Source organism: Aethina tumida, chromosome 7 (assembly GCF_024364675.1).
Source record: "Aethina tumida isolate Nest 87 chromosome 7, icAetTumi1.1, whole genome shotgun sequence".
NCBI lineage: Eukaryota > Metazoa > Arthropoda > Insecta > Coleoptera > Nitidulidae > Aethina > Aethina tumida.
Window position 1 is genome coordinate 739904 of NC_065441.1, and position 144179 is coordinate 884082.

The 144179-nt window shown below is 30.4% G+C and overlaps 13 protein-coding genes across 21 annotated transcripts in view; 6 read left to right on the forward strand and 7 right to left on the reverse strand.

Annotated features, from left to right (window-relative positions):
- Window positions 1–3361, reverse strand: part of LOC109605186 (MAP kinase-activating death domain protein) — a 20082-nt gene extending 16721 nt beyond the window's left edge. For both annotated transcript variants that reach the window (XM_049969601.1, XM_049969600.1), the window contains exons 1-2: window positions 3144–3361; window positions 54–152 (exon numbers count right to left, since the gene is read on the reverse strand). The gene's annotated coding sequence lies outside the window, so the exon portion shown is untranslated. The remainder of the gene's footprint in view (window positions 1–53; window positions 153–3143) is intronic.
- Window positions 3362–6490: 3129 nt separating this feature from the next.
- Window positions 6491–8071, forward strand: LOC109605178 (dolichyl-phosphate beta-glucosyltransferase). Its single transcript, XM_049969675.1, has 6 exons — window positions 6491–6642; window positions 6693–6867; window positions 6934–7139; window positions 7284–7392; window positions 7453–7696; window positions 7747–8071. Exons 1-6 carry the CDS (start codon window positions 6583–6585, stop codon window positions 7940–7942), a joined length of 990 nt encoding a protein of 329 aa, XP_049825632.1. The 5' UTR covers window positions 6491–6582; the 3' UTR covers window positions 7943–8071.
- Window positions 8072–10476: 2405 nt separating this feature from the next.
- Window positions 10477–12557, reverse strand: LOC109605182 (uncharacterized). The gene is made up of 3 exons (XM_020021750.2): window positions 12378–12557; window positions 10808–10981; window positions 10477–10742 (listed from the first exon to the last, which is right to left on the reverse strand). Exons 1-3 carry the CDS (start codon window positions 12445–12447, stop codon window positions 10534–10536), a joined length of 453 nt encoding a protein of 150 aa, XP_019877309.2. The 5' UTR covers window positions 12448–12557; the 3' UTR covers window positions 10477–10533.
- Window positions 12558–15490: 2933 nt separating this feature from the next.
- On the reverse strand, window positions 15491–20318 carry LOC126266241 (uncharacterized). The gene is made up of 3 exons (XM_049969833.1): window positions 20166–20318; window positions 15796–16081; window positions 15491–15741 (listed from the first exon to the last, which is right to left on the reverse strand). Exons 1-3 carry the CDS (start codon window positions 20187–20189, stop codon window positions 15542–15544), a joined length of 510 nt encoding a protein of 169 aa, XP_049825790.1. The 5' UTR covers window positions 20190–20318; the 3' UTR covers window positions 15491–15541.
- A 7330-nt stretch (window positions 20319–27648) lies between these two features.
- On the forward strand, window positions 27649–29638 carry LOC126266161 (zinc finger protein 143-like). The gene is made up of 6 exons (XM_049969349.1): window positions 27649–27788; window positions 28052–28387; window positions 28441–28610; window positions 28781–28970; window positions 29119–29327; window positions 29379–29638. The coding sequence occupies exons 1-6, from the start codon at window positions 27749–27751 to the stop codon at window positions 29577–29579; spliced, it is 1146 nt and encodes a 381-aa protein (XP_049825306.1). The 5' UTR covers window positions 27649–27748; the 3' UTR covers window positions 29580–29638.
- A 177-nt stretch (window positions 29639–29815) lies between these two features.
- Window positions 29816–33767, reverse strand: LOC109606544 (glucosamine-6-phosphate isomerase-like). Of its 3 annotated transcripts, none has more exons than XM_049969351.1 (7): window positions 33600–33748; window positions 33199–33532; window positions 32092–32376; window positions 31855–32039; window positions 30345–30518; window positions 30105–30183; window positions 29816–29905 (listed from the first exon to the last, which is right to left on the reverse strand). In XM_049969351.1, the coding sequence occupies exons 2-6, from the start codon at window positions 33320–33322 to the stop codon at window positions 30112–30114; spliced, it is 840 nt and encodes a 279-aa protein (XP_049825308.1). In that variant the 5' UTR covers window positions 33323–33532; window positions 33600–33748; the 3' UTR covers window positions 29816–29905; window positions 30105–30111. The 3 variants fall into 3 exon arrangements, with proteins under 3 accessions (XP_049825308.1, XP_049825310.1, XP_049825309.1); XM_049969352.1 differs by adding an exon at window positions 30250–30290 and having other exon boundaries at window positions 29896–29905; window positions 33199–33766; XM_049969353.1 differs by lacking the exon at window positions 30105–30183 and having other exon boundaries at window positions 29840–29905; window positions 33199–33767.
- A 2856-nt stretch (window positions 33768–36623) lies between these two features.
- LOC109605184 (zinc finger protein 70-like) lies at window positions 36624–38458 on the forward strand. Its single transcript, XM_020021751.2, has 2 exons — window positions 36624–37364; window positions 37456–38458. The coding sequence occupies exon 2, from the start codon at window positions 37497–37499 to the stop codon at window positions 38439–38441; it is 945 nt and encodes a 314-aa protein (XP_019877310.2). The 5' UTR covers window positions 36624–37364; window positions 37456–37496; the 3' UTR covers window positions 38442–38458.
- A 5599-nt stretch (window positions 38459–44057) lies between these two features.
- LOC109606545 (T-complex protein 11-like protein 1) lies at window positions 44058–48273 on the forward strand. 2 transcript variants are annotated; one of them, XM_020023084.2, is made up of 10 exons: window positions 44058–44160; window positions 44306–44478; window positions 44686–44959; window positions 46222–46365; window positions 46416–46535; window positions 46592–46715; window positions 46823–46989; window positions 47085–47269; window positions 47357–47523; window positions 47578–48273. In XM_020023084.2, exons 2-10 carry the CDS (start codon window positions 44354–44356, stop codon window positions 47778–47780), a joined length of 1509 nt encoding a protein of 502 aa, XP_019878643.1. In that variant the 5' UTR covers window positions 44058–44160; window positions 44306–44353; the 3' UTR covers window positions 47781–48273. The 2 variants fall into 2 exon arrangements, with proteins under 2 accessions (XP_019878643.1, XP_049825303.1); XM_049969346.1 differs by lacking the exons at window positions 44058–44160; window positions 44306–44478 and adding an exon at window positions 44495–44607.
- A 1354-nt stretch (window positions 48274–49627) lies between these two features.
- Window positions 49628–78913, reverse strand: LOC109605467 (echinoderm microtubule-associated protein-like 2). 3 transcript variants are annotated; one of them, XM_049969338.1, is made up of 14 exons: window positions 78761–78913; window positions 70826–70929; window positions 59907–60188; window positions 59583–59847; window positions 58128–58199; window positions 54461–54766; window positions 53580–53652; window positions 53317–53523; window positions 52330–52725; window positions 51550–51807; window positions 51239–51493; window positions 50256–50343; window positions 49972–50198; window positions 49628–49906 (listed from the first exon to the last, which is right to left on the reverse strand). In XM_049969338.1, exons 2-14 carry the CDS (start codon window positions 70866–70868, stop codon window positions 49781–49783), a joined length of 2598 nt encoding a protein of 865 aa, XP_049825295.1. In that variant the 5' UTR covers window positions 70869–70929; window positions 78761–78913; the 3' UTR covers window positions 49628–49780. The 3 variants fall into 3 exon arrangements, with proteins under 3 accessions (XP_049825295.1, XP_049825294.1, XP_049825296.1); XM_049969337.1 differs by lacking the exons at window positions 70826–70929; window positions 78761–78913 and adding an exon at window positions 64157–64296; XM_049969339.1 differs by lacking the exons at window positions 58128–58199; window positions 70826–70929; window positions 78761–78913 and adding an exon at window positions 64157–64296.
- A 611-nt stretch (window positions 78914–79524) lies between these two features.
- LOC109604835 (protein lin-52 homolog) lies at window positions 79525–81043 on the reverse strand. Its single transcript, XM_020021377.2, has 4 exons — window positions 80978–81043; window positions 80704–80799; window positions 80544–80651; window positions 79525–79860 (listed from the first exon to the last, which is right to left on the reverse strand). Exons 1-4 carry the CDS (start codon window positions 81009–81011, stop codon window positions 79715–79717), a joined length of 384 nt encoding a protein of 127 aa, XP_019876936.1. The 5' UTR covers window positions 81012–81043; the 3' UTR covers window positions 79525–79714.
- Window positions 81044–82227: 1184 nt separating this feature from the next.
- On the forward strand, window positions 82228–86610 carry LOC109604832 (probable protein phosphatase 2C T23F11.1). 2 transcript variants are annotated; one of them, XM_020021373.2, is made up of 3 exons: window positions 82228–82359; window positions 82524–83146; window positions 85387–86610. In XM_020021373.2, exons 2-3 carry the CDS (start codon window positions 82528–82530, stop codon window positions 85788–85790), a joined length of 1023 nt encoding a protein of 340 aa, XP_019876932.2. In that variant the 5' UTR covers window positions 82228–82359; window positions 82524–82527; the 3' UTR covers window positions 85791–86610. The 2 variants fall into 2 exon arrangements, with proteins under 2 accessions (XP_019876932.2, XP_049825307.1); XM_049969350.1 differs by lacking the exon at window positions 82228–82359 and having other exon boundaries at window positions 82513–83146.
- Window positions 86611–91190: 4580 nt separating this feature from the next.
- On the reverse strand, window positions 91191–115582 carry LOC109604830 (paired box protein Pax-6). 2 transcript variants are annotated; one of them, XM_049969347.1, is made up of 9 exons: window positions 115184–115582; window positions 114318–114464; window positions 109452–109617; window positions 109212–109392; window positions 104247–104484; window positions 92695–92862; window positions 92360–92633; window positions 92035–92291; window positions 91191–91971 (listed from the first exon to the last, which is right to left on the reverse strand). In XM_049969347.1, the coding sequence occupies exons 2-9, from the start codon at window positions 114328–114330 to the stop codon at window positions 91886–91888; spliced, it is 1383 nt and encodes a 460-aa protein (XP_049825304.1). In that variant the 5' UTR covers window positions 114331–114464; window positions 115184–115582; the 3' UTR covers window positions 91191–91885. The 2 variants fall into 2 exon arrangements, with proteins under 2 accessions (XP_049825304.1, XP_019876929.2); XM_020021370.2 differs by having other exon boundaries at window positions 114312–114464.
- On the forward strand, window positions 98793–99584 carry LOC109604831 (protein PRRC2C). Its single transcript, XM_020021371.2, has 2 exons — window positions 98793–98977; window positions 99032–99584. Exons 1-2 carry the CDS (start codon window positions 98835–98837, stop codon window positions 99516–99518), a joined length of 630 nt encoding a protein of 209 aa, XP_019876930.2. The 5' UTR covers window positions 98793–98834; the 3' UTR covers window positions 99519–99584.
- Window positions 115583–144179: the final 28597 nt, after the last annotated feature.

Consider the following 144179-nt stretch of genomic DNA (forward strand, 5'->3'; position numbering starts at 1 on the left):
AAATGTTAGTATTAGATGTTTTACAATGTCTATGAAAATCATAATATACCTACCTACTATAATAAATTTAATAACAATTAAATAAAATACCTAGAGGCATGTCTTGCAATTAACGGAATGTCATGTGATCAAACATTTATCATCCGGTCCCCCTGAAAAATAATAATATCAAGTTCTACTCTTGTAACAAAATGTATTTAAATTCCTTTTAATTTATTCTAAGTCGACATTACATTTTCAGTTATTTTTACATACACCTAAGGTATTTATTTTATAGTATTATAGTATTATTTTATATGAATTTGGAAGAGATTGTACCTTTCTGGCGTTATGCATATGATTAACTAAAGTTTTTGGTGTTTTATTCTCACAGTAAAAACTGTGGTAATAAAACACCAAAAGAGTTCATACGTTTTTGACAATCTATATTGTATTCACACAAGGCAGGGAGTGAAGTGAACAATACTCATTCACACACAGTACACGTGATTGTCAACAGATAAAGATATCCAAATAAATAAATTTTAAATAGATAATAATAAATTAAATAAATATGTTACCGGAATGGCAGGAGACTCTTTATGTTTGAATTTGAGTATGATATAGGTATCAACATGACGCAACCTTTCCAAACTGACCAATGATTCACATGTGGTTAATGTCTTCCCATTTTCACTTTCACATTCTTATATGTTAGTATAAGTTTTTATTAAATTCCTACTATCAAAATTAAGAACAGTAAAACAATAAGTAAAGGTTAAATATTATGAGTAATATGTACTGCAGTTGGAGATTAGCTAGCTCTACCTCCTATTAAAAATAGTATTAACTAGGCAATACATACTCATCCAAACAGTGCGTACCCGTTACAAGATAATTACGAATGAAAAATTGATTGCACAATATATAAGAATGACTAAAGCGGTGCACACAGAACAGTCACACTGGTTTATCTGTTCTGTTAATTAATATATTAATTAAAATTGCAATTGTAGTTATTATAAAAATTAGAGATACCCACAGGTGGTTTTTGCCCTGATGGATGTGTGAGATCGTTTCCAATTGTATGTCTTATTTTGTGACTTTATGTAGTTTGTTTAATTTTATAGGATGATTTTATCTTTTTTCTGATGTTATGTCTACGGTCTTAATTTTGTGAGAGATTGTTGGTATTCTGGAAAGAAATAGTCTGAGTGGAAGTATGCGGGCCTACAAGTTTTTTAGGAATATGTCGGATATTTTTCTTAGGAACCGGATTTTAGTTAGTTTTTACTGTTATTAATTGGTTTTTTCGGATGGTTTTGGTACTGAATCTGGAAAGGAGTTTATTTCTTTTTTCTGTAGCCCTGGTTTAGATTTTAGCATGTGGGTTATAAGATATAGGATAGTCCTTTTTCTTTCCGTGATTTCGCAGAAATTTATGAAATCGGTTATTATTGTTGGCCAGTAGAAGTACTTCCTTATGTGTTTTTCGATTTCTGTTATTCCTCGGTAGTTTGTGAAACCTTCATAATAATCCTTTATTATGCTCTTCTGCCTTTCAGTATTGTTGACAACCTTAACAACAATATTATACTTTACTAGATCATATGAGCTGTCCTTAAATTTGTTATTAATACTTCGCATATTAGTGAGTATAAGTTTTCAAAATATATTCCGTATTTTCTTCTTTCAGGAGTCGATGTAATTTTTAAAGAAATTAACAATATTTTCTTCGAATTCTCAGCATAAATACGGTGTTTATTAGAGAATATCTGTTCTGTGATTGGATTTATGGTGGCATAATGTATGGGTTTTACTATGATTTAATGTTTAGTGGATACGGAATACTGGATTTTCCTTGTTTTATATTCTGCGGAGTTATCTTGAGGTATAAAGATATTTAGTAGTCCTCAAAAAAATTGTAAGTATTTGTCCATCTTTTCTGTTTCATTTATGTTGGATAATGCGTCTGTATTACTATTCAATTTGCTTTAAAGCGCCAGTCTCACAAGATTTTAAATTTTCATCCGAAAAGACATGGTCTAAAATATTTAGTTGCCCAAACGATAGCTAACATTAGTTTGTCACTTCTGACGGATCCTTGAGAAAGAACAGCTCCTATTGCGAAATCACTGGTGTCTATAGTTAGATTAAATGGTTTCGTAAAATCCAGATATTGTAGTAGGGGTTGATTCATCAGTAGCAATTTTCCAAACATGTTATAAAGTCCGGTGTGTGTTTTATTTTCACATTGATGAATTTCCGGTAATATCCTAAGAGTCCTAGAAATGCCTTGATCTCTTTAGTGCTTTTAGGTATTTGGTAATCCTTTATTGCTTTAATTTTATCCGGGTTGGGTTTGATTCATTCAGGTGTTATAAGGTGTCCAAGAAATGAGACTTCTTGGCGTAAAAATTCACACTTGTCTATTTGGATTTTTAGGTTACTTTCTCTGAGTAGTTTGAAAATTGTTGGAATGTGACAAACATTTTTCATGAATAAAAATCATTCATTCATCTTGACATAATAGACCATACCAGTATATCTTCACCATTTTCAAAAATGTAAATTAACTTATAACTATTTTTATGAAGTTTTACTATAGAAAAGCTCATATTAACCATATAAACTAGTACCGATGTGGCAACAGGTTTTTATCACGCAAACTGGTCCGGTGTTGCGACATTTATAACACATTTGACAAATATTCACTAATTAATTTCTCGAAAACCGGATATAGTTTATATCAGCGCAACTCAATTTGTTAGTTTACATTTACTTTGTTTCAGATTTACCTCTTTAAATATTTTTGTTTAAAATAATTATAATCCAAAGATAATACTTTATGAACAGCAGTATCTTGCTAGTGTCATTACTTAGCCAATCATATATAAATTGAATAACTTTGATTTTTGTTGAGGAAATGATTTGCTTGAAATAAATTGTGACAAATATGTATGTATGTATGTATCGTTATTTGTGATATTTTAATAAAATAACAAATAATTACTAGTATATCGTATATCATAATTTTAAGGATAAACACATAAATTGATTAATTTTACTATATTCAATGCTGCTATCATTAAATGTCTAAAAATTTTCTTTCTATCCAGAAGAAATAACAAATATTTTAAATGTAAATTAAATGTTCTACTTACGATAAGAAAATATATTATTTTATTCCATTGCTACAGTATATCAACACATATGATAATTCACTAATATTAAAATCAATATGTTATCTCTGTGCCACTTTCGATTCTTACTAATAATTACATAATTCACAAGGTTTTAGTTTTACTGAAAAATTATACTAAACAGAAGCAAACATTAACCCACACCTGCTCGACGCCACATAAACAGAACCAAAACAGCTAAAAACAATTTGCCTTTACACACACAAGCTTATCATAGCATGTGGGTTATTATCAGGCTTTTGTATAGTTTACAAATAAACATTTTTAGTCAATATAATTTTGCTAATATTTCCAGTTACATATACATCTATTATTCACAAAGTAAATTTTTCAGAATTAATTTTTGCGCTTTATTCGATGAAGTTTTTAAAATAATAACGAAAAAATAAAATTGTTTATATTTGTAATAAAATGTTACAACTTCATACATTTTTATAAAAATGTAAATTTTGTATAAAACATGTATACTTTCACAATATCCGATACACTATTCTGCAAGACTTTATTTTTAATTAAAAAATAAAAATTCTTATTCTTAATCGAAATTTTCGTTCATATGTTAAGTTTCCCTTCTCAAAATGTCCTACATTTATTCAAGGATAAGTTTAAATTTTAGACAAGAAAAATTTGCACATGCATATGTATATAATTAATATTATTATTCTTTATTTCAATTTTGAATGGAATAAAAAATATGTATATATAACAAATAAATAATAATTTAATAAAGTAAAACAATAAATATGAGGATGAAATTACATTATTTCATTTCAATTACATAAAACAATTAATAAAATATTTATTATCGATTGATATAGATGTTAAACTCCGAGATGAATTGTAGTGATGTAAGGAAGGGTAAACTAAATTCAAGCTATTTTCAGACGATCAATAACTTAATAAAAGCAAATAACCCGAACTATTTAACAAGAAATCAAATTATTTGTTATAATTTAGTAATTGCAGTTATTTAAAAGTGATTAAAAATGACACATATATTGTAAATATAAAATAAAAAATTCATATAATCTGAAATCATTGACTTGGAGAAACCATCAGCGCAACTCCAATTATTACACCCTCAAACTTGCGTATGAAAAAATGCCATTAAATGTACATTTAGTAAAATAATAAGAATTCACTCACCGTTAACCAGGAACACATTTCTTCTTTAAAATACTTTTCACATCGGGGGTAGAGTATTAGAAATACAACCGTCACCACACTCCGACATTATTCATTCCACTGAGGAGATCAAAGTGGCAGTTGTGCAACTTTTAGGGCTATGAGCATGCGTCACTACGTTCTGGATATCCACCCCTCTGCGTCGGGGGTGGCAGGATGGTTCATTTTTTTTTTTTCGGGGTCGTGAAAATATGTCAAATACACGACGAAAGGATGATGTGCGTCAATTGTGACCTGATTATTCTTTTAAAATGGTACTCTTAATAAACTTCAGTTTTTCAGATACAATACCAAATGATTTTATTTTAACGTAATACGAATAAAGAGAATTTGTTTTACTGTTACTGGTCTATGTAGAGAGAAAAGTCACGCCCGTAAGTTTAATGGAGATATTTATTTAAAATTTGAGTGGATTTGCGCATGCAACAAAAATGCTTTAAACCGTTTTCCCTGCTTAATTTTTTGGATACAGGTTGGAAACAGGAATCTCCAATCTAGATCACTTAAGTTCGAAGATAAAAAACAAGAAAACTCTAAAAACCATAATCATAATTATATATAATTTTTGTTACTAGTTTACATTTAGTTTGACAAGTCTTTCATCAATTTAATTTAAAATTAATAAAAATTTGTTGTTAATTATACTATACATATTATTGGACCTTAACATCTGTAAAGAACATCTAAAATAGAGAAAAAGTTAAAATGAAATTGTGGTAAAAAGCTTTCAGCATTACTATCAAAAACGATTATAATGTAAGGTCACATTTTAATTTAGTATCTCTGTTTCATCTGCATCTGTGCATCAATCTTATTAGATAATGAATAAATTCTTGAAGAATTTTATTCCATTCTTCAACTACAGCCTATAGAAGATCTGAAACGCTCATGGGAGGATTTAAACGGAGTTGAATTAATTCTGGGGCCGAGTGATGGCCACTCCATTCTTTTAATTTGACATTCTCTAAGAACGTCCACAATTGCTAGGGTTCGATGTGAGCCACCATTGTCTTGTATTGATTGTACAATAGACCGTATTATAAGATCTATGTAAATTTGTCCAGTAACTGTAACAGGTACATCTAAAAGTCAAACCATTTTCTCTTCCATCGATAGTCTCTTTTCGTCAGAGAAAAAAGCATTTAACTATTAACCAAAAGACCATTCCAACCTTGATGGTCTATATCTAAATAATAGCTGACACTCTTAATAGTCTTCTAAATTATAATTAATTAGCAACAATCTGACTTCTCATGGTTGCATTCGAAATTAGTTGTAGTTTGTAGTCTCATAATGTCTCTGAAGGCTGCTAACACCAATCCATAACTTCATAACCATTTGGACTATGTACCTATCGTTTCTAATAATTGTCACCCTTAGACTTCCACTTCGAGATTTAGTTTCTGTGGACCTAATTGCGATGCTTCCGAGAACTTCTATATATTTTAAGGAATTGAGGAAATTAATAACTCATTTTTGACGATCATAAAGGAAGAAACGACGGATGTTACTGCAAAATCTCCACTAATAGTTATTATTAGATATGTTCGTGACGGTAAGCGATTTGAACGTTTTTGGACCTTCTCAATTCCTGAAGAATCATAGTAAACCAATTTTAAATGTTGTATGTCCTTGAATTTAAATTTTATCCCTTTGCACATTATGCATATTGTTATGCACCAGTTAAATATAATAGACATTTCTATATTTTTAATAATTTACTTCAATGGCTACAAGTGCAGAAAAAGATTATTAACAGGGGAATCCTCCACGCCGGTACAACCCGTTAGAACAGATATCTAATTAAACAAATTTAAAATAAATTAAACCTAGAATTAAAAAATAATGAAATTATCTGTTAAAGCTAATGAACAAAAAGGAATTTCTCAACAGTACTTTAATTTTATGTATATTATATTTATCAATTTAAAAAATTAATTTAGGCAACCCAGTTAGCACTTATTTCCGGAGACTTGAAATTTTGAAATATTTCCATTATATTAAAACAATTACCTAATGTAAAAAGAATTCAGTGGTAATATTAATAATAGTAACATAAACACAAATATTAATTTAAGAAAAACAATCAATAGTGACGTGGCAACGCGGCATCAGCTGCGAATTGTCAATGTTATTATAACCTATCAGTGTTAATGCCAGCGGTGCAAAAAATAAACAGTACAATGATAAAAGGCTGAATTTTTAAATATACAATATGGACTTAAAATATATTTTATTTTTGAGCTCAGCATTTGCGTTTTCTCTATTGCTAACAGTAAGTTTCATATAAGTTAAATAGAAAACTTATTACAATAACGTTTTCAGTTTTGCATTTTTCTGATAGCCACAAGTAAAACATTCCCTGTCATATACAGAAGCAAAAAAGAAAAGCATTTTAAAGATCCAAAGAGTGGAAAATTGCACGAATTCCCGAATATCAACGAGAAGGGCACAGTACATTTAAGTGTAATTGTTCCAGCCTATAATGAGGAAGTCAGATGTAAGTTTAATTAGTTACTAGTTAACAGACATGAAATTTTGCCTAATGTTTATCCTTTTTATTCAGTACCCCCAATGTTAGATGAATGTATATCATTCCTTGAGGAAAGAAGTGAACATTCAAATTTTAAATATGAAATTATTCTTGTCAGTGATGGAAGCAAAGATTCTACAGTTAATGTTGCTGATAAATATTGTGAAAAATTAAGCACAGATAAATTTCGAGTTTTGGATTTGGAAACAAATAGAGGCAAAGGAGGTGCTGTTCGTTTGGTAGGTCGATGTTTAAAAAATAAATATCCTCCAATTTAGTGAAGTTGCTTTAATCAATATGAGCTATCTTAAAAAGAATATTTTTTCTACATTGATATTTTGGGTATGCTGTTCTTTTTATACATCAAATCATTCAATTTCTAGGGAATGTTAAGTGCAAGAGGTTCTTTATTGTTATTTGCTGATGCAGATGGTGCTACTACATTTGCAGACTTGAAAAAGCTAGAAGATAGCTTAAAATGCTTATTACAAGGTCTTTATTAATACTGCCCAGTACTAATTAAATATTTATTAAAGATACTTTTTATTGTAGATGATTATTTGTTGAATCCAACAAATATTGAAAACAAATTGGCCATTTCAATAGGTTCCCGAGCTCATTTAGAAGAGCAGTCAGTTGCGTCAAGAAGTTTTTTTAGAACTGTTCTAATGTATGGTTTTCATTTTCTAGTGTGGTTGTTTGCAGTGAGAGGTATCAAAGACACACAATGTGGTTTTAAACTTTTAACCAGAGAAGCAGCAAGAATTTGTTTTGAGAATATGCATGTAGAAAGATGGTATAAAATGTATATATATGAAAATAAATTTTATGTATGTAACCTTTTAGGGCGTTTGATGTGGAGCTCTTATACATAGCACAAAAACTAAATATACCAATAACTGAAACTGCGGTAAGATGGACTGAAATCGATGGTTCCAAAGTTACTCCTGTATGGAGTTGGATTCAAATGGGCACAGATCTTGGCCTTATATGGTTGAGGTACACAATAGGTGCTTGGAAGATCAAGCAAAACACTGATTAATTTTTATAATATATATGTAAAATATAATAGAAATTTCTATTATTTTGTTTGATTATGCTATATAATTATTCATTTTAAAATTACAAATTGTTTTCAATATAAACATGAAATTAGAATTTATATATTAATTTCCAGTGTTTTAATATTAATATCATAGAATGTATACCATATATCAACTTGACATATTTTACATATTCAGAGATAGTACAGTCATCTTAGTCCAAATTAGGTGAATATCTTGGAAATCGAGTTACCCAGCTATAAACTCGTATAAACTTATATTTTGACATCTCAAAATTCATACATGATAGGGTGGCTGCAACTTTAAAAGTCAGAGGACCAAAGTCACAAAAATCGATTTCTTACACATTTTTTGTAAATATCTCGTTTCCTATCGTTTTACGCTACTTGTATTAAATTCTCTACAATTTTTAAACATTTTTTCGTACGACGAACCGTTGTCGAGATAGAGGGTAGAGAGAGCGTGAGTACAGTATCATTTGAGGTCAACTAGTAGTCCCAATCGAAAATACGTAGTATAAAGTTTATAAATTATTGCTAAATATAAAATTATTATTTTTTATTATTTAAATGCATAACTAAACCAAGTGCAAAAGAGTTGGCACCTATATCCTATGTATCTCTTTAAGTTTATGAAAACCCAGACTTACCTGGATACAGTAAAGTTCAAATCAAAAATTTACATGATGATGAAGCATTAACGTAGTTGATTTTTTGTGTCTGTATGGAAAATGGAGAGACATTGCATCATTGTCAGGGTGAAATGGTTATCTCACTAAAAATAACAAACACTTCTCAACATCTCAAGTTATGTTTCTTCCTTTTATTGATAATCTTGCCAGTCACGTAGATACTATTTACACAACTTTACATTGTGCTCTCGATATTGCTAAGTCACACACAAAACGTGTGTGATTACTTTTCATCAACCCCTCTACTGTAAAGCTCGTGAAATAGTAGCTGCATCAGATGCTAACTCACCATCATGTACAATAGATGTAAAAATTAGGAGGATTTCATATGCTGATGACTTTTCTTGGAAACATAGGATACATAATGAAGTGGACTCAAGGAATCTCTTGGTGACATATATGTAAAGAATTCTGTTGACATATTGCTCAGTGGTCGGGCTTACTCGAGAAACTTCAGAGGCCATACATTATTACGACTTGCATTATCAATGATAAATTTTGAAGATTGAAGATGGTACTTTGGATCAGTTAATATAGTAAATAACTTCTCGAGATGTTCCCTACGAAAACATAGAAGGGTATAGGTAGCTCAACCCTTTTTCCTGCAACATTTCTGAACAAATTGCATGAATTAAACGCACAGTTATAGGTGCGATATTTAGAAATGGTTTCAATAGCACTTGATTTTATTCGGGCTGAAAGACTTGGAGTTTTTAAAGAATATCTGGATGCAGTGCGCAAAATGCTGTTGTATTTTCACACCAGTGGTCACTTCTTATACGCAAAATCAGCACACTTATAGCTTCAAGATATGCTGAAGTTTGAAGAAACTATGGATGAACAAACTTCTGAGAACTTTAAAAATGAATTTCTCACCGTGAAACGAACAGAAAAATTCAATTCTCTTATGAAATCAGTGAATCAGTGACCTCGTAGTCGAAGTACAAAAGAAAGTGTCTATGCTGTGCATACTACAAATATTATATGTGGGAAATGGAAATTAAAAATAGATAAGTAAGCAAAAAAATGATTGAATATAATGTAATAAAAAATGGTAATTATATATTTCGCAATAATTTATAAACTATATAGTGGTGGTCAAAATTAAATTTAAATTATTTTTGATTTAATTAGATTTCCTTGTATATTTTTCTTATTGAATAAACAGTTAACTATAAATACCATAATCAAATTGTGAATTATATTTTGCAAAAAAAAAATGTATTACCACATGCTGAAAAACACTCCCCAACTATATTTCCACTACCGTCTTTAACTATTAGTTTTTAGTACTTAAAATCGTGTCTCGTTCCAGCTATCCTCGGTTTTATCAATCCATAGTACTAAATTCCACATGCATGAGTCCAGTCCATATAATTTCCTTATTCGGATTTTAATATTTCGTTTTACCGTTCAATTAGAAAAATGTGTTAATGCATTTACCGATATTTGAATTTATTGTCCGAAGAACATTTATACGTGTTTTCACATTGCTCTACATGAAAAATTTTCTCAAACTATATGAAACAGTACTAAACTAATTATTATTAATTTTGCGAAACTTGACTACGTTGATTCAATCCACTATTCTACGATTCGTTTTTTAAAGTCTTCTCAATTATTTTTACTCATCTTTACACACTAAACTTATAAATTATTCCATTTTTCTGTCCAGCATCAAATATGTAAATGCGAATAACTGAAGAACCAAATATCATATTTAAAATTGAATTGATTGATTTTTGGGATTTCATCGAGTATAACTCAATGACATAGCACAAACACAAAAATGTGAATACAAATTTATGTAAAGATAATCTGTACAATTTTAAGTATCGTTTTATTAAAAAATGTACAAATATACTACATAATGTCTTTTTAACTTGTAATTATCAGTCTAAAACTAACAAGTATATTTAATAATATTAATATATAGTTAGAGGAGAATATTACTGAAGAATTGCACAGATCCCCTTTGCAAAAACACATTAAGACTTTCTTGTGATTCCATTTGGTTTGCGCACATCTATCCTCACTATCAGAAGGTCCTCTTTGTAAACATACTCTTTGTGTTGCTACACCGTACTCTGCAACAAATAATAATAAATAATTTTAGGATACATTAAGAATAAAATGCTGGATACTACGTTACCTTCTTTTAACGCATTTTCCGATTCTACAATTTTTCCACACCATCCCGATGCACAAGGGATAGTATCAATTCCGATTTTACTTTTTGGTTCAGCCAGAGTTACATTGTAAACAAAGGGATCTTTGCAACTACCTAACTCTCCTCTTGATCTACATACGAAACATCTCTGAAGACCTGAAATTTTTTTTAATTAATGACAAAAGAGAAAACCAGAAAATATTTTAATTTTTTTGTTGTATTATGAATTTAAAATAATAAAACAGAATATTACACTCTTTTAAATATGAAAAATAACAAAAGCGTACCAAGTTATGTTTATCGTCAATAATTAGTTATTAAGTTAATATTTAATATTAAATGTTAATCTCATAATTAATACTGAATTTCTCGAATATTCATTATTGTACTACGGATTGGTTGTTATTAAATTTAAAGTTAAAATAACAACAACACTATTTGAAATGGAAAACACAGACTGATATACTATGTGCCATATTATTTTATGTTCAACTCACCTCTATATAGTCACAAGATGATACTATGCATACTAATATGGAAAATATTGATTACGAAAAGAATCCTGAAAGAGACATCATGCACAATAGAGACAGTAGGTCTCCTACTATGGGATAGACTTCTACTGTCTGTGTCCTGCATGATGTCTCTCTCTAAATTCAAACTGGTCAAACGCTTTTCCTACTGTACATACACATGCATATTTTACATAATTTAAGAGTCTGCCATCATTATTTATACTAAGATATTAAAGAAAAACTTTCTGTTAAATTGTGCCGATTATTTTAATTTTCAAATTAAACTAATTAAATGTTTGTGTAACTCGCACCATTCGATAATTCGCACTAATGTCACCATAATTACTTATATTAAAACGCAAAATTACCCTCGTCCAATTATCAGCCACTAATCATTAATACTATTTGATAACAAACACTTATTGTAACTCAAACATGTATGATTAAACACACGACACAAAGTGTACACTTTAATACGTTAATTATCAATATATGTATTAAACAATATACACAGAAGAATGAAAAATATTAAAGATATAAGATAAAAATATAAAAACAAACAAATTAAATTATGTAGCTAACACAAACTATTTTATTTTGATTTTAATATATAACAGTTATATGTCGTTATGAAACCCTTTAAACCATATACTAAATTTATTGTAATGGCAAAAATATGAAAATTCTGATATTCAAAATTTCACAGCATTTGTTTTGTTATATTATGTTGTTAATTCGTGGCAAATCTAATACTTTCTAGACCTTGACGCGGTATTGGTTGACATTTTTTAACGACTAAACAATACTTGTTACAAGACTATATATATATATATATATATATATATATATATATATGTATATAGTAGTTCGAGTACTAAAATTCAAAATTAAAAAATTATTAAAATACTTCATATAATATATATATATATATATATATATATATATATATATATATATATATATATATATATATATATATATATAAAGAGAGAGACTTCAACACTAGATGCAAAACAAAACCTTCGGTTGTATCTTACCTTCAACACACGTCGATATGAAAACGAGAACAAAGGCCAAAGGGCACAACATTAACAATTTAATATGCATTTCGTTAATCTTTTAGTATTTTATATTTCACTTCGCAAACCATAACATCTTGTCGATGTGACACTTTCTCTTTGATATTATAGTTCGACTCTGCCGTGCACGATTGTTAATTCTACTGCAACGAACTAGACGACCTTGTAGAAATTACAGGTAGCATCAGGTAAAAGCAGGATGTAATTAAACACTTTGAGTTTTGTTGGATAGATGGCATATGTTGATTAAGAAGTTACTGCAGCAGGATTTAATATTTTTATACCACCCTAAGTAAATAAATTGTATTTGTACAATCTGAAATCCATATTTATTAATATATAGGTTTTATTAACTTTAATTATAATTTTAAACCTCCAAATTCCAAATTGCTCGTAACAAAAATTGATTTTAAATCTTTATTTTCAATTTTATTTATTCTTTACATACAATGTAAAAATATTTCAACATGATTAAATTATGTATAAATGTTTAGCAACTATGCAAACAAATATTTCACGGCCGATAGTAGTTTACTGTTATATCATGCAGACGTTTGTAATTTATTTATTAACTTAATATTATAAATTTATCTAAATTTTATAAATATACTTACATGAAAATAAATAAATTTTACAGTAGCAAGTAACATAAAATTGATTTTAATATTAACTGAAAATAAGTGTACAAAAATTCTAAAAGACCTTAATTTGGAATGAAATTATCAAATTTGTTACTGATTAATAGTCCAGTCAGGGAGTTCACTTCGGAAATCGAGATACCCAGATATAAACTCGTATAAACTTATATTTTGACATCCCAAAATTTGTATCAAAATTCACACATGATAGAATGGCCTGAACTTAAAAAGTCAAAGGTCAAAAATATCAAAAATCAATTTTTTGCACATTTATTGAAAATATTTTGTTTCCTATGGGCCATAGAGCGCGTGGCTGAGGTCAACTGGTAGTCCCGATCGAAAATACGTAGTATAAATTATTGCTAAATATATACTTTTATTTTTTATTATTATTATCGGAGTCTAGTGCGCTTGTACAATATGTTGGACACAACGCTGATGTAAATGTCCAAACTCTTGACGGTAACAATACTCTTCATGTTATGGGGATGATTAAGATAGTAACTCCAAAAGATACTATTCTCTACGATGAACGGATAAAAAAAACATAACCAAACCAAGTGTGAAAGAATTGGCAGTCATATCACATTTATCTCTTCAAGTTTATGAAAAATCAATCGTACTTCGATACAGCAAAGTTTAAGTCGAAAATTTACATGATGATTAAGCATTCACAGAATTAAACGGAGTTGATTTTTTGTGACTGTATGGAAAGTAAAGAGACATCGTTGCCATGGTGGAATGGTTATCTTGAACAATTCACACAACTTGAGATGTTGAAAAGTTCCTGTTATTTTTAGTGCAGTTCAAGATAACCATTCCGCCCTGCCAACGATGCAATATCTACTCCGTTAATGTGAATGCTTCATCATCGTGTAAATTTTCGATTTGAAATTTACTATATCCAAGTACACACTTTCTCACTTGGTTTGGTTCTGCATTTTTGTATCCCTTTATCGTAGAGAGCAGCTTTTGGACTTACTATCTTAATCATCAAAAGTGTAGACATTTACATCGGCATTGTCTCCAACATATTGTACAAGTGCACCATACTCTGATGATGACAATAATAAAAAATGATAATTATATATTTAGCAATATTTATACTACCTGTTTTCGATCAGAACTACCAGTTGACATCAAATGATACTCTAGCCGCACGCTTTATGTCCTCTATTTCGACAACGGTTTGATGTATGAAAAAATGTTTAAAACAAAAGTTGTAAAGAATTTATTTCTCCACAATATCGATGCGAAATATAAATTTATACGAGTTTATAGCTGAAGATCTCGATATCCAAGATATAGACTATAAATATATTTATTTATGTAGCTAGCAAATGTTGACGATGAACATTGAAATATTGTTCCAATATTAATAAATCTGTAATTCTTAATTAATTATATTGAAAAAAATTTGCAAGATTTACATTAAATATTCTAATTTGGGACTTTTTTGATGAACATTTAAGAGACTATATCACACAGTCGCTTTAGAGAAGTACTGCTGCTAATAATTTTTGTAGCAGCAACAAAATTATCAAAAAATAGATTTGATTAAAGCGCCGTAATTCTCTCATCTTGTTTGATATTACATTTATTATTTGTGTTGGTTTATGTTTTTAATAGGTTCTTTGCTAAACACAAATCAGCCTTAAAAATTAATGCCACTTAATTTTCCTTTAAACTTTCAACATTTTCTTCTCTACTAGAGTTACTTCTCTTTGCTGTTGGTATTCTGATAAGACGAATAAGGTGGGTATAATTCACTGATTGAAAATTACCTTGCCCACGAATGACATTTAGTAATTCTGTTTGTTTTGGATTCTTAAGTGACAAGGCCAATAGTTCTTGAACAGCACCTTTTTCTGCATAATGTCATTTTAAGTAACGGCAAAAATGTGTAATATCTTTGAAACAGTAAGGGCATGGTCATTTTTTCACAGGATCTACAATTTGTATATACAAATTATTTGAGAAATGTCGTTCTGCTGAATGGCCGATTTTATCTGTGTAGCAATTTTATGTTTCTGAGCACTGATTTTATTAAATTAAATAATATTTGTCGAGACAAGCGGTTGAGGGTTCTTTTTATCTTTGGGGGATCTGAGAGAGTATTGAATTTTTCTTCATGAAGGGCAGTTCCTAAATTTCTAAGATATGTCAAGTTGTTATAGATATTCTCAGAAGTTTTATTTTGAAAGGCATAAAAAATGATATAATAGATTTCGATCTCAATTTCATTATCTAAATAGTAAAATTTTTTACTATTTAGATAATCTTTACTAAGTAAAAAACTAGTCAATCTAAAATTATTTTACATGTTTACTTGCCTTTTTAAAAATTACACTACCCTGTAATTTGTTATTATATTTATGATATAAAAAGTAATGTATAGTTATATAATTTATTAATTGCAATAATACTAATCTAGAATTTTATAAAAAGTTTATTTAAGACACTGTAATTGTTAAATAGTAAATATCAGTAATTTCTGTAAAAAGGAGACCGCCATCTAAGCGAGCCTAATCTATGAGCTGAAAGTCCATTTTTAATCCTTAACTCTTCGTTATATTTCATTGCCCTCTCATGCGGAATCTCGTTGAAAAACAATTCCTTGCTGTATAAATATCTAGCTGCCCGTTTAGCTGCTGGTCCGGTCAAAAGAAAAGGATCATAAACTCCTAAAAGTCAAAACTAATTAATATATTGTTTAAAAATACTTATCTATACAATACCTTGATATGATTGTCCCGTTTGAGCATATCGAGGTGGTCCATGATCAATAACATATGCTGGACTATCAATGTGCTTTGAAGGTGCAGGCAGTGTATGAGAAAGTGGAAAAACCGGTTCGTTCCACAGTTCCAAAGTTATTTCAGGTAATTCGGGAATTTCTGGAAGTATCAAATGTCTAGGACTTTTTCTGGCAAGTTCTTTTTCGTTGAAAAACCGCACGTGCTGGTAACTTCCACACTCCACAGTGGAGAAGAAGATGATAAAACCGACAAAACGTAGATAAAACTAAAATAAAAGAAATGTTGATTATAATAGTTTGTAATAAGAAATTTGAAACATTAAACGATAAAATAAATATACATTAACTATATTTTTAACCAGTATAAAAAATCAAAATTTACGAAAAATAGTATTTATTGTTTTTTTTTTTTCGAATGTCTGATACTTGGTTTATGATTATTATATATTTATGTTATTTTTATACCTTAAATGCCAGTTTTCATCGAAAAAACGAAAAACAACTCGTATTTTTTATCTAATTTCTCATAGTTACCCATATACTATAGTCGTAAAATATTTAAAAATATTTGTTTATCTTTACCAAATAATTTTAAAATAGAGTAAATTCATAAAAATAAAGTCATAAAAATACAATTTTTACTGACCAATATCCAACTTTATATACTACAATTTACATCAACACTTTTCGAAATTTGCATACAGTGTTATTAAATAAAACATTGATATATATTTACTGGGAATAAACCTTCATCACTATTTAAGATTAACAATTATACATATGTACTACACATAATCAGAATTGGAGCAAGTAAATTAAAATTGACATTTTAAATTGTATTTATCACAAACCAATGAATGAAAAATTTCTAATAAACTAGATCAATTCGATTAATGAAGGTTGTGAAATGTCAAAGCCACACACATTTTTATTCTTTAATCTTTATAATAATTTCAATTTTATTTTTATTTCTAAACTGTTAATAGATGAAGTTGATTTTGTAATAATGTTACCTATATATGAATATGTTGAATATGTTAATTAGCGTTCATGAAAGGATAGAACCTTTTAAAACACTTTCAATTTTAATGCTATTGTTTTAAGTTTAAACTCCAATATTAACCATAAAATTATTCTGTTTGTATAAATATTTTTTTTATATAGTGTGAATCATATGAAAGCAAGACACCCTCATAAAATTTGTATTTTTTGTGCGATTTAAAAAAAAATGTTCTCAATTATAAAGAAAGAAAATATGTACAAATTATTTTGTTTATAAATACAAATTTTTATACTCTACGATTAAAAAATGTTTATCAAATTCGGACAAAAAAATTATGGGAGTGTCCAGCTTTCAAATGGGCCATACTGCATATAGTAAATTTATTAACAAAATCTAATCATATTTTAAACACCACTTTAATGTTACGTATATACGTTGACTCACTTCATATTGGTGAACGGAATGAATAAATATTTCTATTTTGGAGCAGTAAATATTCAGAAATTGATTCTTTCTACTGTTTTTAATATAACAATAATAATTGTTTTCTTTATCCAAAAAATTGATAAGAGATGATACAAAGTATTAAAAATTATATATCTTTTGCTCCTTTCTGCTCTTATCTAAATTTCATATATGTTTATCAAATACCGAGAGTTTGCTTTATTTTTGACTATTTCGCCATTTTATAATAGTTATACTTTTTGGAAACGAAGAAAAATGTATTATGAAATTTTTTAATAATTATATAATCTATTTATATCCGAAATTCCTACATGATTTTTAAAATTGAAATGTGCAATTTTGTTTTAATTTACTTTACCAGAAGGTAGATACAAATTTATATCAATTTATATAAAACATAAAACACAATTTTAAACTGATTTGAAACAAAAATTACTACATTTTAAAACATTATTAACAATAGTTGTAACTTTTGTAGAAAACAAAGCGTGAAAAATTACGAATTTAAATAAATTCATTTTTCAATGAAAAAGGTCAATTTATATTTTATTTTCTTTATTCATTGTATCTATATTAATTAATTAATTATTTAAATCAGATTTTCTGAAATATGAATAAACGAAAGGAATCTGATGCAATTAAACTGGGCCATCATACTAATTCTTACACAATATATCTTCCTTTAATTTTTCATAATGATCTGAGAAATTAATCTAGATAATTATAAATTAATACGAACAACCAGTTGTTTAGTGAATGACACAACCTCGGGATTAGGTTAAGTCATGTATCCATATCCTTACTTGCAAACAACCTTTTTTTGTTGTTTAAAATGCAAAATTATAATTTGTTTACTAATGTAACACTTATTGTTTATTGCATCTTCGTTGTGTAACTTATACTTTCTAATTATTTTATTATAGTGCATATTAGACAAATGTCATTTAAAAATCTAGCAAAATGGAGCTGCGAGCATAATATTTTATAATAAAACAAAACTATATTTTTTAAATATTTATATTTCATTGGCGGTGAGAATAAAAACCAAATAAAATAAGAGATAAAGAAAGTAATACAGATCTTTGAACATAATATATATATATATATATATATATATATATATATATATATATATATTAAATATTTCCCTAAATAACATTGACCTCCTTTCATTATTTATAGCTTTATGTTGCATTTATTAGTTTTAAATATCTACATCCATTATACTGTTTGTAAACAAAATGTCTTTAAATATCATAGAAATAACTGAATAAAGTCAGTATTATCAAATACTATTGTTACTAATGGAAACGAGATCCCTAAAAATTCACAGCAAAAATGAAAATAAAGCCAACAGTGTGTAACTTAAAGATTGCAAATGGTTCTGCGTATCCGCATTTCACCAAGAAATATGATACATCTTTTCGTATTGTATATAAGGATGTAAAAAGTCGAAATAACACAAAGAGATCAATGTAATGGTACTTCTTCGACCTTCTGGACCTATTAGTACTTAAGAAAGGTTCGTTTATTACAAATAGGATATTATTTAGCCTTGCCTTGAACCAGTTTAAGAGATGGACTAGAAAATTATTTTCTAAAATCAGATGTTTTGAATTTTAGACTCAACGTAGATCCTTAATTAGTCATAGGCGAGTGCGCACTGGGATTTTGCAACGGAATCGTTGCGATATGCAATCTTCTACATATTTATTACCTGGCCGATTTGTTATTAGAGATGAACATTTAACCTTAACGATGTTCTGTATAAAATGAAAATGTTATACTAAAAGAGTAGTTTATGTAACATAAAATATAAATACATATTTAACAATAAATCGGAATTTAATCACTAAAATATAAGATTTATTCACTTTTGAATCACTTTTCGTTAAAAAGTATGGGAAATAAAAGATATAATTAAATCCTTCACAAACATCTTGTAATAAAACCTTTCACTTATCAAAACTAACTAAAATATTATTGTAACTGGGTAATGTCACACAATTGCAATCAATATTGAATTGCGATTTCACTTACTTCCGGAACAGTTACATCAGAGAAGATTCAGATAATATAGAAAAGTTACGTAAATGATTTAAAGTACTCTGAAATATAAATGTAATTTAACGGTTTAATGTATCATTTAATTGCCATTAAGGGATATATTAGGTAATTTATATAACTCAATTTTAAACTTTAAAAGTAATAGTAGTAAATAATATTAAACATAATTAAATTTCTCTTTTTATTGACATATGTATGATTAATCTCATATAATAATTCAATTTAATATAATTTGCTAGTTTTATTCGTTTTGTTGTAAAATTATTTATTTCTAAATTTAAACATTCATTTAGATAATATTACAGATGTCCTCTTAAATTATATTATTTCGTTTATTATACAGGTTTATACTCATCTTTAACGACTCTTTGTCCTATCTTGTGTACTATACACATAAGCCACGATTTGTTCTTCGTAATCATTATTGTAATCAGCATATTTAGAAATAAGAAATAATATGGTATTGATTTGTAAAATCTTTATAAAAACATTTTCATGACAACTGATTACCAACACCAATTAAAAGTATATCTAATTTTCTTTTATACATTACTTTGCAATTATTATTCATAAATTGATAATTTTTAAATCAAATTTAAATATTACAATACAAAATTTGAAATTTGGGAAAAGTGTCTACAATACGTGTGCCAAGAAAATACATATATAAACTGGTCTAAAAATTTATCACCCACGTAATTGCATACCATACCAGAAGAACGATGAATTTTTATTAAAAGTATTTTAAGCACTCAGAAAGTTATTGTTTAGCAATAAAGTAATAAAAATATAATAATAAATATATTACCACTTACCATTTCTTTTACAATGTAATCCATAAAATCCACATATTGCACAGAATGCACGTCTTTTCCTCAAGCACTATAGTGCTACTATTGTACATAGACAGTTGCGTGAATACAATACTCGTCTCTTTGTATCCTCTGTTAGACCCAGTCACAAGGTGGTGGTTCTATTTGCAAGTGTGCGCCAAGAAGTCATCAACTACACTTCGTAGTTGCTTATTGCCGTGTTTTTGCGACGTTTTATTCAAGGCGACTGCAATAGGATGTCGATGAAAGTTTAAGATTAGTTTCAAAATTCATCCTAACGAATAATGTAATGATAAAAATGAAATCTACAATTATTAATATGTGAATAGAAAATCATTTTAAAATAATGTGGCATTCTTTACTTAATTAACAATATAACATATTAAGGAAAACATAAAAAGTTGCGCTTTATATCATTATTGATTCGCAAGTGTTATGTTTCATAAATTCACACAAGATTACAGACCAACTACCTTATGAGAACAGCATATTGTTTTCAGTGCATATGGCAATAATGATTTCGTTCAAGCTAATTAGTTATGAGAAGTGACTAGGTAATCACCCCAAAACAGTAAAAATTCTCACCTGCAAAAGCAAATCGTTTAATAACCTTACCACTACATATTAAAAAATAATTATTACTATTACTATTATTATTTTTTTATTATTATCATTTAAAGCGATTTCAACCGCCTTTAGTTTACAATCATAATTTTAATAAAATCTCATTATTTATGTTATAGTCATTAAATATTATTTTACTTTTACTTAAATTATCTTATTAATATATACTTCTTTCAATATTAAAAAAACATATCTCGAAAAAAAATATTTCTAAAATTTATTACATGATTTAACATTTCCGTTACCCCTGAAATTAAGAATAAATGAGATGTTAATTATATTAATTATGTGAGTAAGAAATTAGATGTTCTTACAATATTACACAAATATAAATTTGTATAATTTGATGTGGTATAACATCTGATACGGACATCGACTCCAGAAAATGCATGTTTATTAAAACAATAAATAATTAAACAATTTGAATAATATTTAGTTTATTTTAAATATTTATTACTTGTTGAGTTACATGTAACAATCTTCCGAAGGAAATTCGAAAGAATTTTCGTGTTTTACGCACTAAAATTCCACAATAATATGTAAGAGAAAGTTTCTCTATTTTTACATCAAACTACTAGAAAAATAAAATTAAATTAAGAAAAAATATAATATGACTATAAATATGAAATATTTTTAAAAAAGTCATATCTTCTTAGGGATTTTGAAATTATGTATTTAAAGTAATAATAATAATATAGCAATATTAAAAAGTAAAGTTTATGATTTATTTACCTATATATGAAAATGTTTATGTCCACCTGTTTATATAAAACAGGTACGAATATTTGTAAAACGTAGAAGAGTGTAAATAAAATTCTTTGATTATATACAAAATTTATCGACTTCCGTCAAAACAAACTGAAGTTATCGGCTGATATATTTTTCTTTATTTTATTGTAAGATATAGTGTAAAAAATATGCAATTTAGAAAAAAAAACAAATTTTCTGATAACCCGGTGGACATTTTAGAAATTTTCAAAGCTTTTTTCAAGAACACTTTTGGTAATACTTTTTTGTGTTCCTCTATTTGGTCAACCGATACACACATAAATTACAACATTAAAAAAATAAAGTGTATCAAATTGTGAATATATGTGTACATAGTACAGTAAGTACTTACTTACCTTGACTTTTATACTTATATATTAAATCATTTTCAAGTTCTTCTTATTTACGGACAATATTGATATGTTTGATAGATATCATTGCCAAAAATTTTTATTAAATTTCAACTTGCAAAAGCTTCTTTGACCTATTAGCTGGGGAAAATCTTTCAAAGACGCACTCCTGATGAGAGTCGAAGACTGTCGGATTTTCACCGACTAAAGACTCTTCTCCATAGGAAGTTCCGGGGACGGTAGTTCACTGATTGAAGTAGTATTGTTGTAGGGGACGTTCTGTCTCTCAAAGGAGAGTTTAAACTTATTGTTTACCAGTTGAAGCTACAAGTTAATGAGGGCAGGCCATTTTTACGAACATCCTGAATAGTTAGGCAGGTCAGAAAAAGGTTTGAGTAAATACAACACTCTGTCGAGGAGTGGGGAAAACAGAGATCGGGTGATCAGGAACGTGTCGTGTAATCGGCCCTTAAGCAACCATCCAATAATCCAGAGTCGCATGAAACACGGTAATCTCTCCGCTTACACATAGCCAATACTTCTACTCAGATACTATGTTTTTATTTAAATAGTACATTTAATAGGTTTCTTATTTTTGGTTATCATCTAAATATTGTCCTTTGTATTACCATTTCTGTTTCTTACTTCGTTCTTACATTATTTGTATATTCAAAATCTCTTGTTTTTACAATTAGATTATATTAAGATTAGAATTAAATATAATTCATACGTTTCATTTTAAATAACTTTGAACTTGTGTTAGTTCCAAATAATTTTTTACAAGGTTCGAAAACGGTGAACGTTTATGAATTTAACTTAATATTCAAGATCATCGGAAATCAAACATCGATATTTTATTATTGTTTAGTTTTTTTGTTTATTGATTAAATATTGAATTTTGATCATTTTCAAATACATTATGGTTTAAAATACTGCCTCAGGTCAAGATTTTAACATTATTTAGCGGTGTTAATGATTTGTAGTCTGATATTTGTAATTTCTCGACCGTAAACGTAAGGACGAAACATTCCAGATTATTGCTAAAAGTTCTTTTTCGGTTATACAGTAATTTGATTCGCCTTTGTCTATCATTAAATAAAAGATTCAAAAGTAAAAAGTTTTTTGAGAGTTTCAAATGCATTATTTTGTGAACTAGACATATTGAAAGTATATTTTTTAGATGTTGGATGAGTTTTTGGGTGATTTGGAAATGTTATGAACATTTGATAATATCAATGTTGCTAACCAAAGTTTTAATTGTCTAAGATTTGAGAACTGGTGACCTTTTTATTGCATTGACTTTATTTTAGACTGATTTAACATCATTTTCTGTAATTAGGTGGCCTAATTGCGTTATTTCTTTTCTTAAATTTTTAAATTGAATTTAGGTAGTTGTAATTAACAAAAGCGTTTCCTAAATTTTATTCAATTATAACTCAGTACACAAAGTAACAAAAAAGTATTAAAATATTTTTATTAACATGAAAAGAAAACAAAGGTCTTTAATAACATAACATATTTATACCATGCAACCAAGAAAAACACAGAGACATCGAAATTGATTGATTGAAAACATAGTGGCAGTTTAATTATGCTTTAGGGATTCTCCAATTCTTCTTCCATATATTAAAGAAATAATACTTTTAAAAAATGTATTTTTCTTGAAAACGATTCCAAACACGAATCCAAAATTATGACACATTGATTAAGACCAAGGCATCGATGTTTTGTCTTGCCCGTTCCAATCTCCAGACATCAACCGCAGAAAACATCGAGAATTTTTAATCAAATTAGACGTATAAATTTAAATCAGACTGATTTTTTAAGTTACGGCCATCATATCATGTGTGAATTTTGAAACAAGTTTTGGGATGTCAAAATAGAAGTTTTATACGAGAACTCCCTATAATGACTGGCCTATTGAGTCTATATCACGGAAAAAGTGTTATTGTTAAATTAAATAACACATACATATTTAATCATTAAAAATCCCTTAATCCTGCTTAATTCAAAAAAATATATGTAATATTTTATATAAATAAAAAATAATAAATTAATATTATTTTAACAGTTCACATTAAATAAAAGAGTCGTGGATAAAATATTTAAGACTTTAAAAAGTTGCTATAGTAATGACTACCAGTGGTTCAAGATTTAAAATCCAACTCGATGATTTCTCACAACAATCCTTTGACTTAAGATAAAACATCTCATTGTAAAACAAAAGAAGAAGACTGAAATTTATAGCTTCAAATGAAGATAGATAACGTGAATTACACTCGCAGTAAAAGTTTTTGGCATACTTACATTATTTTTGGATACTAAATTGGTGATTTAAAAGAGAAATAACCAAAAATCGGAATCATATTTCTACGCAGTAGGAGTATAAAATTAATTTTCATGTGGTGATTAAAAAAATTTTAATGAAAGGTCTTTGTACATCACACAATAGCACCATGAGGGAGAAGTACATTAAACTGCAAATCTTTATTAATCCCATAATTGTAAAAATCTATTAAATTATATCATAAAATTGATAATAAAACATGACATTAATTGAGTCTATAAATTTTTAATAACTTATAATAAATGCGGTGGCGAATAAGGGATAATTCTAGGACTGACTAACCCAATCATTAATATTTATTAATGTAGTTAGATCTACATCAAAAATCATTACGACGTCATTGTATACGCGGATAATCAAGTTGATTTGACGTATCATTTTCCAGTCGTGTATCAACATAATTTGTCCATACTATACAGAAACCGATGAGAAATGTTTCGAGATTTCCATTTTTTATCGACGGGACAAATGGGAATATTCGAATAAGAATCGACATATTCCCACACCAAGTACCACAATCGGTGGATACAGACGTAAGTATTTCGTGAGAATGCCGAATCCTATCTAAGAACTCAGTCCAACTACTTTAATGTGGGACTCTCTAACTCTCGGTTCATCACTTTTCACTCAAACAAAGCTATGATATTACCAGAACCAGCTGTAAAAAGGTCGATCAATCAATGTTATGAAAGTGTATTATAAGAATGTTGTAAATTATAGAAGATCTCCAGTCATAAAACTAGCAGTCGTAATTCACAATTTAAGTTTTGTAGAAAATAATCAACACCACAAAAACGTATTTAACTTCAAAACTAATTCTACTACAAGCCAGATCGACGATGCCTGAAATAATTTGATTAAACTTGTTACATATTTTATTTAGCATTGTTAAGAAGTTGAAGTTTTTAGAAGTTTCAATTAATTAATGTATTTAATGTTTTCTCTTAAAAAAATAGTATATATAATATGAAAAAATTTAGGCGTGTCTCTGTAATTTGCCTAAACATGCATAAAAAAAGCTACAATTCCAAGGCATCAAAATGCATAATAATAGAGTGTCCACAATTCTAGATAAATTAATTTTTCATAGTCTAATTCGAATTTCGAAGATGTCGATCTGGTGTCTTCCTGAAGACCTTCAGTGCTATCGAATCTATCTGATAAACGATTCATCAACTACACCTCCTATTAATGGAATTTACTCTTTGATTCGAAGATCAAATCTGACATCCTCTAAATTAATCAGTTAAGAAGACAAAACTGGAACTGTTAAACCATTAAATCATTAAAAGTGTGTATTGTAATATGGGTGGTGGGTTGTCCTGGATGATGTGCTATAAATTCAGTAAATGTGGAAGTTTTAAAGAGTGGAAACCTAAAATTTCAAATAAGGATCATAAATTTATGATGGTATATCGAATAAAATGCAAACAGTGTAATCAAATTTTGTTATGGACAATGATTTTACTCGTATATACTGTTAGTTTTATAAGAGAGTATTGATGGCAACATAAACAACATTTATAAAGTGGATAAATTTATTTTTATTAGGCTTATAATACAAAAAGTCAATTCGATAAAAACTTAAATAGCTAATAATCACAAATAAAACATTTAATAATTTAACACAGTGAATAATAATTGGACTACAGTTTTAAAATTACTTTCTTCAATTTCACCGTCAACATCATCTCTAAAGAGCTCAGACTTTTTGGATAATTTTACGCCATCAATTTTCAGAATACTTTTCATCGTCAAACCAGGAGAATTGATTTTCCTCCGCGCGTCATTTGCCAGCACGGACATTCTCAAGCTTTGGCGTTGCATAGAAAAGTAACCTTCATCAAACGTTTTGGAACCTTTTATCTAGATCTTCCACCTGAAATCTGTATAACTCGATCAATCGGCAGAGCTGTGGAAATTTTTTCTTATCCTTTCCTATACGCGTCCCGTTCATTTCAAATTTATAAATAAACAATTTCTTACATTAATTATAACAAATGTTACCTTCTATTCGGTAAAACTCGTGATGCAGCAGCAGCTCTGGGTGATTTTCTGACATGATATTCCTTCCTGGTCCTCTCCTTACTACTGGTGACGAATGGACTAAAATAGATGGAATCCCGGGGACCTAGACGAAAAATTTAAAACAGCGGAACAACAAATTGCATAACAAACTACAGTTGTCCTTACCTGGAACGTAGAACTCCTCATCCGAATTGTCACTTTCCTCACACCTTTCTATCTTGCATCCCCGTTGAAAATCAAGAGTATTACAATTGGGATAAGGAGGTTTACTATTTACCCTTAAAAGGAAGGATAAACTAAACCTCGAATCGATCAGAAGATTTCTTCAAAGCAATTGGATAGGTTTTATATGGGATGGTGGTTTAAACTGATGATTGGTCGGAGCAAATTTAGATTTTAAAGGTAAAGCGTAGTAAATTTAGATATTTCAATGTTATTAATTATTAATAAACAAGACTAACACTTTAACTACTATTATATAATTGATAAACTGTAATACTGTTCTCTAGATTTAACCAACTACTTATAATAATCAATCTAGCTGTATCTAGCTATGCCAAATATTTCATTCATTTTTTATTATAAAAGATATTCATTTACGCCTGAAAATTATAAAACACGTTAATATTTATACATCAATTGAAATTTTACTATTAATATTTAATAATAGAAAAACCATAAAAATATCACATTTATTACAAAGTTTGAATACACTGATGTTTTAAATTATAATGTTCGGTGCGCAACCCTGAAAATTTATAATTGGCGATTGATATTGAGTGATTTTAGCCCGTCCCCGCCTCAAGTTCTTCCACGCATCATAGAAATCTACCATAGAAAACCTACAACGTTGTTAAAAAGGGCGTCAAGACTAAATAATTTGATTTTGAAACATCAGAGATTCCGACAGAAGTGTCGTATATAAATATATAATTATAAATTATTGTAATTATTTTTGCTTTTCTCCATATACTTTTCTTTTTATACAAATTTTTCGGCTTCGATGCAAAACAAATTTTCTTTCCTTGTACTTTGTAATATAATTTTAAGAATCCAGTCTGGTACAATGTTGCCAGTTTTAACAAAAACTTAATCTTTGGTTGTACGTCGAACTTTTAAATACACCAAAAATATTGGCAGAGTAACAATAAATTAGTTTGGCTTATTTCAATTAATTAAGAGGAAATTTATATTTTAAACAAATATGTTTTAAATTTGATCTGTACTTAATATTTATTAAATAATCATATTGGATACGTGTCAACAACATATTGTTCATATGACTATATTCTACAGACGTAACTATAACTACAAAAATATGATAAAGTTTTTAATTATCATAAACAAAATTTAATTAGCCATTTGTCAAACGTAAAACGGAATCAATATATTCAAATTTGGCGCCGTGGTAATCAGTGCGCTTGTGTATCTTTTAACGGCGTTCTGTGATGGTTGATTTGCCGATTGATGTTGTACAATCCATTATGGGTAATTTCCCAAGTTTATTTTTATGTTACATTTAAATTTCAGTGGATTTTCTCCCGCTATTTGTGTTTTCACATAAGAAATCACAACAAGTGTATCTAAGCAAATGGTGTGATAAAATTCCACTCCATAGAAATCTATCGAACGTTGTTGTTTGTACACAAATAAAATAAATAATTCTTTAAATAAATTGCTAGATATACTGCTGCATACTAGACACATAGTCTTTGATTACCTTAAAATATCATATACATTTTGTATTTTAGACTTCAACAGTCAAGAAGCTGGTGAAGTGTATAAATATTACACAATCATAAGTAACAATGAAAATATATGTTACAAAGACACTGCTGATAGTGAACAACAAATTGTATTATTAACATTAAAAGATGAACATGAAGCTACAAATGGGGGCATCGGAGGTGAGGATCAAATGGAAGCTATAGATACTGTCAAATGCAATCAAAATGTTAAAATTATTAAATTAGATGAATGCAAAATTCTCTTGACCACTGATGAAGATGAAAATTTTGAAACTATTGAACCTCACTTAATTACAACAACTGATGTAGAAATCAATGAAAATACTGACATTAAAACAGGTAAACTTATAATTTTTCACAGATAATATTTATATAATGATGAATATTTTTAGACAACAGTTATGAAATTATTGAATTGGTTGATGGAATGGTTGAAGATACAGAAGGAATGAATGTATATTATTGTAATGTTGAATCTCCACAGGAAATGAAAAAGGAAAAGAAATATATTTGCACATATGAAGACTGTGACAAGGCATATTCAAATCCGACACATTTTAATGTAAGTAAAACTACAATATATTTTATTTTTAATCATTAAAGAAAAACTTGTTTACTTATTTAAAATTTAAATCTGATTTTATTGTGCATATATTTCTACATAAAATTAAATGAAAATAAAACATACAATTTTATTTATTTTATTATCAAAAATTTACTTTTTCATTATAGGTACATATCAGAAGTCATTCTAGGCCATTTAAGTGTCCAGCAGAAGACTGCAATAAGTCCTTTGCAACCAACTACTCACTGAAATCACACTTTAGAACCCACACTGGAGAAAAACCATATAACTGCCCCATGTGTTCTAAACAGTTCAAAACAACTGGAGATTTGCAAAAGCATGTTAGGATACACACTGGTATTGTATTATTTATTACAACAATTTTGTTAGTAATGGTAATTGCCCAAACTAAAGGTTAAGAAACACTTTGTTTGATGGAAAGCAAAGAAACTATTAGTACCATAGTAGAGACATTTGACAAAAGCTTATACTTATTATTTTATAGGTGAGCGGCCATTCATGTGTCCTATAGCTGGTTGTGGAAAATCTTTTACAACATCAAACATTCGTAAAGTCCACATAAGGTCACATACAGGTGAAAGACCTTATGTATGTACAGAACCCCATTGCAAAAAAGCATTTTCTTCAGCTACAAACTATAAAAATCATCTCCGAATACACTCTGGAGAGAAACCATATGTTTGTAGTATAGAGGTAAGTGTTGTATTTATTCATGAATTAAATCTCTCACAATTATTTTCACAGGGATGTAACAAAAGATTTACAGAGTATTCAAGTTTGTATAAACATAATATGGCTCATCAAACTCAGAGACCATTTGAGTGCAATTTTGAAGGGTGTATGCAAAAATTCAAGCAAGAATCTGCTTTAAATTTGCATAAGAGAGTGAAGCATAAAGTTATTGTTGGGAGAGATGGAACTGAAATTGTTGTTGATTTAGTTTAATTTATTTATTTTATACATATTTTTTACATATTTAATTCAATATATATTAAAACATAAAACATTGTGTTTATGTATCATTAAATGTTGGAAGAAAATTCTTCTTTTTTATAATGCGCAGAAGATTTAATTTAATAGCATTTAGTCTGCTGAATTGACAATATTGAATTTTTATATACTTAAAGAATTCATTTATTATCTCGTACTTTAAATAGGGTAAAAAAAAAAACAATAATTTAAAAATATACATTTATAATTTGATAAAATACTATAATTTTAAAAAAATATCGTTATCCATCAATCAATTTATTGTGTAGATCCGCCAGCGACTGAAAAAGAAAATGAACTATTAATAATCATGTTGACATAATATAAAATTAAATGCACATGCTACAATAAAAGCCAGCCCTTAAAAATTGTAGTATTAATCTATTTAAATAATAGTAAGAACAAAAATTAAATGTAGTTTTTCAACTAGTAATAATGCGTTTACTTCTTAATACTATTTGAATGACGTAATATTCGTACCATATTCTCAATGAATAATCCTAGTATGTTGAATAGATTTATCATCTTCAATCAGCTTGTGATGAACATTGCTTAGAGCCTGTGTTAGAAATAAAAATGATGTTAATTACAAACAAAACACAAAACACAAAAAATTAAGCAATACCTCCGATTATCGGCTTTCTTTGCCAATTCATTTTGCACATTCTAAAAACAACATGCAGTATATTTACCCAATTGAGAAAAAAGGTTAGAACTTGCCTTAAAATATTTAACAGTCTTGACTTTTAATTCCAAAGTTGCATCCTCGTCACAAATCATCAGTGTATGCGGATGTTGTTGGAAAGCAGAAACGGTCCACATATGATTAACACCTTCTTCTATAGCCTTATATAAAGCAAACGCCTTATGGGTACCAGTAATTAAAATCATTACCTAGGGAGAAACTTATTTAAAACTTGCGTTTAATTTAAAACAACTGATAGAATTTCTGTTAAATGTAATAGTAAATGATATCTGAAATTCATGTCTATTTTACAATGAAGTATAATATTTCACAACTTATCCAACAAATTTTGACCACATTTTCACAGTTAAATTTAAGAAGTCAATTTAAACATAAACAACATAACAAATAATAAAATATAATCTTTGAAACCTGAATTGAAAACAATAAATTATTATAATTATAAATAATTATTTAAAAAAGAAGTATCATCAGTACGTATCACTTTAAAATAATGAAGAATTGTTTGATAGGATCAGAAGGGCATAACAATAATTTGCGATAGCAGGAAGAAGGAACATATGAACGAAGACGCCAAAATTGGATTTGACGGGTCCAAGCTTGCATTCAAATCAATGAGAACAATTTCAAACAGCTTTTTTTGTTAAATCATCTTTTATGTATTTGGTTAAAATTCATCGGATAAGTTGTGGGATATCCTGTACATGTTGTAATCACAATTATGTTAGGTGTCTTAATATACCTAACTCTTTTTAAACGAATTGTTTTAACACGATTTTAATATTCTATTTTTTTCTTGAATCTCATATTATTATATTATTTTCCTTTTTTAAAATATAATATATTTAATGAATTGAAATGTGTAAGCATGAAATAAATTCTTAAGTGAAGTCTAACAAGAATTTTTTAATATTGTTTACACCTAATTCTCCTTTTACACGAATTTTTTGGGAACGTATCTATCGTGTAAGAGAATTAGGTCTAATCTAAATCAAACCAAAAATATCACTCTCAGCGAAATAAGTAATTAATTATTTTTTATATAGAACGCGATTAAATACAAGTTTCTATTCAATCTTAGCGTTGCAAATATCCTGTACATATAGACAATTTATTATTTTTATTTTCTTCTTTCTAGTTTCTAGACAAGATTGAATGTTTAAACTCTGAAAATCTCTAACACAAAAATATATTTTAGGTATTTCTTCACTATTGCCGTAAACATATCAAAAAAATGGTCTGGAGACTGATACTGAAATCTGTAAGTAGTAGAATTATTTAATTTAAAAAATCAAGTGGTAACATAATCTTAACTTGTAAATATGTACACTTTTAATCTAATCGCCGTATACCTACAAATATATTATAACAATAACATGTGGTTCCATTATCATCGCAAACATGTGTTCTCAATATTAGTTAATTGATATCTGTTATTAAATTTTATTTTTATTTTAATGTATTGTAACTACCAAAACATAATTACAATTAGTTATACTGTCTGTTCGTTGTAAAACTACTTACTTCTTTAGCATCCATAACAGTTCCAACTCCAACTGTTAAGGCTTGTTTTGGCACCTTGCTGATATCATTGTCGAAAAATCTAGCGTTAGCCTCCAAAGTATCTTGAGCTAACGTCTTCACCCTCGTCCTCGACACCAACGACGATCCTGGTTCGTTAAATGCAATATGTCCATCAGGTCCGATACCTTCAAAAAAGTACATACAGTCTAAATAAATGAGTAACTATTGGAAGCTTACCGCCAATGAAAAGTTCAATTCCACCCGCTTCAGCGATCTTCTTTTCGTAATTTGTGCACTCAGCTGCCAGATCTTCGGCGTTTCCATCAAGGATGTGCACGTTCTTGGGATCGATGTCTACGTGTTTAAACAAATTGTGCCACATGAAATAGTGATAGCTCTCTTTATGTTCCCTGGGTAAACCGACGTATTCGTCCATGTTAAAAGTTTTTACGTACTTAAAACTGACTTTGCCCTCTTTGTAAAATTCGATAAGTTTCTTGTACATTCCCAATGGGGTACTGCCTTAAATTAGATTTATACTATATATAAAACAAATTTTATTTAACACAATTTACAGTTATATTTCAATAAAAAATTTTTTTGCTGAGACAAATAAATATTAATTGTATATAATGCATACATAAGCTTTGAGATTGGACCATTTATGTTAAATTTAAATGTAACAGTGGTAAAACAACGAGAAATAGCGTCGTGGGACTAAATCGATTTAAAAATAAAACTAAATAATTGCAAATACATATAATTGATTTAACTAAGAATCTATAAATATGTTGTGTGTGAATGTGTTTGATATATTATAGTAATTACTTTCTACATTCGTCATTTTATAAATACATAAATGCATAAAGAATTATTACAATATTTCTAGCAACATTTATTTTAAAAATGTATTATATTTATTTCATTTAATGTTTGTTGAAATAATTTTCTTCTTATATTATTTCTGTTGATATAATTTGTTATTTCTGTTGTTTTATTAGTTTCAATAACATTCTCTCTAGTTTAAATAAGTTTAAAAGTTAAATCCCTAAAATGTAATTATTTTTTTGGAATGAATGCAAAAATTAAGTGATTTTTTGTTTGATGTTGAAATAATTTTAATAATATTAATTAATATTTGAAATACATAAATCACACAATTAAAAAATATATATAATTTAAAGTATCTGTATCTAATTATCTTTGGTTTCTAGTACATTTTTTTAGGTTAATATTTCGTACTAGTGTATAAATATATAATTGTTTGTCCAAAATAAAGTGAATTGGTGAATACTTCGTAAAACATTCGATTTTTTATTGATTATTCATTAATTAATTCCTTACCCGTGGGCAGGCCCAATACAAAGTAGTTGTCCGGTCCAGCATTGAATTCATTAATTCGTTTAGTCACATATTTCGCTGCCCATTCTGCAACATCCTTCGAATCATCTAAGATCACTAGACGCATTTTGTGTTAACTACACAAAACCAGAACGCAAACTGAACAAAGTGATAAAAAAAAACAATTCCCGATGAATATCGGTTGATGTGCGAGGTTTATTGACCCTGTTTACAAGCTAGCTTGTGGCACTGATAAAGTGCATATGATTCCGTATCGCGCCGACTGACTGGTTCATGTTAGATTTGCCTCAATCGCCATTACCGTCCATGATACGATCTAGGTAAAGGGCAAACCGGTTAAAATTTTTTCGACTATGCAACCCCGTTATCAAAGTTTGACCTACAATTTAGTTCAACATAAGCTCATTGTTCAAAAAATCTACTGCCTTATATATTTAGATTATTTCTAGATAAAAACATATTAATATAATTTGGATTCAAGGGATTACTTTAGTGTGACAAGTGACTTTAATTTCCATAACAACATCTGGTTGCCTTTAGTTTTATCTAACAATATATCTACATATTTGGGTGTTTAAGGTTATTAAATTAACACGTAAATACAATGCACAACTTGAACACTGTTTATTTTATAAAAATGATTTATATGGATCAAATTTGTTAAGAAATATGCTCTAAGATTTTATATTTTTTGTACAAAAACGTTGTCCGAAGGATATTTCTTCAATTCGAATACTCACCGTCAGAAAACCCCTCTCCGGGTATTGATCCCGAAGGTCATAACCCAATGATGCAAAGCATACGCGGGTGAGCTGAACCAGAAGACGTTAGGCTGGCGTAGATGCCAGCCCCTGTCAACTGAGTTCGGAAAAAGCAAGACCAATCTGAGGAAGATACAAGATCTTCCTGGAGAAGGATTGGTCTTGCTGGGTACTGATCCCCAGGACCACGACGGATGGATAGATTCACCTATCCTGGGGAATAACAAAATTATTTTTTTTATCGAGAGAGGAAACTCAGAAGACAGAAAACCCCTCTCCGGGTACCGATCCAAAAGATCACAACCCAGATGGAAAACATAAATGCGAGGTATATGCGGGTGAGCTGAATCAGAAGACTAAAGCTGACGTAGTAGCCAGCCCATTGTTAATTGGTTCGGGAGGAGCAAGATCAATCTGAGGAAGATGCGAGATCTTCCAGGGGAAGGATTGGTCTTACTGGGTTGGACCCGTTTGCTTCCCACTACCACTGGATTGTGGAGCGATACTGAGCCCCAGGTCCACGGCAAGGTGGATCCACCCTGAGGGAAATAAAATTATTTTTTTTTTTTTTGAGTCAAAGCGGGGAAAGTTAAAAATCCCTCTCCGGGCACCGATCTAACGATCATAACCATAATGTTACCATGTATGATAAATCATATATGGGAGGAAAAGGACGTATATTTGCATATACGGGGTATGCTGAACCAGAAGACAGAACTGACAAAGATGCCAGCTCCCTGTCAACTGGGTTCGGAAGAACAAGACCAATCTGAGGAAGATCCGATGGATCAGTTCACGGATTGAATGTCAGAAAAGACCATTCTCAGCATAACAAAATTAAGTCAATCACAAGGACGAAAAATTGTTGGGACGGTTATGAATCTTTTCCATTTGCAAAAACTAGTTAAGAATTCAATTCTGGTATTACAAGAAGTAATTTTAATTATCACATGATGTGAGTCATGTAATATTGAGAATACACGATTTAAATTATTTTCTCTCTGGTTTTATACGTAAATTTTACTAGAGCAAGATACTCGAGAATCAAGCAAACTTTACTAAAATATGGTATTTAATTTGATAACTTGTACCCACTATATTTTTAATGAAATTTTTTGCAAAACACATCAACCGTAACGTATGCAATAAGAAGTTCCCACAATAAGAGTGCTTATGATTGAATTGGTAACAATTCCAAAGGATTTTTCGATTTACCAGTTCCTGATTGCTACAATTATGTAATTGTCTATATCTATATAAATATGTATTGATATGTCAAAATGTTTACGAGATTCAAGAAAATAAAAAAAAATGTGATATAAATTTTATTTGAGAAAAAATAAAATAATATAACGTTATAAATAAATAATTTAGTTGAGGAATTATTGACAGTGCTGAAACTAGTCTGGATAGGTTGCATCTCTTTAGGGACGTATTGATAAGATACGACCTTTAGTAACAATTGGAGTGTGACAAAGATAAAACAATAAAACACTCCAACTAATGAAACAATTAATATAAGAGGCCTTCAATTAATATAAACATATCGATAACTACATATTAAATATACTGAAAAGGTCAAATCAACTAAACTGATCATCAGACGCGATCATTATCAAACGCATGTCATATGGCAAATTTATTTAATTATTTTGAAAATAACAGTTAAGTTAAAAATTAACCTACACTGTCGATTTTATGTAGAGCAACTTTAGAAATTTTCAATTGTCTTGATAAAAGTGTACGTTTAAATATCTATATTATTGTCAGTTATGCAGTATATTTGATAAAAACAATACAGCAACATAATTGTTTATTAGTGGGTTTAGTTGCATATTTATTAATATTTGAAAAATATTCATTTAGTACCTAGTAGCATATCCATTATTATTAATAACTTCTAAACACCTTTTCTTCATTGATTTTAGAAGCTTTTCAATATAATCGTACAAACTTCTTCAGTTCATTTATATTTGACAGTCTTTTTACATGTCTTTTCCGATCAATTTCTTCTCAAAGGTTTTTCATTGGATTGAGAACTGGGTTTTGTACTGGCCAAAACATGACACGTACTCCCTGAGAAGCGAACCATTCTTTAACTAACTTAGACATGTGTTTCGGATCGTTGTCGTGCTGGAAAGTTCACCTTAAACTCATGATACCTTTGGCAAATGGAAGCAGAAGATTCTTTAGAATGTCACAAAAAACAAAATGATTCATTATCCCGTCTAATTTAACTAGTGGGCCCATGCCAAACCCAGAAAAACATCTCCAAACCATAACGCTTCCTCCACCATGGTTCACAGTAGGTCTAGTGTACCTGGGATTATAACTTTCATTAAATGGTCCTCCTATAAAATGATATCAGATTTGAATAATTGAAGCCAACTTTCATCGGAAAATAAAATTGTTTCCCTTGCCCAGCTGTCCAGTTCACATGTTCCCTTGCAGAAGTTGTTTCGCTGCTGTATAGTTTGCAGAAATGAAGGACTTCATTGCTGGTTTTCTACCATAGAAACCAGCTCCTTTTAGTCTTCGTTTTATGGTACTCATAAACACACAGAATTCTTTTATTTTGATTGATTTATGAGTGACGCACTGATAAAAGTGTCGCGGACAACAAGGGTTTTTGTTTTCCTGTCCCAAGCTCTGTTAGTCTTTCGTTTTCTACCACATTTCGGAACTCCTTCCAGTATATTCCTTCTGTTAAAATTGGAAATTGTCATCACCATTCCGGAACTTTTCTACAATTTGTTGTTTAATGATTAGTGATTTTGATATATAAAGATATGTTTCCGATAGCTCTTGTGGTAATATTACAGTACTCAAATTATTTTTAATAAAGTTATACTGATGAAAAAGCGTTTGATCCATTCGAATCTTGTTAGAGACAGTAAAAATTAGTGTGAAACTTTTACTGTCTATGTATCACACTATGCGATCAAATGCTTTTGATTTGAATTTTGGAACACGAAAAAAAAACACTATTTATTATGAAAATTTATATGCAACCTTTATTTTTTTGTTATGGGCCAAACCAAAATGAATATGTAGATTATAATAATTATTTTTTATATAATTCAATTTTAATTTCTTTTTTATAATATATAATATAAAATTGGTCCAGAAGTGTACCTTTTTTTCCTATTTTTCTCAGCATTGATCAAATTAATTAAAATTTGATACACTTATTGACTGACACCCTGTATAATAACTTGAAAAAACAAACAAAATATTACAAAACGTTTCACACCATTAATTTATTTTGTACCTTCAACTTAAAGTCTCTGTCACACTACTTTGTGTTATTTGTTATTTTATTTTATGTTTTACCTACTTTAAGTGAAAGAGTGCTTTATTCTGTGTTTTTCTGTTTTAAAATTTGATGTAAGTAAACCAAATTTACTATGTTATATTTATATTATACACCTTTAGATTTCTATATTTATCTAAATTAAATTAGGTGTTTTAATTCCAGGTATATAATATTGATGAAACTATTACTAGATATTGTTTGACATGGCTCCTATAGAGTACATTGATAATAAGTCTTTGTCAAAAGAAATGTTTATAATTATAATGACGTCCATGTTTCATAATGAGGATGATTTATCAGATGTTTATGATTACTTAACGGAATACATGAATAAAAGGAATTCTCCAGAAATTGAACTTGAATCAACTTTGCAAAACCATCACTCAGGAGAAACCCTTAATAGTTCACCCAAGTCTAATATAAATTTTACACAAAATACGGATCAATTGTTTGCAGTTAACGAACCAATTTTACAAAATTATCATGAACCAACACCAAAGAAATTTGAACACGAGTATGTACCTCAGTGTGATCTAATTGACAACAATTGCATTGCACAAAACAATTATGAACAAAATTCAATGAGCGCAATACACAACACGACACCAACAATCAACCTATTCAATTTACCATCAATTCCAATATCCAGTCCTCCACCTCGAGAACGGGAGCCGTCTACACTATTTGACCCAATTATACAAAACCACAATGACACATCTATTACGGAGACTGTTGTCCCAATTAAGGTTAAGGTTAAGAGGAAGAGGCGAAAACCATTACTGGAGTTTCCTTCTAATACTCCTCATGATGACAATTTGTATTGTGCCGAGTGCAACAAACAGTTTTCCAAACCTTCGTACCTAAAACAACATAACAACGCTCATCATAAAGGTCCACGTATTCACAAGTGTTCAAAGTGTGGAAAGAGGTTCCCCACGTTGATGTCTCTGAACAAGCATATATTGAATCATACAAACAAGCCGTACATTTGTGGGGTTTGTAAGAAAACCTACCGACATAAGTTTGATCTGGAGAGACATATGAGTGTTCATGGAACTGGCTACAAGTACAGCTGTAGAGTTTGTGGGAAAAGTTTCCAGAGGAATGATCATCTGCTAATTCACGAGAAGATTCATTTATATAGATAGGGAAAAGACTCGATTTACGAAATGTATTTTAAATAATAATGATTTTTTAATGAAGTTTAGTGTGAAGAAAGGTATTTATTTTTATGATCTTCTATAAATGTTCTGCAAAATACATAAAAATAAATTAAATCAAATAAGTTCATATTGTTATTATTTACAATAATTGATAAATAATAACAATATAAATAGAAATAAAAGTTTTAAAAATGTATAATATAATAAATTATTCAGTTTTTAGTTTACTTGAATACAAGTTTACTATTTGAATAAATTAGAAAATACTTTTACAGGCATACTTAAGGAAATTATTCGTATGGAAAAAAATTGAGAAATCAAGAAAAGAATCATTAACGCACTAGGAAAAAAATAACGATTTTTACTAATTTAATAATTTAGATTCGACTATTTTTCTTCTCTTATATAAACTGTAGTATAACATCAATTTTCAATTTGATTAAATTACTTATTTTGATGCCCTCTACAACCCCTAAATAATTGTCGCACTAACTATGAAACACCTGTAGATATATACCAAAAAAGTAGTTTACATGTCTACTTAATCAATTAATTCAGCATTAATAAATGATTCAAGTAAATGTGAATCAACAGGACGTGGATTATTCTTCAATTGTAAAGTGTTTAAGTTAAGTGGGAGTTAAGAAAGAAAATATTTAAACTGTATCAATGAAATAAAATTAATTAATTTTTACATAAAACTACTATGCAAACTTCGTCTTATTCTTTGTCAATCCAGAAGGAAAGTTAATACCTGAACACGGTTTTTGATTTTTTTTTTAACAATGAAAATAAATAATATTTTTGAGTATCTATCATTATTTTTATTCTATAGTAAAATAGAAAAACCAATAATTTATAGTATACAAGATGATACTAAAGTTATTTTTTAATAAAATCTATTATAAATTACACATATATAGTATATACTTACCTACTCTACCTACTAATCTTTGTTTTCGTTGATATTTTTTTCTTAAAATCAACCTCCATGGAAGTTGTGATATAATGAAACGTAAGTTGAATTAAAATACCCAAAACATCATATTTTTATCACGAGAGGTGTGCATAGACGGTAAGACACTCGCAGTAGTGGCACTATGTAAGGAGGAAAATTGAAGTATTCATTAACGAAGATTGTGTCACCATGGATTCAAATAGGCGTATCTGCTATTAATTTGAATTGTGGAATTTAAATAATGATGATCATAATGATGAGTTGGCATGACATGATGTTTTCCCAAAATTACAAATTTATGTAATCAGTTTAGATTTAGGAGTAAACTCCTTGTTGAGTTTCAAATTATAAGTATTGTTGAAATTATTAGCAGTACTTTCAGCAGGAAGAAGGCCACGAGGGTGATTTTCATTGATGGTTTTAGGACTTTTCAGAGAGTTAGCTTAATAGCTGTGCTGTGTATAGCGCCATTCATTCACGTTAGCCTGACACCTCACATAAGAGGATAGGCCATGTGTACCACTCGAAACTCCAAGCGAAGATATTACATGAACCCTAAACAGCACCATCCGCTTAGACTCCAAACGAAGCTAACCATTTGAGGCTCCAAGTCGAGCTTCGTCCTCAACTACATCGACAGAATAGAGTCAACCCGTGAAATGGTCAGACTTGTCCGACTGATCTCTCCAATCTCCATACTCCGTGTCTTACTCACATAGTTGTAAAATCCTAGAGACAAAAAGCCGAATAGTCAAATTGCCAAACTTTGGTATTGAAAAAAACTTTTGTAGGCATATGTTGTCACTTTAAGAGGGGCGTTTCCCCGTAAGCAGTTTTCCCCGTAAGAAGTATTGAGATTATTTTGAGTTATTTAAATAAATATGTTGTCACTTTAAGAGGGGCGTTTCCACGTAAGCAGTTTTCCCCGTAACAAGTATTGAGATTATTTTGAGTTATTTAAATAAAGTTAAATAAAGTAGGAAAATCTCTACCTACTCATTTCTATAAAAATATTTAAATAAAAGTCCAGCAAGATGCAAAGTAGAGGTGTACAGAAATCTTGCCAAGAAGGGATGAGTACTCATGGAATAGTTAGGTGGGTAATGGGAATATGGAAAAAAGCAAACTCTGGTTAAAACTACAATATAAAAATAATTCTTTAAAATAAATAAAAATTCTGACAAAACATAACGGTATTCTAAGAAAAGAATAAACATTAATTCTAACATTTTAACATTGTAATTCTATAAAAATAAAACAATATTCTAATATCACAAGAAATAATATCACGAATAAATACCTTACATGTGTAAAACTATGTAAATTTATTTATATTCTCAGTGACAAAGGAGTTGCAACACCAAGAAAAGGATGTTCAAATTTAATATTGCTTTGGTAAAAAATAAATGTTATAGCAAGGTTGAAAACAAAATATGAAAGATTTTAGATTTTTTTTTAAATAATTTAGATAATAATGTGTTTGTCTATCGAGGTTATCTAAACAATAAGATGGTCTATTTATTCTTGAGGTATAGTATCACAAGCTACCTGGATTTCATGTGTTAGAACCTCAAGTCCGTCGAGGCTGTGGTAAATTTCCTAGCTTTCTACTTATCATATCCTAAACATCTTTTGTGGGTGAAAGGTGGGAGATCTGGCTAGATATGGAATCTGATTCACATAGGTCTCTTCAAAAAAGTTTAAACTATCACTGGCACAATGGGGAGAGCATTATATTGCTGAAATATTGGATCCCTGTACTACTTTCTGTAGATAACGTTGCACTGTTGCCTCTAATAAAGACTAAAGCATCCCATGCCTTAAGGCCCATTGCTCGTTGTACTGAGATTGACGTGTTTTTTCCCAAAGCCGTTTGACACAACTCATCTTCATCCGTCATGTCCACCCAAGCAGAATCAGGATTCATCAAAGAAGAGGACTGTATGCCATTCCACATTCCAGTGCTGTCGTTCTCTACACAGCTGTAGTCGTTGTCTTCGACGTGCAGTCCAAATGACCTTATACGGCGATAAACCGTTCGGACACTTATAACATGCCCTTGTTCTCCTTACCACTCATCAGCCAAATATCTAGTTGTCAAAGTCTTGAACTACATCTGTGCCCTTTCGACGTCCGGTGCCTCTCTACTCCGGTTTTTGGAAATATCAAACCACGTTTGACAACATCTCAACAGTAATTGGATTTTTCTTAGTGAGATTACCGATCTGTCGAAATAAAAAATCCGCCTCCAGTAGACCAATAATTCCGCCTCTTTCAAATTCACTTAGCTGGCGATCAATTTCACGTACTCGCGTTCTAGGGCTTGTTTTAATTTTAATTTAGGAGAGAGGTTTTCATTTCATTCATTTCATACGACGTTTCAGTTCTTGTTCAAAATTTGCGTAAAATATTCAGTTCTAAATCCACGTTATTTATCTAAAAGCATTTGAATTACTTTTCGAGTCTTAATAATGTCCGTAAGATTGTTTTGAATAATTGAAAAAGAACATCAGTTTCTAAAAGAAATATATTTTTGTTGTTTTCCAAAAAGTTTCGTATACCTACGGCACCCCGAATAGGTGCGTCGTCGTATTCTTTATTATTTATAATGTGATCATAAACTTATTTATAATAATTTATTTTTATTCGTAATTTACTTTTGTTTATAATTTACGACATTTCCTAAAAAACTGATTCCTAATCACTGTCCTTTTCCAAAAAATTACGCAAATTTAAGTTCTTTAAAATTTTCCCGATTTAATAAATTATCTGATTGTAGTATCTGATGTAGTAACATCTAGTAAACTCTTAATAATAGACAGATTTTCTTCAACTTTAAATTTAAAATTTCATTTTCTTTTTCTCGCTCTGTGTCAATCATGGTTGCAATTTGATGAATATGGTTTTTTAAATCACAAAAACCCCTTTTATGCCAAATAACTTCGCTACTGTTTGAAAATAAAAGACACGGTCAGCATAATTATTTATTAATTACAGTACTCCCCGTTAGATAATCAAGTTTAACGTATCAAGATATATTAAATCTGCATTTTTTTCATTCCGTATTAGTTGAAGTTAAATTAAGAACTAGACGATTTAGTTTTTTAACAACATAAACTTTGTCATAGTAACTTAAACGAGAAAACCACATATATGTTATAAAAAATCGAGTACGTCAAAAGCATTTCTTATATTAATATATTCTTTTGCATCATAACTACTTGATGCCATATTATAATAAAAAAGAAAACCTGTATTTTCCAAACCTTTCCCTAATTAATACACCACACGATGAAGGAGTTTGTGAAATCTAATAATTGGGAATATTCAAGAACCTCCTTCGTGTCGGTATTTTGAGTTATCTCATTGGCCAGAGGCACACCTCAACTACCCTTCCATTAAAACGATGTTCTGACCTTAAAGCGCGTGCACGATTGTTCGAATTATTCAACGTTAAAACGCGAAGGGGCACATTTAAAATTGTCTATGAGTACTCGTGTACAAAATACTCATTGAAATTTAATTTTCTTGTTGTTTAAATATAAATCAATATTATTTTTTAAAGAATTAAAGGATAAAAAATGTTAAAAAATATTCTTTTGTCAATGACCATTTTAAATCTGAGGCAGCGCCTCATCTGCCTCATTTGAGTAACCGTTGTATTGTATCATATTGCATAACATTGCATTGCATTGTATTGCATTTCACTGGATTGTACTGTATTGTTTTGTATTGTATTGCATTGTATTGTATTGTATTGTGTTATATTGTATTGGATTGGATTGCATTGTATCGTATTGTATTGTATTAATTATATTATAAAAAATTATTTAAATTTATACAATAACTAAAAATTATAACGTAAATGTAAATTACAAACAAAGAATATGCAACCCACATTACGCTAGGTCACTACATGTGTATAATAGCGCATAACAAAATTAAGATGGTACTCTTATTTTCTACTTCTTAGGTTTTCTATGATTTTCTATGATTAAAATATAAACATAAAAATCATAATACCTAGTTCTTAAACATAAATCTGAAATTAAATGTATTCTACTACTTACGGATGGCAAAATAATGTTAATTTGTTACAATATTCTTCCTTGTATGTATATTAATAATTTGTAAAATTATGTTAACGAATTGTTTATGATTATAAACAATGTGATGGAAGAAAACCTAATTTATCATTTGCATAATAAACCAATACCAAGGAGGCTTTTATTTTAAATATACATCAATTTTGCAATACAAGTTTCAGTTTTTTCAAAAATTATAAATACTATTTCTGAAGATTTAAATACCTAAACTTGTCCAGTATGTCCAAGCATCCTCACAATGTGGTATGGTGTGGAATATAGGTATGGTATGGAATATCTTTGGTGAATGGCACAGAACAGATAATGTTGGGTTGTTCTATGGTATGTTTTTAGATCATTTGGCATTGAAGTTGTTTTAACTACTAATAGTTCTAAAGTCCAAGTATAAAAGTTTTAGAAATTTATAAATTATTTATTAAATTAATTGTACACAAGTAATCTAAAATAAAAATTTTACATTGTTCAATTTAAAAAATTCTTAAAACTAATGTGTGGAAGTGCACATGCGTCTGTACTGATTGCCAGGGAAGAGTGCTACGCTCATTGTTGACAAACAAAGAACAGCTGAGCTAGTGTGACATTTCTAATTTGTAAAATCATCATCACAAAATTTTCAGTGTGTGTACCGTCATTTGTCGAGGTAAACAAATTGTAACCACCAGTTAACCCCGAATCTCTCTAAAAAGGAAATAACCTCTATTTATTTTTCTCCTTTATGAAACACGACACTTCCGTGTTGATCAACGTTGCCATCATTTCATAGTATCCCCGTGATTTTGTTTTAGGTCAGTTGCATCAAACGGCTAGGTCTAAATTTAACTAAAATCGAAAAAATGAATGACAAAGGGGAAAACAAGGAAACTCATCCTCACGGTACTGGTACATTTGCCAGGGTGAGAACCCAAAGTGAAAGTTCCTTCAACAGTGACGATGGTTCCGCTGGATTGCCAGGAAAAATGTAAACAATTATATTATTTTGAACAGGGAAAGTTAATTATAAATCTTTTTCTTGCATAATAACTCATGTCTGCTTTCTAATCAGTCCAATTTTAAACTCTTGTAAATTAACTTCAATTATGAATCCCAGGTAATATACAAAAGTTAGAATATAATAAATATTGGGGTAAGTTTAATTTGTAATTAATGTAATATGGTGCATTTCTAGACAACGTACAAATTCAGCACAATATATGGTCGGCAGCAGCTTTACATCAGCGTCTCCACCGAAATTCGTATCTTTAGAAGAGATAATGCAGGCAGCAAATAGCATGCGGGACATGGCACTGGTGCATCAAATAGTGGTTGATGAAGATTTCCATCTCAAGAAGCCCGAAGTCGAACCCAATAGTGTGCAAAAGGTGATCAAAGATACAATGCATCGAGCTTTCTGGGATGTCCTTAGACAGCAGTTATCAGAAGAAACGCCGAATTATACGCAAGTAAGTAAATATTCAAAAGTTATTTAATTGTTCATTATTTTGTTTTATCTTTGTCCACAATTACCACTTGTATGTGCTCTCTTTGTTCCAAGTAAACTTTTGTTGTCAATGCCCACATGAGACCTTGGGCCAATCTGGGAAGGTCGTTGTTCTATTTGTTTATTCATTAAATTGCGCCGTTAATCCGCCAAAGATTTTTTTTCCTTTTATTGGATATTTTTGAATAGAAATATCATTTTTGTTACTTACCATTAATTTTTGTAAAATGAACCCAAATAATAAATGTCAAATTTGAGTTTACAAATTTCTTTGTTTAGTAAATTAAATAAACAATACAAAAATTATATCTGAGACCAATTATTACATGCCTGCAATTTTTTGTTATGATTTTTTAATCAACTTTTTTGGTCAATTAATTAAAATTTATATATATCAACCAGGAAGATAAGGAAAAATAAAGAAAATATTTTAAAGATGTTAAGATAATAATAAAATTTGATATAGTTGGCAAACTTCCAAATTACTTCTCAAATGCAGTTTCTAAATTTAACTGTTAACCTGGTTGTTAAAAATATAGTCTTAAGCTTTATTTTGTACCGATGACATTAAAAAATTGATTAAATTGCGAGGAAACGGATTTGTTTCGATAAAAAAATAGTTGAGATTCAAACATTTTAAGTCCTGTTGGTCTAAGATAAGATAAAAAAATTTAAAATTGGTAGTAGAGACTGCCGATAGAAGTGAAAACTTAGAACTTTTACTATTAAAATTTGAAATTTCATAATGTTTGTCAACATCAATCTGGTTTTCACATCTATTGACACTCTGAGCAACAACTATATGCAGGTTTAAATTGTTTTTTTACTACTCAAATATATTATGGTCTGTACAAGATCATGACAAAATATGAATACAATTCAATTGAAATAACAATTAGTATCTAATCATATTATTTATGGATAGTATTTGTTTTTACTTAAATTTCCATGTACTTGATTTTTAAAATTATTTTAATTGTTTGCATCATTGTCATCATTAATTTCAACAATACAGGAGACTTTTTATACTTTCATTTTGTTCTAAAAAAGATACAATAGGTTAACTAAAGTAAGAAATAAAAATGTTTGATTCAAATTTATCTAAGTATCTTGTAAAAACGGCTTCGAGTTTTCGATCATTGGACATGGTCATTCTCTATTTTAGTATTATAATATAATAATTATAATCTGATATGTTGATATGTTATTTATTTATATTTCTAGGCTTTGGTTTTATTGGAAGATATAAAGGAGGGCTTGTACTCGGTTCTACTCCCGCAACACACAAAAACTCGTCAACAGATATCCGAAGTACTAGATTCCGCCCTAATAAAACAACAAGCTGAACAGGGCACCATTGATTTCAGAGTAAGACTTATCTCTTGAAAAAAATGTTTTCGCATTATGCTGATTCGCAGGGTTATGCTCAATTCGTCATCGGGATCATGGGAAAACTGTGCGCCCCGATCAGAGATGAAAGGATAAAAGAACTGACTGAAACTACAGATGTTATTGATACTTTTAGAGGTATTTTGGAGGTCAGTATATTCCTCTGCTCAAAGATATAAGCATTTAAATCATACTTTTTGCTTAGACTTTGGACCTTATGGTACTTGACATGGCCAACTTCACACTTCGACTTGCTAGGCCAGATATTATTGCATGCAGTGTGGAATTGGAGAGAAAGAAGTTTGCTGACTTTCTGGCCATTCAATCTGGTAAAAACTCTTGACTGAAATAATGACATAAATATCAAGTTTTATTTTATTTAACTATTATAAATATATGAATATTTTTAACTTTTTAACAAAAAAATGATTTATAGATGGATTGGAACAGACTAGGAAGTGGCTGCTGAAATATGTGGATTTAAATCAACAGGTCCCGGCGTCTCCTGAGTACGATTTATTTGTTAAGAATACTTACAAAAGAGCTTTTTGTCAAGCTTGTTGGGATCTAATCGACTGGAACGCTTCTAAACCCTTCCCTGAGGTAGAATATTTTTATTTTTACTTATAAGTAGCTTCTTTAAATTCAATACTATTTTATTACTATGTATGTTAATTACATTCACTTTTTGATTGCAGACGTTCATGTTAGATGAAGAGCGTTTAAGAGATTTACAATTAAAGACAGAAAGGTTGATTATCACTGCTACGGCTTTATTGGTTACTCTTAGCAATACTAGTGTTGATTTACATACCATAGAGAAATTTAAGACAGTTTTAAAGGATCACATCATGATATTATTACAATCTTATAAGACTGAGAAGTAAGTTGAATTTACTGATATAATTATGTCGCATCATCGAATTTTCATCTATAAATTATTTTATAAAATATTTATTCTTTATACTAGGGATCTTGACGAAATATTAAAAAACGTGTCAGAACAAGTTATAACAGATGCGAAAGAAACTATCATCAAGCATCACCTCCCTGAAATGAACCCAGCAGCTGTAAACACTATTAGACAACAAATAATGGATATAGCAAATCCTGAACACAAAGTCAGAGCTATCGTCAGTAAGTATTCCTTTATTCATCTCACAACGTTTCTGTTTCTTACATACATTTTAGAACAAAGGGTACGAGAGTTTTACCACAACATCATTGAATCCTCAACAGCTAATCCCCAGAAAGTGCCTTCTGGTCTAACAGCACTTCAGGAACCTCTTGTGGCAGTCGCCGGTCAACTTTTAAGAATAGTATCGCACAATGAGACTGTTTTCTGCATTTACTATCACAAGATTGTAGCCGAAGCGCTGCCCAAGGCCTCATAAGCCTGTGGATTATATTTTAAGCTAACCAATTCTATATGATAAATTATATTATGTTTATAATATTATTATATTATTAATATTCTGATTAAAACAATTAGTTTTGGTTTAATTCGAATGTTAATATATATTAATACTGATAATATGAAACTAAAACTTAAATCTAATTTTATTAAATTAGCTCATGTAATTGTAGATTCTGGTAATTTAATGTCTGTAACAAAACTAACTTGTATAGGAAGCAAACTTGTAATTTGTAACTATTGTAATTTTAGTGTGACCTGAATATGATTTAAAAGTAATTTTGTGATATCAATAAAGTGTTAGCTTATTTAAAATAAGTAAGGCCTTGGAAATTTTATACTAAATATATTCACATATTAATTATTGAAGTATGTTAAACATTAATACTTAAACCGTGATAAATATATAGAATATAATATATGTATTAATATTTACTCATTAATTATTCAATATATATTGAATATCAATACAAGTTTTGTATTATTGATATTTTTGAAATACCTCAACTATACTTTTTTTCTATGGACACGAAAACCACTGCTTAATCAGTATTTTAATCTTTGTACCACTTAATTTGCGATACCGCGTTAACTTTTCTATTACTTAGTGATGCTGTAAACCATATCAGTGCTGTAAAAATAAGATGGCAGAGCAGACAAAATCCATGGGCCTCCAACACAGGAAGAAGAAGTGTATATTGTATGTTAAAATGGAATGAGCGGACGATATTATTATTCTTAAGCATCCACAACACTAAATTTAAAATTTATACATATATATATATATATATATATATATATATATATGTCGGAGGGTTCATGTGCTACGCAAGTAGTACTATGGGTTGCATACTTATAGTACTTGGGTGGAATCAGCGGAAGTGCTAAGCAGGGGATGGTACTCGAACCGAGGGTGACGGTAGAGGAGACCTGCGAGGGCGGGGAGCTCCGTCAGGGAAGCTATGTTATGTTATGATATGTTACCTTAGTTACTGCGAGAGCATTATCCCAGCGAGTTTATGTTATTACTGGTACACTTGTTCTACTCAATCTATCGAACGACTATTAGAAAACTTTGGTTTGGTGTCTCGCCGTCTTTTGAAAAGACTGACTGATCAATATCGGCTAGAGGCATGTTAATTGGAGGAATGAAAGGGGTAGCAAGAAATCGAAGAGCATGCCATTAGTTCATCCATTTGGAGGTCGAGGTGTTACGGTTTGGGCTGGAATCTGTTTTGGGGGAGGAACTGATCTCTACATTTATCAAGTTAACTGTTAATTTTCATGCCACCATTGGGGACCAGTTTTTCTTTTCTCGACAATAATGCTGCAATTGTTAGAGACAGTTGAAATTTGCCTTAAATCCCTCATTCAACGATACCACCAGGCGCTCCAGACCTCGATCCCATCGAACATGTTTGGGACATGCTACATAGAAGGCTTATGAATCACATACCACCTCCAGAGACTCTTCAACTACTTTGGAAAGAAATAGCTCAAGATTATGCTAATAATTTAGTAGGGAGTATGTCTCGCAGGTGTCAAGCAAACTTTTATCAATTAAATTTATTCATACACACAATGATCCTGCCACAAAGTCAGAACGTTCTTGTAAAACCATAAAAACAGAATTTTAATCATATAAAAAAGCAACATATATATTTATGTATAACATATATTTATCACAAATAAGAAAATATTATATGATACTCATACATATTAATATATGAAGGTGGCACTTTTTAATATTTTAGTTTAGTCATATTTAAGTCAAATTTCGTAATATAAAAATGTTTATTCAATATTGTGAATTAAATATTCCTCAAGTAGTTTTATCATTATGTAAAACAATTAATATTTAATTAGATGGTGACTATTAACAATGAGACGTTTCATAACATTATGATTTTTAGTAATCCTTAGGATTCTTAAAACATGTGCATAAATTAATCAAAAGCAAATTGAACTAAAATTATCATTTTATGAGATAGCCCATTGAAGTACAGCAGTGTCTTTCCCTCCAATAGAAATTAACCTTGTGTCGTCGTAAAGGAACTTCACAGATGTAACGTGACTGCTGTGGCCTCCATACATGTGACATAATGACTAAAAAAAATTTTTAATCTTAATTAGAATCTTTTAAGTTAAGATAATGATAATAAAAAAATTACCTTGGGTTGAATAACTGGATAACTAAACAATTTAACTTTTCCAAAGTCATCTCCAGTCACCATTAATAATTGATTGTTACTCCTGTCGCAATTATTTATATCAGACCCATCAGCATTTTCCGGCCAAATGCCCACAGTAGTAAAAGTCAAAGTGCAATTATTTGTTGCCCATTCAACATCTTTCATCATACCACTTTGAGGTATTTGGCGACATGTTCCTGCATTCCCTTAAATGAGTTGATATATATTATATACATGATAAAATAGTTAAAATAATAACATACAATATAATAGTTCGTAATCTCCTGAATTACTTCTTAGGGTTTGTCCATCGTTGGCCCAATCCAGATGAGTTATAAAACTAGAGTGTCCCTATAAGTAAAAATTAATTATTAAATTATCAATTTTTATTTTATTTAACCCTCGATGAATTTTCTATATAAATAATCCTTATATACATTGCGGTACATGGACAGATATATTATTTATTATTATATATATTATTAGTCTGTAAAATTCGTATTTTCGATAAGCATAGGTTTGAATGTAAAAAGAAAATTATTGTTTTTTACTTTATGGTGGTCCCAGGACATATAGGTGTGGTACTCAGAAGTTAGGACTAACATGAGGCTGTCGTTTGTGAACAGATCAATCAGTCTTGTAATACAAAAATTAAATAATTATTCTTTCGTCTTTGTTTCATAGCTTGTAAGTTTCAACGGTGAAGAGCTTGTAATATAATTGAAATTAAATTAAAATATATATTATATATACTTTTTGTACTTGAAATCAAATTTTCGTATAACTGTCCAATAACCTAGTATACTTTCATTACAATACATCTTATACTTTATTTCCGTATTAATTAAATTATGTTGAAAGTGTTCATATAATTAATACTTTACGGCCTACTAATTAAGAGATTACCTATATAAGAGGGCATTTCAATGACATTTGGAAATAATAGTTTAACAAATGTCTCATAATTATCATATATATCCAAAAACATTGTATTTCATGACAGCCAAAATTTATTTTAATTTCTGCACTCTTTTGGTACATTTCTGTATCACCTTGTGTATTTGAAATGGTTTACAAAAAAAATAAATAAATTTAAAATAAACAACACAACCATTGATATTTTTCAATTCTAATTAAAACTTTTCTATAAATATATTTCATTACGCCTGGTGTGTTTTTCAGTGTAAATTAGTTTCATTCGAATTTTTTGTAGATAAAATATCAGGTTAAATAAATTATATCTTACCGAGCATCGACCAACTTTGCTATACTTGGTCCCATCCTCAGACACTTGATATATATAAATATTATTATCTCTTGAACCAAGAGCTAACATGGTACCATCAGGTGAAAATCGCATAGTTTCTATAGTTTCATTTCCATCTACATGACTTCCCACTAAATCCCGCGTTTGTGTGTCATAAATGAGCCATTTACCATTCTTACAACCAACCAGAACAAACATTCCATCCACAGTAAATGTAACACACTGAGCTTGTTCCTAAAAAAATTAACAGTTACTTTACAACTCAGTAATGGAAGAGATACAAAACTTACACCAATATCTTTACTCCATAGAATACTATGAGATGGAGAATCCCACAACTGCAGAACTTTATCATAACCTGCCGTTGCGAATTGTTGGATTCCAGGATGTGCGGCTAATCCCCAGAGTTCGTCGGCGTGACCCAAGATTATTGGTTGAAATCCGAGAGAACAGGAGCCGACTAAAATGCAATTACGAGTAGTGCCTACCAATAATTGGTTACCCTGGCCCTCTGATATCACTCGTACTCCGCCGTAATGCAATTCAATCTGAAAATTAAATTAAAATAAATTAATTTACTTTCTAAAAACGAAGCTACATATTTCTAACCAATATAAAAGTCAAAAGTTATTTGCAGATCAGTGCTAAAATTTTGTTCAATATTGTATTGATGATAGCGGTTTTAATAAATTTTGACTATAATATTTTTTCTTTTAGTTTTCTCTGCGCTTTGACTAGTACTAGTAGATTCAAAAAGCTTATATGATGCCTTTAATGGTTAAACCGTAAGATTATGTGAGTATAACGAAAGTTTCTTGAGACTATATAATGTAAATCAAAATACAACATATTTAATCATCCAAACAGACATTATTGGGATGTCCTCAATAATCAAGAAACAATTACTAAAATAACTAAAGATGTTATAAAAATTATATTATCACATGAAAACATTTAGAGCATACTAAACAAAATGTAGTGGAGACAAAAATGACGATATACCCAAACAAAATCTAAATCGCAGCAAGAAAGACCAATAGCAAAAATAGTTTAATAATTAATGTTTTTACCTGACTCCATTCTTCAGTCTGATTTAATCCGGAGTCGAACATAAACACCCTTCCATCTTTTCCTCCACCAGTAATCACACTACCATCCTTTGTAACACATATAGAAAACACACCACCATCATGTGCGCCCTTTTTGAACTTCCAAATGGTATTGGTTCCGCGACCCCACACTGCCAGATTACCATTAGAATCTCCGGTAATCGTCTCGCCCGTTTGCAAAAAGGCTACTGCTGTTACGTATTTGGGCTTATCACGTGTCTCAAAAACTCCAGCCCGTTTGTATAACGCGCCAGAAGCATCCAACGACCAAAATGAGATGTGAGATTTACCACATGTAACGATCGTATTACGATCTAAAGGATGAAACTCAGCTGACACAATAGTATCCACAGAACCCTGGGAAAGAAATATTGGATATAGATAACAACAATACAGTAACAGTTATTAAAATTTATTCTTTATTCTTGCTTTTTGAATTTCTGAATAATCTGGACTTAACTACTTCGTCGAGTTCCATTAACTCTGGTACTATGAGAAGAGAAGATTATATAATGAACAATTTATAAACAATGTTTTAAATAATATTTAGGATGAGATAGATCAAAATTTTTAGGTAATAATTGTATTGAAGTTTTAGTATTATCTACAGTAATCCATACATCTAAGACAAGAAAGACACATAAATAACTGAAACGATTGTTACATAAGTTAGAAATTGATTATAAAATAGCGTTTACTTTATTTTTTATACATAAATAAAAAACAATGCTTTTGGAGTTTATTTTTAAGAAAGTATCAGATTCCTGTTTTAAAAATACGGTGTCATACACGACAGAGACAGTAGTCTGTAAATTTGCTTCAGAGTGGGAATCTTTTACTATCTCTGATACGTATGATGTCTTTCTCAAAATTCATTAAGGACTTTCTAATCGGCATGTCAAATATCATATCGTATATAAATCGTAAAATGAACTAAATTATATTTACCTTAGTCTCTGTAATTTTATAACCATTGTCCCCTTTTTGCCAATCCCAAACCGAAATGGAATGTTCAGCAGATTCATCGATTGCAACTAAGAGATTACCGCCATCAGCTTTACTGAAAGAAAGGCAACATATTCCAGTTTCAAAATCATTGAAACCAATAATAGCCTGTGTTGCTAATGAGACACTATTCCATATTCTAATATGCGGCTAAAATTGTTTATTTATTTAATATCACTAGTACTCAACTGTCGATGTTAAATTACCCTAGAATCGTTTCTATCCACACCTCCGCATTGTCCAGTGGCTATAACCAATTTATTTGGGTGTATTGCTAAACTGAAAATATAAAAACTTTATAATCAACTATGGTGCCCATGGTATTAAGAATGATTTACTAAATATTTCATGAAATTATCATATATGTATATTTCATTTGAAATTGAAGATGATTTTGGTGATGAATTAATTTAATTTTGAAGGATACATTGTTACCTGAGAATTTTCATAAGAAATAAAAATTTGATCATTTGTACATATTGTTTTTTAAAATAAGAGTGGCTCAATTTATACATTTTCGACAAAGTCTGTGGAAATAATGAGTAAAAAAATTATCATATATGTATATTCCATTTGAAAACAACAAGGCGATTTTGGTGATGATTTAATTTAATTTGCAAGGATACATTGTTACATGAGAATTTTCGTAAGAAATAAAAATTGTAGTAGTGATCATTTGTGCATATTGTTCTCTAAAATAAGAGTGGCTCATTTTTTACAATTTGAAAAGGACTGGTATAAATTTTCTGGCTCAATGAATTTATACGTTTGTGGAAATAATGAGTAAAAAAATTTAAAATTGGCAGTTATAGACTGCCGATAGAAGTGAAAACTTAGAAATTTCATAATATTTGAATTATAATCCATTCATCCATTCAATTTCACTTATAAGATATGCTATAATCATGTCGGAGACGCGAACGCACGAGATTTCACCGATCCAAAAAGTGTCTAAGGCACACATCACACTCCGCGTGCGCCAGCCATAGCAAATTAAATACCTAGTAAAATTTCACAAAAATATAAAATATACTCATGAATGGAATAAACAAAATTGTATTTACATTAGGTTCTCAGTCATACAAACCTCTTGATATCATCAGTATGCCCAAGGTAATGGCGCTGATTCTGTTCCTCAACGTTGTACAGTACAACAACCGCGGCTACAAAATATACCATTTCGCCGGTGGGCAGAAAATACAAATTAGAGCGACAATCCCTGCCTCTATATCCATAGACCCAGTCGAGTTTTAGACGTTGTGATGGTGGTGCAGCCACTTTCATCAGGTCGTAGCTGTCGGCATACTCAGTAGGAGCATGTAAAACGATGGGGCGTCCACGAAGATAGACTTTTAGAGATCCATCTTCTTCATTGAACGTTGTATCTTTTGTCCTAATGGTTAAAAGTAATGGTTTAATTTAGTTGGCTTATAAACTCCATCAAGAAACTTTTTCATTATATTGTAACGATTTGTGTATTACCCAAATGTAATAGAATTTATTCAAAAGTATTCAAAAACTGTAAAATAGCAACACAAAATATATAAAAAATTTACTATACTTAATACAATCTAATATCATTTTTATTAAGTTGAAATAAAAGATTTTATAGGGTTAAAAATATTCATTTATTCTTAGGAAGCTATTTTTGACATACAAATTTTTTACAATAAAATTTTTATTCATTCTGTAGAACGGATTAATACCTAATTACCGTTAAACTAAGAGACTCAAGCATAAATAAAACACAATCCTGGCGTGAAGGTAACTTGATTATTTTTAAAATAAAATGATCCAAGTACAATGACTACTTAATTTCTTTTTTTATATTTTGGCTTTGGTATTAAGTTGTATATTTAATTTTTTTGCATAAGTATTTAAATACTCTTTAGAAACGATATTATAATGGATTTTTTTACAGTGTATGTCAATATTACTCACTGTTTATATTATGTTAGATAGCACATAAACATATAAAATTTGACATAAGAATTAGGAAAAATTATTATTTTCGTAGTTTTGCTTAAATTTAATTTATCTAAATAATTCAAAAAATATAATTCTATTGTTATGTTACTGTACTAACTAAGCTAAAAGGGTCGCTTAAACAATAATTATTGTATTATTGTAAAATACAGAAAACAAACATGTCGTATCCCCATGTTTATAAAGTTATTTGACAATTTATTTGTGTTTTTGTATATTATAATATAAAAATGATACCTTAGTTATCACAAAATAATTAAATATATAATACCTGAACATTATTCAGACACACAAGCCACCATTCAGTACTAAATTCTCGAACAAATGAGTTTTTATAAGTGTTTCAGTGGTTTTATACCGACTTCTTTCCCGGTTTAGTCACGAATGGGTAATCATATAGACGAGGTTTTGTACGAGACAGGCAAATTGTTAATTTAATTAGCGTATCACCGAATGTGTTGATAAATTATATGAGTGGCATTGAGAAAACCAGTGGGTTAGGCAAAACAGAATACATCAATTTGATGATGCAAACGACACATAGCGAATACTCGAAATGTAGACCGCTCAAAATATCGAATGTCCGAAACGGAAATATCCGAGCGCATTCGAGTCAATGTCGTATGTGGGTGCCGGAAACTTATGCGCATGCTCATGTAGGAACGTGCATATGGGACGGGCTACGGGAATTTAATTTAAAAATCACCCAACATCAACTGCCAATTATAAATATTCAGGATTGCGCACCGAATATTATAAATAATGACTCGTTCACATTTAAAATTATACTTATGAATTGTTAAAGCTATTCAATTTTTAAAAAGAATCTGAAGTATTATATTCTGAAAATGTGAAAACTTTAATTTATTTAAATAGTAAAACAAAATATGTAACTAGACTTCATCTGTTACCAAATAAGTAAATAAAAACTTTACCCTGAACATATCTTAATAAAGTTTCTTGTTTAATTAATATTTTTAGTTAGATAAATTATTTTATACTTAAGTAAAAACTTAGTATCATTATTCAAAAGTAATTATTCAAAGTGAGAATAATAAATATTTTAATAATTTATCTTACTTTTTGTCATTCATATTAATTAAATGAGTTTATTGAACTTGATTATTATAAGGAGTTGGTTAAATATAGAAAACACCGATTTGCGGCGATTTCATATTCTCCTAATATATAATGGTTAGGGTTCATTTAACAAGTAATTATTTATTAAAGTTGTGCAAATTTAGTTTGTTCATAAATTGATAGAACTATTTATAAATTAATTAAACTGTTAGATATTAAAAAAAGCTATTTCATATCTCTAACCTAACCTAACGTAGTTGAAATAATTGACAAATTAGTTAAATAATTTAAGCACTATGTAAGATAGTGTGTATGAAAAACATCAACAAAATAATCTATATTTAGAAAATTTATATCCCATTCAACTAAGATACTAAAATACTTCAAATTTATAGTAATGTTTGATACGAGATAATATTAAAGAAAAAACTCTAAAATATCACTGTTAGAAAATATTTAATATTATGTTCAAAAAATGATATGTAGGATGTTACTGCATAGAAAGTTATATAAATAAAAAGCATAAATGTATTTCCAGAGATTCTTTTGTTATTAATTTTTATGAAAGAAATATATCTGGTTGTCGAAGAATAGTTAGTATACAATGAAAAACCTTTAATTTTGCTGCCACTTTTACTGACATCACTAATTAATACTGACTAAGCTGTCATATATCACTTCTTCAGATTAGACCTAAATCTTCATGTAAATGTTTCTTCCTTAGTAATCGATAACTGGTGTGTATTGTAGTAAACCAGTCAGGAAAGAAACTGATTATTAATGACACCCATCTATTGTATATATATCCATGATATATCTTTAAATGTTGTTTCTTAAGATCGACTATTTTAAATACTAAAACATGCAGAGTGCACTAGAGTGGACAAAAATAATAATTTTCACACATATAAAATTCACTAGTAATTATATTCAATCAATCAATAACAGATTTTCAACAGATATTTATTAGAATTATTTGATTTGAATATAGAATATTTTTAGGTTAAGCGTTAATCGTTGGCCTTATGACACAGCATAGATGAAATATACGAATTAAAATACATAGAATAGGTATCAATGACTTCCTTAAAACGCTCTTGCTAAACATGTTCCTAAATAACGGGCGTTCTATCGTATATTTTACGCTTGTCGAAGGTAGCCGATCGATTCCGACTTTTCGAGCATTCGACATTTCGAGCATTCGGTATATCCCCGATGGAAACTACGGAATGAAAATGATCAAATTATTACACTCGATAACTGAATCATTGAATACTTTTTTTATTACCGGCATTGTAATTGGAATAATTTTAATTAACATAGTAATAAACATTGTAAAAACTGCATTGACTAAAATATCAAACAGTTAACATTCATGAATTAATTTAATAGTTGGGCGTATTCCTTAATTATCTAAATAACATCATTCCATAGTCCCCATGGTACTACTACTAATATTAATAATAATCATAAAAAATTAATACGTTAATAGTTTATGATATTCCACTCAATGAACAAAACATTGTGAAATAACCCACCATATTAAAAACATAGGACTCATACAATTTTTCAGACTGTCTATTAGTTACACGAAATATGGCATTTGATGATAATGCAGCAGCATTATATCAAATCAAAGTGAATTTTACTGAATTTATGTTATACCAAATATACATAAATAAACATACCCATGCTTTTGACTAGGTAAGAGAAAGCCGTTTGATTTTATGGACAAGTTCATGTATGATTTTGTGGAAAACCTGTAAACAAAATATAAAAAAACAAAATATTACAAAAATTAAACATTAAAACATGCTAAAATTATAATACAACAAAATAATTGTTAAATTACACATTAAGTATTAAACTAAAACTTTATAACATATTACATATAAAACCAAGATGATACAAGAGCCTCTATAAAACTGTGTTTCGAATTATTTTGACCTAAGTGCACAATTTCAGAAACACAGAAAAACTATAAGGACCTATATTCGAACTAATATGCTGTCTAGATATCTAGATGTTAGACAGACCGGAAAGTATTCTCGTTTCTGTGCATGTCGATATTTGATTGTCATTTGTCAGCTCATTGGGTATCTCGAAGGTGGGAGATTATTATGACTTGTTCACTTCTAAATAATTCAATATTAAACTTTTTTGCAATATGGGGTGAAATAGCCAGCCAAATACTAGAAGAGCATATCCTGCATTGTATATCATTCGAGTTCCGCAAGGGTTCTAATGCAACAGATCCTGTATGCTAAGGGCAGAAGTGGAAGTAAATCCATGTTAAACAATCGAAGAACTGGCAAACATACATACTTAACCAACCTGAATCGACCATATCAGAAACATTTACAGCAGATTGGAAAAATAAGCAGAGTAGGTGTTTGAGTCCCCTAAAATCTGTCTAATGACAAAACGGCGCCATACAGAACCGTTTTTTGATCATTTGATCACTGGACACGAAAGTTTTGTGCTATATGATATATAAAAAACGGAAAGGACAGTGAATCTCTCCAAATAAAGGACCATGAAGGGATGTGTGTTTAGTGGAGTACTGGTGCAATTTACAAGTGCTGAAACCTGGACAAACTGTTAATGCAGAACTTTATTGTGAACAATTAGATCGAGTTAATCAATTTTTAGTCGAAAAGTATCCGGCAATTGTAAATAGAAAAGGTTTCACTCCGCAACATGACAATGCGAGACCCCACTGTGCAAGACGAACACCGGAAAAAATAATGAATTGGCGTGAGAGGTACTACCCCATCCATCACACTTACCCGATGTAACATCCTCGAATTTCCATTTATTCCGATCTCTACAACATTTTCTTAGTTGCAAAAGTTGATGTCTAAAATGTCATTTATAGATATTTTACTCAAGAACCAATTAATTTAATCGGTCCGGGATTGAAATTTTGCACACTAAATGACAAAAGATTGTTGATAACGAGGGTCATTATATTATTGATTTAATGTAAGGAAAGGAGATTCGGTCCTCCTAATACACGCTGGACGGGGTTTTGAGCTTCGAATCAAAATGAATTATGACCAAATTTCTGACTTTTCATATCTTAAGTTGAATTAGTGAAATGCTTGTGTTAACACATTTTTTTCGTTATATTTACTACTCACTTCGATTGCATGCCATTTCCCTGGGCGGCACCAAAGTCTCCTGTTGAGCTCCATCTCTTGTGAAGAGGACTAGGATGCAGGAGATTGGAGGTACCAGATGGTGTCCGTCTACCATTTCCCGGGCCGTTGAGAGGGAGTGGCGTACTTCGTGGTGAAGGGGACGGCACGGGACTAACACTGTTGCTACTGTGACTATCGCTGTGTAAACTACCCGTCGACTGATAATGAACTGCACGACGCTGAGGAAGTCCCGAAGGTGAATTCACTAACAATGAAACACAATATTAATGATGAGCACAAAAAAAATTTAAAATAAACCCTTACTTCCATTGGAATTTCCAATCTGTCTTCTAGGAGAATCTTTCGAAGTAACATTGTAACTTATCGAACGTTGCCGGGATATTTGTTGAGGTTTCGAAATAGTACCATTAACTCTAACTGGTGTTAAAGATCCCCTTTGTCCGCCCTCTAGCTGACTAAGACGACGTAGAGCTTCTGCCAGGGTGGCCTTAAGACATACCAGCTCATCACCTTGTTCGATTACTTTTCTCTCAAGGTCAGCTAGGCGACCCGCAATTCCATGATTTTCAATCTCCAACATCTCATCTGAAATAAAATTAAATGAATTTTTAACTTTTACAAAAAATTAAAACACTTTAATTTGAACAAGAGGAAATACAATTGAAATAAAATTAAACTACTTTAACTTTTATAACAAATTAGAACATTTTAATTTGAGTAATAGGAAATATAGATCAGTGTATAACATTCTTTGTTCATTCCCGTCCACAAGTAAGTATTTATTGCATTTTTTTAAGATGAACAAGGTATTGAAATATAATGAGATCAATTGAAAAATTATTTCATTAATTCGTGAGATATGTGTATTAGTTTAATATTCGCGACCTTAAAAAATATATGTAGGGAGCAAGTCTAAGCAGAGTCTAAGTTATAGTTATATGATTATACAATTTTCATAATGTCACGCCTTAATTACCCTAACAATTAAACTGAGACTGACGTTAATGAGAATAAGTGAATAAGATTCCTTCTCCTTTATCATTTATTATGTCTTTTCGATCTTGCCGATCTGATGTTGAAGGGGTTATATATGAAAAATATTTAATGTAAAGAATATACGATATATGGAGTTAAAAAAATACAATATACTGAAATACTAGGAGGGATAATAAGATTATCATTACTAAATATTAAAATATGAAATAATAATTCTTAGACTCATGTGCTGCTTGTCATCATTTACATACATAACATTAATCGAATTAAAAATCCATATATTTTCTTAAACTACATGGTAGTTAACTTTCGAGAAGAAACCCAATTAAGCAGTATCAGCGAGTATCCAAATTTGCATAATCAGTCGAAAACTTCGTTTTTAAACTTACTCAGGGAACTGAAGCTAACAAAAATAGAAGCATACTATCACTAACTCAATTTAGTATTATTAATTTCACATAGTACAGTATACTTTTTTTCCTACTTGTCAAGCAGACTCTTACATATCAACGTCAAAATTTTGAAAGAATAATACATTTTTAAATATATAATTATATTTATTTACAATGAGGCTCAGATGGTTTAAGTCTGATCAGGCACATTATACATGTATATAGACAAAAAAACATTATTTTATTTTTATTTACGCATAATTAACAACATACAATTCGAATGATTAGTGCTTTTGTTATGAAAATTTAGTCCGCAAATAAAATCAAAAAATCCTTTTATGCTAATAACTTCACTACCCTTTGAAAATACAATACAAGGTCAGTAAAATAATTTATTCATTAATGTAATTTCCGTTAACCAATCAAATTTATCGTTCCAATATACCGATCGAAAAGTGTCTGATCCGGCTGGATTTTGAAAGTGATATCATAGGCGACAGAGACAGTAAAAGTCTCCCACTAAAGAGCAAATTTGCAGACCTTTGCTGTCTCTGTCATAATTCAGTCAGATCATTTCCAGTTTTTGTATTCAAATTTCAAACTCAAACTATAAACATTTTAACATAGTCATTTAAACGGGAAATTCAAAAATCCACCATGTCAACGACATTTCTTATGTTAATAAGTGTTATTACATTTAACGCCATATTATAATAACAAAGAGATGCAGTATTAAAAACTGAACACAACTGAATCCGCCATACACATACTCGATCAAGTGGTTTTTGAAACTGAAAATTCGGCAATGTTCGGGAACTTCGTTTCGATATTAAGACGACTAAATATTAAGTTATATTCTATTTTAAAGAATAAAAGCAGTATTTTTTAATATTAATGTTGTCGATAAAATTATTTTCACCTGCATAAACTGAGTCATTTGTTAGAATTAATAAAAAATTGTAATAAGGACATTTAGAATCTGACACTAATAGAGTGGAATATATACCATGACATTGCGAACTGTAGATATAGTGATCTTTGTGGTACTTAAATTTTTGAAAATTATCCTTTTGTGGAAGTTTTTGAAGTGGAGAATTTAGCTTAATGGATCATAAAGCAGCTTATCCAATGAATTGTAATTGACTTGCCCTATACTTGGACAACAATTGACATCATTTACATTTGGTATAATTACGTGTAGTGTGGAATGCTTGCATCCTTACTTGAAGAAGGAATAAGTGAATGCCAAGACGGATGGAGAGATAAATTGAAAATTAGAATCAAGAAAAAATTTAAAAAAATATGTACATCTTTGAAGTATTGTTAATTGGTGTAAAAGAAAAATCAAAAAATAATAATTTGACATTTATTGTTGAGACAAATCATATATTTAAAATCCCTTTAAATATTTGAATATTGAAATAATCCAATTTTGATTAATAATACTATGTGTTAATAATACTGGTTTTTCAGACAAAAATTAATAAATAAAATTTACATGTTCTGGGTATTTAACATAAACATGACACTTTTACGATAAGTTACTGAAAATAAAACAATTGACATCATTTACATTTGGTATAATTAAATTATAAAAAATCTAGTTCCTTTTTTGTCCATTACTGCTCCCGTAATATGTCTAGTATGAGAAATCAAATGTAATCGTAGCTCTTCAGCAAATCATCGACTATAAGAATAGTCTGGGCTTTTATGGTTAGTAAGAAAATTGTCAACAAGAGCTTAAACGAGCAACCCCGAAAAACGAAAAGAAATAAAAATTCATTGTTATAAAAGGCTTTCATAAAAAAATTAAGTGTAATTTTCAGTAGAAATTCAAAGGTTTTTAGCATTTTGTAAACTAGTACTCGTTGGAGACTAAATGTTTATAATTTTGTGATTATTTGTCATTTGTTGACCGAAATTTAAAAATCAACCGAAATCCAAAAACCAACAACTGAATATTAATATACTTCGTAAAATACTTGACTTATAAACCAATATATTAAAACATTGAGAAATAGTTCAGTATACAACAAATACAACTAATATATAAATGAAAAAATATTAAAAATATATTCAGTTAACATAAATTATCGTTAAATGTTGTTCTAAATTTTTGCTGATAGCAGTTATATTTATATAGCAATTACAGTATTAAAATGTGTTAAATTATGAGCTTTACTACTTGAATTAGATTCTGGTGTACATAATGTTTTTTCAGTTAATATTGAATTCACTACGCAGTTGGTTAATTTAATTTTATTCTTTAAAGAACTGCGTATGTTTTTTATTTTTCATTGGACAAAATTAAATCAACTTATTTTTTGCAGTATTCTAATAACGTGTATCAATTAATTGGTTAATTTTGCTGATTATAATTATTAAATAATGTACTATTGTCAAACCGTATTATGTGCTGTAAGAAAAATTATAATTGTAACGGATTGATTAAAAATCACAGCAAATTGGTCAAGTTTAAACCTCGAAGATGTGCTGAAATTATAAAGCGAAGAGGATAATATACAAATTATTAATGTAAAATTAAACATTACTCAATTATTAACAATACAGATACTTCTCAAAATTATTATTTTAATGGATCACATTATAGAAAATAGTTACGATCATATTTAATTAATATTTAACATTTCAAAAAATTGGTATAATAATGACCACTGGTTATCTTTCTCAATTGTTCTGTAATTTCCTCACATGATTAATTCATTGTGACACGAACAAATGAAAAAGATATGAATTGAACGGTTGATTGGTAGGTAATAAAATTTTATAGTATAATTAGTATAAAATATAAAATAACCAAAAACCTCAAATTTATGAGAAAATTTTACCGTAATATTTCATTACAATGAAAAGATTATTTGAAATTATATAATAATGATTGTTTATTTATACATCCATTTAAATCTGAAAAATAAAGGATTTACATTATATTAAATTTAAATAATATTGTCACCAATATAAAGATTTGTCTTTAATAGAACTAGAATTAGCAAGTCTGTGCGTCACGACGCACAATTATTTACGTAAAAATAAAAAAACATGTATAATTTATAAATAATATGTTAATTTATAAATTATATGTTATTGTCCCACATGTTATAATGTGAATTAATTAAGTTAACCTCAAATTCAAATATGACTTACTGTAAATTCGAATTAGTTTCGTGTTTTCCACGGCAACTTTATGAAGATTCATTGTCTTTTAGTTCAGTCACACATTTTTAGAAACGGAAAAATTGATTCACTTAAATATAATAACAAAACTTATTGCTGTCACATTTTTACTCAAGCTGTTTTCCCTGGTTAAATCATTGGACATTCAATGAGTAACGATATGCTAGAGGTCATGATCTATTTCATCAACAGAATATATTAATTATCTTTAGTAAACAAATAGCAGTACAATGAATTTCATATTGGGGTACCAAATTAATTGAATATATTTAACATAGTATCCTACTGCTACCGTTTCCTAAAGTTAGCACAATTAGAGTTTATTTATAATTTATTGGTGCACTTATTTTGGCAGTGTGATACTTGTATGTATAATTTAAAGAAAATTTTATTTTTGCACAATAAAACAATAACAACAATCACATATGAAAATAAAATGGTTTTACAAATTTAAATTTATCCTGTGATAATAATGTGCTTACATTCTTTATGAAGCATACTTACGCCAAGCATTGTAGGTGTCCGTAAAATTAGGGCTGGCATCGCTGACACATTTACTTATCGATAGTTCTTCAGATTGGGATATATCGCTGTCGCTCATTGCACGTTAATCACAAGCACTTATAAATTGAATAATAATTACTTTTAAATTTATTTTGTAGAAGAATTTATTTAAAACCTATTGAGAATATAGCTTATTGTTAACATAATTTAAAAAAATTAATTAATCTATAATTAATATGAAAGTTACGTTTTAATTTTAATTGCTACCAATATAATTATTATTTGCATATGTAATTATCTTATAATAAGTTCACTTTATTTTATAAGAAAAACCTGTACCGTAGAAAATTAACGGTTTAGTGGTGAAAATCATCTTGGACTTTGTTGACAAATACTAAACATTAATTTAAATAGTTGGTATATTGCATATTATAAAATTTATAGTGTTATACAATTATAATAAAACCAGTATTTTCCAAAAATAGAAATGATACAACATTTATTTAATGAATCAACTTAAGTACATATAAAATCAAATTAAATACCATACAATTAATTTTAACTGATTAACTGATTTAAAAATCAAAAACATATGCATCGATGATAACTGAAATTTTTGTAGCAACTTTAACTTGAACTCTTTTATAATTTATTTTGAATAAAATTTAATTTGTTTCTGCATATTTTTGAATTTTTAAATTCTACATATAATTGCAGATATAAGGTCTATACTATTTCCTTTAAATTTTGACAGATTGATGGTTGAGTGGTGGTCAATTCCCCTTTAATAGAATGCTTAAGACAATCGAAAGATTTTTTTATTCAATTTAATTATGTTAAAACATATATGATATTCCATTGGAAAAAACAAGTTGTTATGTTGTAAGATTCTTGAAATTAAGATTAAATAACGAACATCCTATATAAAATTTAGGAGCATTAAAAGCAATGTCCTGGGTTAATATACCAATCGAAAACCGTTTGTTCCTACTAAATTTTGAGAGAGATCACGTACAACAGAGACAGTAAAAGTCAGCAAATTTGCTTCGTTTCTTTTACCGTCTCTGTCATGCATGCTGTCTCTCTCAGTAGGATCAAAGGCTTTCCAATCGGTATATACCAAAAATGAACTTTTCTTTGCAGACTTTTTGTTTCACCACCAATATGTCGAAATTGCTACTCATTTTATTTACAATTACATGTGGAATTTACATAATCTTTCTTTGAAAATAATATAAGTAGTTGTCACTTATGGAAGTTGAAGTCAAGTTACAATTAGCTAATTTCAAATAAACATATTTTTCCGTTTTCTATATACTTTTAATTATTAAGTTGGATTAATCACCCTGAATAGGAGGTTCTCCGTAGAATTCGAAAGTGTTGACGGTTTATTTAAGTTGACCTCCCATTTTGCAATGTAAGTCATAGCTGCATAAATTGGATAAGAGTTCTTTCAAGAAGAAGAGATCAAGCACTTCTTTAGCTTTTCACAATTTTTTGTAATCTCTTTCCATAAAATAAGAAATGGTATATTTGACAATCTCAAATGCATAAGCTGATGCATAAAAGGAGGAATTTGTGACAAAATTAACTGAAAATAACATACAATTTTGGTCTTTGCATCAAACAGAATAAGCGTTACTATAGTAACACCAATCTTGGAGAACTACATCAAAGATTTTGCATTTATCTAAAACCGTAGTGGTTTTTTGAAGTAATTGAGGTCAAAGTGACACAGTTGGAGGAATTTTGATTCCTCAATTTTATGACATTTAGTACGTAAACGAGGAAAAAATATTTTCCTGTCTCATTCAGTTGTTAAGTGAAGCTATGTCGCTTATTTGAAGGCATGCGCAATAGAGATAAAATGGTTTTGTTTCTTGCAATTACAAGATCTTCCCTTATAATTTTGGTTACTTTAGATACAATTCACTCCACAAACAGAAAATATATTTGAAATCTAACTTGCTTTGTCAATACTATTACGGAGCGTAAAATCAACGTGCAATAAAACTTGCATGCAATTTCTTGCAAATGGTCAAATGATTACGGCGCTTCAAGGCATACGCAGTGGCGTGCAGTGCACTACGTATATTGAATCATTTTCCCACCTTAACTTTTCACTACTTACTAATTTATATTACTAGTTTACACTAGTTTTAATCAATAATTATATAACAAAAAAAATATGAAAACATTACTTTGAGTCGTATGTGTTTTTTATTTTAGTTTTTGGTTATTTTTAGAATAAAGATATTATAACATGTCAGGAGGGAATGGTGTAGTGCTTGTAATTGGTATTTAAAAATAAACAAAAATACCAACACCAAACACCAAATAAACTGTCTAAAAAGCAAATGAAGAAAATGAAGAAAAAGATACAATAAACTGCAACCAAAATTTCAAATGATATATCTTTTAGTTCTCTAAAAATCAATTAGATAAATTCCGTATTCTATTACATATGGTGTGGTCCATTTGAAGAAAGCGACAAATCCTCATAAAATTTATATCTTTTGTCAGATTTTGACAAACTCTTTTTTTCAATTGTAAAACATAAAAATATGTATTTATAGACAAATTGTCACTTTTTTTAGCCAAAAACATAAATGTACAGGAGAATTTTTTAGGTAAGAAATTATACAAGTAATTTTATGGAAAAATTAAAAATTATATTCTTTTTAGGAATTAATTTTTTTAATTAATATATGAATGAAACGAACTAAAATTGTACGCACAAATAATCTTATTTTTCAAGAATATAGTAATAATACTCTACTAATATTCCTAATACTCAAAAGTTTATTTATTTCCTCCAATCCACCATTCAATCCAATAATTTATTATACATTTTTCTCAATTTTTCTTGCCAAATATTTTTATAATAATTATGTATTATATAAAATTTTGACTATTTGTTTTTTTATCATTTTAAATCGTTTTTATACACATTAACAGATATTTAATAATAATAATATCTTAAAATAATATTTAATTAAGAATTTTTACTCCCTTTTGTCTTTATGTATTTGTATCTATAAGTAACTAAAAATAAATAAAAATTGTTTAAAATATTGTTTGAAAAATTGTTAAAATTAACAATTTTATTAATTACAAGATGATTTTATATACATTAACAATTATTTATTAATAGTAATATAATAAAAAGTAATATATAATTTATAATATAATATATAATGTTTAATCTAACATTATATGATTTATGATGATTAATATATTTTAAAAATATTTTTAATTTTTTTGCAAAAACTATGTCTACCAAAAACTGTGACATTTTGTCCGTAAGTACAAATTTTCAATTAAAAAAGACTGTTAAAATCGGATAATATACAAAAAAATTTTATGAGGGTATCCCGTTTTCAAATGGGTCAATAATTTTAACACGGTGAGGGTGACCTTTACAGTTGAAATAATGTAAATTTCTTTAACGGATTAATCCCATTAATTTAGTTACTTTACTACAATTTCGTAACTGTTGCGTCACAGAAAAAAACTAGTTACTTGTTATTGACCACGAAAACACTGCACTACTCAAAGGACAAAAAAAATTGTTAGTAATATTATACATATATATTATACATGAGGCATACAAAAAGTCAATACCACAACTTAGGGTACCTGACCTAAATATTATGAGAGAAATTAATATTTAAGATCTACGTATGTGTGACAGTATTATAGTAGTGGTATTATATTTTTCAAACTAATTTCACAAAAACATTTGCATGCACGAATCGATGTAACAATTTCACTAACCGCGGTCCGCGACCCCCACAACAGAACAAATCAATGACCTGAATTTCGCTGTCATGATTAAAAAATACCGCATCGTTCCAGAAATTAAACGAATATCTGAAATGCACTGAATTCAACCACTTCAAAAGAACGCCACCTATCAGAAATTGTGGCACAGTTTTGCTGAAAATCGATAGCATGGAAGGCCGAATGCTTATTGCTCCATTCAGTCCATCGTAGTGATGGTTTGTTTACAAAATAGTTGAAAGTAAAACTAAATTAAGTGATGCATGTGAATACTCCCTTTCAAATGAGTGTAAAGGATCGATAAATGAAAGTGGATCTATAACTGGACTATTTCTAATATATTCTTTAATAAAAGTAAATTTGATTATTTACTTTTATTATATTTATTTATTATTTTATTTTAACGAACTAATAAATAGAAAATAGGTATGCCAAAATTTCATGTTATAACATTTTTCTTCCTTTGTTTAACAATCATTTAATTACCAGTTAAAAAATTATAATTTAATTTTATTATATTAACCAACAATCTAAGTATAATAAACACTTTTACCGCTCACCAAGAAAAATAAAATGCACCGTTCTAACATATGTAAATCTGTCCTAATCCACTTTGAATTCCATCCGCATTTTCCGATGCATACGTATAACCAGGTTAATGTTAAATTTTTACCAGATAATGTTTTTTATTTAAGTAATTATCAACACTTTGAAGTTGTTAATAAACAGAACATTTAAGATATAACTAAGCTCATTTAATAATTTTTTATAAATAGCTGTTTTTATTATTAACATTATTAACTTGTTATTTATATTGTTTTATAAAAGATTGATAATAAATAAGTATGCTATTTTATAACACATAATAAAAATTGTTTTATAATTTATGAGTTATGATGAGAATGGTAAATTCACACAAAAACACATAAAACATTAAATTCAAAATATAACTAACATTCCTAAATTTGAATTATTATTTGTTGTGTCATTGATTTAATGTAGATGTCATTAATTAAAAAAGAGAAAGCCTTTATTACCATATTATGCCAACATCCGACGTTATCGGAAGTAGTTTGTTCAAATCCACTTCTTTTATTCCAACCTAAGAATTAGAAAGACTTGTTGCATTATTGCTTCCTCATTGTATGTTCCTCATGTAATATGAAATACTTTTTCCTAGAGAATCGATAACGTCCAACAAAAATCAAATCGGACTAATCAGAATATTTATTTACATATTCTTAATTAAAATGTTGTTATTATTTTTATTATTAATTTAATACATATTTTATTTAAATGAAAATTGACCACAAATATTTACTGTAGTCATTTAAAAAATATAATTATATTCGAGTTGATTGGGAGCAATAAATTATTTTAAAATTATAAATTTAAAAAAAAATGTTTAATTAATTAATTATTTATTTTAATCCAATAGATTAACGAACTTAGTATAAATTTAAAATACTATTTGGATTTGGACTTTTCCATATATCATATATTATATATTAAATTTCTTTTTACGAATCATCTTAATTTGTTGTAATTTGTATATATAAATTCTTTGATTATTAATGAACCATTTTATATCCGCTTAAATCATTTGAAACCTACATCTATCTTCTTATATGTTTATACAAATAAACGATCGGCCTTGAAACTTCTTCATCAATTTATTTTATTTGTTAAAACTTAAGATATTGTGTGGGATATTCCCGTTCTTCTACAGTTTTGGAAAATGGCAATTTAACATAAAAAGGATGATGATCCATCGATATCCAAGCTTAAATTTTCAATAATTTTACAGAGGCTTCGATTGGGTTTTGTATATTGTAAAGAACAGTCATTGTAAAAATCCACTGGAATATATTACCAACTATAGCCTAGCATCTATCTAATTTAATTATTCTGTGTTAAAAATATCTCTGTGATGTGTGATGTAATCATGTGCTAAATGAATATTGATTAGCAAACAATAAACATATTATGAAATTAAACAAATATTCAAATTTACTTCTCTAATTAAAATATCTATGTGAAAGTAATATGTTGTAACAATAACAAACAATTAAAATATACTATAAATTTTATCAATGTAAATTTAAAAAAATTTCTGTACTGCATAACTAAGATTAATCTTATATATCGGATACAAATTCAAAAGAGTTCTTCCTAATTTCAAAAAGTAATAGAACTTTTTACTATTTTAATATTTTATGAAATAAAAAGTTATATAAAAACTATGTAAATAAAGAAAAATTTTTAATTTGTTGCACTACATATGAGCGATAGTATATATCGATTTTATTAACTATTTATTAATTGTATGCCACAAAAATAATTGGTACTTACGATTTTCATCAGGGGACTCCATGGAATCGCTGTTTAAATGCATACTTTTCCTAATTATTTACTTTCAAGTTTTTGACATTTATGCCTTTGTACATGATGAAATCCTGCAAATAAAAACACTCTATTGAATGGTTTAAATTTAAACTACATGATATTGTGTTTATACACAATACATACACAAAACTGTTAACAATGAGATAAGATATATTGACAATTATTAATCAACTATTTATATTGTCTTATCATAAATCAGATTAATTTTTATGAAAGACGTGTATTAAAACGACTATTTGATCGTAAATTGTAGTACGTAAAATGCTTTAGAGAATTAGAATATCTATATTTTTTTCTTAAACTTATTTGAAACTAGCATATTCAGAAAACCACAAAGTGTGTAATAAGTTTAAATATACTTTTTTAATTTGGTAGAGAAGGACATATTTCTGTTTAACCAATAATCAATAGCATAACTACGGCAAGAAAACTTGAGTTCAGTAAAATTAGTAGCTATATTTACTTTGTTACAGAATTACATATACAGCATTTTTTCAAAATTTCTATTCATCTATGTACTTACAGTAATAGACAAAAAATATCAACTTTTTAAACTGTTATTACTTAGTATACTATTTACATTACTGTACACTATCAAAATTAATACAATTGTTTTTAGTTTATTGGATTGTTTAAAATTAAACTATTCTCCTTTTCAGATTGTACAAAATAATATCTTCTTATATTCAATTTCAATTCTACATTGGGTATATTTTGAGAGCGATCATATTCAAGTTCAGTTGAGCTGTTTTCTGTTATTATAATCGCGGGTCGCTCATAAACTGTTCCATCTGAATTAAGAAATTTATCGACGGAGTATATCAAAATATAACCACAAATGAAATAAATTATGACTAGACAAATCGACAGTATAGAAAATTATTTAACTTTATTATCCATAAGACATTTATTTCTTATTTCGAAAAAATTTTTAGCAAATAACCGAAACACAGCGAGTACTAGGATCATAAAATGAAGACTAGTAGCTGACAGTTTGTTCAGTCGACACTACGTCAAGAAGTCACTGCTTTCAACGAACAATGTCCGTACCGAATTAACCTCCAGATTTGAATATTGTGCAATGAAAACAAGCTATTAACATATACATCACTAAATCTAATCTAACTAATTTAATCATATGGACTTTGCCAACATGGTGGTAGATTGTTAATGGTGTAGGAATGTTTTTTTGATTTGACCCAAAATATTCATTAAGACTCTTAAAGGATATGTTGAAGTTCAAAATTAAAATAATGGAGTGGCCAACACAATCATCTTATCTGAATTCCATAGAGAATCTATTGGTAACTGTAGATGGCAAATTTAGAAGTACTTGGACGCATGTTGAACCGTACGTTAAGATAAACAAAGTTAATGAGCAAGAGATGATAAAAAGTTATTAAAAAGGAGCCTATATCCAAAAAGTTCCTATTTTATGATTATTAATATTATATATGTATTCAATTGATATTTAGATTAATTCATTGCTAAATATATTTTACTCAGAATATGTGCAAAAATTAAAAAGTTTATATATTTTGACCAATACTGTATTTAAAAATATAATGATATTAACTCGTCTCGGCATGTATTTACCAAGAATTGTTAAGATTAATACTAATTCTTATGATTTAGAAATATTTATTGGCTCGAGCAGATTTTAACTATGGACAGTAATTATATGTTTAAAATTTTAAAAGTTCTTTGTTATGGAAATGATAATGATTATAAAACGCAATCGAAAGGAATCAAAATCAACAAAATCAAACAAAATCTTTGATTGAAAATGCCAAAAATCGTAGATAAATATAGTTAAAAAAGAAGATTATGAAACTTCAAAAAAGCTACCCTTACAAAGAGAAGAAGAAGTCTATCTGAAGCACAATCTTGGACTATAGTAACATAATAATAAAGTTAAATAAAGTTAATAAAATCAGTATCTTCGTATTGTAAATATATATAGTTTTTGTGTTTAATTTGTGTATTTTTAATAATACATAGAATAGTTTCAACTCATTTGAGTTTTTTGAACTTCTATTCCTGAAGAAATTTTGAGATCCCAATCTATGAAACTTATCCCTATTAAAATGCTGTGTAGATATAAATTTATACAAAATTAACTAAATTCACATTAAATTCTTCTTTAAAAATTACAAAATGACATTGAATTTAAGCGGCTCAAATAAACTTGAGCAACGAATAGAAAGATCCAAAGCCTTGAGCCAGAAAGCCCAAAAAAAAATTTAAAGGAATAGGACAAGACAATGGGTTCGCAAAATACATTCGAAATGGTGACTCACAAACCCGTCAATACCATCTATGTACACTAAAAGGACGTTGCATTAGCCATATGCGTTCCCAATTTTCTTATTACATGACCCAAATTTTGGTAAAATTGCAATGAATTATTCGCAAATTTTATTTCATCAAATTTTATTAATTATACTATTGCAAATCTAATGACCATACATATTAAAAAACGATTTGATTTAAAAATAAATAAATATTGCAGTTATTCCCACAAAGAAATCAAGTTCAAATATGCTTATCACAGGTTAAACAATCTAAAAGTAGATATGACAAAAAAATAATTATATTGAATGCATGGGAATATTCGTAATTTTAGTATAATAAGTTGTAACGTGTAAAGTTTCTCACGATTATCCTCGCTGAGAATTAGAATGGGAGAAGTGTACTGAATAGAAGCGACCCATTGGTATAATTCAGATATAAAACTCATTTTCAACTTATGACTTCCAATATATTTTAAATATAAAAACTAAAATATTTGTACAATATATATATATATATATATATATATATATATATATATATGCTCATTCCAATTAAAATTATTATAATCACAGGATATTTCAAAATAAATATTTACTTATGTGGTGAGAAGTGGTGGAGAATCTCAACCTGAGCTATTCCTAATCCCTATATTACCTAGAGAGTTTTAACTTTAAAATGTTCTTGGTTAAGATATTTCTAATTTATATACGAGAACATACTTTCTATAAATATTACGCAATTTTCAAGAGTATAAAACAACAAGTTATATGAATAGCGATTACATTTAGTACATACATAGATATATCGAAAAAATAATATTATAATTAAGAAAGTTTTTAAATATTAATATGAAATCAGCATTCTATGACATTAATTAAACAGAAAATTATGGGTTTTCAATTTTACAATTTTATATATGAATTTGGGACTTCAGATGTAAATAAATTCAAGTATCCCAACTTAGAGAATTGAACAATTTTAAATTTTTTCCAAGGGTTCAAGTGAAAATACATATTCCATAAAAACTTTAATAATTAACTAAGATAACTACATTTACAAATTTAATTATCCAATAAGTTTTGTTTTCGGCATTTTAAATACATAACTGCAATTTAAGAGTGAATTTTGCTTGAAGCAAATTTCGTGGTTTTATTAAGAATATAAAAAGGTATTGATTGAGCAGAGGATATTATCAATTAGCAGTAAGTTTTTTCGGGAATATTTATTTGAGTGAATTCTTTAATCTTAGAACATTTCACGTTAGTGCGGATTTGAGAATGTCATGAAATCGCACAATTTGATAAGGCTGCTCCGTTTTCAGAAGCCGGTATTCCGCTCGCATTGACCGTGGAGCCAATGAACTGTGCGATTGTTTGGTACCACCACTGCGAGCCAAACACCGGTTCTGTGAGGAATTCGATGGTACGTAAAGTAAAACGAATCCGACTATAATAAAAACGAGACATAGTGCCAATTAATATATCCTCTGCAAGTACCGGAAGCGATGACCAAAGATATACTTACAGTATTATAATAACAAACTAATGACGAACGGGACGCTTCCAATAATGGTAACACTCAGAGTTAAGATATTAATTAAACTTTCAAGTCAAAGTTGTTATGGATGTGTTTTAATTAATTGTAAATCAATTCTTGACCTTCATTAAATCAATCAGGGTAAATCACCAAAAAACCAACAAAAATAAAATTGGCAGTTACTGTAAATTATTGTATTAGATTTATTATTATTTATTATCATTCAAAGCAATTTTAAGTAAATATTTGTTCTATATGAAACCTATATATATATATATATATATATATATATATATATATATATATATATATATATATATATTTGTTCTATATGTAATTGCCATTAAATTATTACAATATTTAAAAATATTGAAGAAAACGTTCTTTTCGAATTTGTTCTATACAAAATATGAAGATATAAAGAGTAAAATGATTTAGAATTTAAGAATACTCATCAACATTTAGACCGTTTGACGTTAATTCTTTAAGGACAAAAAGATATCATCTTTTTAAAATTGTTATACTTACTTACTAACTATACTTTCTAAATTATTAAAATGGTTTTTACTTAATTAAATTTTAAAATTTCAACGTTAAAATAGGCATATTTTAAATATTTGTTCAGTTCAGTTGATATCACCATAGCTCAAAAACTGTTCCATCTTAATTGAAAAACTTAAACATTGCGTCACTTTGGAACACTATTATGTAAAGTATTCTTTAATACATAGTATGAAAACTATAGTTTTCCGTTACAGTAAATGTATGTAGTGAATAAAAAACAAATATGTTCAAATTGGTATGACCTGCTCATATTATGTGGTCATAAATCATGCAATAAATAATTAATGAATCTAACTATAACTTAATCGGTTCATCTACGAAATTCCTACATACAATTTATGTGTGTTAATTTATTTGCAAATATTTGTCCATACTTGTTGCTATGAAGTATAATCATATATATTTTTTCTTTCTGAATTTGGCTAAAACAAATTTTTATAGATGGATGGATAGACATACGTTACTTGTCCCTTCCTCAGCGTATCAGATGACAAAAAGAAGTCGTACGATGGTACAAACGTGACGCTTCCGGTCTATGAAACAATCAAGAGAACATTGTAACCCTACATCCTGTTCTAAATGCCTGCGTATAAAAGCAAAAGACAGTAGAAAGGCGAATAACAGATATAAACAGACGGTTTATTTTCATTTACCGGATACTAATCTTATTATTATTATTATTATTATTATTATTATTATTATTATTATTATTATTATTATTATTATTATTATTATTATTATTATTTATGAAAGCGGTTTTAAGATGTGCTTTTCAAAAGTGAAATAATTATATAATCTTATTTTGGTTTATTTCGTAAATCGAATTAAATAACATATTTAAAAAAAACCCTCAGGTTTTTAAATTGAAACATAAATGTACCAAAGTAATATAAATATGTTTCATTAATGTCCTATAAACAAAAAATTAAAAAATATATATTATTTGGATTTCATTATTACTTTATGTTGTTTTCTTGTTTAACATAACGTCCTACCTTTATTAAAATTATTTATCATTGTTTGTATGTACAAAATTTAATTTTATTATAATCAAATATTTATATACAATCAACATTACAAATATTTATTTTTTTAATCCTTGAAGAAATTTAATTATTATTATTTATTATGAGTTTAATGCAAGCAAATATTATGTTAAAACTAAAAAAATAAAAATTGGCAGTTATGGAAACTGCCAATAGAAGTGAAAACTTAGAACTTAAAATTTGAAATTTCATAATCTTTCAATTAAAATTATCAAGATCAATCTGGTTTTCACATCTATTGACACTCCGAGCAACAATTATATGCATGTTTATAAGTTTTTTTATTATTCAAATATATTAAGGGCTGAATAAGATCATGACAAAGTATAAATACAATTCACTTGAAATAACAATTAATGTACAATGATATTGTTTATGAATAGTATTTGTATTTACTTAAATTTCAATTCACTTGATTTTTAATATTATTTTAATTGTTTGCATCATTGTCGTCATTAATTTCAACAATACTTATAATTTTTGTACTTTCAATTATTTCATTTTGTTCTAAAAAACATACAAGACTTATGGTAACTAAAGTAAGAAATGAAAATGTTCGATTCAAATTTATCTGTAAAAACGGCATCGATTATCGTTTTATATTTTATAGTACTGAGTTTTCGATCATTGTAATAATAATCAAACAAAAATACTATTCCAACAATGTACAGTATATACACTCTTTTCACTAAATCGATTCAACTATACGTCAGCTGTATAGCTACAAATATACTGCTATAAGCATGTCGGTGATCCGAACGCACGAGATTTTACCCATCCAAAAAGCACATTGCGCGTGCGGCAGTCATGAGCATGTCGGTGACGCGAATCCATAAGATTTTTCGCTACCAAAAAGTGCCCAACGCGGCTAAAGAAGTTTTTACTTCAAACTAACTCTTGATCTTAAACATATTAGTAAAATACAAAATTTATTTTGCATATATAATATAACTAAATGTTTGATATTATTAAAATTATAGTCTTTTACATTACACAAAATAGAAAAAAAATATACCTTGTCTAAATTCCAAGTCATCATAATTTTAACAAGAAATATTAAAGAAATACGTGGCAAAATTGTTTAAATATTTAATGGACATGACATAACAAAAATCTAAAAATTTCAGAAATTACTGTGTTTATTTGATTTAAAATTTTGTTGATTTATTTATGGCATTTAATATCCGTACTATATTAAGAAATATGGGGAAACTATAAAAATCCCAAAAGCATAAATGAATGAACATTTTTTAAAATACAGTATTTTTATATTCGTCAATATTCGCCAATATTCGTCCTCTACGACATATATGTTCTCATATAATTGGCTAAACTCCAGCAGTTTTTTATTTATAAAATATCTTGTTTTATACACGTTTAAATTAATTTCTTGTATTAGTTTTGAATATTGTTATTTATATAAATATATATTTAGTAAAAGTCATCTTTGACATAAAGAGTCATTTTCAAAATCATTCATTCTCAAAATACTTTTCAGAACAGTGTATGATAAATATTGATAAAATCAGTATTAAAACATAATATATTGCAAATAAGAATCTTTTCCTGAACAACATACACCACTTAATAGTAAGATGAACTCAACAAATGCTGTTAAAAATTAGGAGAATGGAACAGTTTGGATTTTAAAAGGTACATTTAATTAGACATTAGACTTTCCTGTCTATTTTATTTATAACTTTTCTAAATTAGAATATAGGTATAAATTTATAATATAACTAATAAAATTCATTTAAACTGTATGTATACTAATGTATACTACAAAATTGTTTACAGTTTATACTTTATCATGTTAAAATATACAAACAAATAAACACTGGCATTTAATGGATTGTAAAACGGTGTGTGTGCAAATTTTTAATTTGTGTTATTTCTATTTACAGTTAAAATTATGTAACTTGACCTCCATTTACATTAGCCATTAATAAATTCTGCCTGTTCAATATTGTTATACAGAATGGAGCATGGTCATTGCAGTTAATTATTAGAGTTTGAATTTTTTATATGCACAATTGATATGAATCTAATTAAATTATTTATAATGCCATTTTATGTGAATATACGATGAACACCAGTATTCAGTATTATTCAATAAACAATGTATGTATATTCAATATTTTTTTAATTTAATTTTATTTTTTTATCACCATATTATCTCGTTCGTAGAAATGATACTATAATAATAATATTCAAGTGATCTATTATTCTATGCAATGAAAACTTTCTCTAATGCATTTTGAATTTACATTTAATAATTCTCTAATACTATATTAATTAATAGGTTTAACAGACAAAATATTTAAGCATAGGACGCTAAAATGTTTACGTCAGTGTAATATTGCAATACAAATACGTCCTTCAGACCGCGACTATATTTACCGAGTCTATTTCTCGACTGATTGTAAGCAATTAGTTATACCTTCACATGTATCGGGGACGACGACAGAGACCTTCTGATTATTATAATCACTGATAAGCATAAAAAACAGCGCACTACACGATCGCGTTGAAAACATGCACAACGGTAACGTACACTACTGAACAAACGGTTGAAAGTCAACTGATAATTTCTCATACAGTCATAGTCAGGTGAATGTTGTTGCCACTCTCCCACTATTTCCTTACCTGTTCAATTTTTACCGGCATATGGACGTTTTACGGTGAACACACACCTGTTCGAAACGAACCGATGCTTTTACTGTTTAATACTCAACGGAAATTCGTCTTATTCAAAAAGTTAATGTTTTTATTTTAATGCAAACGTTATCTGTATAATAAATTTTCTATTGATTTCAATAGAAATTTTTCAGTACAATACTTTTTTTTTACTTTAATAATTTTGTTATTTCCATTTACATATTACAAACATCTTATAAATTTCCAATTACCAACAATAAACAACAAATATTTAGTAGTTTAGTCTTAATTTAAAGTAATTGAAGATGTTAAAATAAATTAACATTAACATATTGATGAAAGAGGTGTGTGTTGAGCTTAACTGATACAAATTACTCAAACTCGAAAACAATAATGTTGTAAACAATGAGACGCGTACTTCTTTCGGAATATTTGCAATGCCAACTTCCATCATCTTTCGTAACAAGAATAATTTCCACGTAGACTAAAATTTTAAAATTTTTGTTCGAATACGCGTATTAATCAGCTTTAAATAAAAAACGAGTATAATTTGAGAACAATTGCTATTTTATTTCAAATATTTATTTACATAAATAGAATGAACAAGTACAGAATATTTAATCAAAAATATCATGTACAATTCTGTTCATTTTAACAATATAAAGACATACTATAGTTTTGTACAATGAAAAGTCAGACTTTACAAAATCACAGAGCACAAGTCCCAGGCTTTTAATTAAGTATTATTCTTTGGTTTGTTGAATAAATTTAAGTATTTTCCTCTGGTGACCTCCCTTGATTCTTCAACTCCCAGTTGGTAAGTGATGTCATGTAATTCTTTAACTTTGGATATTAATCCTGCAGTAGACAAAGATGCTAATTCTGGAAAAATAAATAAAAATATATATATTATTAACATAAACAAAACTTAGTCTTTTAATTTAAGTTTCAAGGTCCTCAAATCAGACAAAAGAACACGAAAATTTTCAATAGAAATTTCAGCAAAATTTTTCATAATTTATATATCACTGTTGGAAAATATTTGTGTGGTAGTTTAACATCTGATTATACACTTTTGTAAATGGCACAAAAAAATAGTGACACAACTTTTGTACAAGGCAGTAAATTGAGTGGTAAAACTATAACTATGTTAAGTAATTAAGGATTTTAATAAATAGCGGTAAATAGTTAATCAATGTTTAAGTATCAATTTAAGTATGTTTAAAACAACACAGACATTGTGTAGGCCTACTGTAAAAAAAACTATTAATTCTGATAATCATGTTAAGACTCATACACAGTTTTATTCTACTTTACATATTTACATGTTTTTGAAACAATTAATACAAAACCATATTATGAAACTTAACTGTAGTATTAGTCATTTTCATAACAACAAATGAGTACTCTTGAAAGCATGCAACATCAACTGATCTCTATAATAATATGTATATTCCTATTTATAAACAAATTATGATACAAGTGAAAAGTGAGTTTAAAGAGTAATTTTATACAACAAAATAGAAAATTTAACCAACATTAAATAAAACAAAGTAAATACTTACGATGTAAATAATTTTGATCTTCAGGCGTTAGTTCCCTAGAATAAGGGGATTTTGAAACACTCTGAGGCGTACTCTGGAAGTTACTAATGAAATCTCTTATACCTGGAACTAACATTAAAACGTCGATATTTGAAGATCTGAATTACAGAACGTTACTTACTTTTTTCAGGCCACAGTTCTGGAGAAGGCCTGTCTAAATTTTCCATACTCATTAGGCTCTCAACGAGCTCGTCGGATAAAACCTGATCCTCTTGCTCTGAAATCGATTATTAATATGACAAGTGACGGAGTTGGTCATTAGGAAGAAATTTGCCGTGGCTTATTTCGTACATCGTGGATATATTAAATTATGCATATTCCATGTATGTGCAGAATGGATGCACTTTTGTAGAAATTTGATTTGTTCATTTTGTTTATACTCGAATTTTATTTACCTTGTTCAACGATCCCGGGTTTATCGGACGCCATCTTGCACTGATACCAACTGAATTGACAAATGGAAAGTACCTAGAATTTCAAATTAATGCACTACAAAAAGTAACAATAATAAACAATATTATTTCTAGACGTATAAAATTTGGTTTTCATTGAAATAACCGAAATTCATAGTAAAATATATATTAGTTAAAATAATTTTGGGAGACTTCATTTATTATTAAAAGATACAATATTAAAAACTTTAGATCACTTTCAGTTAATATTTCGCCTAATATTTGGTTTTCATAATAAATAGATGAATTAAATTCAATATATCGATAATATGTATTAGTGATTCCATGGTTGCCACGTTGACGTAACTAAAATCCAGACTTATGTTAACAAGATATGCTTTCCAATATTTTTCCAAATTGGCAATAAATTGATAAATACCCATAATAAATTTCTGAGTTATATGTACTCAATATTAAGAATTTTCTAAGAAAATGAACTGAAATTATACTGGAGTTTATCAAAATTTACCTGGTCTTTACCTGAATGTCTTATGTTTCCTTGGTACTACAAATGTAGTGTCTTTCTTGTTCAAAACAGTGCATTACTATTTAGTAAATCTTTGTAAATATAGTTTATATAAAATAGTGAAATTAAACGGGTATGTACTGATAACATCTAGATTTAAAACATACAATTCTTCAAACTTATCCGTCCCAAAATCGAAATTAATTATTGATTGATATTGAATTCTGTCATGCATTTGTCACTGCCCAAAATTCTTAAACTCATAAATTTCGCATTGTTTCCTGATATTTACGTTGACTTTGGAACAGATTAATTTAGAGATTCGTTTTTAAGTAAAACTAACACTCTCTGAAATAACTGATTAATCACAAAAATCTATGAACACTTTACGATCATTAACGTTTTGCATTTTACATACATTTTTTATTTTTAACATTAATATTGAAATAAAAACGGGAATAGCTCTAGAGGCCTAGAGGCCATGATAAAAAATCTATATTAAACTATTAAAGACATAAAAATAATATTTCCTAAATAATAGTGTGCGATTAATTGATTTACTTGTCAATAATAAATTATAATACCATTGAATACCATGAAAATATGATGTAAGGCTGATATTTTATATAAATAACCATACGAAAATTATCGACCCACGTATTGATTAGGGAATTTATTAAGGTAATGTTGGTATTAACGAGAACAAATAACCTATATAATAGTATTGCGTTTTTGCATCTGCATACTCGTGACACATTGAGACTTGTATTTATCGGAAGAATTCAAACATGCACTCTCTATAGTGCATAATGAACATGTTAAAAACACACAAAAAGAACAGAGTTAAATTTTGATTTAGGTAAGTATCCATGAAATCCATCCAATATTGATATTTAAAATTCGCAGTAATGTCAAAATGTTTATATTCGGAATTTCACTCGTTAAACTTCTAAAGCCATTATGTCGAAAGTATTGCATAAGGACTAGTCAACGCAAATAATTAATCTCGGGCATGTTTTCCAGAATTATGGGTCAAACACTTTCAGAACCTGTTACAGTCAAGGAATCTGCTTGCTGTCAGAATTCCCTGTTTAGGGTCGGTTCAAGTTGTATGCAAGGATGGCGAATAAACATGGAAGATTCACACACAATCATCCTTTCTCTCCCTGATGATCAGGATGCTGCCTATTTTGCAGTCTACGATGGACATGGGGGAGCGAACATTGCCACTTATGCTGGTAAACATTTGCATAAATACATTATTAACAGGAGTGAGTACAAGGAGGGTAATATATCTGAGGCTATGAAGCAGGCATTTTTGGAATTGGATAGGGTTATGTTGGAGGAAGAGTCATTGAAACATGAACAATCAGGAACGACTGCTGTCACAATGTTGGTCAAGAATAATAAGTTGTTTTGTGCAAATGTCGGAGATTCAAGGGCAGTAGCCAGCATTAATGGCAAAGCTGAACCTTTATCCAAAGATCATAAACCAAGCAACCAAGAAGAGCTTGATAGAATTACTGCCGCAGGTGGTTGGGTAAACAGTAATAGGGTTAATGGAAATTTGGCCCTCTCTAGAGCACTTGGTGACTTTATATTTAAAAGGAATGCTGATAAAAGTCCAGAGGAACAAATTGTCACAGGTAAGTTTTACAGTGATTCATTTATGACTAATGTTTGTCAATTTCCTTATTAATCACACTTTTAACAATGAACCATTTCCATTTTAGTAGTTTTAATTTTAATTTAATTATGTTGACGTTTTATAAATTTAAAATGGTAGCATAAATGACAATTTAATGAACATCAATCTGAAACACTATATATATATATATATATATATATATATATATAGAGTGTTTCATCCAATGTGATTTGTAACATATATCATTAAATATTTTTTTAAAATTATTTAATGTATTCTAATGTATGCAGCCAACATATATGAACTTTCAGGCATATAAAATGATTGTTTTCTCTTAAATATTTTAATTTATGATAAGTTTTATTATAAATAGTACACATAATCCTTTATATTAAGTTATGTCATTAAATTATACAAACTAATATGTCTGTTCAATGTATTATATTATTATATATATGTATATATAGTATATATACTCAATTTATCAAAACAATTGAAAATCCCCTCAAAGTCAATCTAAGTTAATATTATATGTATCATATCAACAACTGTTTTTTCATTAACAAACAAAAATATTTGTTACTTCTCTGCATAAGAAAGTTATCTTACTTAGTTTAATTAAAATCAAACAGTTCATGTCCTTTTTTTTAATAAAGATAAAGTTTCAATAATAATTTATAATAAATTTATATTTTAAAATAGTAAAATTAAATATTTATAATTTTTTTATTTCTATTATTTTTTATTATTCCAACTTCATTAAAAAAAGAAATGAACTGTTTGATTTTAACTGAACTAAGTAAGAAATCTTTCTTGTGCTGAGAAGTAACAATTACACTAACATGTCTATTCAATATATTATATTTACTCAATTTATTGAATCAATGTGAAAATGTGCTCAAAGTCAATATCAGTTAATATAATATGTATCATATCAACAACTGTTTTTTCATTAACAAACAAAAATGTCTGTTACTTCTCTACATAGGAAAGCTTTCTTACTTAGTTCAGTTAAAATCAAACAGTTTATTTACTTTTTTTTTAAATAAATATAAAGTTTGAATAATAATTTATAATAAATTTATACTTAAAATAGTAAAATTTAATATTTATAATTTTTTATTTCTATTATTTTTTAATTATTCATAATTTATTAAAAAAAGAAATGAACTAATTAAGAAAGCTTTCTTATGCAGAGAAGTAACAATTACACTAACATGTCTGTTCAATGTATTATATTTACTCAATTTATTAAATCAATATGAAAATTTCCTCAAAGTCAATATATCATATCAACAAATGTTTTTTCTTTAACAAACAAAAATATCTATACTTCTCTACATACGAAAGCTTTATTACTTAGTTTAGTTAAAATCAAACAGTTCATTTCCTTTTTTTAATAAATATAAAATTTGAATAATAATTTATAATAAATTTATATTTTAAAATAGTACAATTTAATATTTATAATTTTTTTATTTCTATTACCTTTTAATTATTCAAACATTATTAGAAAAGGAATTCAACTGTTTAATTTTAACTAAACTAAGTAAGAAAGCTTTCTTATGCAGAGAAGTAACAATTACACTAACTAACATGTCTGTTCAATATATTATATTTACTTAATTTATTAAAACAATTGAAAATTTCTTCAAAGTCAATATAAGTTACTATAATTAACAACTGTTTTTCATTAACAAACAAAAATATCTCTTAATTCTTTGCAAAAGAAAGCTTTCTTACTTAGTTTAGTTAAAATCAAACAGTTCATTTTCTTTTTTTAAGTGAAGATAAAGTTTGAACAATAATTTATAATAAATTTATATTTTAAAACAATAAAATTTAGTGTTTATAAATTTTTTATTTCTATTATTTTTTAATTATTCAGACTTTATTAAAAAAGGGATTTATTTATTCCCTTTGGTTAGTGTTCTACTAAGAAATTTGGTTATTTTGAGCCTTTATTACTTAATATCAAAATATAATATATAATATAGGTTTTCAATTTTTAGACAAATAATAGTGTTGTTGTTTTTAGTTTTATTTTATTAGATTTACATTGGATTTATTTTAATATTGTTTTATTACTTTTAATTACTGCATAGTCAAGTAAAACACTTTAAAACGAATATCTTTATTAATTTTAAAATGAATAGGGAAATATACAGTTATCAAATTTAATATTATTTTTATTCAAGGCTTAAGAAACTGTATTTCATAAAAAACTTCAATTTCCAGCGTATCCAGAAGTAGAAGAGCGTGAATTGACACCAGAGTGGGAATTTATAGTATTGGCGTGCGATGGTATCTGGGATGTGATGAGCAACGAAGACGTGATCGCTTTCGTACGCAAAAACATTGCGTTGGGCGTCGATCCAGAGGAGATATGCGAGGAACTGATGATGCAGTGTTTGGCACCCGATTGCGACATGGCAGGACTCGGCTGTGATAACATGACAGTGGTGATTGTGGCTCTGCTCCACGGAGGCACTTACGACGCCTTGCGCGACAAATGCGCCAGTAGTCTGTCGCAGGATGCGGCGGACACCGATGTCGAAGCTAACGCAGAAGCCGCCCCAGAAGAAGCCACCACCCGTTTGGGCGACGGTGATGATACCGAGGTTAAAGAACCTGTCGAATGAACACTTTTACCTCTGTATATATAAAATCATCTCGACCTCCCAACTCTGTTTTCAGATTGTACATAAAATGTATATAATAATACTTTATACCATAAACAATATCATGAAAAACTGTGAACTACAATTTTATGTTCCGAACGAGTTCAACAGCTGATCGGAGCGCCTGGTCTAGTTTTCTAATCGTTTTATTATAATTATTATTAAGGTTTTTTTAACGTATCTAACCTGCATACAGAAATGAATTAAATTTTCATGATCTACTGACAATTCTTTCAACTGACATTTGTTGGTGTATTGGATTTGGAAATGTTATTGCTTAAACTCTTCAGATAAATTTCAGGCTTCTTCATGGGTTTTTAATGCATGAAGTTAAAATATCTTTAAACTACTAAAAATTATTGTAATCTATTCTATTTCTGGAGTGATTAAGCAACTATTAATAAAATTATTATTTACTTTAAAAATTACTTTATGTGAACATAACTCGAATGTTAATTAGTGTTAATATGTAGTTAAGATGATTTGCCAAAGTCTCAATAAAATATCAAAGTTTAAAGGCATTTAACAGAATTTTATGTGGTTCCTGACAATTCTTGTGTGCCCTTTATAATTAAGTGTTTACTGTTGCTGTGGCTTTGTGTATTTCATTTATTCTTAAATTTTTACACACCTCGATCACTTTGGTACGTCAATAGAATTTCGTTTTGTACTTGTACTGTACTAGGTCATTTAGTAATGTATACTTTTTTCGTGTAGACATTTATTAGAGTTAAAGTGGCTGTTGAAATGTTTTTATTGTGGAAATAAACTATTATTTTAATATGTAGTGTTATTTATTGTTCCTTTTGTTTTGTTTTATTATAAACTATTTGAGAAATTAAGTACGGAGCTTGTTTGAATTAAAGGTAATGTGGAAATTCGATTGATGTATTTTTTTTGTTATTCATATATTATATTAATATTTATCTTAAAAATAAATAACATTGTTTCAGGATTGGTTAATGCACAGCAGTTTAATGCATAACACACAAACATTTTTGGGACTTTAACAAGATGAAAATTTAGATACTTACGAATTTTCAGTTTGCTTAGTTATAAAATTCAGGTTATCTCGTCTTTTCAGTCCAAATTTTTCAATGGTTAATCATCACATAACTGATGTCCACCAAGTAGTTTTCTTCAAGAGTGAAGTTTTCCTTAGATATTTTACATCATGTGGTGTGGTGTTATCACGATGCTAAATACTCACAAATAAATTCTTTGCTGGTAAATTCTTTTTTGACGAATAGAAAGAAAAATTCTTCGTTAACTATTAAATTGGAATTCTAGATTAGAGATGAAACGAATATATGTTGTGCCGGATACCGAATTTCGAATATTCGACCAACCTTGCAAGTCGGATAGCCGAATATCCGGTCGAACATCCAGCTAGATGCTTCATACATACGCTTCAGGGAGCCATAATTCAATGTCCACCCTTAAGTAACAACAATGATTGCTGCTGGTAGACGGATTGTTATGCACTTTAACCACTCAGGTTCAGCTCAAGAAAAACTACTGGCGATTCGAAAAGAAAAGAAATTCCACTTAGATAGAAGTGTATTAGAACAAAAGCTTGTCTAACTTTGTATGTTGCTGATCATATAAACTCACCAATTTAACTCACCAACAGTGGCGTTTGATGGAGCAATGTATCAAATTACTGAAACCCTTTGAAGAATAAACCAAATTAACAAGTTCTGGTTTGTCCTGCGTATTAGTAGTGATACCACACGTTGCAGCCCTAAAAAGTATTTAGACAAGGATGAAACTAGGCAAAGAACACCTGATGAACTAACATATTGGGTGTTATTGAAGCGGAGAGAGCTCGCCATAACATTCTATTGGAAATTATGAAAATGTTTTGTGAAGAAGCATCCAGCAGCAGTTCATGTCCAGTCAAAAAAAATAGAAGAAAAGAGTCGGCTGTATCTCGTGAAGCCATGATTCCTTTTGAGATTGCTTTAATGAGGTAGCGACAGAAAACGACACTAGTCAATGTCACGATCAAGGAAAAAACTCAGTTACGTATGAAATTGATAAAACCTAATGCTGTAGAATACCCAAACTTAACGAAGTATATTAGAGTTTACCTTTCAACGCCCTGTAGCAACAAGACTTTTTTCGGAAGCTGGCCTTGTATACGAAGACAAGCGAAACTGTCTGTTGGCTTTTAACGCAGAGAAATTGGTATTTATTCATCATAATTTGCCACTTCGTTATTAAATTTTTTGTTTAGTTATTGAAAATTCATGATTTTCCATGTTGAATAAGGTCCGTTCAATCTTTATGTCGTACGTATTTATTTGAAATCCGGTATCCGGCCAGGTACATGTTTCTTATCCGGTGTTCGACCGGATTTAAAACTTGACCCGGATAGGTCGGTTACCGGATAGTTACCGAATATCCGTTTCATCTCTATTCTAGATTATGTCTACAGTAACTTTTACTTTAATTTAAAATAATATTGCCCAATTTAGCCGAATAGTAATTTGAATTGTTTCCAATTGTTTCTCTTTTGTTGTTGTTGTTTCTTTAGATATCATAGGGATGTGGTTAAATTTTGAGAAAGTTATGGCTCCTTCCATGTTTGCCAGCATGTGATGACGTAATTGGAATGCTGAACTTACTTGAACGTTTATTCTATCAAGTAAAGTATTGCTTTTCGGTCGATTTTCTTTTTCAATTTTTTCAATTATATGTGAATGTGATTCGAAGTGACAGTGTTTTTCCAATTGCTTTTGAACAACTTTTATTTTGAGAAAGGGTCTCTGGTCAACCTAATTTGATTATTATTATTTATCATTTCGTTTAAAATATTTATTCCAAAATTTGTATTAGATGTTGGGTGTATTCATTAATGTTTTTCGGGATTGTTTGTTATATATTGAATTTCAATGTGGTTTTGTGAAATAGTCAGTAATAAAAATTAGATAAATATCTCGGAACTTATATTTTGACATCCTAAAACTTGTCTACAAATTCACACACAAGTAACTACTTCTTGGTGGCAAATATATCAAATGCGGCCAGCAGTGCCTTACTCAGTTGAAAGACCCAGAAAATCTCTTAAGAACATAAGATTGGCCCAATTCATATGCAATCAATTGAAGGAGCATGATACTTTCTACTGTATACAGCTGTACTGCAGATGTAGCTTTACAGCAAATGTCATTTTTGGTGTTCATCAACACCATACAGATATAAAAAGTTTTCTTAGATTAAGACTTTTTTTAAGTACTGTTCCATTTACAGATTAATCAAATTGGGTTGAATTGTTGTAATTAACTCTTTTATTTCATGTTTTGGAATTTCATCATGAAATAGTTTTCGTATTTTCTGGCGTTTTTTATCATTAGTACATTTTTAACTTTTTCTGCTTCTTTTTCTAAATTGTCAAAATCATCTCTAACAGTTTGTATAAAATCTATCAATGAATCATATATTAAAACTGCTATATTTTGTTGAAGTGTCTAGTTTAAAGCGTCTATTCTCTCTAAAATTTTTCCCCATATAGTAAGGACCTTGTTAATAGTTTTTCATCTTTGTTTGAGGAGGTAAACAATGTATAATTTCCTCTTAATTTTTCTTTAAGGATTTCATAAAATCGAAACGAGCAGACCACCTGGTGTCACAAATAGGTTTAATACTCAAGTGTTTGCTCTTGTTGTAATGCATTCCACCTATGTGTAAAACTTGAAAAAAATACATACAATTTCTGAATAATATTGAAAAAAGTGATTATTTCCATACAACTTTCGGTAGCAGCATTTCCAATTAAATTTAATGAATGATTTGCGCATGGTATAAAATGAGCAGAAAAATAATGCTGTTTTAATCTGGATTGGAGTCCCTTATATTAACTAACATATTAAACGCATTATCATAGCTCTGTTCTCGACAGTTAGTGATTATTAAATCTATATTATTTAAAAATTCTAAAACAATTTTCTTCAAGTTTTTACCAGTATGAGAAAATATAGGTAGAAATCTCAAAAATCTTTCTTTTATACCACTTGGAGCAATATAGCGAATAATGACGGTCAGCTGATTTACACGAGAGGTCTAGAATCAATAATTAGAGAGTAAAATTTGGCTTCCATTAGAGTTGTTTGTTTGGAAAATAATTTACAGACGCAACAGTACAATAAGTTGATTTTTTATACAATTTATCTTATATTGTCGACTTTATTAACGATTCGGCATAATTTGGATACGTTTCAGCAAGAATTATGAATATCATGTTTTTCTGTTAAATAAAAATTAATTATAAAAATTAAAAACGTAATCTTCTGGCCCCAAAAATTACGGGCCCTAGCCACTTGTCTAGGTTGCCTATGCCTTAGTCCGCCTCTGATAAGTAACCATACCAATAACTAATGAGACGCAATTTTCATTTGGCTAGCTTTTGGACATTTTCAATTCATTGATCTGGTTCATCAAAGGACTACTATAACCCTCTAATAGCTTATTCACCTTCCAAACAATGCTTCACTCTAGAGGTGAAGGTGTTGCGGGAAAAACATACTGATTATTAAAGAAAAATCAACACTCCTGTCATGTGACTTTCCCCTTATAAAAAAAAATAATTTGAGAGGTGTGTAAATGTTTAATAATGTATATAAAGTTGAATTATTATTTCAGTCATTTATTATACAGTAGGAAAAGCATTTGACACTTCTGAATTTAGAAAGAGTCATCATGCATGACAGAGACAGTAAAAGTCTGCCTCATAGTGAGAGACTTAACTTAGAGACTATCTCTATTGTACATGATGTCTCTTTTAAGATTCAGATGGATCCAACTCTTTTCGTTCTGTGTAGAGATGCGTGCAATATCATATTTGATTTGACATCATCATCATGTATATAGTCCAATATTAAACAATTGACTTTTTTTAAATAAACTATCATCTGTGCCTCAACTTTGTGGCGGTTCATCTCTAACGTATATTGGGTTGCCTACTGTATTTTGCACTTTCCAGGCATTAATTTATTTTATGATTACACTGATTTAGCTCTTAATTTTCAAACACAAATAATTGAAAAACTTATTAGTTCTTTAATTTCATCAATCAATGAAAAATGGAAATGGAAATCTGAGTAACATTCAAACTCTGGTAGTACATACACTATTGAAGATCATCTTTCTCTAGCAATATCATATTGAAACTTTTATTTTTTATAATTAATTAATTTTAATTAATTTTGTTCGATACTTGGAAGCAATTACAACAATTCTGGTTTCATGTTTACATAACATTTTCTAACAAAATTTTTTTCATAAGGTGTATTAATAATTAATATCTTTGGAATGCATATATAAATAGAAAGACTCACTGTTGTTTATCATTTATTTACACTCAATAAAAAAGAATTATAAACAATTTATAAGAAACGGTGTCACAAGAAAAAAATTGAATTGAATTTTACAAAAATTACATGCACGAAAAACATTTTAGGAGTTATTCTGTCGCTGATATGATGCGGATGCTGCTTCAGGATTCCATTTTCCTTCTCATGACAATTCATTTTATTGACAATTCATCATTTCGTAAATATACAAAATCATCTGACTAGAACATTGTAAAATATGCAGTTTAATTTGTCGCATTATTTAATGTTGATACTGTATACTTACAAGGGGATGAATCTTCTTGTTATTAAAACATTTACACAATTTAATTTTATTTAATTTTATACAGATTTATTTTATAATAAGTACATGATGGACAGATTATACTTAAAACTGTTGTTTGTTTTTATCACAACCAGAGTTATTAACAAAAAATACATTTTATTAAGCTATTCGGGTTAGATAGGTACTAATACGTGACAGTTTTAAATACCACAGTTAGTTTGTTGTTGATATTGAAATAAAGTGCGCTTGTATCGTCTTTCAAGTAAATATTATCTATAATATAATAATAATAATAACATCTTATAGATGAGTTGTCAAATATAAAACTAAGTAGTGGGCCAGGAGGGCGCAGGGTATGATTTTATGAACAACGACAGCCAATTGATTCACAATCTGTTCATTTAATTCCACCAAGGTCACTGTATACGGGGCCAATACTGAGACGTCATGTCTGTTTGACCCGGAACCGCAATCGGCACTGAAACTCCCGGAGATATTAGACCTAAAAAAAGACAATTTTTTACATCAACAGGTCTAAATACGGAATAAAAAATGTTCAATTTACCTGTTGTCCCGGAGTTGGTCCCGTTGGCGGCGGCGTACTGATGGCCATTCATCTGATAAGGTTGTGTAGGACTACAGGGAGACGGACGAGCTCCGTAACCTATACCCAGATCGTAACTAGGTGTCCGAGACATGCAGTAGCCACCCATCGCTCCACCCATGGACGGACTTTCTCTCTGTTGCAAACAAGCGCCCGGCGATGGACCCATCGACCCCCCTAGGCCGCCCGGTCCAAAACCACCCATGGGAGACATTGTACTATAAGTTGTAAAAAAAATGGAATCAAATAACAATTGATTAAAATTTATGATTCTACAAGTACATACCTATACGTATCTGCTATAGACATGGGAGGTGCAATTGGGGAATACATGCTGCTAGTGGTATTATTAAAGGTCTGTAGTCTGGGAGGCGAAGCCGCAGGACCAGGATGTTCAGCTGGAGCAGGAGCTCCTCGTCTCTGATTCCTTAATTTTTCTTCGCGCCTCCATTTTGCCCTTCTATTGGAAAACCACACTTGAATTCTGGCTTCGGGAAGTCCTATTTTTGCTGCGAGACGTTCTCGTGCAAACACGTCGGGGTAATGAGTTCTTTCGAATTCTAGTTCAGAAAAATCACCAGTAAATAGAAGCAAACATAAAAATATTATAATGATGTTTACCTTTTTCTAAGCTGTCGATTTGATCGTTAGTAAATGAAGTACGATTTCTTTGCAGTTTTCGTTTTAGTCGCAGTCTCGCTTGATCATCATCGGGTCCTATACTTGATCCAGCATTTGAATTATCTCCGGAATTTGTTTCGTCGGAATGGATTCCGTCCAAATCGACCACTGCAAATACGCATGTATTTATAAATCAAAAACTATAAGCAAAAATTAAGTTTGCTCATACAAGTATGTATAGTGCGATAATAGTGAGTGAGTGAGTGAGAGTGGGTGGGTGAAAGCGGAGGTGGAGAGTTTGCCGTCCCTTTGGCTCCCTCGCAAGATAAGACATACCGATCCACGTTACGGTCGGATGCAACCAACCAGAAACTGATGATAAGGCCAAGGAGAAAGAGTCTCTCTCCCATAGGCAGACTCGTTCCCCGCGATACCGTTCTGCACCTCCGCCGCTTCCACACCCCGCCAGCCGCCGTTACATCGCATCGCCGTATCGGACCAGATTTATGACGGCCTCTTTTACACGGAGAGACTGTCTTTTCTCCAAAACGCGACGTGTATTTTAAACTGGCCACCATCCCAAATCATCTTTGTACAAAAATTTCATTTACTTAAAACATTTATGTATATTAGTCGAAGCGATATAATAATAGAGGCATAATAAAAGTGGTGATACATTAGTCTCGATTCGTTTCGGCAATCGGACAAATCTGAACCCTCTTCGACTTCGACTGGGTTGAATTGTGACGGTTGCAGTCGTTTAGTTCTGCTTTATTAGAGTCACAATTCACGGCGACTTGTTACCGACAATACTAATTTGCTAAATAATTCTATTGTAACGGGGGCAGCTATATTTCATTCATTCATTCATTCACGCACAACCGAACGAACGATACAGTAAGTAGTCGGTTGTCGGTTGTCGTGGGGTGGTTGCTTTCATTTGATTCGAGGAGGGTGCGAAACGAGTGACAAGCGACCAAGTATAGAGGTACGACCGTAGTATGATTTTGGTACCGCCCAAGTGTCAGTGAAGTGGCTACCGCTGCCATTGATATATCAATATTAATATTAAGTATTATGTGTCAAATGGCGAACGGCAGTTGCGATTCCACTTTCTATTGTCTCCCTTTCTACGTCTATTTCACGGATATGAAGGGTTCGAATCAATGCTTTTTTCACTAACCACTTGACTTCTATTCTTTTCATTTTTTGAATGTTAAAAGGTTCATTGCAATAAAATTAAGTTTTCAATCCGTAATGATTGTTTATTGTACTTGTATTTGCGTGCTAAAGTAATTTTGAAAGACCTGAGCATAGTCCAGTCATCTTAGTCAAAATTAGATGAATATCTCGGAAATCGAGATTTGTCTTAAAATTCACACACGCAACTTAAAAAGTCAAAAGTCAAAAGTCACAAAAATTGATTTTTTTTTTACACATTTTTTGTAAATATCTCGTTTCCGATGGGTTTTACGCTACTTGTATTTCTTATCATTTGAGGTCAACTGGTAGTCCCGATCGAAAATACGTAGTATAAAGTTTACAAATTATTGCTAAATATATAATTATCATTTTATTATCATTAGTCTGATGCACTTGTACATTGTTGGAGACAATGCCAATGTAAATGTCCACACTCTTGATGGTAACAATACCTTTCATGTTATGGGTATGATTAAAATAGTAACTCCAAAAAATGCCGTTCTATACGATGAACGGATACAAAAATGCACAAATAAACCATTTGTGAAAGAGTTGGCAGCCATATCACATTTATCTCTTCAAGTTTATGAAAAACCAGTCGTACCTGGATATAGTAAAGTTCAAGTCGAAAATTTATCTCATGATGAAACATTCACAGAAAAAAACATTAACGGAGTTGATGGAATTTTGTGGCTGTATAGAAAATGGAGAGATTTTGCATCGTTGCCAGGGTGGAAACTTTTCAATATCTCAAGTAATGTTTCATCCTTTTATTGGTAATCCTACCTGCCACGTAGACACTATGTACAAAAAATATGTGTTATTACTTTTGATCAACCCCTCTACTCTAAAGCACGTGAAATGGTAGCTGCATCAGATGCTAACTCACCATTATGTAAAATAGTTGTAAAATTAGGAGGATTTCATATGCTGATGCCTTTTCTTGGAAGCATAGGGTACATAATGGACGGAAGTGGACTCAAGAAAGCTCTTGGTGAAATATATGCAAATAATTCTGTTGACAAATTGCTCAGTGGTCACGCTTACTCGAGAAGCATCAAAGGCCATATATTATTACGACTTGCATTATCAATGATAATTTTGTTTTGAAGATTGAAGATGGTACTTTGAATCAGTTAATACAGCAAACAATTCGAGATGTTTCCTACAAAAACATAGAAAGGTGATCTCTATGATACTCTAGCCCCTATCTCGACAACGGTTCGACTTTAGTTCGACTCGAGAATTTAATTCACCACAATACTGATAAGAAATACAAGTAGCCTAGTAGTAGTAGACTTTTCACCTCTGACTTTAAGTTGCGGCCATCCTATTATGTACGAATTTTAAGACAAGTTTTGGCATGTCAAAATATAGGTTTAAATTTGTAGCTGGGTATCTCGATATCCGTAGTGAACTCCCTATAATGACTGAACTAAGCAGCAGTTTACCTTTCGTTAATCTGAAATGCATTGGAAAGTTCGGCAGTCGTACAGTTTACAAAGTAGGTAGGTATAAGGTACAAGTATTTCCGCTTCCTGGGATAAGTCCCATGTCACGACACGCAATTACCGTGTAATCCCCCATTGTCGACAGATAAACCAATATTAGACTAACGAGCGTTTTCAATAGCAAATTTCCCTCGTCAATAAGATCGTGTTTGGCACATTGTAAATAATTTACCTGCTGTCAAATCTGATACAAAGTACAGACTACAAAGACGGCGACGCCGACGCCCACTTCAAAACACCCGACACATATTGGATTTACATCTATTTTAACGGGTTATGATTACATATAGGTGTAGCATTGCTTTTAATTTCCTTTGATTCTGTTTAATTTAAAGGTTAACGACATTAATCGACAATGATACACCGATTCCCATTAATTCCCCCCTAATCGAGCGACAGTCTTTGGAACCACCTTCGCATAATCCATCATTTATAAACGGGATGTTGCTGCCGCAGCCGCAGCCGCTGCCGCTACTGTTTACAAACATCTCATCTCAACCCACCAACCATCATCAAGATCAGGAACTTTCGATAACGACTTGTTACGCGTCTCGTTAATGGCTTGTCTGTCATTCGTAAACACCGAAATATTTTCCTATCTCCACATCTGTTAATACTCGTAATAGGATTTTTTATTTTTTAAATCTACCTTACATTAGAATAAGTGCATATATGTATTAAATAATAATAATAATTCGTTAATTAAGGTAAAGTATATCAGGATAGTGGTTGTCCCGAAAATCTGTTGTGCGATAAGCTTCTTACAACGTTTGACATGATTAATGGCGTCTTGAAAACAAACGAGCGCAGCGCTTTCTCGTTTTCCCTGAAAGCTGGGAACGGTGGCGGTGTGGAGGCAGCAGCAGTGGCGGCGGCATCGTTCCATCCATAAGATGATGCTGGCATATATATACATAAACATGCCATACCGATGACAGTGGTTCTTTGGAAGCGGGTGAACGGCGGCGGCGGTGGCGGCGGCAGCAACAGCAGCAGCGAGGCAAAGCGAATTACTTCCGCCCAAACGGCTTCGTTTCAATACCAAGCGACAAAAGAAAGGGGGACTGGTGTTTTCCCAGTTTTTCCGATCTACATGCAAGCATGCATCTGATACACACACGTGGCAGTTTTCAAGGCGTCGTTTTGTTTTCAGTACTCCCCGATTTGGGAAATTAGATTTGTCGGACCCTTTTGAATTTCTTCGTGACAGTTAGTTTTCATCGAAATGTCGTTACGGATTAGAAAACGCATTCATTGAGAGAAGAAATATTCTATATTATATCCAAATAAATGTAAATCCCTATTGACGAGGGCAGTAAACACATGTAAACATACCTAGATTTCATAGAAAAGAGAGGAAAAAAATGTATGCTGTGGTACGGTGTGGAACCGAGGGAAAAATATGACAAAACCGGGTGAGGCAGCACATGTCTGTCGGTTTTTCGGTTTGGGCACTGAAGCGAAAATGGCTAGATTGTCAGTATAATTGAAAAGGTGCCTGTTTAATGGGGGACTTTTTTTAAAATAAATTATTGCGCATTGACGCGTACTCTGAAAAAATGCTACATACGTTTACCCATCGGCACATTTTACATTTAACATATTAATAATATATTTCGTAAAATTTATTTTCATTATTTTATAGCATTAGAAACAATTCCTGTTAAGTAAATGTAAAATTAGTGTTAAATGAGTGGTGAGCAACCGACGGACGCGGAATTGTCCCGTTGAAACCCGCCTAAATTTCGTTTTATGACTGGAATACGAAACTCTCGTCACGTATAATTGTGTTGCGTGGTGAAGGCAAACCATTGAGACGTGCCACCGTCACTACATCGTCCGTTTCAGAAAAATGTTGCGACGAAAGAGTTCAGGTCAAATTTATTGTTAATAATTATGATTATATATTATACTTTGAATTTGAATATTGGGGTTTTTACGAAATATTTAACGGATAACCAAAAATTACATCCATATTAGATTGATATAACTTATTCAATTTGTAGATATTCCCGTATCTTATAAATATATGAAGAAAATGATTGAAACATAAATAAATAATTCCACCATGAATAAATTCGCAGTAAAATTAAAAAACATTCTTCATATGATTTTTTTTATAATGAAGAACCATTCGTTAGAATTAAAAGTGAAGAATATAATATGTGGGAACATGAGATTTAAAGGGTAAATTTTAACAATAAGTTTAGTTTTCAGTCCCAGTTCAATATTTCAATTTTGTTTAATAAGAAAATGAAATATTTTAACAAACACACACATTATATATTTGAATATTTTCACACTTCGATTTCTTTATTCGCGGATCTAAATCTGAAAATCGGTATATCCTTTGTAAACGCGCCGTCAAATGGACTAATAAAAAAGTAAAATACAACTATGTTGTAAGTATGTTTTTAAATAATATCGATGCTGTATTTTTTCCGCCTTTGACATATGCCGCCTTTGCCGCGTTCGCCTGTTTATGGGAATTTAAACAAACAGTTCCATCCTTTGGTAAGAGCCGCATTGCAATACATTTAATAGTTTCATCTTTCCATTCGTTACAAAAATTGTGATCGGGTAATTGATCAATAAAAAAATCCGAAGATAAAATAAGGTTGTATGTAGCTTCAACGTCACTCTCAGCTAAAACTGTTCGTAATCCAGCAATAGAAGACCGCAACCAAAAAAATAAATGAAAATTGATCCATGTATGGAACGAAATCTTATTTTTAAGAGGCAAATTACTAATGCTTCTGCTGAATATCAGTCTGAATTGAAATAGCTTCTAAAAACTACTAAGCAAGAAAATATTACAAAATTTTTTAAACCATTGCCTAAGCCTGAAGATAATAATTAATCAATATGGTTAAAGACTTCAATTAAATTGATTTTTTATATGTTTTATATAATTTTTCACTGTCGAAGTGTAATGTGCACAAATTATGTACGAACAAACTAATAAAATTAAAAATATAGGCAAGTAAATTTGGAAATGTTTTATTAAGAAAATACGTATGTATGTAGTTTAGGTCAATGTCAACGAAACAGCGGTTCACGGAATATTAATAGATGTTCGACACTTGAATTCGATGTAACTAGAATCAGTTTTACCTTATACATTGGTGTTTTTAATCACGTCCGGCCTTCAATTTAATATATAAACAATTACGGGTCACTAGATCGCTATCAGTAATTAAACACTTATCTGATAAACAACACACTTAAAAATGAAGGTACGTATTAAATAATAATAATAATAATAGGTAATTTAGTAATTAAGTAAATATAGTCGGAATGACAATTCATAGAAAATATACAGCTATACACAGTGAAAAGTGGAGTGCTTCCACCACTATAGATGTAAGTAGTTAAATTAGCATAAAGATAATTACTAATTGATTTTGTTTTTCATTTGAATAGTTCATGGTAGCTCTTGTCCTGGTCATCTTTTCCATGGTGGCAGCCGAATCGCCAAGACCTAAACAATTTTTGGCTAGACAATCAGCTGCTCCTTATCAACCGAGGGGGTGGAGACCTTCCGGACCTCAATTCAATCTTCCTTTAAGGTTAGTTTTCAAGTAATTTGTTACATACGTTAGTAACGTTGTTGTTGTTGTTAGATCTCAGAAACAAGTTCAACAACCACAACCACCTGTCCCAGCCGCATCGTATGGACCACCGCCAGCATCTTCTTACGGTCCACCGGAAGAAGCAACAACCACGACAACGGAAGCTCTTCCAACAACAACCGAGACAATAGAAGAAACCACTACGCTGGAACCAGAAGCTGAGAACATTTTGGACGCCGACCAAGAAGTATCAGCCAAATTGGAAAATCCCGGATCTTACTACGTGGTCGTTCCGCAAACACAAAAGTTAGTGGCTTCGCCTTTGGTAGCATTAAAAAGTGCCAAACTTGTGTCCACACCAGCTTTGCCTAGAAGAGTTCCGGTCCAGGCGATACCAGCTTTCGCCAAAATTCAAGAGTTGCCTCAAGTTTTCGAAACTGTGCCTTACATTCAAACTGTACCACTAGCCTCTTCGTCCGCCTACATCAACGCAGTTAACACACCTTTCAGTTCTTCCTACATTCAGGTCGTCCAGTAAATTAGTTGTATATAGAAAATATTATTTATTTGTGAAAAATATATTTATCGTTTAATAAACGTTTGAAATATGCAGACGTCTTAGCTATGTTAAAATAATGAATGGGAGGAAGAGAGAAAAAGGCATCAGCGTCGCGGCAATATTGATTGATTCTCAGGGGACATTCGACGGCGCGAGCCTTTTCAGTCTCTTCTAATGCCATTTGTTTGTTGACACTTTGATTTGGGGCGTCGCGGAGCAAGCCGGAAAAGCGTCACGACGTCGAACACTCCCTTCCTCTCTCCCTTTCCATTTTTTCACGCTCCGATTTAATCCACTACGCACATCTATTTATATGTCATTCATTGGTATCGCGTTTTCTCGCCTTCCATTTATCTTATATCACTTACTATTTACTATCATAGTATTTATGCAAAACAAAATAAAAATCTGTGATGAAATTTCTTGTAAATGGATACGAAGAACGATTATTAAAAATCTCAAATTTGGAACGGACAAAAACGGAATGAAGGGTGTAAAAAGAGAAAGAAAAGACGTGAAAAAGGGAAGATGGCTCATGAAAGAGCGTAAAGGGCGTAATTGAAAATTTCCAGCAGCGCCAAGATGAAAGTGAATTTGAAAAGAGGAAACGGAGAGCGACGCCACGCCACGCCACGCCACCAAGGAAACTGGGTGCCTTTAAACGGCAGCAGATATTAAATTTGCGGAATTTTGCGGTGCCGCGGACCAGCTGCAAATTGTTCAGAAACGAGGGAATAATCAGTTGCGAGGGGGGGATTAAGCAAATGCATTCCCCGGATGCTTAAATGTGTGTGTTGTACTCCATTCCACTATATTGTGATGCTGTCTGACTGTCGATCTGTCGATCCACCACCGTCAGATTTCTGTTTCACAACAGAATGATAAATGAAAAATATATCACATATTTCAACCAGAAGAAAAATATTTTATTTATATCCATTATTTCCATTTAAGCAGTTCTTTACAACAACAATAATTCCAATATTTAGTGTAAAAATAAGTTAAGATAACAGGAAAATTTGAAATTAAATGATACGAAATATGAAAACAACAAAAAATTGATTTCTCCATTAAAGAAATTCATACTAAAAATTAATTTTAAATATTTGCCAGTAAACCTTATACTATACTCAACATAATAGAGTATATGATTTATGTTTAGCTTTTGTGAAATCATACAAATGAGGAAAATTAATTTAAGATTCAAGTCATTGTGGCATTTGAAGTTAGGATTTTCTTCCGTTATAATGGCACATGCTTCATGAAGCTTCATCTAATGCTCCTTTTAATATACTGAGATTTGTTTATCATTTACTCTTTTATTATTTGTATTCTATATATATTTCATAATAGAATTTTCCTGCAATTATTTTCTACTTTTTGAAGTGAAAACTTCTTTAGCCGCATTGGGCACTTTTTAGTAGGGAAAAATCTTATGGATTCGCGTCACCGACATGCTCATGACTGCCGCACGCGCAGTGTGCTGTGCGCCTTAGACACTTTTTGGATGAATGAATTCTCGTACGTTCGCATCACCGACATGCTTATAGCAGTATATCTGTAGCTATACAGCTGACGTATAGTGCTGTGTATATCTTATAATACAAATACTATCCATAAATAATATGATTGTATATTAATTGTTATTTCAATTCAATTGTATTAATTTTTTTGTCAAGATCTTATACAACCCGTAATATATTTGAATAATAAAAAACCATATAATTGTTGTTCAGAGTGTCAATAGATGTGAAAACCAGATTGATGTTGTTACTTTTAATTCAACATCATGAAATTTCAAATTTTAATACTAAACGTTTTTAATTCTATCGGCAATCTCTATAACAGCCAATTTTTATTTCTTTTTTAATTGTTCATGCTTTTTTGTTCTTATAGGGGTGGTGGGCATCAGGTAATGAAATGCATGATTTATTTATTATCTACAGTATTTTATTTCAAGTTCTAGCATACCAAAATAGGTCGAAAGGTGTAATAGGAATTTATTACAGTTGTTTAAACTTCTAAATTTTTAATATTCGATCCATGCCTTAGTGAAGCTTTTTTCACGTTGTTCATATCTTTCAAGCATTTTGACATAATTGAGTCTTTTGTATTTGCCTAAAAAAATTGACAGTTTCCAAGTGTACTCAAAAATTTATTTAATATTCTTGTTGTACAACATAATGTTTAGAGATGTGTCAATTTTAGAAATTTAACAATTTACACATGGTTCATATTATCGAAAGTATCCACATTGAAGTTAGAGAAAATTTCAGTTTCATATAAGATTTTTTTCTATTAAAAATGTTATACTTGGAATATTCAAATCAAATGTTAAATTAAAATTATTCGTACATCGAAAACGTAAAAAAATTTTTGAAATTTGTATTTTTATCTCTGCAACATTATTGTAACTCGTACAATTTTATATAAAAACTAAATCAATACCGTTGAACGAGTAAATTAATCATCCTTATAACAAAATTTGACATTTGTTTGTTTCATTGTATGCCATACAGTTTCAATGACATTCAGATCAGGACCACTGGGAGGCCAATAAAAACATTGATATTGTTGTCATCCTGTTGAAATACTTGGCAGTATACTATTTTGCAGAATTTGTTGATATTTTGAAGACTTCACAGCCCCATCAATAAATTTAAAGGACCCCAAATCATAACTCCTTTGGGAAACTTTACCGGGTGTTTTAGGCTTGTGAAAAGCCTCATGTTTATTGCGAAGAACTTGTTTTTGTTAATCACCAAAACAAACGTCGAATTTCGATTAAAAATTACTCTGGACCAATCTTCTACAGACCAAGGCAGCTTTGACTTTGCCCACGTAAGACTGTTTTGTTTTTATTTTCGGCATTTCCTTGATAAATTTAATCCAGTTTCATTATTCCAATTATCTGTAATTAGCCGCAATGTATATCTTCAACCATTTTTGAATATTTCTATTAACATTCTTTTATTCCTTTCAGAAACCAATTTTGGACTACCCAGACATTTACCTTTTTTTCAGAATAATTCCAATTTGACCATAATGGCTAATTCCTTCTTTTATTACAGTGATACTGTCCCAATATTTAGTTGTCACACAAAATGAACAATTTTTCTTAATAAGTGATAATGGAATAAATATTTTGTTTATAGTGTTTTTGATTGTAATATTTATTGAAAACAATTAATTTATATATGATTAATTTTTGCACTTAACAAAAAATTGTGTGTGAAACACTTAAATTATGCAACTTATTCATCGATTGGATAGGCTTTGATCATACTGAATTTCGAGAGAGACATTATATATGACAGGGACAGTAAAAAATTTCCACTACGAAGCAAATTTGCAGACTTTTACTGTTTCTGTCGTGCATGGCGTCTTTTTTAAAATTCAGTTGGATCAAATGGTTTTCGATTAACTTTGTTGTTAGGGCTCGTATATTTCAAAGTTACAAACATTTCATATGAAGTAGTTGATTATTAATAAATGAAATGAAATAAATATAATTTTTTAAACTATGCTTTTATATATCTGTAAATACGTTGGAATCAAAAAATGAAATGTTATTGAATAAAATTATTCCTACATGGAAATCGTAAAAAAATTGTAGGATTTGTATTTTTATCTGTGTAACTTGGACAATTTATATAAAAATCATTTCAATACTGTTGAGCGGATAAATTATTAATTAATAAATTTTACATTTATTTTCTTGCTGTTATATCGAAATATAGCATAATCTGGGTGATAAAACATCATATAAAAGAAAACATTTCAGCAGTTTCGCTATAACATGTGTATTTTGAAATTACAAAAAGAAAATTATAGGTTGAATAGTTGTTGAATATTAATAATTAAAATGAAACAAATTCGAATTTTGACGTTGAAATCCAAAAAATAAACAATACAAAAATGGGACATTTAAAAAAAAAAAAATTGAAAAAATATTGAAGCAGATAAATTGAATTACATGTGTAACGAGGCAAAGATTAATTAACGCAACATTTCGACCAGAAAAAAGTTAAAAATCATACAAACAGAAGTAATGTGACGCGTAAACAGTCAGTTGTGCCACAGTGAAAAAATGGCAAAATGGCAGAATGGAAAAATGATCTGAAATGGGAAAAAAATGAAATGAAATGAAACGAAATGAAATGTGGAAGTGAACGTTGACCGGAGCAATAGCAGTAACAGCAGTAACAGCAGCAACGGCAGTAACGGCAGCGGAAAATTCATTTGTTACACAAAGGAATAACTGTATAAATTTTGCAAAATTTAATTAATGCGTAATAATTTCATTAGCGAACGTTTGTGGATTCGTTCAGAATTCAAGTACGAATTAGCCGGGCCCGAGCTTTAATTATTTTAAACTGTTCGGAAACGCTGAAATTTCAATTAGTGCATGTCCTAAAGCGAATGTTTACATTTTTAACAAATCTGTCACTTACAGAACACAACGCGAACAAACTGATACAATGTATCCGAACCGAAAAACTCCCTCCGGGCCGGATTCACTAACCGCTAAACTTCCCTCCTGCGCGCTCTTTGATATCAACCCCTTCCAATTTACAAACTGATGATAACTACACCCCGAAGAGACGGGATCCCGTCTGTAACGAGACGGAACGAGACGGAACGAGACGGGACGTGATTTTCAATTAAACGCCACCCATTAACACTTGAACTAATTGAACAACTTACCTTTCTTGGAGGAAACATCGTCGGACAGTATCGTGGACGGAGGTGGACTGAGCGGTTGCAGCGGAAACGATGTGTTTCCAGGTGAATACCACGGCGTCGTCCGCCAATTTCCCTGATTGCCGTTCAACAATCGCAACTTGTCGTACATGGTGTCGTTGGCCGAGGACACCGGAGGACTGTTTGCCGCCTGTTCCTTCTGGGCCGCGAGATTTCTGAGCACCCTGTTTATCGAAGACACCTGAAAAAAATTCATTTTATTAAGTAACGTCCGTGTGGTTTTAGTGCAGGTTCTATTCCCACTGAGCTCTACAATGGGATAAATTTCGATTCCCATAGCAAGGTGGTCTTGTTGCTTTGACTTGCGTCGCTTTTGACTTCAGCAATGTCGAACGTATGAAATGCAATTGGAATAATAGACGGCCACAATGGGCTTTCAATCGACTCCGAGTCGAAATCGGCCGACCTACAACCACTCGACAACCACTTATCGCCTTTTGTTTTGTTTGTTTTCCGAAATTATAGCCTCTCGATGGTATAATAATGATGGGGACATGTGACCCAACTGTAAGCGATACCCGACCCCGTTTCAATTGCTCAACACACTACTAAATCAAGATGGGTGGTATTTAAAAGTAGCAGTTCCGTTTAATTATTTCATTAGATATTCTTTTTCGCAACTCGCGCAATATTTAGCATTAAAATTCGCATAAGAAACCGGGAGCGGCTTGCAAGATTGAATGGACGGCATCCCGGGGCGCGTCAAGAATGGTGCGCCAATATGTGGGGCGTCATGGGGCGCATTGTTCCAGCCGTTGACAACCATCGACAGCGAGTGTTTTTTGTAAAAAGGGTCGCCGAACGATTGTTTGCTGTTTTAATTTCGAGAACGCCGATCTAATCTCGATGTGAACCAAAGTGCGTCCGATTCTTTTGATTCGTGCACAAATTTTCTCATATACATTCAACGTTCAACCTGTCACGCACTGAACGGAACAATAATCTCGACATATCTGCAGTTGGTCGCGTCGGGTTTATTGGTCGACGTTTGTTGGAATTATTTCCTGACGTTTCGCTAGCACGAGTAGCATCTTCAGAGCTTTGATTTGGTTCGTTTCACTTTGACATCGGATTGGCGATTTTGGTGTTTTGGGCACTGGTGTCCATATTTTATCCATTTTCAATGTTTCTTTTCTGTTGAAGATGTTTTCACGTTTATGTATTTCAATTGCTTCCCTAATCTTTCTTTTGTGATATTCAATTGTCGACGAAAGCAATTGTGTATCTTTAGTTTTTCTTGTCCATGTTTCCACTCCATGAAAGTATCATCCACGTAACGATACTAAACAAAAGGTTTGTGTTTGGAAGTCTCAATCGCTTTTTGTTCAAACTTTTCCATAAAGAAATTGAAGATCGCTGGACTATATATCTGGAAGGAGTATTTCTGATATCATACCTAAGGAATCATTGACAGGAACTTTAGTGAAAAGTGACACTACGTCTAAATTGACCAATCTATCTTCTACATCAAGATGTAATACTTTGGATCTTGCTTGGGGAGTTCCCAAGATGAGATTGTTGCAATCTAGTAAGATACTTAGTTAAGTTATACGTTGGTTACCCAGGAGTATTAATTATGGGTGGGAGTGGTACATTATCCGTATGTATTAAGGGCAAACCATATAAGCGAGGTGGAAGTGCTTCTGATTTGATTAATTGTTTTTGGATATTCGAAGGTATGGATGATTTCTTTATTTAAACACTAAACGAACGAGCCAAAAAGATATGTGCCACCTACCACCTCACTGAAGAACAAGAACACTTGGAAAAAACACTACAGGCCAACGGATAGAAACGTTCAGACTTACAATGAGACCTCATACTAATAATAAAGATCCACCTAGTGAGCCCACGATTGGTAAAACTTATCTCCTATATATATGTAAAGTTACCGATAAAATTGGAAAAATCCTATTAAAACATAACATCCATACAGTTTTTATACCAACAAGGAAGATTCAACAGAGTCTCAGATCTACCAAAGATAGGAGAGATAGATCGATATCACAAAAGGTTCAATAAGGACAAGAATTAAGGAACACAAACGAAAATACACCCTAGGACAATCAGACAAGTCTGCTGCAGCTGAACATGCACTGTTAGATGGAAATCATAAAATAAAATTCCGAGATACACAATTGCTTGCTTCGATAACTGGATATCACAAGAGAATGATTAAGGAAACAATTGAAATACATAAACATGAAAACATCTTCAACAGAAAAGAAGAAGCATTGAAACTGAATAAAATATGGACACCAGTACCCAAAAACACCAAAATCGCCAATCCGATGTCAAAGTGACACGAACCAAATCAGACCTCTGAAGATGCTAGCCACTCGTGCTAACAAAACGTTAGGAAATAATTCTAAAAAACGTCGACCAATAATCCCGAACAACTATAGATATGGAAACAGAGGTTACGAAAGCCTCAAACTTTATAAAATAATCTCGACAACCGTAGACTGACGACTCGGAGTTGATTAAAGGCGATTTCGAAGACTTAATGCGCTGTTGGGGCGCCCCGTGCGTCTTGAAATAGTTTCCCAATTTATTTTAAATATCGGCAGTAAAACGTGCACGTGTGAGCACCAGTGGGACCCGTGTAAACCGTCGCTCTTCTAATTTCCACTTTAAACCGGTTCGGTTTTTCCGGGCGAGTGTACAAAATCGCCTGTTTAGAGGAGGGGTTCCGTTCTGTTGCGAAATATGCGTAATGTGCAATAATCCGGTGCGGCACGTGGTCGGCACGTGCACGCCGCGCTTTAACTCCCATATTGAGAGCGGACGAATTCGCGGACCAAAAAACTTATTATGTTTCGGGGATTACGTTCGGATTTTAATAAATACGGGACCCGGGAGATCTCTATCTGCTCTCTATTAGCTACTCTTACGCCCGATATTATCTCACATCACCCGACATTGTTCTCGATGGGAACACTTCTTCTGCAACGGATTATTATTTATTATTTAAAAGTAGTGTGCAAGTACAACACAAACAGGTGCATCAACTGCCAAAAGATGTATGTATGAGTGAGTGAAACAAACATAAATCCTTAGAGCACCGGTTGGTTATTGGATGCATGCAAATTACCATGGCAACGTTCCCTTCTTCGCTTCGCCATATAGTCATTCCCCAAAACAAAAACGTTATGGATTTTTCTTTAAAATGCGCAACTACTCCCCATTTCTCTCCTCCACTTCCACTTCCTCTATTCCATCCTCCATCCTTCCCACGTAACGCCGTCTCCAACAAACATCTCAAATTATTTCGATAATTTCTTATAAAGCGAGGGAACAAATAACTCCGTATGTGGTCCGATTTATCAGCACCCAAGTCAAAATTAGTCTAGTTTCCGTAAAATAAAATCCGGCCATAATATATGCGATTTGTGAATGGCCTGTTGACTATGTCAGATCCTGAATCAGATAAAAAGCGACCAGAGTCGATGTGGTCCGTATTTTTAAACGACTTATTTACCTGTTTTTCGTCGGGAATCACGTCAAAATCACTTCGAGTGTGATTAATTAGATCAGACACGTGTAGTGTGTGTGTATGCAGAACCTGTTCCGCAGGGGCTTCATTATTATAAAATAAATTCCATTAATCTATGAATTCGTTCGTTATCCCAAGAACGATTGAAACAGTGTAGTACAGAATAAGCAAGTTGAATGGCGATATGGGTAACTTTGTTATTAATGATCACGATCGTATAAACTGATAGAAAATTAATACAAGTTTTTAATGAAACATAATCCATCAATTTATCGTGCCAAGAGAGTAGAAAAGATCGGTACGGCGTGGGAGGGAGGGCGAGGGGCTGAAACCGTTTCCCCGAAACACAATTAAAAGCTGTTATCAGTTATTTTGGCCAATACTGTGTGTATTTCGGGGGCGCAAGTTTCAGGGGGGTTACACAGTTAGGCATTGCAGAGCGTAGCAGAACGGAACATAGCCGGGCCGACGAGGGGATGTTGTTTCAGTGGCGCTTTAAAGTTGATTTCTCTCGCTTGACTGGCTGGGAAATTCTCCAATCAATGCGGTCCCGCGAATCCTGCCGATCCTGCGAGGGAGAAAAGGACGAAATGATTTTCCACCCCTGAACAGACAACGGCGAACGGCGACGCTTTTGCGACGAATAAATCTTTACGTATCCACTTTTTTATATATTCTAATTTTTCTTGCGTCTCACAATTGTATAAAAACCTGCTTATATTATTTTAAATATTCAAAAATATTAAGAACATGATCTGATGGATACAATATTAAACGATAAATTAATGAAAATGATACAGTTTAAAGTGATTAAATGAGGATATGAGAGTAGAGAATGGGGAAAATTTCATTAGAGCATGCCGAAGCGGAGAACAGGTTGCATGCACACACCGACCGGTAAATAATCTCATCTGTTTCGGCAATTAACTACCCTCTCACCATTCCACGTACAAAACCGCTATCGATTTTTAATTAAATTATCCTATTGGTTAAATTATAAAGTCTTGTTTCATATTTTGGGACAAAATTAAATCAAAGAATGGATATATTGTAGGATGTAACATAAGTTGTGTTCGTTTCTGCCAGAGGATCTCTCCATTCTGGCATAGAAAATGTGAAATCGATATCGAACAGAATAAAACAGAGCGGAGATGAAGCTTAGGTCAAGAAAAGTGGCGAGTGTCTCCCCTTCTATTCGGAGCGCTCCATCCAGCCTGTCTTCTCGGTAAACAGGCGGCAAATCTATGCACCCCCATCGCGACAATACGCACTTCACGGTTTGTTGCTCGCCACCCCCGCAAAACCGTCACGGCGTCACACCGACCGACCGAACCGAGAATTTCACTTGCTAATCGCAATCTGTGCTCACACACATCTTTTTTTTTTTTTCTTACTAATTACGAGACACTTACGCTAGGGATGTTGTCGTTGGTGCACACTCCTTCTTGAAGTAACCGATCACGGATCTCCCACGCGAAGATCGAAGGACATTCCCTTTTAAACGAAGATATCTTTGCGACCACCTCGGCCGTGGCAACTCTCGGTTTCGAACCACCTATTGCACGAGGTCGTATAGAGCCCGTTTCGTAGTACCTAGAGCAAAATTAATTGTATTAATGATGAAGATGTGCGGAGGAGTCGAGGATACACACCTGCCAAGAATCTTGGAAACGCAGCCGTTCGAGACCTGAAGGATGCGGGAGATATCGCAAGGTCTGGCTCCGGAATGGGCCAGTTCGACGATCTTCTGTCTGGTGGAATCGGGCAAAGGACGCCCGCTGACGAAAACCCCCCCTAGCTGGTTCACACCGCTATGCCCTGTCCACAGTCATCGCTCAAATTAGACAATTATCCACGCTATCCATTACCAACCCGATAAACCGTTTGCAACACCGAAACTGTTTATCGAGCTGCGTTCAAAAAAAGGACACACGAAAATGGAAAAAACTGCAGTAACTGTGCACAACGTACGGTGAGGTACGAGCTAAAGTTTGATTACGTCAACCGACTACTTTGCGCGCAAACGAAGGCACAAACGTTCCGGTCGACATCTCCACTTCAACTCCAAACATCAGCTAAAGATTATGTTTAGAGTCGACTCGTGTGGGCACCTTGAACGGATGGGCTCTCGTTTTGTTATATTTTATTTGCTTCTATCTATTGAATGTATCTGGGTTGTTTACCTGAAAAAGATCTGTTTAACAAACAAGTAAGATTATGTACGCTACAATCACTGCCAACAATAAACTATTTCCTGTGTACAATTAACGAGGTATTATATTTATAAGATGCGAAGAATTTCCGTTTATTTTTAAGTGATTTTGATTTTTAGAGCCATAATCGTAGTCGCATGCGTGCGTGTATATAATGATAAATAATAAATAGGAAGGAAGGAAGGACATAAAGAAACTCTGTTGGTGACAAGTAAAAGTTAGTGGAGTACAATGCGCGGAAGGGGATGCATTGTTAGGCGTCGCATCGCTGAATGGCGAGATGGCGAGAAGACGTCGACCGGCTCACTTCCAAGACTGTTTAACTCCACCCAGATAAACTAAACTCCCTCTTCCCGACGTGTACCGATACATAAAAATCCACTGATTGTTCAGACTGTTCACCTTTCACTGCCAGATTCCATTTGTCACCCGGATCAAATGGATGGATGAACATAAAGCTGCTTGCTTTCTTGCCTTCTTGCCTTCTTGCCCGCCGCTTTTCAGACTAACCGAACTGAATTGCTTCTTCTTGGTTTTCCTTTTCGACGCACGATTTTTCTGATTTATCACACCCAACTTTATATTTATAAGGCTCTCGATCTCCACCCACACTTTTTAATTCCCCCCCGTCTTGAAACTTAAATGAACAGTCCTCGATCAATCAATGGATTGAGGCGAACCAATTTGTTATTCAGTGCGTCAATATTACAATTGATGGTCACGTGTCAGAAGGTCCATCTTAAGCTTTTTGTGTCCGGACGTAGGAAAAAAAAGTGTCTGGTGGGGCTGGCCAAAGTGTCGTTTCCGGTACTTAAGGATATTTACGGGGACAATGTCCTGAATTGTGATTTTTTTCCCTCTATTAGCAGTCTTTGTTTCGTTCTAATTTATTGAATAAAGAGAATAACGTGACGTAGATTGGCGTTGATGATGTACAAAGGAGGTGGGAACATCAAACATCAACACAAATAAAGAGTGAACGACGGACGGACACGTCGAGTGTAATTAATCAATTGGATTTCGGTCTGTATAGAAGGAACCCTCCTCTTTGGAAAACCGCATCTAAATAGGACCCGGGTCGACTCATGCAACTGTTTACCGAACTGTTTTGAGAAAGGACAAAAGTGAAAGTGCTAATATGGACGATTTGTTACGGGTTTCAGGTCGAAACGAGGGTTTGTTGATGTCTCTATGGCTGCATACGCCGATGTGCGTGTAATTGTTATTGAAAATGTGAGGTTTGTTATTCTTTTCAAGTGTTCATCGAAAAATGTCAATAGACTTGAAAAATAATAAAATTGAATGGGGAGAGTCGGAAACAGAGACGGAGAACGACGGTAGATAAAAGAAAATGGATGGCACATTAAAACACTGGTCTGAATGAGAAGAGAAAAGGGAAAAGAAAGTGTCGGACGTAATAGAGGGTGACAAAAACTAAATAATTATCCCCGTTTTTAGCGCACTTTTCCCACTTTTCGTTCCGTTCGCCGCGCCGGCAATAACATAAATAACGACGAAATGTGTGACCGTCCAAGACATTAATAAACATGAACCTCTTTCTTTCTCCTCACACGATTGAAAAAATCAATTTGCTCGTCTTGCCGGTTTTGTTTCCGAGTCGAATATGATCATAATATCAGTGGTCCAAGCAAGCGAGAACTGAAAGGATTATTTCCCATTGAGCTTCTGCTCCTGCCGCTTCCACTGTTCCTGCCGCTCCTGCCGCTCCTGCCGCTCCTGCACTCTAACAGGATTATGTTTTCCGACTTGGGAAAACGTAAGCGAAACAATACCCGCTCGAATACAATAATGCAACGCGACTTCATTTCAATTTTCCTCCCTCCCCCGATATTGTTTAATCGATTAATTAAACCATAAAAATGATGATCTATCTATATATCTGTGAGATGTAAAAATACGGATAAAATGTAAATCCCGAGAATGCGGTTGCGTTGACATTGGTCTCGTCGGTTTTGGCGGCGTCTTCGGAAATATCAAAGTTTCTTTGGGGATTTGTTGGAATTTGTACGTGTCGAGAATTCGCTTCCCGTTTCCACTTCGCTTTCTCTGTCAACTGTCTGTCTGTTTGTCGGTCGCGTGACTCGGGAAATCCACGGAAATATCCTTTCCACCGAAAAAACGTCAATCACAAACGAAATTGTTTTATTCGTGATGTGAATTTTAATTTTTTCAAACAACCTTTTTTATCCTCAATCAACCGATATTGATCGATAAATTATTTTTAAATCTTTACTATGTTAAATATAATTTCAAGTTAAACTAAATTTAGTTTGTCCTAGACCTTAATTGTGGTTTAAAATATTAACTGGTTAAAATGTTAATTTTATGTGTAATTTTAATAAATTTGTCTGAATAAAAGTAGGGATTTTAATAAAGCTGCCAGTTATTAGTCCATTTTTGATTTTTTAAATGTTTATTAAATATAATTTCAAATTAGACTAAATTAATTTATCGTAGACCTTAATTGTGGTAAAAAATATTAACTTGTTAAAATGAAAACTTAATTTTATGTGTAATTTTAATAAATTTGTCTGTAACTAATCGCAAATTAAATTGTTTTTGGAACAAGGAAGTATTCATTAATTTAAACCATACAATAAATTAATTTCTATGTGTAAACATAAAACACATTTATCTATTTAACCGCAGCATAAAAGTTGGGATTCTAATAATAAAGTTGCCAGTTAATTAATCAATTTTTGATTTTTTTAAATATTTACTAATTAAAATTTTAAAATAACTAAATTAATTTACGGCAGACCTTAATTGTGGTTAAAAATATTAACTTGTTAAAACGTAAACTTAATTTTATGTGTGATTTTAATAAATTAGTCTGAATTATCTAAAACTAGTCGCAAATTAAATTGTTTTTGGAACAAGGAAGTATTCAATTAATTTAAATCACACAATAAATTAATTTCTCTGTGTAAAAAAAAACACATTTATCTACTTAATCGCAGCATAAAAGTTGGGATTTTAATAAAATTACAAGTTAATTAATGCATTTTTGATTTTTTAAATGTTTAATAAATATAATTTCAAAATAACTAAATTAATTTATGGCAGACCTTAATTGTGGTTACAAATATTAACTTGTTAAAATGTAAACTTAATTTTATGTTTAATTTTAATAAATTAGTCAGAATTACCTAAAACTAGACGCAAATTAAATTGTTTTAGAAACAAGAAAGTATTCATTAATTTAAACCACACAATGAATTAATTTCTATGTGTAAGCCTAAAACACATTTATCTATTTAATCGCAGTATAAAAGTAGGGATTTTAATAAAGTTGTCAATTAATTAATCCATTTTTGATTTTTGAAATGTTTACTAAATATAAATATAAATTAAAATGTGACAGACCTTAATTGTGGTTAAAAATATTAACTTGTTAAAATGTAAACTTAATTTTATGTATAATTTTAATAAATTTGTCTGAATTACCTGAAACTAGTCGCAAATTAAATTGTTTTAGAAACAAGGATGTATTCATTAATTTAAACCGCACACACAACAAATTAATTTCTGTGTGAGTATAAAACACATAGGTATAACATTTACCTATTTAATCGCAGCATAAAAGTAGGGATTTTAATAAAGTTGCCAGTTAATTAATCCATTTTTGATAACTAATTTAAATGTTAAACGATTCAACAACGTTGCACAATGGAAAAATTCCTGAATATTTAATAACAAATGGCTTATTCATGTGTTAATTTTCGATGCTTTCGAGCTTTTACTGGATTATTGGAAATGCAAACGCCAATAATTCGAGCAAAGAGAATTTATGCTCGTTCATCCCCCTTTTTTCCTCTCTTCATGTCCCGCTTTCATCAAATTCGAAATTTGCTTAATTTCTGCATAATCATCATTAACCATTTATTTAATTCAACGGATTCAGTTTATCAACATTTATAAAATGCGTCGGAAAAGAGGATCTCGTTCATTACGGGAGTTTTATTTTACATTCAAAGGTCCAGTGGTGAAGTGGATCCAAAGGGAAGTCTTTGAAAAAATAACATAAAGGATGACACAAAAGGCCTTAAAGCACCATAAAAGAAGTGACTTTCACTGGCCGATCGATTTCTCGATTTCCCGTTTTCCCCGTTTTCCCAGACGAAATTGTTACACTCGGTTTGTCTTTGAGAAGAAGACGATATGGCCGGCGGACGATTATGACTTCTAAAGAGGCCGAATAAAGAAACGGAAATTGGTCGCGTGTGCAAGACAAACGATTAAAAATCAGGAAAAAGAATATCTGTGTGTCGTCATTACCTTTACCTTTATGTGCCATGTCGTCGACGGACGTTATCGCGGACGGCCATGGCGAGACCGCCGCTCCCAATTGCTGTGCCGGCAGAATGATGCTGCTTTTCTAATACCACCACCGCCTCCTACTCTTCCTCTTTTCTTCCTGTCTTCTTTTTACTTAAACAAACGACAACGCATACATCAAGTCAAGTCAATCCTCAACCCATTATTTTAGTTACTTCTACATAATATAGGTAATTAGTTTAGTAAAAGTAATAGTTAATAAATAAATCTGATAAACCATTAGTAATGATAGAGATGTGGAAACCGGCTTTTGTTATCTTAACCGTTTTATCCGTTCCGGTGGAAGTGAACTACTCACACTGATAAAGTCAATGAAATTAAGTGAGTTTTCCGCCCTATTTTCCCTTCATTCACACCGACACCAATTCGAACACTCCATGTCCTTGGTCCTTCTAATTCTACTAATCCCTACCCCACAATTTAAACACTTTGTTGTTTTTTAAACGCATTTCAAAAACAATTGTTTTACATTTTTAGATACTCAATTAAAATTTCTGTTGTAATTTTTTTTTTCTTATACATATTTTAATTATCACAAATGTTGATAAATATGTTGCTATTAATGTTATTTTTAATTAGTTAATTTATAATATTTGAATTTGAATAATATGTAAATCTTTATTTATTATAAACAAGGTAAAATTTTAATCAAATCAAAATCCAAAGTAATGTTATCATAAAAAAATGAAAAAATAAAATAATGTTATAATTTTAATAATAATTTTAGTAATGATATAAAAATTAATGAATTCATTAATTAATACAAGAATATTATGATGCAATATATTAATTTGTACAAGTTGCGTACTTACTTGGACAACAAGCGGCTCCCCTAATCACAATTTGATAGTCACAGCAACAGTCAGTCCAATTGTCCAAGTCGCAACTGAACAACTTGCACAATAAGTCACTAACAATCAGTCACCGAAGTATCGAATAAGATTGCACTAAAATTCAAGAATAGACGAACGTTGAGCAACGAGCGACGGGCGACGGACAAAAATGTTTATTTGTTTACTCCGTTCAGCAATTGAGTGTGTGAAGTTGGTGTGCCTAATCGCTGAGCAATAATCTAATCGGAACCAATTGGTCGAGTCGAGTGGCGCTAGTTAGAACATCAACATCGGCAAAGACGAAGACGACGACGACGACGACGACGATAATGAGTGAGCGTTTGCGGCCATGTGTGTGTGCGCTGATGGAGCGGTGGATACCGTGAGACGTGAAACGCCCGACCGAACTGATGGTCCGTGCGTGAACAACCCCGCACACCTATCTAGGTGTGAACCATCGCGGCGACCCGGCCGTACCGCCAATAGCGTCCCGCTTACGTCCGCCGCCGCCAATGGGATGGATGGGAGGGAGGAGCGTGCGATCGATTACGGTGACGTCGCTGTTCATTCGCGCGTAAGGTAATCGGTCCGCAGGGAGGGCGCCACCGGTGTCCCGCACGACTGGATAGGGCGCTTTAAGCCCGAGGGTTACGAACCGCCGCCAGCGCCATTCCGCCCTAACCTTACTTCGTACCTCATAACCTCTACTCGTCGTCGCTATTTTCGAATTGGTACGGGACTGAAACAGAAAAAAACTTATTTCATCCTATTCAATATTATTTGTGAAATACTTGTTCCAAGATGGAGGAAGATATTTGAATATGAGTTGACGAAGTCCTATTTAATTTTAGGACTAATTCCAACTTAAATAATTAATACTGTCGCTTCTGTTGTGTTATTGTGGTGAGATTTAAACTCAAAAATAAACAAAAGTAAAGAACGAAGAACAGTGATAATCTCATTTTGGATTTTGAAATCCCAAAAGAACATGTGAAATTTCTCAAGGCAGATTGAATAGGATGCTCCGCATCAATACCCACTCCTCTATGACCCAGATTTAAAATCGAAACAAATTGGGATTAAGCGTTAACGCAGATTTGAACACGTCCCTTCCGCCCATCAATTGCTGGATGTGTATTCATCCATTCTGTTTTCTTCTCACCATTTACCACATTTCTTTATCACTTTAAATGATTAATCATCATTTATTAGAGGAATAAGTCGATAGAAACGCGAATTGTTGTGCGTGTATGGAGTACGGAAGAGAGAGGTAGTAGAGAAAAGTTGGAGTCGTGGTATAAGGATGAGGATGAGGATGGGAGAGGGAGCGAAGCATTCGAGTGTGCTTAACAGCTGATGTCACTCTCTCGTTCCCCTGCTGAAATCCGGGAGTTTTGCGTTGGCAGAATTTTCATTAAAATTATTATTTGTGCCGCGCGATAATTTCCTAAAATATGTATTCTGTTTCCTTATCTCTCCACGGTTCTTCGCCGTTCTCTACGCTACGGTTACGTTTACGGAGCCCATAAAACTTTTCTCTATTAATAATTGCGCCTCCACACAACTTTTTTTCGCAGTACCCACTTAAGTAGAAAGGAGTTCTTCAAACTCCTAAAGAATAAACATACCATGTATGCCACATTTGAATGTAAATTAAAATACCTATTGTTTAATATCCGTCGAATAAATATTTATTTCTTATATTATTTAATAATGCGGATTGCTTCTTTTTTATTTATTTTAATTTTTGCTCTTGCTAAAGAAAATTTATTTATTTTATTTCATAACATTAAATGATTTAAAAGTGTTTAGATATGTGAAAAAGTTGCTTACACGTGTTTACATAAGAGTGTAAGTATAAACATGGTACGGTTGTTTGCGAACTCCCTGAGGCGACCCAGAAAAGTAGGGGTGAAATCCTTTTTCACAAATACGTCTAATCATTTTGGGAAACAAACTTCTACATGCGGAATGATTGCAACACACCCACTACATCTATTATAACCCTCTGTACAATATAAATTCGTTGTGAATTTCAATTCTTTGTTGTTTCTTAATAATTAACATTTAATATTATTAAATCTAAACACAGAGTCATTGTACTAAGTGTAAATCGTTTAAAATCGTGAGACCTTGTGCACATTAAAATAAATTATTCGACCCCCTTGATAAAAAATAAGAGTTTAAATCGTGCAGAAAAATTGAAAATGAATAGTTGGAAACGACTTGTACCTTTCGAGTGAACAACCAACCCCTAATAATGTTACACGTTAGACAGGCATACAATGAAAAACACGCACTTATTCGGTTACAAATGTACATAAATAGTTACAACATTAGAAACGGGGTGGCTGGCTGGCACCCTCTACCCTTATTTACCCACTTTTACTACCATTTGTTGAAACTATTAAAAGATGCTAATCTTGTGAAATTACTTTCGAAATGGGAGCTGTTTATGTGTGATAAGCGGCGAAACTTTTTTAAAATTAGGAAAATAAAATAATACAAATAAAAGATTGGGGTTTTTATATAAAGTAATAATAAAGAAGACAAGTTACTAATAATAAATAAGTTAGTTTTTGTTTCTACATATTATAATACAACTTTACAATTTTGAAAAATTTAAAATATATTGAATTATTTCATACTAACTAAATAAAAGTGTGATTTAATACAAATTTTTTAACACATTTCAAAGTGTATAACGTAATCAATAAGTTGAGTTAATTAATATGGTATAATTGTTTAATTTATATGTTTCAATAAATATATTTTATTTCTATTTGGAGTAGGTAAAGTCAATTTTAAACTATTAGTTTGTAATAATAAAATGTTAGAAATTAGAAAATGACGAATTACACTTAAAATGACTACTGACGTATATTTATTTGTTCATTTAGAATTTCTTAATTAAAAGTAAGGTCTTCTGAAAAAATTAAAACTCTCTATGGAAGAGTATTTGAGAGGATAAGGCCCTAATACCCATTTCGAGAAATTCACGATATATCAGAAATTTAAAAATTAAAACAAATTCATGAAATTAAAAAAAAGGTAATTCATAAAATTTCATTTGATTTATTTAATTAATTAAATTAAAGAAATTCAACAAAATAAATAAGAAAAAAAAAGAGAAATAGAGAATTTCAAAAAATTAACGAAATTCCATAAATTGATGAAATTAAAAAAAAGTAAATTTTAAAAGTTTAAGACATTTATAAATTAAAGAAACAGATGAAATTTAAAAAAATATATGATAATCAAGAAATACATAAATTTTAATAAATCAAAAGAAATTCAAGGAAATTTCGAAAAATTGATGAAATTAAAAAAAATAAGATAATTTATGAAATTTCATTCCATCTATTTAATCAACTAAATTAAAGAGATTCAGCAAAATAAACATGTTAAAAATAAAGATATTCAAAATAAAGTTAACAAAATTACATAAACTGATGAAATTAGAAAAATGTATATTTAAAAAATTTAAGAAATTTAAAAATGAAATTGATGAAATAAAGATATAAGAAATTCAAAAAATTAATAAATTAATGAATTTAGGAAATTCAATAAATTCAGTAAATCAAAACAAATTCATAAAACTAAAAAAATTAAGGTAATTCATAAAATTTCATTTTATCTATTTAATTAACTAAATTATAGAAATTCAAGAAAATAAATAAGTAAAAGATGTTTAAGAAATATGAGAATTTCAAATAATTAATGAAATTCCATAAATTGATGAAATTAAAAAAAAAAATAAGATAAGCAAGAAATACATAAACTTTAATAAATAAAAACAAATTCAAGGAAGTTACAATAGTCAAAAATTTCGAACAATTCATGAAATTAAAAAAATAAGATAATTTGTGAAATTTCATTCCACTACTAAATTATTGAGATTCAATAAAATAAATAAGTTAAAAATAAAGATGTTCAAGAATTTAAAAATTTCCATAAATTTATGAAATTAGAGATATGTATATTTAAAAAATTCAAGAAATTTAAAAATTAAATTGATGAAATTAAAAAAATAAAAAAATTAAGAAATTAATAAATTAATGGATTGATAAATTAAAACAAATGAAGAATTTCAAGAAACAAATAAATATCTGTATATATCTTATTGAACAGTTCGTGAGCGTTTGTCAGTGAGTGTACTTTCAAGTTGGGTGAATTAGTATATGCTATTCTTAAGTTACTAATAAGTTACTTCAAAACTGATGAAATTGTAATTTCCAGAAATTTTAAAATTTTTATTTTACACATGGTAATACATTGAAGTTTTGAATAATAAATTGATGTGTGCAAAATGTGTATTCAAAATAATAATAATAATATAGAATACATTTATAATAAACAATTTTTGTTAATTAGTTTGCACAACACATTAAATATTATAAAACATATTTGCTTGCTTAACTTCAAATATCACTGCTAACTGGAACAAAGTTTTTTTAAACGAATTTTGAGAAATTACAAAAAATCTATTTTACCAGAGAACCCTGTTAATGACAATTGAGTAATTAAAAAAATTTATAGCATGTGTTTGCTAACACATCCTATAGATGATTAGACATTCATTAACAATGTGTTCATTACTGAAATCAATTAAATGTGCTAAATATATGAACAAATCTGAGTGTGAAGTGATTATTATGATGTTAATTGTGGTGATTTATAGATTACCACCAGTGAACATAAATGTTTGCTCGTAAAGGGTCACATTTCCATCAATTACCATCCTTCCCACCAACATAGAAGCGTAAGTAAAATAGTTAATTAATGGGGTACTTTCCCTTTTTTATTACCCAACAAAAATAAACGTGTATGAAGGGTAATGATTTTTTATCATTTGTATTACTAACTCTCGACTCGTAGTTACAAACATTAAAATAATTGTAATTATTAAATAAATTATTTTGTTTTTCTAAGGCCCTAATTAATAACTAACTAATCTAAGATGTGTGAATAAATGAGTAAATAAGCAAATAAGTAAGTGAACGTTATCCGATAGCAGTGTTCAGTGTTCAATGTTCGAATCGAAGAGAAGATAACATGTGTGCATAGGTAACCGGAACGGATGAAGTGAGTACGTGAGAGAGAATGAGCGAGAGAAGTAATCATCTTGCACAGCAGCCACATAGGTAGAAATAGGGGCGGGGTGACGCCGTAATCTACCCTTGGCGGGCGTCGCCGGATTCAAGCGCCGCCTCTACGAACACGTGTGTGTGCGGTTGATTTTCCACAAAATACCTTCGCATATTTCAAACCGCAACAAACCATACCAACAAACCGGATCCGGTTTGTTAACGATGTCAACACGTCATTTGCTTTTCTGTTACGTTGCCTGATTTTTCACATTTTTATGTTTACATTTATTACAACAAAAATAATTAATTTGTCCATAAAAAAAATTATATAAAATTAATAAACAAAAAGCCATTAACTAAAAATAAAGAAATAAATGAAAAGGTTCGAGTTGATAGGTGGTTAATGGTGATGATTCGATTAAGCATTCATTGCGCCGATTGCGTCGATTGCGTTGATTTGTTTAGTTGATGCGATGCGATACGATGAGATGATGCACTCCATTTGGCGGTCACCGATCCAGGAACTGAACTCAACTCAACCGAACTGAACAGATTCAGGTTCCTCTTGCTCACCTCTCATTTCGTTTTTTTTTGCTTTTTTCTTTTGCCAGCCGCAGACCAGAAAAACATTTGGTCGTTTGCGGTCACGAATTGCTTTGGAAAGGATCATCCTGATGTTCCTCCTAATCAATATACAAAGAGTCAACAGGTCAAACAAGTAAAACACATTAGAGTGAATAAAAATTAAATCTAAAACGTTAGGCGACAAGAATAGAACTGAATGGAGATAATGTGCTCGTTTGGTTAGAAAAAAGCGGGCAAAGAGGCAGAAGCAATCGTACACGAGTCATTAGTTGCCCAACCGAAAGAGTGAGTAGAGGTGTCAACACGGAAAACACACTACTATTCTCCTCTCCTCACCACACACATCCATTCATTCGTCCTTTCTCTTTGATTCACTTTTCGGACTTGAAGTGTTTGCTGCTTGGCGCTTTCTTGCCCGCTTGCTTGCTTGTTTTACCACCGGTTTATTCAATAAACTCACTGGTTGCTCATTCGATGCTGCTTTCGATTCAACTCGACTAAACTGATTGTCGAGTACAATTGGACGGATTTGGTCGGATTCATCGGAACACTTGACTTCGTTCCGTGTGAAAACATCCTGAAATAATCACGACCATTTTACGGGCCTTCCGGCTTTCATTTCGTTCTACGACTTTATTGGTTTATTCTTTCTTCACTTAACAATTTTTTTATTCGGGTATTAAAGTGGCTGAAGATGATGGCAAACAATGATGGGTATATCCCTGACGTACGACACCGACAACCGGCGTGTGCATCCTACGCTGTGTTGCCATTCCTATTTCATTTCATTATTTTCTTATTAGTCTTTGCACTCTTGCATCCTGTGCCTCGTTGTTTTCTGTATTTATATTTTTACATAGTTTTATGTAAAATAAACGAATGTATATTCTATTAAAATGTACTTACAATTATTTGTTTATTTTCAGCATTGTTATTTCGTTCTTGAATATTAATCTCAAATGAAGTATCAAATTTTATATAAAATTTCTAAACAGTAAGATTGCAGAATCTGCGACTATAAGAAATATTTTTAGCGCATGCGTCAACTTAATTTGAAATTATCTGTTACACCGCATAGTTGCCAGATTTCAGTTTTAACAAAATATATAGAGAAGAATGTTATTAAAAAATTTATTTATTTTCTTTTTTATTTATTACTTTTGTTATTTAGGTGGCTTGAAAAATATAAAATTTGGCTAATCATACTTTATTAATTATTTTTTTATTTACGCTATATCTATTTGATAGGTTAATATCTAATTAAAATTATATGATTAAATAAATTTGGAAAATATAATAATAATATAATATAATCTATTCCAGTGGATATTGCAATTGTTATATATATATATATATATATATATATATATATATATATATATATATATATACACATTAAATGAGCATATCAATGAATTCACAATTTTATTACCAGAAGAATAAGTTACAAAGAATAAAAAATTTAAAGATTACCACTGGTACTTGTTTAGTCTCGCAGCTCCATATGTTTTGTTCAAGCAAAAAAATTAAGATTTATTAGAGAAAATTTAATTTTAAATTTGAACAATACTGACTTTTGAGATTTTTCCTTGAAATTTTTGTGAATATTTTTGTTTTAATATTGTATGCCTATTTTTTTTCAATAAGTTCAGCAAAAATAGATTTCAAAAAAAAAAGAAATAGAAACCTAATCTAACCTAACCTAATCATTTTTTTTTTTCAGAAAGTTCATCAAAAATCGAAAATTTTCAAAAAAAATTGTCAATACTAAATTTAATAAAAATTAAATTCAAAAATTTAGAAAAAATCTTATTGACATTTTTCTTTATATTCAATTTTTGATGAACTTTCTGAAAAAAAAGATTAAGTTGGATTAGCCTTCTATTTCCTTTTTTTTTAAAAAAAATTCTATTTTTGATGAGTTTTTTGTTTAAAATATTTAATATTTAATATATTAAATTGCTTTAATAACATTAAATTTAATAAAAATTACAAAATTTACAAAAATTCACAAAAAATTGACAAATTACCTTATTGACAATTTTTTTTATATTATATTTTTGATGAACTTTCTGAATAAAAATAGGTTAAGTTAGTTTTTTTGAAAATATTCCATTTTTATGAGTTTTTAATAGGCATATAGTATAATTTTTTTTTCAAGATTTAAAACAAAAACTAGAAATATTAATTTTAATTAATTAATTTTAATAATTAATTAATTAATCAAAACACACTCTTTAATGTGCCGAAGAGTAGAATGTTTTGAAAAAAAATATCGACAACACAATTTTTGGAATTCTAAACAATTACCAAACTTTTAAATTATCATTAGACTAATTTTACTCATAAATTTACAATATATAATATTTTGAAATATAAAAAGTACATTTTTTCGTTTTAGTATTGATTCCTACTATGCCAGAACCAGCCTCCACTCTTATTACAGACCCTGCAAAATTATAAATGACGTTAACATAATAAATATTTGGATTCCAAGGCAACCTATGTTAGAAACCATACAGTGGATGGTTAGACATAGTTTGCTAAGGAATTAGAATCACTGTATTCTCTGCAATATTTCAGTGTCATTTACCAAATAAAATGATAGACAAGATGGTTATCATTGGACCTGAAAGGGCTGCAGGAAAACTCTATCCATTAGGATTCTTTTTGTGCTTTAAGCCCTTTTACTCCTCTGCAAATGCTTAGAATTTTATATTGCTGGGCAATTAATATGCCCAAGAAAAATATTAAAAGGGAAGCAAACATATCGGCTGAATAAAGCCACACAATGGTTGACGGGTGCACATTCTGCCGAGAACTTTGCGAGGAGCATTTAGAAGTCAATCCCCAGGTTTTAAGTGGCTGGGACAAGAGCCCAAAGTGGTGGAAATAGATGAGTCTAAGTTTTAGTAATAATTTATAAACTTTATACTACATATTTTCGATCGGAATCATCAGTAGCGTAAAACGAGATATTTACAAATAATATGCAAAAAATCGATTTTTGTGACTTTTTAAGTTGCGGTCATCCTATCATGTGTAAATCTTGAGACAAGTTTTGGGATGTCAAAATATAAGTTTATACGAGTTTGTGGCTGGGTATTTCGATTTCCGAGATATTCACCTAATATTCACCTAATTTTGACTAAAAAGAATTTATAATGGTTGAATGGAATTCGGGCGTCGCGTCGCTGCGATGCTGGTAAAGTGTGAGTGAATCTTATCGGTGCGGCGTTGCGTCGCCTCCGCTGAAAACACTTTACACAAAGTTCGGTTTTATCGTTCTGGGGTCATAAATCCGACGTTTATCGGTCGGCAGCAGGCAAACACACGCAGCGGCAGCGGTAGCGGCAACGGCAGAAATGAAAAATAGGTTAGTGTATTAAAAATGGTCGTCGCGACGTTCACACTCCCGCACCCGAACCATCCATCATCTGCGGAGGTGGGAGAGTGGCGATAATGCACCTCCGGTCGGTAGAGGCCTGATTTATACGTAGACCGGTGGTTTCGGTCAACCGACCAGTTGATTTAGGTGGATTATCGCGCGCCGTTTACGCGTTATCCCCCGGTGAATTATTACTTTCAGATTGTCGCGCAAATTGTGCAATTGCGACTCGATGTCTGATTGTGCGATTGTGCGATTGCGATTGCGCCACCTGCACAAGTGCCATCGTAAATTATCCGCTCAGTTTGCTGATACGAATGTTTTGGTACCGTAGGTAAGTCAAAAAGCTAACCCGAACGGGGCATAAATATGGATAGAGGTAACCAGACACGGCGAGAACGAAGTCTGTTGTCGGTTGTCGGTTATTCGATACGACCACATCGTTAGAGTCATTTGCAGGATGACGGGATAAAAGATGCATAGATAAGTGAGGTGAACTAGATACTTTATAAAAACCACCTGTTAATCGAATCGAATCGAATCGAGAGAGAAGGAAGGAGAGTGGAGAGTGGAGAGTGGAGAGTGGAAAGCGGATACTCGTCGACCACCTTGAAGTCATCGTGGTCGTCGAAGACGGCGGAAAAAATAGCGACGCCTGGTCGAATCCGATCTCGTTCAACCGTCGGCAAATTGCTTATCTCAAAGCCGGATCCGGTTACAACTATCTTGTACCCCGACCCGAGTTTTTCTAGACTCACTCATAGGTGGAATGCCCCGCCCGTGGCGGCTAATTGTCGCTAGTAACACTCGCGACCAGATCATATTCCACGTTTTCCAAGTTATTTACTTACTTTCTTTAAATTCGTACATGTACAGATTAGTGATTTATCACAATCAATCTACGAAATGAGCGTGCAACACATACACATAAAGGCCGATTAACACGGCACTTTGGCACCTTTTCTGGTAGCAAAAGGTCGCACCGATGAAAACATAATTTCACTTAATTTATGTACGGTCGAATCGAACGGATCCAGCGAAGGGCAGCTGCAAAAAGAGGAGGAAAGGGCCTTTTGTTGTCGGTGATTAGTACACTCTCGGCTGCAGGTCACCGCACCACTTCAACACTCACATTTGGGACTTTTTTCTGCTTTATTACCATGTCAATGGACCGATGACTATTATTATTACTATGACATCCACACTTTTGATTTATTACTTTAACATTCTACTGAAAATAAACTCATTATCATGGCTCATCATTACTTTTTATAATGTTACGTTATTTTAGATCATAGTAATATTCTTAAATATGTTACAAATAAATACATAAATTTTGGAAGTAGTTGGGGATATATCAGAAACTACAAATCCCATAGTGAAAAAAATATTAATTAATGAATTAATTAAGTTTCAACACCACTAACCTATTATAAAAATGTTTCTTTCTAATTCACCCAGTAAAAATACATTCATTTTATTTTACTGTGTCTCAAAATAAAGGAGTGATAAAATATCATTCTTAATCCTATTTTTTAAAATTTAATAACAATTTTAATGACGTTTTTTGGTGTCAGGTGATGTCAGATAGGAATAAGGTAAGTTGTCGAAATCGCATATTCAAAATTGTTATTTTTCAAATGGCAACCCTTTTTTGACATGCACTTTTCGAACTTTCGACTTATTGGTTAATATAACAATACTCTGTTATTTGCGATTGGATTAAAAATAACCTCATAAATTAAATTAATACTAAACGAAATACTTGATAATAAATGGCTCTAAAAATCAAGTATTCGCAACTTTTTTTAATTTTTAAAAAGTTGATATAATTGTATAGTTTTATCCTTGTAAAATGGAAACATGCACGTAACTTTTTTATTTATAAATTAATTTTAAAAAATAGTAGTTGAAAAAATGTCATGTATTTAATGTTCGCTACAGAATCAACTATGAAATAAAATGTCAAACATGTCTCAGAGTATCTGATTTAAGGTTCTGACAATTAGTTTCCATAAATGTATTTTGTCTCATATTCTATGTTCCTTAATGACACAATTTTGTTTTAAAGATATTTTAACTAGCATTAAACTGATTCTGAAAATTATCTAATAAATCTAATTGATTTTAACGAAACAGGATTGTAAATAATATGGGTCAACTTTTGATTATTATATTATATTTTTTCAGTGAGCAACAATATTGGGAAAATAGAAAAAAATGATATGTACTACCCTCTTATAATTTTGATATTTCTTAAAATTCATTAATCAAAAATGCTGTTTGTTACTATACTAAATGTAAAAAAAACGCAATACCCAGAACGCATTAAGATATTTTCATTAAAATTTGGTATACAAGTGGGTATCCATTGAAATCAACCGGAAAATATATTGTCGGTTTTTTGTTTTTTTTTTCTTCATATCTTTAAAATATTTCAAATAAGCGTGTCACAAACTAAGTATTTTGTCACAAGTTGTTTTATTTGTGTATGAACGAAGAAGAAAGATAAGATAGGCAAGATAATGCACGTCCACATATTGCCAAAAATACAATAAACTTCCGAGAAGCTTTCCATGTGAATTTACTGCCTTTGCCACCAAGATCTTCAGACCTTTCCCCAATAGAACATGTGTGGGATATGATGGGGTGACGCTTAAGGAACTTACAGCGCCCACCACGGACTCTTAATGAGATTCAGTTCATGTGGGATAAGATACCACAAAAAAAATGTCGATAATCTCATTAGATCGATGCCACGAGTGCGTCAAGGAGTGTCTTAATCAAAGAGGGGGTCGTACCTATTATTAGCTTCTGACAATTTATGCTTTAAGATTTTTGTTTTAATCAATTATTATTCTATAATAAGTTAATAGATATTTTTAATACATTTTTACTTCCTGTTGAACTAGAAGTGATATTAACTATATTTTATATAAATATTATTACATTTTTTAATTCTATATAAAATTTTGGACCTATTACATTCTGAATCTGTTAGAGCTATGAAATTAATTAGTCATCATCGAAATTTTCTGTTATTTGGATTACACATTTCTAGAGATCATACTTTTGCCATTTTCCTCCAATTATTGCATATTTTGGCTAAATTGGATTTTCCAAGTTACTTTTTTATACATAGGTAGTATACCGCGTTTTTTATATTTGCCGTAAAAAATGTATTAAACTTTTAAAGAAGTAACTTCCATATGTCTAATTTTGCTAAGCATTTTCTCATAAGACTCAAACTCATATAATAAGTTTAGTAACATACCAATTGCCACAGATGTTTTATTTGTGCAACAAATATAATTTAAATAAGGAAATAATCAGAGCATTTCAAAAATTTCACCAATAGAAATATAAAGTTTCAGTGAAAAAAAGGAATAAATCAATTATATCTAGCTGTTGCGTTTTTTTTGCACGCAGCATATTTTCTTTCTTCTTATCCCACAATGTCCTTCCGAAAATATATAATAACTCTTTCTAGATAATAATTTGTTCTAGATTTAAAAATTAATTAAAAACACCCTGTATATTAGTTGCATTATTTAAACATCCGTTACATATCAGAGAAGAATTTTTGATTAATCCGAAATACGATGTTAATCTGGATCAGTCGGTCGATAAGTCTAAAATGATCCGCAACACAACCGTACAGATAATCCGGACGGGATTTGCCATTATCATTTACAAGTGAACGTCTACAAGAACACAATAGAAAATCAAACACTCAAAACTCGCATCGAACACACCCACTCGAAATGAAACGATTCCCAAACCACTTTCTTTACTGCACACGGCAAAACTGTGAATGAGATTTTTACCTGAGGGGTTAATTTTCGAATTTGCAACGACAAGCAACTGTTTGGGGCATTGAAAACGAGTTTTTCGGGGATGTTCGACCTTTGAAATATGGCCAATAACACTAATATCCCTGTTATTGCTTTGTCAAAGAATCTCATTCATGTTCGAGAACTGTTTTTGTTGTCTGCGAAATAGAATTCCTGTGTTAAGTGATTTATCGTATAAAAGTTTGAACTTTACTTCTACCATATTATATAGTAGTGAATAATAAACAGGCTTCTTAATATTTTTTGTACAGATGCATTGCAAAACTTGCATAAAATAAAGAAGTAAATTAATATATATTTATATTTTTTATTTATATTTGATAGATATGTTTGTGTTTTTATGAATTACTGATAGAATGGAAGATAAATCTTAATTAAGTCCGAACGAGTGAACTCTTACCTTCCCATACCGTATTAAGTTACATCTCTTTGTTCTCAAACAATTAGTTTCAAAGTCAAACATTATCATGTTCGTTTGCTTATACTAAGTGTATTATTATTATTATAATTCGCCTTTTAAATTGATGCGTTAATTTAGTTTATTACGCGTGCATGTAGATACATGCGTGAAAAGTTTTAGTACCGAATCAAAATTCAGTGCAAACCTAAACATGAATCACACGGATCATTAAATGTTGGAAATGTTGTTTGAAATGCAGTTAAATAAAGAAGGCAACGAAAGGTGTAATTGATAACAGATGAGCATCCAAACACCACTTCACTTTTCCATCTCTCCATCTCTCCATCTCTCCATCTCTATTTCTCTCGTTCCGATTTTCTGTGTGAAATGTCCGGTTTTGATCCGATTAAGCAAATGTCTTTGACGATTCCGATTCGATTGTGCGTTCCGAGGATGATCCGATTATGGCCATAAAGACTCACCGACAATCTCATCAACTACAACTACAGTTATTTTGCCACGTTTATGATGTTAACATATTAAAACAACCTTTTTGTTTGTTCATTGGTTTCGAACAAAATTGTCATTGTTATGGTTAAAGTTAAACCGTCAACAAACATAAAGAATTGAATTGTATTTTAATTCTGTTAACAGGAATACTTACTTATGTCAATTTGTACATGTTTTCCCTAATAAAATAATAAGTGGAGCAAATACAAAGCATACCCCCTAGAGTAGAAATCGCATTGAAGATCATCGATACGATATGAATTTTAATAATGTCGAGCAGCAGGAAACGAGAATGTAACTAGTACAACAATGATTATTAAATCGGGAGGGAGACGAAAAAGGAAAGAAAGAAAGAAGCAGCAAGGAAGGAAGGAAAAAGTGGTTAAAAGCAGCAATATGCGTTTGTCGAATATATGAAGGTGATGACAATGAGTGTGTGAGTATCAAATGAGTGAACATATACAAGTGCATTAGTTTTGGTCCGTTGGCACGAATTGTAAATGGTAAAAAAGAATCGAACGGGGATAAGTAATGGACCCCCGCCGTCCTACTCTATTAACTTATTAACGGGGACCCCGGATGGGCCGAAAAATGCCCAGGATCTGCACTAGTACGTCGATGTCGATGTCGATGTCGATGCGTTTCAACAGTGGACGCATCCGAGATGCGATTAACCGCAATCGTATTATTTCGATTATTTCGAATATGCCATTGTTAGGGAAACAGGAATTAAGAATCGGTCGGCATTCGTGCCCACTTGAGCCTGGAATTTATTTTGCACACCAATACTAATTGTGAACTGCCTTTCCTCATTTTTTCCGTACTCAAAACCATTGTATGTGGTTAATGTGGACAATCGTTCGAAAATCTATTGCCGGTAAATATTTATTAAACATATTTCAAGTATCCACCTACTTATGCAACTGCACTGGTTTACAAATTTTAATTTTAAAAATATACAAGTTTTCTCATATATATATTTTTTTTTCATATACAGTAATATGAGATCGAAATTAAGAGATTAAATTATGACATTATGTAAATTGATATCCAGTATGATCGATAATACAATAAAAGTGAATTTTCATTAAAAATTTGATTTGATTGAGATTAAAATATCTCACTTACAGCTGATAAAAATTCAATGTCGACTCAATTTTTAGTATTTACAGCAATTTCATCACATTATTATTCAGTCACAAAACATTAGCTGGCAAACCAAGATCGAATGAAAAACTAAAATGTGAAAGATATATTTTAGTCATATCTTGGTGGACCCTTTTATATTATTCATAGTGTTTAGTGCTTAGATTTTTTAGGAAAAAATGACTCGTGTATTCTCTTTATGGTATGAATGAAAATTTATTAAAATATTAAAACTCGTCATAGAAATTATATTATTCTTTTGAATTTTCCCAATGTTAATAATTTTTCTCTTAAAAATCTTACTCATTAAATTATGCGTCAAAATAATAAAATGTTAGTTAAACATTTTCCCATCCTAGTCTGTGGCAAGCAATAAGTTTTCTGGATAACTACATCATAATACTGTTTACTATTTACATCTCGTATTGTAAAAAAATATAAATATATTTTTAATAGTAAAATATTTTAATATCCTTGTTTGAAACAATTAAGTTGATAACTTCTTTTAATTATTTATAATTAAAACTTAGATTTGTCATTGTTATTGAATATTTAGAGCTAGGAATGTGTAAGGATCTTATCGACAAAAGAATTTTTTTCTGAAAAGCAACTCATTTTGTCAATGTCGAATAGTACCATTAAAAATAATGTTGCACCCTTAGAATATAAGGTACAAAAAACAAAGGTAAATTGTTCGAGAAAAATCATAAATATGTAATAAATATGTAAAATATCTAGTACCATTTTTAAATTTTGGTTGCCAGACTTCGAGATTTTTGTAATTTTTTATTAACATTGTTATTATTTATTAATTGTCTCAACCCTGCTAATACTAATTCAATTAATATTTGAATAAATTAATATATTATTTGAAAATGTCAATTTTTTTCAAAAAATCTCACTTGTATAGTTTATTTTTCTATTTCTTCATAAATAGAGAATCAAATTGGTTAATATTACTCACAAAATTTTTGTTTTTTCATGTGCTAATCAGAAAATCAGAAAAAGACTCTTCTTTCTATGTTTGAGTTTTAACTCACACAGATTTTTTTATTCTAATAATATTAATATATCATTTGAAAATGTCATTTTCTATTCAAAAAATTTCACTTTAATTTATTTTTCAATTTTTTCATGAATAGATAATCAAATTAGTTAGTATTGTTTTTTCATTTGAATGTCAAAAATTATATTACCCCAATTCACTTACATACAATTCATTGTTATAAACTTTTTCGGTAATGATACAGAGGCGTAGATTCTGGGGAATTTCCCTCTTTTTCTCGTCCTGTTTTCTATGTCACTGGATATTTTTGAAAACTATAAAGATTTTCATATTCTTTGAACAATTTAGAAAAAAAGATTGTTTAATTTTGAAGAAAGTTAAAGTGATTATATTTTGACCACCTACTTCAGTAACACCTTTTATAACTTTTGTTCTGATATCTATAAATATACTCAATTTCAAACAACTTGCGTTACACTCTAAATAGTGCAATTACTTATTTTAATTTAATTCAAACACTATTTTTGTATTTTATTTAAGAAAAAGTAAAACGCAGCTAAAATTGCAATAATTTCATTTTTATCACAATTAACTAATGAAATTCGTTTACGAATAATGATTGAACTATTTCGAGAATCATTCAAAGAAGCAATGAAACGGGTTTCGTAGAAACTTCAGTCACTATTAAACAACATGCCACCAACACAACTATTAGAAAACTGATTATTACTAGTCGATTATAAATAAAAGTGGCTAGGCTATCACTTAGACACAGAATATCAATGTTGAAATGGACCCATGTTCACCAAAATTGACTTCTGCTTCAATGATCAAAGGTTCTTTTTGAGACAAAAAGAGGATAGGATTAGTGAGTGAAAACTTTCCAATTTGGGTTTGGAGAAGAAAAGGTGTATAGCAACTGTTTTGGTGTCGAATCATGTATGGAAGTATCTTATTACATAACCAATACGAGAAAAGGTTTTTATTTTTAGGCTACAATGCTACTTATCCAGATTAATCCTCTCGTGAGTACTCCTGACATACTACGGGTTGCAATTAAACAATGGAATAATATCCTTCAAAAATTTATTGATAATGTAGTAAGAACCATGCATAATTCTGCAAATGCTTAAAAAAAAAAAGAATTAAATTAAATTATTAACTCATGGCGGTATTTTATCTGTTTAACTGAATTATTCACTATTTGGGAAATGTTAAAACCCTTTAAGGGTATGTGAAGATAGTCTAATAGTAGGTATAGGATAATAATCCCGAATTTTTCTTGATTTTAAATCAAATTATAACGTGTTACAAGACTTTTGGAACTGAATGTATATTGTTACATCATAATTCTATTCTCTAAAAGAATAAACAATTTTATATCTTAAAAATTAGCTCAATTTATTTTTAAGTAATAATAATGTTTTTACTAACTTGGAAATATTTTAAATTTCAATGATATCAGTTATTACAAATATTATCATCAATTAATATATATTACACTGGTTTGTAACAAACTCCTCCTTTAAATAAAAATATGATTAATATAAGGATTTAGATATGCTGAATCCAGATTTGCTTCCCATTTTTTCGCTTCCACGTATACATATTTTTTATTATTACGTTTTTTTAATCACTCAAATTATGTATTTTTTGTCGGTGGTTCTTAATAAGCAGTGCTCTATTTAGTTCGGTCGCATTTAAAAACATTCTTCAATTCCTCTTGCACATACAGCAAACATGAAAAAAAATTATGGAAATATGAAGTTATTAGAAAAAAATCGATATTCACTGTATACGTGTATCTATACGGATCTCAAAACACGTTGAATGAAGTTGAAAAAGGGTATGGACCGCTTAGATTTCTTCCCTGCAAATCTTGGAACAGTATCAGATGAACACGGTGAAAGGTTTCAAGATATATATATATATATATATATATATATATATATAATAGACAGAAGCAATGCTTGCGGATTTTTGTCGCGAAACTCCAATAGAAAATATGAAAAGGAAGAAAATTACAAAGTGAAATACTATTACCACTAATAAATAAATTGTTTAATGATTTTTTATTTTTTATAATATATTTTATGTGTCTATTATTGTAATAGTTATAAAATATATGATTTAAATTTGAATAAAAACCGTTTTATTGAAAAATTGCACAAAAAAATTATGTATTATTTTATATATTATATTTCTATATAGAATATTTAATGTATGATAAATTATGCATAAAATCAGAAAGAGAGATGAATAAAAATTGACAATTTTCTCGTGTGTAATATTTGAATAAAAAATATTCGAATTTTACAACTTAATATTATATATTATATAATAATAATTGACTGAGACATAAATGATGGATCTGCAGTAGTAGCAGAAAGTAGAGCAACTTTCAAAAAATTTTGTCCTGTTATTATGTTCAAAAAAATGTATATTGAAAATTATCCCTTTATAAATTTAACAGTTACATAGTTAAACAATAAAAAAAATAAAGACTCTAATTTTACTGATGGGCTGGCAAAAAGTAGATCAAGTTATGCTATTTACAGATTTATTACTACAAATTATTTGTAATTAGTAATTTAATGAATTCTAAATTAATATATTATATATTTCCCATTATTATGAATAATTTCCAAGTGTCTCAGTAAGACCTTTTACTTTGCTGGAACTGAAGAAAGGATCTTTCTTGGAGTAGGATAAAGTTTGTTTATCCTGAAACCTATTGGTTTTTCTTGGTCTTTCAGTTTTATTTTTTCCTTTTACATTACCAAATCTTGAAAATTGTTATAAAACTCGTGTACAAGCAAACAATATTGATTTTTCTCTCATCGGATTGAAAGAACGATACAGTCCGTGTATTTAATTCGGAATTTCTTTCCACAAGACATTGTATTAACTCAGGTTACTTTGGTGTATACTGTAAAACTAAAAATTATTGCTGATTTTGTAGATTAGTGATATTTAGTAAAAAGTTGTTCTACTTCTTGCCAGCCGAATATTTAGTTTTTTTGATTTGTTGCTAATAGAATTATTTTTAGTGCAAGAAATATTACCAATATGTTTGTATACAGTAAGTTCATAGTTAGTATAAATTATATAAGGTTTGCTTATACAGGGCGGTTATATATTTTATATATAAGTTTGTCCGCATTCTGCCAATACTGTATAAGAGGATAAACTCTTTGGAAATTCTGTGAGATGTAATAAAATAATGACTTTAATTGTATTTGTATCAGTTATAAGTCAAGAATATCTTAAAAATTATAGAAACAAATTGAGTTGAATGTAAACTAGTGTTATTAGTATTAGAGTAAGTTATCTACATATTGGAAATTGACCATGTTGCAAACGCGTTTGGACATAGCATAGACACATACACACACACATAGATATCCGTAGAGTCGTGTAACGTACACACGTATTCACGTATACACGTATACACGTATACGCACGCATGATTTGCCGAGACCAAACAGTTTTCCATCGGAATAAGCACGCAGTGCGCGATGTCCGCCCGATTGGTTCGTGAAACAGGCGCCGTCCGCCTCCCGTCGCCCGCCGCCCGCCGCCCGCCGCCCGCTTAATGAGCCCGAACGTGCAAACATTATCGTCGCATAATCCGCCAAAGGAACCGAACACTCCATCCAACCCTTTGACAACAACTGACAACAGACACGAGGAACGAGGGAACCCTCAAAAAACACTTTGTCTATTCGCGTCTTTCATCTGCCGAACACTCTTTGTGAGGGAATGTGTGCTCAAATCGGATCACCAATATTTATTTCTGTTTAACGATCACATCGACATCTCAACAAGTGTTTTATTTTACTTTAAAACACTGTCAATTTTTCAAAAAGAAAAATTGTTCATTTGCATATTTGGAATTGATGGGGATTTCGAACAAGTTGGCGTGTGATGTCGTTCGTACACGAGTACAGCGATTGTAGCGTGTACACTGTACAGCGTTCGTATCGGAATCAAAGTGTGGAATAATTTAACGATGTGTCGTCGCTCGGACCTCTACCCGCTCACATCGGCCGTTTGTTCCACAATCGAAAAATATTTTTGCAACACACACGTGTTCGGTTCTCCCATTTTTCAAACACGAGGGGGTAAGTCTATTTAGTTTACGCGACTGTACACATCAAACGAGGAGAATTGTTCTCTCTACTCTTTCTTAATTTTGTTTTCGTATAAATAAACAGCAGTAAAAAGGCAACAAAACATCTTTTCCAAAAGGACAACTATCTTTTGTAATAATCCCTGCGTTCAATGGGGAATCACTAACAAGATATTACCGTTGCTGAACATACTCATCACATAATCCGGAAAACAATTAAGAAATCGAGTTTTACCATCCCCTACTTCAATTATTGTTAGCAAGACGAGTATCCATTTGCATAAGTACGAAACAATTTGGATTGTTTTTCAAGTGAAATTAGACAAAGGACATTGAAACAGTCTTGGATGGAAAATATCGGTCGGTTGGCGACGCAAACAAGTGGAAAATGAATTTCCTTCATCGGATCCGCGAGTTAATTTACGACGTCGAAGGCTGAAGAGATGAGGACCTGTTTATAGACAGATATACGAGCGTACACACACACACAGGCGGGATCAATCAGTTCGGTTCGGGTCTTCGGAGCCACTCTTGCAACACACTGATAAGATTTATATGGAACGGTGCTTGCTTGCGTGCTTGCTTGCTTGCCTGCTTAGTTAATACGGTTCTTAGTTTATTCCTGCGACTCCCTTATTTCTCCCAAGCCGCAAATTCTGCTTGCTCTTTTCGATACACTTTAGGTTTCGGATCATTGTCTTAGAACACATACCTAAAATGTCATTGTCGATTAAAAAAGGTAGGATGGCCCAATAATTTATACACAGTGTTTCATAACTTATCCGAAATTTTTTAACAGATATACACATAAAAGTCCAACAGAAAACAAGATAAAAAATATTAAAGTTTGTAACAAACCAGATTGATGTTGATTGATAATTTTAATTCAAACATAATGAAATTTCAAATTTTAATACTAAAAGTTTTTACTTCTCTCGGCAGCCTCTATAACTGTCAATTTTGTTTTTTTTAAGAAATCGACTTATTATTTAGAAGTGCATATCTGGTTAGAAAATTAAATTAATTATTAAAATAATAGACAGTAAATCTCCCACTATGGGATAGACTTCTGTCGCTTTTCCCACTGTTGAAATTTATAAATGTGTATTTATCATGTATAATTTAAGCTTGATATTACAAAGATGAAATCTATGAAGTATGTAATACATAATATAATCAATATTATTATTATTATTAATATTATTATTACCATTTACCTTTTACTTTTTACCATTTGCCATTACCATTTACCATTTACCATTTACCATTTACCATTTACCATTTACCATTTACCATTTACCATTTACCATTTACCATTTACCATTTACCATTTACCATTTACCATTTACCATTTACCATGTACCATTTACCATTTACCATTTATCATTTACCTTTTACCATTTACCATTTACCATTTACCATTTACCATTTATCATTTACCATTTACCATTTACCATTTACCATTTACCATTTACCATTTACCATTACTATTACTCTTACTGTTACTATTATTATTACTATTACTATTACTATTACTCTTACTGTTACTATTATTATTACTATTACTATTACTATTACTATTACTATTACTATTACTATTACTATTACTATTACTATTACTATTACTATTACTATTACTATTACTATTACTATTACTATTACTATTACTATTACTATTACTATTACTATTACTATTACTATTACTATTACTATTACTATTACTATTACTCTTACTGTTACTATTACTAATTACTATTACTATTACTATTACTATTACTATTACTATTACTATTACTATTACTATTACTAATTACTATTACTATTACTATTACTATTACTATTACTATTACTATTACTATTACTATTACTGTTACTATTACTAATTACTATTACTATTACTATTACTATTACTATTACTATTACTATTACTAATTACTATTACTATTACTATTACTATTACTATTACTATTACTATTACTATTACTATTACTATTACTATTACTATTACTCTTACTGTTACTATTACTAATTACTATTACTATTACTATTACTATTACTATTACTATTACTAATTACTATTACTATTACTATTACTATTACTATTACTATTACTATTACTATTACTATTACTATTACTATTACTATTACTATTACTATTACTATTACTATTACTATTACTATTACTATTACTATTACTATTACTATTACTATTACTATTACTATTACTATTACTATTACTATTACTATTACTATTACTATTACTATTACTATTACTATTACTATTACTATTACTATTACTATTACTATTACTATTACTATTACTATTACTATTACTATTACTATTACTATTACTATTACTATTACTATTACTATTACTATTACTATTACTATTACTATTACTATTACTATTACTATTACTATTACTAATTACTATTACTATTACTATTACTATTACTATTACTATTACTATTACTATTACTATTACTATTACTATTACTATTACTATTACTATTACTATTACTATTACTATTACTATTACTATTACTATTACTATTACTATTACTATTACTATTACTATTACTATTACTATTACTATTACTATTACTATTACTATTACTATTACTATTACTATTACTATTACTATTACTATTACTATTACTATTACTATTACTATTACTATTACTATTACTATTACTATTACTATTACTATTACTATTACTATTACTATTACTATTACTATTACTATTACTATTACTATTACTATTACTATTACTATTACTATTACTATTACTATTACTATTACTATTACTATTACTATTACTATTACTATTACTATTACTATTACTATTACTATTACTATTACTATTACTATTACTATTACTATTACTATTACTATTACTATTACTATTACTATTACTATTATCATAAAAAAAATTGTAAGATTTTCCGGCATTAATCTAATTAGTCGATAAATTATCTTAGAATTGTTGCCGACATGAAATGCCGTTGGCATAGGAGAAATTCGAATAAACCAATAAACAAAAAATCTCCAGAATGTAGAGTAGAAAACACTATCGAAATAAATAATATTTCTTTATATAATTATTTCTTCATAATTATATAAAGTATTTAAATACATTTATTTAATAGTATTTAAACTACTGGATTTTTATTTTATCCACTCGTATTGTATAAATAGCTTTGACTTAAACTTTGTTTTTTTTTTCAGTTAAAAAACTATCAACGGTAGACATTAATTTAGGCTTGTAAAAACAAAATGAAGAAACGAGTAAAATTATGTTTTCGTAAATAGATCATTATCTCGATAAATGAGAAAGAGAAAAAAATGTATATATGCATTCAAATTATTATAAAAAGTATGTGAAAGACAATATCCATATTTTTAACCTTCTAAATTATTCATTAAAGTTTACATCTTATTTAATGTGGTTGCTAATGAATAACACATTATATAAATTACTTTTTAAATCACTATATTTCTTCTTTCCTAATTAATATGAGTTAGTAATCCTTAGTAAAAGAGTGAAGGAATAAAAGTGCGTAGAGCAGTAAATTTGGAAAAGACGATCCGAAACTAAGCAGTGCCGCCACCATAAATAACCTGCGAATTAAAACGCCCCTTCCAAGAACAGATACGTTATATAGTTAAAGGGAGGAAAATCTATCTGGTTTATTCCGTTACCGTTACCTTCAAACGTGTCTGCCAACCTTATTTAACTGACTGAGTTAAATTAACTTGAACGGCTCTAATTATAAGCCACAAAAGGACCTAAATCTTCTCAAAGACCAACTGATACCCTTATTTCTTTCTTTACTCCACTTCACTCCTTATTCCTCCCATCCTTCGTTCCTTATCGTGTACTTACTTGTTTATTTATTTCCAATTTGCCGCCAGGACTAATTACGAATGTATTAAGTGAAGCGTTTTAATTTTGATTAATAAAATCGATGGAAGCAATAATGTTGGAATAATATTATAGGGTGTGTATAAAATGAAATTAGAAAATTATCTATTAAGAATCTTTTGGGGTCGTAAAGGGAAAAGATACACCGAGTGAGAATAGAATAGAAGAGAAGAGAAGAGAAGAGAAGCGAGTGTAAAGTTGGTCGTAAACAAATATCTCCCGGTTCCGGTTGGTTTTGCCACTAAACAAACGACGACTACGACGACAACAACAACATATTATAGTGGGTGTTTGTGTTATCTTGTACTCATACTTTTATCGCTTCACACTCCATCCATTCCGGTGAACCGAAAACGGCATGCCGAAACTTGGTTGCGCTTTTCTAGCTCCGACTCCACTCTCGTATCTCCGCGAAAACTTTTCCCCGTAACAGTGGGGTGACTTTTCTCAACGACGGTGGGTTTTCCCCCCTCGATTCGCCTGTTAATAACGGCCCAAAGCGTTCGTGATTTTATTAAAATGTCAACGTTTTTTCTTGTTGATTCTAATAACTTTTCTTCTCTCGATTTCCGTTCGGGCCCGTCCGAATTTTCAAATTGTCGCCGGTTTTCTTAAATTTCCATTAATTGTTTGTCATTAATATTCGAATATTAAATGTTAAAATTTTTTATTATTTCATGTAAGCAAAACAAATAGATACTTACAAAATGCATATGTGTATTTTTGAGAAAGGAAACAATGGAAAGGAACGGTCGAAATGTAAATCATTCCAGACAATTAAGTTGGACGAACGGAAGGAACGGAAGGAACGGAAGGAACGCAGGCCGTGCGCACGGCTTAAGTAGCGGCCGAAATTTGAAATTTGTATGAGTTTAGTTATTTTTTTGGGGGGAGAGGTGGTCGCAGTCGGTTGTTCCGCGTGTAGCAATAAATATTACAATAAAGTTTTTCATTCTGGCGCGATGCGAGATGGTTTATGGGCCCATATATCACCGTTAAATATTCGCTATCTCCTCCCGGCTTCCCCCAGTTTTCTCTGTTCGAGTCCGTTTCGCATAAAGTTGAAACTGGCCGTTTGCCAATTTTCGAATGGGCCAGACTCGAAACTCACGTTTAATATCTGCGACGCGCGAGACGCGGGACGCGTTCATATTTTCCGCTCCTTCCATAAACTTACCTCGTAAATTCCCAAAGAGACCATGACGGGAATTTTAAACACGGATTTTCTGCCCCCCATTTCCAACCGTAACATTCAACATTTACATTAATCGTTCCTATTTTTCTAAATACCATATATGGTAAGTATTAAAAAAATTCGGGTTGCATCAAAGAGGGGGTTATTGTGTTATCGTTCAAAGATGAGTGAATGTGCACGTTTCAAAGTTGTTCCGTTTCTTATGAAATTTGCGAAGAATGTCGGTCGGTTGGTCGGTTCTTGGAGTGGGAATCCATCGGATTAGAAAAGATCGGGTTAATGGAATATTGAGGGAGATGGAATGGGAGAAAGGGAGGCGGCACACGCGGAGAAAATAGCAATAGCAGTCGGTCGGTATCCCCTGTGACCGTCGCGGTGGAAATAATTTTTAATTTCTATTTGCGAAAATAATAATGGCTCGTTGAGGTATGTCAAGAATTTATATTCGCCGCGTGTTATTGTAAAATTTTCATGATCGCTCTTCCAGAAGGTAACTCCGACTTGCCGACCGAGATGCTCCTACCGCTCCTACTCAACTTCACCGCCGCCACGCCGCCCCCGTCCTCTGTCTTTTCTTAATCTAACAACCGCAAACCATTTAAATCGTACATACGTAGAGAGAAAAAATTGAAATAAGAGGAGCACGAACGTGATCCATATTTATGATTTTTTCGGTGGTGGGCGAATGTGTGAATGTATGTTGCTGTGTCGGTTTGGCTGGCGTGGCCAATGATTCGAAGGGACATAGATTATTTTTGCGGCGGAGGGTGTAAATATGATGTCACAAAGCCATTTGTTGGCGCGTTTCCTGCTCCGCCGCCGCTTCCACCGCCGCTGCCGCCGCCGCCCGAAACCAGGAAAACCGCGGCCCGATCTGTCGCTTCCTATTTATCATTACTGCTGTCGCTGTCGCCACCGACACCGCCAGCCACTGTCACTTTTATTTACTTATTTCCCCTTCTTCACCCTCCAAACAAATATTTCTACATTGTTCACTAAAAATATGTATCCGTTGAGGAAGAACGGATAAAAAACCAAATGAATTAGCAGAGTACAGTAGAAGGTGTATCTGAGGTGGGTGGAGCTGTACTCATTGAATAAGTGAATAAGTTGATAATTTATTCGTTTTGGCTTGGAAATCGCCTCTAAGATTTATGTAAAACGATGGTGGCGGCGGCGGCGGCGGCAACGGAATAGGGCCGGAGAGAAGTTTGCGATGTTAATTATTTTCGAGGGGTCGAAAGGAAGAGTCGCACAGTCTCACCTATTTGCAACGTTGTTTCGCTTCGTTTCTTCTTCCGCTTCTTGATTATATAATTCGGTTGTTGATAATGAACGAAACGAACCGGGAAAGATAATTACAAGTGAAAATACGCTGAGGCCAACTAATAAGATACAGTTCCACTCCCTCACTTTTCCCATCTCCCCTTTCTTCTCCACCCTCTTAATAACTGTTTCAAAAATTCTTTAAAAAATATTTTAAAATAATGTTAAATAGTCATCATGATGATTCAACGTGAACAAATTGGTTGGTTTCGGAGGTTTGAGTATTTTTTTTTATTTCTGCCGCAAATCACATTTTGTCAGATTTCAGAAATGTAAATTTTTTATTTAATTTTTTTTTGTGACAAACGTTAAAAATTTTCTATTTATAATATTCATAAGAAATTTCAACGTAATTATTTTTATACACACCCTTGAAAGAATTTGGTTTATTTAAATGATTAGCCTGAATGAAAGAAATCCTCGTTAACAAATAAGGATCGGATTAGAATATGCTCAAGAAAATGTTCTTGAACAAACTGGAATATACAATATAAAGTTCAAAATTATTTTGAAGTATATTATTGATTTTTATTGGATATTAAATGATGTTAAGGAAATACATTATAAAATATATAATATTTATATGACGATATTTTTTATAAAAATCTGTGAATTTTCAATAATATAAACATAAATGCACATATACATTCAGTCAAAAAAGTACTAGAAATTTTTAATTTAAAAGGCCAGCGCTGGAGGGATTTCAACAATTTTTTCCTAGGTGAGAGGGTCTGTCTTTTTTATTATGCCATGTTTGAGGGCGATCTGTCAACCAGTTTGTTTCCATCAGCTGTTAAAGTCAGTCGACCTTTTTAGTACTTTACGAATTTTACAATGAACAAAATTGTTGAAGAGATTTTACTTTAAATTTTGTATTCTATACGAAATTTAAAGTAAAAACGCATTGAAAATGTTGGATAATTCAGTTTTAACAAAATCCTGTGTGTATGAGTGGTAGAAAACGTTCCAGAAGGGTCGTGAAAAGTGATGCTCATTGATATTCGCGGTTCGATGCAACATGAGTTCGTTTCAGACAGCCAGACGGTCACTAAAGAGTATTTTTTGGGCGTATTGAGGTATTTGCGACAAAAACGGCCCTATGTGTGAATGATTATAAGGCCAAAAACTCAATAAATATCATGGATTTGCCACCGTATTCGCCAGATTTCGTCCCAGACAACTTTTTTTTGTTCCCCAAACTGAAATTGTCGCCCCAGAAAGGGCCTAAAAATATGGTTCGATAATTGGAAGAAACGTTGGCATATGTGTGTATCATCGAATGGGTAGTACTTTGAAGGCGATAAAATAAAATTTGATAATTAGATGTATACTTTGTTTTATTTAACAATTCCCGATTCTTTTTTGGTAAGATATTTTTATAAAATGTTAATATTATTTTTATTTTTTACAGATTGGGCATTAAAATTAGTGTTTTTTCACATATACTAGTTAGATCATCAATCTAATAAATTTAATAATTTAAATCCTATTACGATTAGGTATAGGACATCGAAACTTTAAAATTTAAAAATATACAAGGTGTTTCATTGAAAATAAAGTTGTTGTCACTTTCAGCTAAACCAGAAATAAAATTTTGTTTAAAATAAATTAGTAAATTACTTGATTAATTTAGTCAAGTTATAATTGCTATAAAAATTTCAAATCAGTACCTTCTTCCGTTAGCCATAAACTTCTAGTAAATAAGTTAGATGTATAAAAATTAGCGGAACAGTAACAGCAACAGTAATGATAATAGTAACAGCAACATTAATAGAAATAGAAAAGTGATAGTGATAGTAATAGTAATAGTAATAGTAATAGTAATAGTAATAAAATTTCGGATAAGTTATGAAACACCCTGTATTTTTATACTACAAAATAATTATAATATAAGAATTATTTTGGTCAAAAAAATAAATAATTATATATAAAAGTATTACACTTTTTCAAAATTAGGCCAATGTCAGTCTTTGTACATATTTCAGGGACAGTTAAAGACATCAAAATGAAGTTTTACGTTAATTAACATTTTAAAATAATTGAGCACGACCATTGATTATGGGGATCGTATTTCGTTTTGTAAAGATTTTACAGACTGGTTGTGATCATAAACTCAACCAACATAATGTAACATATTATGTTGGTTGTAATACAATACTGGAAGGTTTCAGCTTTGTTTGTAGTATAAAATCTACAATTTTTAAGATTATTTGATGAAATTTTCTGAAAAAAGACAAAAAATGTAACTGAATCGACAGTGAGATTTGCACGTCAGTATTTTTTCCAAATTTTTCACAATATGTTATAAAAACCAATATATTATGTTTAATAAATAAAATACTTGAAGCTTTCAGTTTTTGTAGTATAAAATTTACAATTTTTAAAATAATTTAATGAAATTTTTAGAGATAAGACTA

Excerpts from the sequence above, each read along its gene's own strand:
- LOC109605178 (XM_049969675.1), top strand. The coding sequence starts at position 6,583 with ATGGACTTAAAATATATTTTATTTTTGAGCTCAGCATTTGCGTTTTCT. Across the intron at positions 7,140-7,283 it reads AAGGAGGTGCTGTTCGTTTG|GGAATGTTAAGTGCAAGAGG; the intron begins GTAGGTCGATGT and ends TTCAATTTCTAG. Across the intron at positions 7,697-7,746 it reads AATATGCATGTAGAAAGATG|GGCGTTTGATGTGGAGCTCT; the intron begins GTATAAAATGTA and ends GTAACCTTTTAG.
- LOC109605182 (XM_020021750.2), bottom strand. The coding sequence starts at position 12,447 with ATGCATATTAAATTGTTAATGTTGTGCCCTTTGGCCTTTGTTCTCGTT. Across the intron at positions 10,982-12,377 it reads CATATCGACGTGTGTTGAAG|GTCTTCAGAGATGTTTCGTA; the intron begins GTAAGATACAAC and ends AAAAAATTTCAG. Across the intron at positions 10,743-10,807 it reads GGAAAATGCGTTAAAAGAAG|AGTACGGTGTAGCAACACAA; the intron begins GTAACGTAGTAT and ends TATTTGTTGCAG.
- LOC126266241 (XM_049969833.1), bottom strand. The coding sequence starts at position 20,189 with ATGGATTACATTGTAAAAGAAATG. Across the intron at positions 16,082-20,165 it reads ATTACATTGTAAAAGAAATG|TTTTATCTACGTTTTGTCGG; the intron begins GTAAGTGGTAAT and ends CTTTTATTTTAG. Across the intron at positions 15,742-15,795 it reads AACGGGACAATCATATCAAG|GAGTTTATGATCCTTTTCTT; the intron begins GTATTGTATAGA and ends TTTGACTTTTAG.
- LOC126266161 (XM_049969349.1), top strand. The coding sequence starts at position 27,749 with ATGGTTGATTTGCCGATTGATGTTGTACAATCCATTATGG. Across the intron at positions 27,789-28,051 it reads TGTTGTACAATCCATTATGG|ACTTCAACAGTCAAGAAGCT; the intron begins GTAATTTCCCAA and ends TTTGTATTTTAG. Across the intron at positions 28,971-29,118 it reads GCATGTTAGGATACACACTG|GTGAGCGGCCATTCATGTGT; the intron begins GTATTGTATTAT and ends ATTATTTTATAG.
- LOC109606544 (XM_049969351.1), bottom strand. The coding sequence starts at position 33,322 with ATGCGTCTAGTGATCTTAGATGATTCGAAGGATGTTGCAGAATGGGCA. Across the intron at positions 32,040-32,091 it reads AATTGAACTTTTCATTGGCG|GTATCGGACCTGATGGACAT; the intron begins GTAAGCTTCCAA and ends ACTTTTTTGAAG. Across the intron at positions 30,519-31,854 it reads CTGTTATGGATGCTAAAGAA|GTAATGATTTTAATTACTGG; the intron begins GTAAGTAGTTTT and ends GTTTCTCCCTAG.
- LOC109605184 (XM_020021751.2), top strand. The coding sequence starts at position 37,497 with ATGGCTCCTATAGAGTACATTGATAATAAGTCTTTGTCAAAAGAAATG.
- LOC109606545 (XM_020023084.2), top strand. The coding sequence starts at position 44,354 with ATGAATGACAAAGGGGAAAACAAGGAAACTCATCCTCACGGTACTGGT. Across the intron at positions 44,960-46,221 it reads AAACGCCGAATTATACGCAA|GCTTTGGTTTTATTGGAAGA; the intron begins GTAAGTAAATAT and ends TTATATTTCTAG. Across the intron at positions 46,536-46,591 it reads CTTTTAGAGGTATTTTGGAG|ACTTTGGACCTTATGGTACT; the intron begins GTCAGTATATTC and ends CTTTTTGCTTAG.
- LOC109605467 (XM_049969337.1), bottom strand. The coding sequence starts at position 64,208 with ATGAATCTTCATAAAGTTGCCGTGGAAAACACGAAACTAATTCGAATT. Across the intron at positions 60,189-64,156 it reads GAAACTAATTCGAATTTACA|ATGAGATGTTGGAGATTGAA; the intron begins GTAAGTCATATT and ends ATTTTATTTCAG. Across the intron at positions 53,653-54,460 it reads CATACTGATGATATCAAGAG|TTTAGCAATACACCCAAATA; the intron begins GTTTGTATGACT and ends TTATATTTTCAG.
- LOC109604835 (XM_020021377.2), bottom strand. The coding sequence starts at position 81,011 with ATGGCGTCCGATAAACCCGGGATCGTTGAACAAG. Across the intron at positions 80,652-80,703 it reads AGAACTGTGGCCTGAAAAAA|TTCCAGGTATAAGAGATTTC; the intron begins GTAAGTAACGTT and ends TTTTAATGTTAG. Across the intron at positions 79,861-80,543 it reads AGATCAAAATTATTTACATC|AATTAGCATCTTTGTCTACT; the intron begins GTAAGTATTTAC and ends TTATTTTTCCAG.
- LOC109604832 (XM_049969350.1), top strand. The coding sequence starts at position 82,513 with ATGTTTTCCAGAATTATGGGTCAAACACTTTCAGAACCTGTTACAGTC. Across the intron at positions 83,147-85,386 it reads AGAGGAACAAATTGTCACAG|CGTATCCAGAAGTAGAAGAG; the intron begins GTAAGTTTTACA and ends TTCAATTTCCAG.
- LOC109604831 (XM_020021371.2), top strand. The coding sequence starts at position 98,835 with ATGGTAGCTCTTGTCCTGGTCATCTTTTCCATGGTGGCAGCCGAATCG. Across the intron at positions 98,978-99,031 it reads CAATTCAATCTTCCTTTAAG|ATCTCAGAAACAAGTTCAAC; the intron begins GTTAGTTTTCAA and ends TGTTGTTGTTAG.
- LOC109604830 (XM_020021370.2), bottom strand. Across the intron at positions 92,863-104,246 it reads CGATGTTTCCTCCAAGAAAG|TGGTCGATTTGGACGGAATC; the intron begins GTAAGTTGTTCA and ends GCGTATTTGCAG. Across the intron at positions 92,634-92,694 it reads AATCGACAGCTTAGAAAAAG|AATTCGAAAGAACTCATTAC; the intron begins GTAAACATCATT and ends TTTCTGAACTAG.